Source organism: Grus americana, chromosome 14, assembly GCF_028858705.1.
Source record: "Grus americana isolate bGruAme1 chromosome 14, bGruAme1.mat, whole genome shotgun sequence".
In the NCBI taxonomy this organism is placed as follows: domain Eukaryota; kingdom Metazoa; phylum Chordata; class Aves; order Gruiformes; family Gruidae; genus Grus; species Grus americana.
The window spans coordinates 6,867,171-6,989,844 of record NC_072865.1 but is presented as its reverse complement, the minus strand read 5'-3'; the positions used below and the strand labels follow the sequence as shown (position 1 = coordinate 6,989,844).

Sequence of the window (122,674 nt, the reverse complement as noted above, 5' to 3'; positions counted from 1 at the left end):
CCAGTGTGGGTGAAGGTTTCACTCCCTCTTTCCCATCCTTCCCCCCTCCATTTTGCCGTGGGGAAAAAAAGAGAATAAAGGGCTGTAAGGACAGGTTAAGCCACATCTTTTTGCTTGGGAAAACACACATGGGGGCAGAAATGACTTGAAATTACTGCTCTACTTCAAGACAGGAGCATGTGTGACCTAGATCCTCCCCAAAGGAGTCTGCAACCTTTTCTGAGACTTCAACATGCAACATCCTCTGCAGTTCAAACAGTTTTCTGAGCTATCTCACCCATGCAAAGCCCAAGTCACAAGGTCTCAGCAGATCTCGCTAAACATCTTCAATTTGCATTGAAGAAAAGCAGCCAGCAGAGATGGATGACAACATTAATGAGTTCACTTACAAAAGCAAACCGATTGCAAATGATGCACCAAAGGTTGCAACCACAGGTCACCCTTTCTCCACTGCCCGTGCCACCAGCTCTGCCAGGACACACCAGACATCACCACAGGCCAGCTCATCGCCTAAAAACCTTCCAGCAAAATCTTGGCCTCTTTTTTTTTTTTTTCCAGATTGGATTTCTGAAAATAAAAGAAATTTAAAAAAAATTAATGACCCCATCTGTGCTAAGGGGACCACCTTGCACACAGACCATGCAAGGCCGTGTCCCAGATGGAAATCCCATGCACTGGCACTGACACCACCTTGCACCCATCCCATCCTGCCCAGTCCTTACCAGCTGGAACTGGAGAGAGAGCCGAGACACTTTAACAGCTTGCAAAATACTTCTCTTATCCATAAGCTTTGGCAAACACTTTAAAATGACCATTGGTACAAATTAACTTGACGTTCGGCCAGCTGTTATCCCATTTACGGCAATTCAGCCGAGCATGAGATTAGCGACTTCTCCAGCCTCTGTCGTTCCTGGGGAGAGATCGTGATAACACTGAAAAAGACATCGGGGTAAACTTCAAAACAAGCCGAAGCTGTGGGTCTGCCACACACCGCCTCTACTTTCCTGTCTTTGCACAGGCAGAAATCCCCTCACTGCCACGGTCCCTGTCGTCTCCTGCCCTCTGCGAGCAGCCTCAGCAGCCCCAGCCCCACGTGCTCCCCAGGTCCCCCGGCTTCCCCGGTTAGGGAGACGGGGATGTGTTGTTGCAGCCATGAATTCCACCCCTACAGTGCCGTGGAAAGCTCCTGCTTTGCTCAAAAGCAGCTGGACTGAAAAGTTTCTGGCTGTTTAAGTGCTGCCTTGGAAAGGGAGCAAATTATCAGTGTCTTGGGGCAGAGGAAGACGAAGCAGGGCTGAAATGCGAGATCTCTGCAGCAGGGACATATCTTGTGCAGCCCACACAGGAAAGATTGTAGAAACTGAGAAATTGCTAAAATCAAGCTAAAATAAGAGCCCTTTGGGGCAGCAGAGCAGGGCCTCCGGCAGGCAGCCTCGCAGATGCGCCCGCGGGCTGAAGGAAGGATGTAACGTGATCTGGTCTGGCCCCTTCTCCAAAAGCTAGTGATTTATAGAAGTGCAGGGTTGTAGCTGCCATGGCTAGCACAGCATGCCAGAGCCCACAGCGTCTGCCTTGATGCCTCAGCCTGATGTGACCAAATCCTCTGGGTTTTTCTCCACCATTAGCAAGAGAAACCCTACCCAGAGCCCCACTTTGTGGCACAGGGGCATCCCAGTGCACCCCCAGTAAACCCAGAAATTATCACAAGCACATGTGCAAACTGCCGGAGCTTTGTGCACCAGCAAAATGTGATGGCAGCTGGAGAGGCTCCTGCTCAGCAGCCCACATAGCTGCTTCTGTTCCCAGCCACAGCCCCAGCGATGCAAATTCAGCCTGGAAATACGCATGTGCTTTTGTGCTCATCCCTGTATGCCTTCAGTCTCCAAAGTCTGGACCAGGATTTTTAATTAACCCTGGAGAGGTGGAGACCAGCACCTTGCACTGACAGAACTTTTTATCCCCCAAACGATCTACTCAGCCCAAATAAGTACTCTCAGGCAGGGAAGGAGACTTGCCCCATGTATGAAGTGCTGGGCGAGATAAGAACAAAGACGCTCATGGGAGCTGATGCCAGGAAGCTGCTGTGACTCACGAAACTTCACCCAAGTTAAGTAGCACCTACCCAAGAGGACGAAGGCAACTGGTCCCACCAGTCCCTGGGGAGACTCAGGGCAGCCATGGGCCTGCCCCTCACCTTCCCCACCCTCCTATCCAAGTGCTGTTTCACAATTTCCCCTCTCTCAAGGTTACCAGGGCAGAAAAAAAACACCTCCAAGTCACACATGATGGGGCAACCACTCACCTCTGCTCCCTTGCCGGCCCAACAGGCGGTACCAGAGCAGCAGCGAAACACCAGTGTGCTGGCAGCCTCTGAGCCACAGACTGCTTGGACTTCTCCCAGGCGATATTTGGAAAATGTCAGAATAGAAACTTGTTGACAAAAACTGGCAGTGTTTCCATATGGGTGCAGCCTCGTGACCAGGTTGAAACACTCCTATTTGAGCGGTGCTGGGTGGCAGCGACTGATTTTTCAGGTCAGAATGTGTGTTCATTTAGAAATGTCTGTTATTTCACAGAATTTTAAAGAAATCATTAAGACCAAAATATTTGGAGGAACTTGTGTTTCCTCCCATTAATTTTTAGACAGGACACTTTCAAATTCAAGTGTTTCCCCACCTCTTTGGGACCCATCTCCAAAGTGCAGGATTTCTTCCTGGAAAAGGGCATCCTGGCTCCAGGCCCAGCATTTGGGGTGCTTGGGATGCTCAAGAGGGGCGTTGCCAGGATGCAGTCTCCTAGGCAGCATGGACCACACCAAAAGCCCCCTCCAGCCAGCACAGCTACCCCCAGAGCAGAGCTTCTGCCAGAAAAAAAACACCCCAAATCTACCACCTTTACACAACCACTGCAGCACGACGTGAAACTTCATGGGATGAAGGCAATAGCCAGGATGGATCCTGCCTTTGCCCCTCACATCTCTTCTCCCAGGGGGCTGGGGCGGGTTCCCCAGTGGAATCCCCCTGAGGCAGCCCTGCTCCAGCTGGACCCCAGCCCCCATGCATGGGTCCTGCTCCCCTTTCCCCCCACCCAGGATGGAGCATTCCCGGGTGCAGGGGACCCCAGGGACAGAGCATTCCCGGGGCGGGGGATCCCACTACCTTGCTTGGGAGGAAGCATCCCGAGCCTTGGGCGGGGACACCCCAGCGCGGAGGGCCCCAGGGCCGGAGCACCCCCGCCGGGCTCCCAGGGCCAGCCCCGGGGGCGGGCAGGCTGCGGCCGGCGGCCCTGCCCGCGGCTCTGGGGTGCAGAGCACCCTCTCCCGGCGCTGCCTGTGAGCAGCTGCGGGAGTTTTTTTTTTTTTATTATTTTTTTTATTTATTTTTTTTCTGCCTGCCAGCCCCAGCTGGGGCGGCTCGTCCCGTCCTGTCCCGTCCCGTCCCGTCCCGCCCGGTCCCGCCGGGCAGCGGAAGCCGCTCGCCGGGGGATGCAGCGCCCCGCGCCCCGCGGCTGAGCGGGCTCCCGGCCGGGGCTCCATGGGCTGCACCGGCAGCGCCCTGCGCTGCTGCCCCGCCGGCGGCAAGGTAGCGGCTGCGGGGGCTTGCTGGGCTGGGCTTGGGCTGGGCTTCGCGTGGGGTCGGGGCTCGCGTGGGGTCGGGGCTCGCGTGGGGTCTGGATCGCGTGAGACCGAGTGTGGGTGTTGTCGGGGTTTGCATGGAGTTGGGGTTCGCGTGGGGCTGGGGTTTGCGTGGAGCCCTGCCGTCGCTGCTGGGGAGATGTGGTTTGGGATCCAGAGTGGGTCCCCCCTGCCCAGGGGAGCGGAGCGGCGGGGCTGGGCAGTGCGGCTGCCCCCGGCAGCCCGTGACCCCACCGGCAGTGTGGTGAGGGAACCGGCACCGGGCACGGAGGGAGTTTGCAGCCACCTGCCTTGCTGCACCCTCCTGCACCCCTCCGGGCACAGGGGGAGAGCCCCCACATCACAGGGAAGCCCGTACTAAAGGGGGTGCAGCATCTGGGGTGACAGGGCCTGTAGGAAATGCTGGTCCCCTGTAGGACAGGGATGGGTCCCCCAGCTAGATCTCTGCCATGCTCCCACAGCATCCCCCCCTTGCCCCAAAAGTTGGGTCCCCCTTTGTGTCGAAGGCAATGCTTCTGCTGGGGAATGCTGAGTCCCCAGCAGGTCTCAGTGCATTGCTCTGCACTGAAGAGCTCTTCTGCAACTTAAGATTTAGAAATTATCTGCTGCTAATTATGATTTTTTGACGTGCTCATGCTGCTTTAGCACCCCGCCATCAGCCTCGGAGTTGTTTGTGAAGTCGGACGTGCTGTGTGTACCGGTGTCGGTGGGCTGTGGTCGCTGGAGGGTGGCAGGGGCAGGAGGAAAGTCAGAAAGGCCGCGCGGTGCCGGCGTGCACCCCTACACGGGCAGCCCTTCAGAGAGGCAGCTGTGACCACGCGGCCAAAGCACAACCCGCTGCTGGGATGTGTGGGGGAGCAGGCGGGGAGCTTGCACAGCCGCGGAGCCAGCAAGTGCCTTTATTTACAGCACTTGCAGGCTTGGCTGCTTCTCTGTATCATGGAAAAAACCCCATGTCATAAGATGAGACACTTCTGGGCTGGTTTGCAATTCTGAGAGCTTGCAAGAAGGGGCTTGGGACAGGGAGAAACAGCAGCCCCGAGGCCCCAGGTCTTGAGAGCCACACGTTTACTGAAATGTGGAAATTTAAGTCAGAGTCATTTGCCCACAGAAACCTCCCTTCCTGCGCTTGCCCGCTCTCAAGTTCTTCTGCTCAGCCTCACAGTGCTGCTCACCGTATTTTGTGCCCCATAAAACAGCCCTGCTGCTGTGACTAAGTTGCAAGCTAATCCCAAAAGCAGCACCAAAAATCCCCTTTATGGCAAAAAGAGGCAAGGGCAGGCATGGAGCCACTCCTGCCCACGTTTCCATGTGCAGGGTACCAAAAGGCAGGGTGGGAGACCTTCACCCTCCCACTGCTATGGATGGACTTGCAGAGCTGATCCCCTGGTGTTGCTTGGGGATGGGGGGAACCCTCAAACCCCAGGGGCGAGCCCACACAGAGCCAGGGTGCACGTCATGGGGCTGGGGGCTGTCACGGGACTGGGGGCTGCAGAGGCTTTTGGGGCTGGTCCTAGGTTGGAGGTGACCTTGGGGAGCCTGTGCCGGGCTGGGTCCGGTGGGTGGACGGCATACCAGGCACCGCTGCGTGCCCTGGGGGAGGCGGCTTGGCAGCCTCGTCCTTCCCGTCACCGGTCTGCGGGCACGATAAGGCAGCACAGGCGCAGGTGCCGCAGCCAGAGCCCGGCCCCGAGCTGCGGGCATCGTCCCTGGGGGTCCTTTCCCCTCTCGGTTCTGTCCACCCATGCTCGGCTGCTCACCATTGCTGCTTGCCGTTCAGCCGTGCTCCTGGCGTGAGAGAGGCCAAGACGCCTTCCCAAAAGATCAGGGCTGAGGCTTGGCTGCCTTCCAGGGCTGGGGTGAATTTATTTTGGAGATATAGGAACTATATGTAGCAGCAGGAGCCAGGGAAAGGTCAGGACGCAAAACTCGGGGCTGTCAACTGCGTGAAGGATTTGCATACGGTCTGCGGCACAGATCTGACTGTACGAGAGGTGATAGCCATCTTGTAACACAACCGTTGCCGGAGGAAAAACAGCAGCAGAGTCGAAGACAGGTCTCACGGACCTGTGCCAGCGTTGCTCTGGCAGCACTGAGCATCTGCTGCAGGTCTCAGGGAGGTTTTAGGGTCGTGGGCCAAATCCTGTCCCCCTTCTCCACAGCCACAAAGCTAAACCTGGTCCCCAGGAGCACCGTCGGGATTTAAATGCTCGTTTCCTGCCTTTTTGTGATTTCATTCGCTGACTGTAATGTTGCGCGGTTTAATTGCTTAACATACTTGTAAAACAGGAAAAGAGGAAGAAAAATACAGTACAAAACCCCACCTCACGCTAAAAGCTGAAGCAGAGTCTGCAGCCGACCCAGCTGCCCACAAGTGCCCGCACCGTGCTGGCTGCCTCTGCGCAGGTGCTCCCCTCCACCGGCACCTTTCGAGGTGCCTCAGGTTCTGCTGGAAATCCTGATTAATCCATCCATCCATAAACGGTTTGGCTCCAGACCATTAGAAATATTTAGTTCTAAGAATGTGGATACTTTTTTTTTTTTTTTAAATAACTAGAAGGTATTTTTTGGCATGAGCCTCTTCAAAGCCGAGGCCAGAGGTTTCCGTGCTGAGACCTTACAGGATAAGCAGCGCTGCCGATGGCCTGCACCTGCGGGACGTTTTGGGCTGCTCCTTCCCTGGCCAAAGCTGTTCCAGCTGGAGCAACCCCCAACCCGCTCCTTATACACACAGCAGATACCCGGACCGTCTTCCAGCTCTCCAAAATGCACCGGGCGATACCAGAGACGTGGGTACCACGTGCTGCTCTGGAAGTGGCAGTGGAAGGTGCCTCTGTATTTCAGTCAGTTTTCAGCCACGTTTTGCTCTTCACTCTGTATTTGGCGGTGGAACTCTCATGTCAAAGGATAATTGAGTGCTCAGGAGTAAAATTAGCTCCAGACACTGTTTTAATTGCTCCTAGAAGTAGGAAGGGTGCCTCACTTGTGGCCTCGGGGCAGGTATTTAGATTTGTCTGCTGATGCCTTCATACCTCTTGCTCCCTTTAGCCATTTCTGAGCTCAGTGCAGTTGTCTCAAATCATCCTCCTTGAGCAGCCAAGGGGCTCTGAGGTCCCGTCCCGCTGGGTTTGGGGCATGGGGGAGAGGTGAAAGTGCCCTGGATCTGCGCTGGGGACATTGCCCATGCTGTGGGGGTGATCAGGGTGACCAGCCCTGGGCTCTCTGTCCTTGGGCATCGCCTTCGCCAGCGAGCAGGATGCATGCGGCAGAGGTGGTTTGGGTTGGGCAGGTGAGGTTTGGGAGTTGCTCCTGGAGGAACATCCTGCTCCCAGCAAGGCTCAGATCATCCAAAACCCTTGGGGGCTGTGTGACCCTGCTGTGCCAGGATGGTGCCCCTGCACAGCCTTTGCTTTGTCACAGTAAAACAGGGGTGAGGGGGGCTTTTGAGGTTCCTGTGATGCCCCCAGGCTTGCAGAGCCCCAGCTGTCCCATCCACCCACCCCCCCACCAGATTCCAAAACCCAGCACAGGACATGGGGTACATTAAATAGCGGAGGGATGAGACGGGTGTGGGGGGCAGCCTGGGAACCCTGGGGATCCTTTGCAGGCAGGGCTGCCGGGGCTCAGCGGCACCCTGTGTTTGCAGGGCAAGCCACGTCGGCAACGAGAACAAACCCTGCGAATCCCAACCGGCTGGTGCCTGCTCGCCCTGCTGCCTGGGCCGCGTTCAACGCCGCGGCCGCTCACGCCATAGAAGGGAAGATAAAGCTGTGGCTTCCCAGAGGCTGAGAGTTTTCCTGCTCTCTCTGGCAACTGCGCTCCTCTCCAGCTTCGGAAGGGGGGCTGCAGGGGAGGCGGAGGCAGGGACGCCTGTTTGCTTTGCCTCGCTTTTTTCCCAAGCCAGGCTCCCTAATCTGGTCTGTATTTGGCCACGCTGCTGTGACAGCGGGGCCAAGCCGGGGTGCAGCTGGCACAGCGGGGTGCCCAGCTCCCCACAGGCTGCAGGGCTGGTTTTGTTAGGGACCAATAGTTTTAGAGGTGGCTTTGCCGGGGGCTGGAGAGCAGCAGCGTGTCTGCAGGTGGATTCCCTCGCCCACAGTACATCCCAGAAGCACAACCCGGTGATGGGCATCAGGGGCAAGATTTGCTCCGCACCGGGGAGCCCGAGCTGCAAGAACAGGCGAGCTTTGCTTCTACCTTTCAGCAACAGATAAAAATATATCCATCTCTTTTTTTTCCTCCTCCCTTCCAAGTGACTAAATTAAACCCATGCAGGGCTGGAAGGCATCCTGCGGAGCTGTGTTGCTGAAGGCAGCTCCCGGCTCTGGGTTATATCAGCCCCGCGGCAGCAGTGGGAGCATGCGGGAGTGCGCGGGGCTGAGCAGCACATTCCTGCGGTCCTGAGGTCATCACTTGCACCGCTGCCAGCCCTTGCCTGCTGCCAGCCCTGCACGGGGTCGGCATCGCCTCTGATTTATGGTTATTTTTCATTTCTCACTCCTGCTCTGGCATGGGCTGTGTCAAAGCCCAGCTGTGTAAGGCATCGGCAGAGGGGTGTGTTTGGGATGCTGCAAGGTGCCAGGGACCAGGCTGACCCTGAGCATCCTGGGGCAGCGGGAACAGGGCAGGAGGAGGGTGGCAAGGAAGTGCCATAGCCAGAGCCCTGCCAAGTGCTGCCTGCTCTCCCCCAACAAATGTTTTTGCTGCCAGAGCCTATTTTGCACCAGCACCACATCAGGGGGATTTGTGAGCATCCCCCGGTTTTTCCAGCCAGTGGCTGGCAGTGTGCGTGGCAAAGCGTCCGGGGTGCAGGGAAGCAGCACGAGCTTGGGGCTGCCTGCTGGGTGGCACGTATGCACCCATGGGTGCTTGGGGCTGGCAGAGGGCAAGGGGTTGGGGAGGGACCACTGCTGCTCGAGCACCTGTGCTTTAGCAGGGCTGAAGGACAGGGTGTCTGGCTGCAGGGTGCCCTCTGCCTGCAGCCACCTGCCCCCCTTTGTCCCACCCTGCTCCAGCCCCCTCTCTCTCTGCCAGAGACAGCTAAAAGCCCAGCAGCAGAGGGGACCGGCTTCCCAGGAGCTCACGGCCTTGAAGATAGAGAACGGTGAGAAGAAAATGCGTATTTCCCCCCGCACTGTGGTTTCTCAGTGTGATATTAAGAAAGAATAGGACAGACCCCAGAGGATGGGGATGATGGCTGCAGCCTCCACATGGTGCTGGTGCAGGAGAGCAGACATGATGGCATCCCAAAGACGATGGCATCCCATCCTCTCAGGCAGACAGGTCGTCCCCAAGGCAGGATGCCTAATGAGCTGTGTCCTCTGTGAGCCTGCCAGCACCATCCCAATTAATGCTAATTTGCACCAGCGAGATGGGGGGGGAGGTATTTGTCCAGTGGGCAGAGGACAGGGGCTGAACCCCCGTCAGCTGCCCAGGACATCCAAGCAGCCCCGTTAGCAGGATGTGGCCAGCGCCGTTTCAGCTGCGTTTGCGTTGCAGCCAATGCCACCCTGTTGCCTGAGGATGGGAAGGAGAAGGCAGCACCGCGAGAGGAACAGACAGGGAGCGCGAGACTCCTCCAAGGCCATGGGGAGGAGGAGGAGCGGCTGCGGGATGCCAGTCAGGCAGGCACCGCGAGAATCGCCCAGGACGTTAACATCCAGGTCGGTCAAAAAGGCGGGTGCTGCTGGGGGCAGGGGCTGGGCAGGGAGCGTGTGGCCAGCCAGGACCCCCCAGGCAACCATCACAGACCTGGCACATGCTGGGCTGGGCTCTCCCATTTTCAGAAGGAAGGGGTTAGGAGGCCCAGAGCAGGTCTGGCAATGAGTGACGAGGATGGGGAGGGCCAGAGCATCCCTTATCCCAGGGGGTATAAGGTATGAACCCAGACGTGTAGGGTTTGTCACCTCCCTGCTTCCCAGGTGGAAAAGGGAAAAGACCTGGAGCTGGAGAAGCAGTTCGAGGCCCTGAGGAGGGAGCACACGGAGACCCTGCAAGGTGCGTGCCAGCGGCTCCCCACAGCCCCCCTGCCTGCTTCCCCCCCACACTGCCAGTGCCCTTCCGGCTTTGTGCAGGGCCATGGGGATGCTGCCCCCCTGCTCCATGGCACTGTGGGGCTCAGGTGGGGCTCACTGCCCCAGTGTCCCTGCACCGGTGATGCTCAGTTCACATCCCCCCTGCAGAGCTCCAGAAAGCACATGAGCAGGAGAAGCTGCTGCTCGCAGAGTCGCACCACAGGTCCCAGGAGGCCTTACAGGTACCCGTGGAGAAATACCTGGGGAGAGGGTGCTTGTGAAGGGCTTGAGGACCATCTGCTGGCTCTGCCATGGTGCCCTGAGCACCTCAGCGGCCACCTCCGTCCCTGGTGTGCCCAGGGACCACGCAGGCTCCTCTAGTCCTGGGGTTACCGGGGTGCTGTAGCCTAGCAGTGCCCCTGCTCAGGAAGAAATCCCAGACACATCCCATCCTGCTTATTCCCTGGCTGCCCTAGGAGACGATCCAGGCACTGAATTCCCAGCTGAAGTCCTTCCAAGAGAGGATGAAGCGGGTGGAGGAGTCACTCTTGAGCACAGACTACAAGAAGCACATCCAGGTACAGGGAGATGCAGGACCCTGCAGAGGGGTGTCAGCGAGGGAACCTGCTCCGGGGTGCTGGCCCAAAGCCAGGGGTGCTTCTCTGATGGACCCTGAGGGGGGGCTGTAGCCGAGGGGGGCACAGGACAGCTGAAGGGGGGAGCAAAGCCCCATCACTGGTAGATGCACAGGCTGTTAGGGTCCCTTGAACACAAGCAATGAGCGAAACGTGGTGCCTCGTGTGTACAAACCTATCCTGGGCCATGCAGGGCCCCAGCTGAGAGCTGGCCCTCTGAGGTCATGCGTGGGGGGGGTAGAACCATGGCAGATGCCTTGAGCAACCCACCCTGCTGCAGCTGCCACATCCCCTGTGCCCTGCAGGAGCACGGGAGCCCCAGCCCCTTCTGGGAGCAGGAGCTGGAGAGCCTGCACTTCGTCATCGAGATGAAGAACGAGCACATCCATGGCCTGGACAAGAAGCTGCTAAACCTGGAGACCGTGGTGGGTTGAAAGGGGGAGGGTGTCACAAGTGGGCTTTCCTCTTTCCATCTCTTCTCCCCACCTGAATCCTGTCCAGAAATTGCAGCTGAAGTGGAGGTGGGTGAAGCCCAGTTGCTCTCTTGGAGTGGGGAGGGGACATGGGTACAATGCCACCACGCTGCCACCAAGCCAGCATTCCCCCCAAGATGGGGCGTGGGGGGGTTTCGAGGCACTTTCCAGCTCCCTCCTCACGCTCGTGTCGCCCTTCCAGGCGGAGAGGAACCTTCTGCTGGAGGAGAAGGTGAAGACTCTCCAGCAGGAGAACGAGGACCTGCAAGTTCGCACCCAGAACCACTTGGTCATGGCGAGGTAAGTGCTGGTTCCACATGCCCACCGGCTCCCCGGTGCACGGGTGGCACCTCTGATGGGAGGAGAGGTGGCAGCGGCAGGGGGGGGCATGTATCGCAGCCGGAGGGAGCTCGCGGGCGCATTGCCCAGCCGCTCCAGCAGCACGTGCCGTTTGCCCGCAGGCAGCTGTCGGAGGAGCTCCTGGCCGCCCGCGGGGCGCTGGAGAAGGAGGCGCAGCTGCGGGAGCAGGTTCACCACGAGAAGGAGGAGCTGCTGTACCGCGTGCTCAACGGGGGGGATGGCTCCCCCTTCCCCATCGCTGCCGGCGAGGTGCCCCTCATCGCCACGTAGCACGCTGCCGACCGGCACCGCGCACTGCTGGCAGGGGCTGTCGGGGCTTTCCTCCGGGTGTGGGAGCCCAGGGCTGCGCTCACAAGTGCCCCCGCTGCTGGGGCAGGCCCCCGGGGTGGCCGAGCCCTCGGGGTGGCCCCATCCGACCGCGGCGATGGAGCATTTCACAGGACACTTGCGCCTGCCTTTCCCCAGCCCGTGCGGGGCTGCAGGAGCACCCCGGACACCTCCCTGTGCCATCCCTGCACCCCTTCCTCTGGTGGGAGGCTGCGGGGGGCTTTCTGGGGGTAAAAGGGGTCAGCCAGGACACGCAGATGTGCATTGGGCTGGATCCGACCCAGCGCTTGGCTCTGAGCATAACCAGCATCAGTGCTGCCTGGGGGCATGAGGCGAGGAAGACGAGGCGCTCACTGGGATGGGATGCGGACAAGCACCGGGATGATGAGGAAGGTGCTGGGCACATGGTGGTATTAAGGTACCTCACTCCCCGGGGAGCATCCCTGGGAGGCAGGCGGCCATGCCCAGGGCTGAGCCACGGAGGCTTTCACGGGGTAGCAACAAAGGACAGGAGGGATGGGTGCAGCTGGGTATATCTGCCACCTCTGGCACTGCCCTCACTATAGACCACATCACCTGGTCCCATTTTGGGGCTTGGCATCCTGCTCAGGCTGCTCAAAGCCAATGCCACCCACTCCTGCCATTTCCAGTGAAAGCGGGGCTCCCCCTGCCCAGGACCTGCCTTGCTGCCTGGGGAGGGGGGCCAGGCAGGGCTCCCACCCATGCCCTCCTCTCCCCATCACCGCCTCCATCATCAGCAAACGGCTCCCAGGGTTTGCTCCTGCAGCCCAGGCATGCTCCTGCTCACTGCCACACAGACACCGAGCCCTCCATGTCCCATCAGCAGCACCACCAGCCCCATCTTCTCCCCAAAGCCAGGCAGAGGCTGCATGCCCAGAGGTGCACATTTGGGCAGCAGAGCATCCTCCCAAGGGGGAGCAGGCTTCAACGGGTCACATCCCTCCTTGCTCCGAGCCAGCACATCCCCCTTGGGGAAGATGGTGCCAGCACAGCTGTGGGTTAGGGCTGGATGCACACAAGCACTTTCCACTGGGTGTACGAGTGTGGTGGGACGGTCACTGCTCTGGGGGCTGTCACTGGCCTGTCCCCTCCCCAGGGCTGCTTAGCTGGGGGGCGTGTGTGCGTGTACCAGGCCAACGTGCTACTGGCTGTAACAATTACAAGTCTGTAAGAAGCAGCACCCCCAAGTATCCTGTGTCAGTGGTTTTGGGGACCAGTGCAGGAGCATCTCATGGTGAGGGCACATGCTCTGCACCTAGGGCAGGGGGACACAGGGAAGGGTGGGAGCAGGGGCCATGAACCCACAGCAAGGGAGACCCAGAGGAGGCCCCCGCTGCTGGTCCCCCCTTTCCTGGCTCCTTCCCCCATTTCATTCATTTCAGTGGGCTTCCAGCACAGGGCAGACCCTGAGCTCCCAGCCCGGCCAGTGGAACAGCCACTTCTGTCCTTTGTGCCGATCCTTATCGGGAAAACATCAGCTGAATGAGGCAGCCAGGAAGGCAATGTGGATGCGGGGTCCCACTCTTAACCCAGCACCTCCACAAGGTGCCTGGAGTGGGAAATGGGGCGCTCAGCATGTCAGACCAGCATCCCCCCCAGAGCACCCACTGTATGCACCCATGTTTCCCCCGCAGCTCTGGGGAGGGGTGGTGAGGCAGCCTCCAGCTTTGCACAGCAACCTCAGAGACGTGGGGGGATGCACGAGGTGCTGTAGCACCAAAGCAGGGGTCACGGAGCAGGTTGCTGCCCCAGTAACTCCTGCCTAGCTGTAGTTGAAGGGGGCAGGATTGCTCAGCAAAGGGAGATGAGGCTGGTGGGGTCTAGCATCCTGCTCTGGGCACCTGGTACTGCATCCCACTCCCCCGAAGGCAGATCCTGCGTGGGACCCGGAGGAATGTGCCCAGCTCTGGGAAAGAGGAGGGCTGGGAAAAGAGGAGGAGGAATAAATGAGTCCAGAAAGAGGACTTGCCCTCAGTAAGGAGAAAAAAGCCTGGCACAGGCAGTGCCTTGACAGTCATGGGAGGACAGGCAGGTCAGCGCTGCCTGCTTTGGGGTGCTGAGGCAGCGTGGAGGGTCAGGGCAGCATGAGAAGCCTCCACTCTGCTCTGCCATGAGCAGCTGAGGAGCCAGGGGGATGTTGGGGGGCTGCAAGGGTGAGGTTTCAAAGGCAAAAGAAGCAACCCCCACAACCCAATAACAGCAGCAAAACCACTTTTCTGCTTTATCCTCTCCAAACAAAACTCCTTCAGCAAGGGGCTCGCTGTGAGGATCCAGGTTGCTCAGGGAGGTTCACCAGACTCTGGAGAAAACAGCTCCTGGGGTTTGTGTCAGGGCTGTGCCCCTCCACAGGATGGGACCTTCAGCCCAGGGGGTCTCTCTGCCCCCCCAGGCACAGGGTGGATGGAGGCAGGTGCTCAGGGAGAAGCTGTCTCCTTTTATTGCCCTGGAGCAGTTGGGCACAGTGCAGTCCCGCAGGGCTCCAGGGCCACCTCCCTGGCTGTGTGTCCTGGCAGTTCCCGGGGGGCCACTCCTCCAGGCTGGTGGCTCTCGGCGCTGTGCCAGATCCCATAGCCAAAGTAAATGAGGAAACCTAGAAATGGGCAGAATAGGGGGTGTGTGTTGGGGGTCCTCTCTCTTCCCTCCCCTCCCAGCCACAAAGCTCCCACTCCTTTGGGCCACACATCAGAGGATGGGGTACTCCTACCACCCTTTGACATTAAAGTCGAGCATCTCCTGCGTACGCCCACCACTGCTCTGCAGCCAGCATTAATGCCGCAGGCTCTCAAACCACCTATGCTTCACCCAAAGAGGTTGCTGCCAGCTCCAGGACCTGAAGGGTGGCCAGGCTTACCAATGGCCATCCAGAGCAGATACTGCAGCCAGGTGGCCACACTGAGCTGGGCCATCAGGATGCAGTTGATGGTGATGCTGAGGAGCGGCAGGAAGGGCAGGCAGGGAACCTACAGGGACCAAGCACAAGGCAGCAGGGTCATGCCTTCACCCAGAGGCACTGGCCAGCCCACAGGCAGGGGTTTCACAGCCCACTTGGGCTCTTTGCTGCTTTGGCTAGTTGCCACCAGGCAAAGGCCAGCCCAGCCTGGCCATCAGACTGTGAGGCTCAGAGACATGAGCTGGGACATCCAGGGTGTCAGGACCGGGCTTCTTTTTACTGAAGAGCATCTTCGAGTCAGGCAGCAGGCATGGGCTCAGTTGGGGCTGCAGGAGGTGCCCCTTTGGCCTGCGAGACACAGCAGGAAGAACCAGGCAGCCCTCTCAGTCCCCATGGAAAACCCTGTGAGCTGCCCGATGCCTCCAACAGCGCTTTGTTCAACATGGACACAGCAAAGTTCTGCCTGACGTGAAGGAGAGGGAACACCCCCACAGTGCAACATAACCCTTTACCCATGGCCCTGCCTCTCTGCCCCCCAGGTCCTTGTCCCTGGGGATGGTCCCCGAGAGCCAGGCCATGTGCTCACCATAAAGGATGCTCTCTCCCGGCTCTGAGGCTGCCTCCAGATGAGCAGAGCTGCCAGCAGGATCCCCAGGAGAGGCAGAGCCAGAGCAGCGATGCACCCGGCACCCCCGGCCTGGAGGCACGGCAGCGTGGCACTGCTCACCCAGCTCACGGCGCAGACCAGGGCGGCTGCAGAGGGACCACGGCAGCACGTCAGGGCAGCGCTTCCCTGGGCTGAGCCCATCCCTCTCCCGGGGTGCAGCACCCAGGCTGCCATGGTGGGAGGGACAAAGGATAAGCAGGGGACAGGGTGGGTGGTTTGTCATGGTGGGTTTAGCTTTTCTCTCCAGTCTGGGAAGCGGAGGGAGCAGCAGGTTTCCCAAAGTCCCATTGGGGCAGCCAGCTGTGCAGCAGTCAGGAGAGGGCAGGAGGGAGCCAGGCAGACCCTGCTGGGTGGCTTTCAGTGAGCAGGAACCTGCCAGCCTGTGCTACAGCAGCGATGTCCCCCAGGAGTGTCCCCACACCAGCTCCCCGTAAAGCCCCCCAGGGTGTCCCCACACCAGCTCCCCGTAAAGCCCATCCATCACTTCTGGGCGTACCTAGAGCTGCCAGAGCCCAGGCCACTGCAGCAGAGGAATGTGGGGTGGGATGCGGGGGTGGCCGGACAAGATGGTCCCACCAGAGCTGTGCAACCAGGACCTTCTCCACAGGAACGTCCTGAGCGCTGAGTCCAGGCTGGTACCTGGGGAGCAGAAATCAGATGCCAAGGCACATGAGCATGCACCTGCAGTGCACCAAGGCCAGTGCCTTGTCCTGGGCATGGCCAACATCAGAAGCTGGGTGAGCCCTGTCCCCAGCAGTCTCACCTGAGCAACACCACACAGCCAGCCACCAGCGAGTAAGCCATCAGTGTGGCAATGGACATCATGCCAACCAGGGCTTTCAGGTTGAAGAGGAGGGCCAGGAGAGCTGTGGGGACAAGAAGCCCTTTCAGCCTTCTGGCAAAGCTGCAGTGTCCATCTCAGCCATGCTCTCCCTCTGCCTCCTCGACACCCGCTGCAACAGGACTCAAGCACCTTGATAAGCTGGTGATGCTTCGGTCACTAGTGCAAAGCATCCTGCTACCTCCTGCCTGGCAGCTCAGAGTGGCTGAACTGGTGCCTGGGGCAGCATCGAGGCCAAATGGTCCTCACCCACAGCAAGGACACCTCTCTGCTCAAACAGTTACTGACAAGCTAGGGGGTCTGTGTTGTCCTGCTGAAAGAGGACATCCACCAAGCACTGCTCAAGATTAAGGGGTAACCCAATCACTCACCCACCTGCTACTCCTCCAGACACCAGCGTTGCCACCACTGGGCACTGACGGCAACTGACTTTGGCCAGAGGTTTGAAGAGGAGCCCATCTTGAGCCATTGCATACAGGATCCGTGGCATGGGGAACATGGAGCCCAGGAGGCTGCAGAGAGGGGAGGAGATTGGGCAGAAGAGGGCAAGAATCCAGGTGTTGCCATCCTGCCTTTTGCTCCTCCTTGGGTGCAAAGGGAGCTCCTGTTCATCTGTACGGTCCATGACCTTCTCAAGATAACACCATCACGTCCCTCACCATCAGATGAGGGACAGTATCGGTGAAGTGATGTCCATAGGTCACCGGGAGTCCTGTGCACACCGAGACACCCCAGCCTGCTCCTGTGGTCACGGTGCCACCAAAGACCTGACCACTTCCTCCAACTCTGGGCTATAAGTGGCAAGCAAAGGGGCTTGGTTGCTCTCCTTGATCAGGAGGGACCAGGTTGGGAGCAACAGGGTTTGTGAGGAAGAGCTGAGGGATTTTGGCCGAGCAGGGCAGTCAGATGAAAGGGGTTGGGGATAGCTCCTGCATGTGTTACAGCTCCAGTGCGCTCTGAGCCAAGGGGAGGTCGCCCCTCACCTGGTCGTCAGGGCACACAGTGACCCCACAGCCACAGCATGCTTTGCACTGCTCCAGCCAACGTATTCAAAAGCTGCTGGGAATGGGCTCATGGTGTCCAGGAGGTAGTAGGGCATCATCAGGGTGAGGGAAGCAGACACACCAAAGTACGCGAGGAAGCAGATGAGAAGGGAGAGGACAATGCCTATGGGGATGGATCTCTGTGGCTCTCTCACTTCTTCCCCTGGGGAGGACAAGCTCAGCTGTAAAATAAATGCTCATTTAATATCCTGTACACCCCCCCCCACACACACACACAAGGTGACACAGAGACCTTCTAGCAAGGACCACTAGAGCTCCTGGGCCCCAGGGTTATGGGGCTAGAGACCATCTCTGCTTCAGGATTAGCCCAGTCATGCCACATGGACTCTTACAGTTCCTCCTCTGAGCATGGAGGGCAGGAGAGAGTGGCTGTGGCACAGAGCAATATGTCCATTCCCTGCCCAGCCCTACACCAGCTCCCAGGGCTGCGGGGAGAATCACTGCCACAGCCCCCCAGCTTGCAGGGGAGGGTCCCACTGGCATCTGTCCCCACCTCACTTACCCATGGTAGCGATGCAGTCAAATCCAATAAAGGCATAGAAACAGGTAGAGGCTCCAGCCAAGGTCCCAGTAAAACCATATGGCATGAAGCCTCCCACCCCAAAGGCGCTGGTCATGTTGTTGGCCACAGACTGGTTCCTGGGAGAAGGAGGAGTCAGGCAGTGCACAGGGGTCAGTGCAATGGGGTTTGAGAGTGGGGCCAGGCTGAACGACCCATCCAACACGATCACCCATCCAACACGATCACCCATCCAACACGATCACCCATCCAACACGATCACCCATCCGGGCTTAGGACTTTGGCTCTCTGATGCATTGCCAATAGAGCAGGGAGAAATGGGAGAAAGCAGGATTTCCTGGGACAAAGCATTAGGAGGATGACCCAGACATCCCCATTGCCCTCTGAAGGCAGCACAGGCAGAGTGATTCCCCTCATACCCAGCCTCAGGAGCAGCTGCCCGTGGCAGGTCATTCTCCCCAAGCTTCCAGTTGCTCAGGTTGCCTTTGATGAAGCCACTCACTATGACGAAGAGCAGGACAAGTACATTGAGAGCTGTGATGGCTTTGTTGACTGTGGTGGACTCCTTCACTCCAAAGGAAAGAAGCCCTGGAGATGAAAAGAGCAAAACTGGCCGAGCCCCCTGGATGAGGCCCAGGGTAGACATTACTGGGGAGGATGGAAAAGGGGGGACAGTGGTAGAGTCAGGAAGATCTGCAGATTTCCCCAGATCCCCCTTATATTCCCCATTCTTTGCTCAGAGAAATGGCAAAGCCTCAGAGGGGTCAGCACCATCCTGAATTGCCCATGGTGGGGCAAGTAGCTCATCCTGCATGATGGAGGTTGGCATGGGGGGAAGCATCCTACCTGCCAGCAGGATCACCAGGCCAGCGGCAAAGGCATCTGGGTGCTCTGCCAGTCCCACAGCGTTCATGGCCGCATAAGCACCCAAAAACTTCCCCATCTTCTTGCCAAGGAACTGGTCTAAGGTAGCGCTCCAGGCCCGGGCAACGCTGGCAGTACCTGGGGAGGGGTGGCAGCTGGGGCGGCGATGGTGGCCCCGTGGGGTCTGGGAATGACACCCAGCAAAGGTGGAGCAATCAAAAGGGACTTATACCAATGACATAGGACAGCAGCAGATTCCAGCCAGCAATGAACGCCCACAGCTCACCCACTGTCACGTAGCTGTAGAGATAGGCAGACCCAGCCAGGGACACGCGGGCCCCGAATTCAGCATAGCACAGCCCTGCCAGAGCAGACACCACAGCCGCAATCAGAAAAGAAAGGACAATGCTTGGGCCAGAGCTGGTCTTAGCCACTTCCCCTGCCAGGACATAGACACCAGCCCCCAGCGTGCTGCCCACTCCCAAGGTGACAAGGTCCATGGTGGAGAGGCAGCGGCGAAGGCTGGAGCCCTCTGAGCCAGCCGGGACTCGCTTTCTGCGGGAAAGCATCTTCGAAACAGAGAGCAGGCAGCCCCAGCATGGCATCTGCAGGAGAGAAAAGCAGCAGGCATAAGGATGCTGCTGCCCCATGAGCACCACCCTGGGGATGTGACCCCAACCCAGCTTGAACATCTTCCTTGCAGCTCCCACCATCCACACTGCTTTCCAGACTCCCCAGGTGCTGCCTGGTTTCTCTCTCTGCCAGAAAAGCATTCCATTCTGGAGCAAGATGGGGCTAAAGCATCTGCATTGCACTCTCATCCCGGGTGAGAAATGAAGCAATGCATGATTGGGGTTTGCTGGGCTCTGTTCGATTCGTGCTACAGTGAGAGGGGACAAGAACACCTGCTTGTCCCCCTGCCAGCTGAGAAAGCCCTGTTGCTCCAGTAGCATCCCCAGCAGGGACACACAGCCAGCATTGTCCCAGCTTTGACACTGACACTATCTGAAATGCAGAAAACAGGCCAGACAAGGAAGGATGAAGATGCTGTTGCTCCTGGAGCAGCTGTTGGCTTTGAAGCACACCAAGAAGGACCCATCTGCTCAGCTGAAGATGCTCCCACAGCAGCCGTAACTGTGGGTCAAGGGCACAGCTCAGACAGACTGGGTCCCCTGGGCCATCAGCCTGTACAGTAATGCTGTGGCTTGCTCAGGTCACCAATGGGGATGTCAGCCCAGCAGAAACCCTGAATTGTGTGATATTTGTGCTTGGAGCAAGTGAGGTGCTTGGCATGGCATGCCTGGGATTAGTGTGCCTTCCCCATCCTTCCCCAGGAGCTCCCAGGACTGGAAAAGGGGGGCTGCAAGAATCCACATCTGCATGGTGGTGCCAGGACCCCCAGGTTACTCCACGCAAAGCAAAGTCCATGCTGCACGCTTCAAATCCCATAATCTGCTACTCAGGGACCCAGCTGGAAAGCCTGCCCAGCAGCACCAAGGAGCACCAGGCCATGTGGTCCCTGCTGTGGTGTGGAGCCTGGAGGGGACAGGGATTGCCCTGGGGCAGTGCCCAGCACCCTGACGCACAGGATGGGGTGCTGTAAGCTCTTGTGGCGCAGGGAGCCCCAACATCCAGGACAGCTGCTGTGTCTCCTGGGGGCTGGAGAGCCACTGCCCAAGGCCAGGCCAGCATCCCACCCACCCACTGCACAGCACCAGTCCCACCCAAGGCATCTCACCCTGATGATTTTCCCCTCCTTCTGCAAACAAACTACTTACTCCAGCCATCCTTCGGGTAAACTGCTCCAGCTGCAAGCCGACAGGAAGGGCAAGCACCAGGCAGCCCCAGTTACACTCTCCCCTTAAATCCCTTTTGGGAGCACCCTGGCCCGCCCCCCACTGACCACCACTCCAGGCTGCACAATGGGAAATCTATGCAGAAATATTTTTCCCACAACTCCTTCCAAATCATACACACAAGCCTGTAATGCTAATAAGCTCAGAGGCATTATTGAGGGAATTTAATTAACATTTCAAAGCTGCTTGTGCAGGTAGAAGAGAGAACCCCTTCCCTCTGTCCCTGCTCCCTCTCACTAGGACCCTCATCCCAATGTGTGGAGCAGGTTTTGGAGGAAATCCAGGCAGAGAGGAGCAGAAACATGGCCAGGTCAGGATGCAGGGGTGCCTGCACCTACAGCTCTGTACCCAGGCTGAGCTGTCCCTGGGGAACACAGAGGGAGGTGAGCAGGTCCAAGAACTGGCTGCAGCAGTGAGGCAGAGGAGCACAGACCCAGCTCCATGGGATGTTTGCAGCAGCACACCCAGCTGTAGCTCCCAGAAGCAAAGTCCTGATGCTGCCTGCACTTCCCCAGTATCCAGACACCAAGACCCCAGTTGCTGCCCACACCTTGTCACAGCCCCATTGCACAGAGGCAACAGGCTTTGATGAAGACATACCAGATCAGCCCAAGTGCAGCCTGTAGTGCAGCAGAGCAGACAGCAGCACCATCCATCAGTGGCCCACCCAGCCTTGCCCTAGGAGCAGGACTGGGGCTGCAGCTTTCAGCCCAAACAATGCCCACCCCATCCCAGCCTTCCTAGCTCCTGTACTAACTAGAAGGCTACAGGAACATAACAAGACCTAAGCATTCCTTCATGGGGAATAAAATGGGCACCAGGAATGACCCTAACACAGTACCTCCTTCCTGGGGTGCAGCCCAGAGGGGCTAAGCAGCAGAATACAAACAGATACTGGGGTGAGTCCAGGGCTGGGCTTAAATGGTGCCCAGGGCTGTGTGGGTGGGGGCCCCAGGTGAGGCTGCTCAGGGCCAGTAAGGCATTTAAGTGCCCTCAGGCCCCAGCACAGATGTTCTATAGGGCTGTTCCTAGCAGGGAGAGGGTGCAGGGGAAGCTATGGTGTGAGCTGGCAGGTCTTCAGCACCTTGGGAGAAGAAGGCTAAGTCCAGGTTCTGAGGACAGCTGATATTTTGGGGTGAGAAGCTAACTTTTATTTTATTGTAGGTAGCGTTCAGGTTGAAGCTGTTTACAGTATTTGAGGACAAAAACCTCTTAAGCTGCAATGTAATTCAGTGCCTCCTTCAGGCTGCAAGGAGCAGAGGAAGGGGATGTCAGCCATACAGGAACAAAGCAAGGAAGGATCTAGAGCACCTGAAGTACAGGTGTATGCTCTAACCATAAGGCTGCCCTGTCTTGGCTGTATGGGGCAGCCCCATGTCTCCAGTGCCCCCCGTGAGCCGCTGAGCTAGCGCCTCTGGGGCAGGGGGGCTCAGCACAGCATAACACAGCCTGGGACACCAGGAGGAGAACAGGGCTGTTGTCCTGCACTGCAGCACAGGGTGAACAAAGCTGTGTTTGTCACCCACGTTGTCTCATGTGAACGAGGTCTCCAGACACCAACGCCAGCCCAAGGGAACATTGCCCTGAGGAAACAACAGGGCATGAAGGAGCAGCCTGTGCTAGCTGGCCACGAGGGTCTCCCCCCCACCCAGGGTGCCCCCAGTCTCCTGGGGATGGAATACAGCTGCATGCCAGCCATTGGGCATGTCACACCCAGCCCAGGGTCCCCCCTGCCCAGGACAGGCAGGGCTGAGCAGCTCAGCTGCCTTGCAGCCCCAGAGAGATGCTCAAGGCAGGGCCTGGATGCCTGAGAGGTTACATGCCAGCAGCCTTCAACATCTTGAGGGGGCCCTTGGTTTTATCTGCTTCTGCTGGTATCGGCCAGAGCACAGCCACCACGGCCCACCGCTCCTGGGGAGCCCTGCCAGCTCCTCCAGCCCTTCTGCAGTTTCTGTGCTGGCTGGCGCGAAGGGTGGTGGCGAAGAGGGAGCAGGGTTAACCTGGGTGAGGCAGGGGAGGAAATGGCCTCGGGGCACTGCAGGCAGCGGTGCAGGCAGCTGTACAGCCTGCCAGGAGCATCCGGCCTGTGCCTCCACCCGTGGCTGTGCTGCAAGGTCTTCTCATCCCTGTGTCTGCAGCACAGGAGGGAAGGTTGGGGGACAGCGAGCTGTTTCTCCCCAGCTCTCTGCCAGCTCAACTCCTGCCCCACGGATGTTCCTTGCAGAGCCCGGGTCAGCATCTTCCCCATTGAGCAGGTCCTGCCCCCCTTCCCCCCCCGCCATCCTTTTGGCTTTTGCAGAGAGAGTCAGGGATGGACATTTCCCAACCATGACCAGGGAAGGGGGTGATGAAGGATTTGGTGCTGGCAGAGGTAGCTGGTGGCAGGACCAGCCCAGGAGGCAGCGGCGTACCCTGCACCCCAGCATTCACCAGGAAACCGGGTGGGGGGGGACGGAAGGGGGTGAAATTTCCGCAGTTGAAGTGCAATCACCGTTATCGCTCTGCTCTCTGCGCATTACCGCTGCTGGCACGTAGCCCCTGCACGCACCGGTGCAGCTTTCCTGCCAAGTCACCACCTTCCCCATACCCGGGCAGGGCACTTCTGCAGGCGGCATTGGGTTCCCCTGCACCATGAGCACCCAAAATTAAGCTGAGGTCTGGTGTGGCGACCAGGGTGGGAGTGCGGCGCTGGTGCCACGCAGGCGGGGACTGGAGGGCTGGCGAGCGGTGACGTCTCTCTGGGAGGAATCAGCTGCACGGCAAGGACGAGCGCACGGCCACAAGTACGCATTGAGCACCGGGGGACGGCTGTTCCTGCGAACGCACCCTGACAGGCCTCGGTGCCGTTAGTAAGTGTGCGCCGGCGTGCAGGGGGACCGTGCTGGCGTGAAAAGCCGCCGCCATGGCGTGCGAGGGGAGGAAAGCTCTGGCTGGGCAGCGAGCTGTGCGAGCGGAGGCTCCCTCCAAGGGGTGGCTGCAGGGAGGATCCTTGTTTTCTTTTTCTTTTTATGTTATACCTTTTCTTTTTAACAAAAGCCTGGGGGGCTGCATTGCTGGCGGGTGCATTTTTGGGTGGGTGCAGGCATTGCTGCAGGGCCCATGGGCGTGTCCCGGCCGGGATGCGCCTTTGTCCGCTGCAGCGGCCGCGGAAACGCCCGTCCCTCCGTGCAGGGCTCCGAGCTGGGCTTGGCGGGGAGGATGCCCCTGGTTCGGTACCCGCCGAGCTTTGCACAGGCAAACGCACCGTGCCACGCCACGGAGCCCTAGAAGGGCTGGGGTGGGGCAGGGGACTTTGGGGACATCCCTTGCCTTGCAGGGAAGATGGATGCTGCTTTTTTTAACCCATCAAAGCTCCTTTTCCGCCCTGGGGCAGGGCAGCGGGTGCTGGGTGTGCCGCGTGTGTGGCCTTCACTGTGTTTGGCCGTGCTGGGAGAGCCCTGTCAGGCAGTGGGCTGCAAAAATAGCCGTTGGGCTCCTGGAGTGAAACCCCCGAGTCCAGACCTGTGGTGGGGCCGTGGAGAGACCGGCGGGGTGCACGCTGCCGGGGGGATGAAGGCTTTTTGGTTTTTGGCAAGGGTGATTCGTCCTGCAAAGGGGACAGGCTGTGCTGTCCTAAATCATTTAGGATTTTTCATGGCACTTTCTGTCCGGGGACCCCCACAACTCAAACCTCCCCATCCTTTTGGGGGGGGGCAGGTACATCCCCGTGCCTGGGCTCTGCAGCCTCCGGGTTTTGCCACTGCCCCATGGATGCGGTGTGTTTGGGCATCCTCCATCGCCTGCTGGCAGGGCAAGAGCTGGGGCTGCTCCCCCAGCCTCTGTGGAGGTGTCAGCAGCAGTGGGGGACAGGGATGGGATGCTGCAGGGACACGCTGGGGACTGGGTGTGGCCGGGGATTCTCCGCCACTGCTGAGATGAGTTGGGCGATCTCAGCCCAGCTGCGACATGCATGGAGCGAGGCAGGAGGGCTGTGTCACACAGGGCTTTCTCCATTCCCTGGAGGGTACACAGCTTCATGTACAGGTTCCTGAGTAAAATTAAAAGGCTGCATGGGCTGGGATCCCCTGGCGCTCACCCAGCAGCCGGCCGCAGTGCAGCCTCACTGCGTGCAGACCATGCAGGGGGTCTCCCCCAGCCAGGAGCAATGGGGAAGGGTGACCGAGGCTTGCAGCATCCCCAGCTGAAAAGGGAAGGGGAGGTGAAGGCACTTCTTGTTCTCTGCAAAACTTCCTCCTCTCAGCAAGGATGCCTGTGAGTGCCCGAAAGCTTCCAGCACCTGAACCCGGGGTGACCCAGCCACACTGACGGCACTCCATGGGTGCTCTGGCAGGGAAGTTCATGTGATTTCCCCTACTCGCTCCATGGCATGAAACCGAGCTCGGCTGGAGTCAGAAATCCCCCCAGGGTGGCCCCACTGCACCTTGAGCTTTCCTGTGATGTGTTTCGGAGCGAGGAGGGAGCCGTGCCTCATGGCTGGAGTTCAGCTGACGCTCAGTGGTTCATTCATGGCCGCACTCCATTTTCCAGCTGTTTCTCTCCCTCCGTCAGCTTTCTCAGAGCAAACCGCACTGTCTGGGGACTTTCTCTGGGGGAGGTAGGGGCAGGGAGAGCCCACACTGCAGTGATTTACAGCTATAAATTGTGCTGGGGTTAGAAAACCACCTGTGAGTTACCCTGGAAACCCGGATGCGTTTCCCAGGCTCTGCTGGGTGCGTGGGATTGATGGTGGCCTTGATTCGGTGTGCAGAAACTCAGATAAAGATGGTGGGACTTTGCGGGGGCTGCCTGGCCCTGGCACCATGCAGCAACGGGGCGTCCCCACCAGCTGCTGGAGCTGGGATGGTGCCAGGGCTCGAGGGGCTGCAGGGAGAACGTTGTGGGATGCAGCAAGAAGGGTCAGCCCCATGGAGGATGCTCAGCCCATTTCCATGTATTCAGTGCTCTCTTCCCCTCCCGGTTTCTCTTGGTGCTGGCAGGAAGCTGTGTGGGGCCCCATCTCCGCTACCCCCAGCCCATGGGGTCCCCAACTCGGTGCCAGATACTAAAGGACCTCAGTTCCAGTGGCCGCAGGGTGGCTGGCAAAGCCCTTCTCCCTGAGCCTCCCCGGCAGCACCCGGCCATCGCTCTCCCATGGGTACCACACCTGCACCGATGGCCGGCAGCAGCGCCTGAGGGAGGGAGCGAAGCCTCCCTTAACTAACGCAGCGCACGGAGAGGAGACTTTGGCTCACGTCAGCTTTTCTGTTCCCTCCTGCAGCTCCTCCTTGCCCTCGCTCAGGTGATTTCCAGCTCAGAAAGCCATGGCGCCCAAAGGAAAGGTAAGGGTGAACCACACGCGGTGGGGAGGGGTACCGAGGGTGCTGCAGGGCAACACCTCTATTGTGCAGCAAGGATGGTGGTGACGTGCACGGGGCACGATGCTGCCCAGAGCCTGTTTACATTCCTGTCTGGCCAGCCAGCGCTGTCTGGATGTGGGGAAGCAGGGACCACGAGGAGCAAAAATCCTTTTGGGATCACAGTGGGATGGGGGAGAGAAGCGGGGCTGTGGGAAGGGGAGGAGAGACATCGCACTGGGGATTTGGGCTTCTGCTGGAAAGAAATCCTGCCTGAGCCCGCTGCAAGGCGTGCAGCCCTGCTTTGGCCTCTCCCCCCCCAGCCTGGATTTCTCCCCCCCTCTGAGCCAGGGCTGGTGCAGTGTGGCAGCTGGGTGAGCAGGTGCTCCCTCGCAGCCAGGAAAACATCTTGGCGTGGGTGGAAAACCTTGCCTCGGGGGGGCAGCGGCGGCTGGCGGGGTACAGCCTGCCTGCACTCTGCTAGGAAGGGGAGGAGTCCAAGTCCAGAGCCTCCCTTCTGCACTGCTCGGGGCCAGGCTCTGCTTTCCATTCCCTCGAGAAATCAAGTAATCATTGCCTCAAGCCTAATTACCTACGGCTTTCTGCCCAGCCGAGGGGGTGGTTGCTACTGGGTGGGGAAACTGAGGCACAGCATGGGTGAGCATCACCTCTGTGGTGGTCCAGGACCCCGAGCAGCCGTGCATTGGGAGACAGTAAAGCCACGCTGGGAATTTTGCTTCCACCCTCCCGGCCCCAGCCTGGCTTATTTTTAGCTGGGAGGTCCCGGGCAGGCTGGGATGACTCAGAGGCTGGAGGAGGGGAGGCGGGGGGCCCTGGCAGCTGAAGTGGGGATAGAAAGGGGGACGGGGGCGTGAGGAGGGTGCAGTGGACAGGACGCAGGGGCTTGTTCGCATGAGAGTGCAGGGAGCGTGGGGCGATGCGCAGTGCTGAACTCCTGCCTCAGTTTCCCTTGCCCCCACCATGGCAGCACTGCGGCAAGGCAGGAACACAGCCCTGCTCCTCTTCCCCATTTAACCAGGGCCACCATCTTGTCTCCCCATCACCACCTATGCAACCCCAGCACCTTCCAGCCACCTTCATCCCCTCCTGCTGCCTCCGGGCACCTCCTTTGCCCTGCAACTCCTTATTTACGTCTCTGCAAGGCACGCGTGTGGGCAGCAGCTTGCACAGAGCCAGGAGGGTCTGGGAGCTGCCGGGAAGCGGGGCTAAATCCAGCTCTCCGGATGAATCACTTGCAATACGATCTGTCCCTGCACCCGCCCGGCTCCCCGGAAGGGCAGCGTCTCCTCTTGTCCGACCTGGCCCCTACTACATGGGACACCAGTGCCAGCAGCTCTTCCCGAGAGGGCCTATGGGATGTGCCCAGCCTGGACCAGTTTCTCTCTGGAAAATGGGGGCACAGAGGCCAGCTGTGTGAGATGCACAGTTCAGTTGTGCTGCAGCATTGGGATGGGGCCCAGGGGAGTGACGGGCACGGGGTGCCCCGTGTCCATCCCCTTGGGTTCATTCCTGGAGGCACTTGCTGGGTCAGGGATGCTGGCACTGGTGCTGCCTGCCCATCTTCTCTGGGGATGCGTCGGCTTTAGATGCCCATGTTGGCAACGGCCCTGGGCATTCGTACAGCTCTCGAGGATTTTAAACAAGCCCTGCAGCAGATCCTGAGCAAGCAAGTGCTGGGAGGTGTATGCACCCAGGTGGCACATGGTACAAGCAGAGCCAAGGGAGGATGGTCAGAGTTTCCCAGGGTGCTGACACAGCTGAGAGCCCCCGGTCAGCCTGACACCCAGCCCTCCCGCTCCCCGCTAAGGAAATGCTGCTGTTCAGCTCTTCCCATGCCCTGCCTCCAGCGGGGATGTGTCCCAGTCCCTTACACAGGGCCAGGCTGGTTTCACATCTGCTTCCACCCAGGGTTTGTGCTGATCTCGTTCAAAGTCTGGCTCCAGGCTGCCCTGGGGTGAATTCCTCCTGGGCAAAGCTGGCCTGGGAAGAGGAAGCCCGGTCCCTGCTTTTTGCTGAGGTGTCTGTTTTGGGGTGTCACTCCCGGGCTCCTCGTGCAGCCTGGAGGCGCAGAGGAGCAGACAGAAGTGGATCGTGTCAGCCCCCAGGACTTCTCAGGCTCCTGGGAAAGTCTTTCCACGTAGCCAGGACCTCTGCTCTGACCCCTCGGACCAGCCTGGGCCCTGCGGGAACGCACGCTGGGGCAGGACAAGCTGTTGGCAGCTTTGGCACTTCTCTGTGCTTTCCATTTAGCAGCCCACAATGATTTTGTACCTGTAAATGTGTCTCTTCACTTGGAAGCCACGCAGAGCTTGGGCATCCTTAGCATCCAGAAGGATTCCCTGCTCGCAACAGGCAGTAGGAAAATTCCTTCCTTCATCGCTCCCAATCTACCCCCATCACTCCCTCCAGCCTGGCTGTGTTGCAGGGGGATCGCCCTGGTCCTTCCACGCCTTCCCCTGCCTTCAGGGTGTCCAACCCTCCCATGGGGTCTCCCCTTTTCCTGTTGAACCCCCCCCAGATGGAGCAGGGAACCCAAACATGCTGAAGAAACCTCCTTTCAAACCACCAGCTCTTGCAGGCGCAGCAGGGAAGCTTAAAAACAGGGCAGAACTGCAGAGTGCAATGCCAGCAAGATACAAGGGTGAAGGCTACGTACCACAGTGACCCAGCCTGCAAACAGTTTACACAGTGGGGAGAGCAAACAGGAAAGGAAACAACTGAGAAGAACAAGTGTTTATGTTTGAGGCCGAACTTTGCTTTCAGACAGCCTGAGCAGGAGTGGATCTTGCCCCAGTCCCACTCAGCTTCTACTTCTCCTTCCCCCCATCTCATGTGGGGCTGTTCCTTCCCCTTTCACCTTCTCACCTCCTTTCCCCTAGGTCTACAGGGGGTCAGTGAAGGATTTCCCAGGCTTTGATGCCAACCAGGACGCGGAAGCCTTGTACAATGCCATGAAGGGATTTGGTACGGATGCTCCTCTGGACTGTCGCCCTGGGACCACCCTGATGTCTCCTATTCCCTCAGCTGACCCTTGCATGGCTGGGCATCCTGCATCGCCTCCCCTCTCAGCTGCCTGTCTGCTTTAGCAGCGTGCCAGGACCTCTCCTGGCTCCCTCTTCCTCCCTGGAGCCAGCCTGGCTCTGCTTCTCCTCCCGGCCCTGAGTCAGAAGCAGCTTTGGGCACGGCAGGATGGCTACGATGAGCCCAGCCGTGGGGCTAAATGTGACTCCCGGCTCTCCTCGCAGGCAGTGACAAGGAGGCCATCCTCGACCTCATCACATCCAGAAGCAACAAGCAGCGAGTGGAGATCTGCCAAGTCTACAAGTCCCTCTACGGGAAGGTAACAGCAGAAACGCTCCCCGGTCTGTGCCCCCACTGCAGACGCAGGTGGCCATGGCTGCCACCAACCAGCCCACGCAGGGACCCACCGCTCCCTGGACCCACTCAGAGATGCTGTGGAGTAAAGGGTCCCCCAGCCCCTTCCTCCCCCTCCACCAGGACCTCATCGCAGATCTCAAGTATGAGCTGACGGGGAAGTTTGAGCGGCTGATCGTGAGCCTGATGCGGCCCCCAGCCTACAGCGATGCCAAGGAGATCAAAGATGCCATCGCGGTAAGGGGGTGGGAAGCCCCTCCGAGGACATCCCGGCTGGGACCACTGCTGATAGGGCTGTGTCTCTGCCCACAGGGCGTCGGCACGGATGAGAAGTGCCTCATCGAGATCCTCGCCTCCCGCTCCAACCAGGAGATCCACAACCTGGTGGCGGCCTACAAAGATGGTGAGGGCTGGGGAAGGGCAGGGGCTGCCCTGTGTCCCCTTGGGCCAGGACGAGGGGCAGAGGTGAGGGGATCCAGCTCTCCAGGCTCTGACCTTTCCCTCTTCCACCAGCCTACGAGAGAGACCTGGAGGCTGACATCGTTGGAGACACGTCAGGCCACTTCAAGAAGATGCTCGTCGTTTTGCTTCAGGTATGTCCATCTGTCCAGCGTCTGTAGGTGGTGGGTGCCTGTGCCCATCAGGGCTCAGCCTGTTTCTGTTCCACAGGGCACCAGGGAGGAGGATGACGTGGTGAGCGAGGACCTGGTGGAGCAGGATGCCAAGGTAAGGCTTGGCAGGTCACTGGGATGAGTGGCATCCAGGCAGGGATGGGGCTGGTGGCACTGGGATCATCTGTAGACCTGTGAAAGGTGGGTTGGCACCAAGGGCGCCCGTGCTTGGGCAGAGCCCCATGTGAGCAGCACCCTGAGTCGGGCTCTGCCACCTTCCCCATCCCACAAGGACCTGCTGGAAGCTGGAGAGCTGAAATGGGGCACGGATGAGGCCCAGTTCATCTACATCCTTGGCCGGCGAAGCAAGCAGCACCTCCGCCTGGGTGAGCATCTCCTGCAAGCTCGGGGCTGGGCCTGAAGGTATCTTGGCAGCTTCTCCAGGCATCATCTCACTCTTGTCCTGCAGTCTTTGATGAGTACCTGAAGATTTCTGGGAAGCCAATCGAGAGGAGCATCCGAGGAGAGCTCTCTGGTGACTTTGAGAAGCTGATGCTGGCTGTGGGTAAGTCAGCCCCTGCATGGGGAGCGCTGCGAAAACACATTGCTGGCCTTGCCGGGGTGGGAGGGCTCAGTGCAAGAGCCGTCGGGGCTGCAGCTGTAGCTGGTTTCAGGGAGGCTCCTTCAGGGTGGGTGGCGATGCTGAACGTGGTGCCCAAGGGGCATGGGTGCTCAAAGGCTGAGGTGCCGGCATCCCTCACCGCGCCTCAATTTCCCCACAGTGAAGTGCATCAGAAGCACGGCTGAGTATTTTGCTGAAAGGCTCTACAAGGCCATGAAGGTGAGTGGATCGCCCCTTCTCCAGGGGGTCCGCCGGAGTGCTGCGGGGAGATGGCCAGAGGAGGGGTCCCCTTGCCACGGGGTGCTGTTGGAGGGCAGGGTGACGCAGGTCCATGAAGACAGGACCTACATGACCTGGAGTCTTTGCTCTTCCTTCCAAAAGAGTTATTCCTTCAGACCTGGGGCTGGGTAGAAATCTGATAGAGGGTCCCAAATGTGATGGGCTGAGCAGGGCTTGCTGGCTATCCCAGGCTTGACGTGGGGGCTCCTCTGTTGCAGGGGCTGGGCACAAGCGACAACACGCTGATCCGCATCATGGTGTCCCGCAGCGAGATCGACATGCTGGACATCCGGGAGGTGTTCAGGACCAAGTATGAGAAATCTCTCTACAACATGATAAAGGTAAGTGCTGGGGGTCCCTGGTCACCCTCTGAGCAGCTGCTAGTGCTGCCCCCCTTGTGATGCCAGCACCCGTGGGAGGGCTCAGCCACCCTGTGCTGGGTGTCCATCTCTGAGGACAAGGCTCAGGGAGACCCCTCTCCATGCGCCCATCCCATGGTGCTACCTCGACCCTCCCTGCCGCATGATTCTCCATCTCTGTCTATCTTTGCAGGAGGACACCTCCGGGGAGTACAAGAAGGCCCTGCTGAAGCTGTGCGGAGGGGACGATGAGTAAGACCGCCTGTCACCCCGTTTGTCCCTCTTCATCCCCTTGGTGCTGGGTACAAACCAGGTCAGAGCCTGGTGGAGCACCTGGACCGGCAGCACCCGCAGTAACAGCGGTTCAGTACGGGGGGGGCCCTGCGGCCCCTCTGCGTGGCCAACCGTGATGCCATGGTCCCTTCTTGGCACGTGGCAGCCCCGCAGGGCACAGACAAACGCCTGGAGGGAGGATGCCCTGGTGGGGGCCGTTGGGATTTACCACCCACTTCCCCACGCTCCCACCCAGCCCCACAGCAAGCACCCTGCCCTCCCACCTGCCTCCGTGCCCGGCGGGTACAAAGACCCCTCGTGGAGGGGCAGGATGGGGTGCAGGACCAGGCGGGGGGTGGCTGCTGGCGGGGCGTGGGGCCCCCATGGCTCACTGTCCCCTGTCCTTGCCCTCCCGTTGCAGTGCCGCAGGTGAGTTCTTCCCCGAGGCGGCGCAGGTGGCCTATCGGATGTGGGAGCTTAGCGCGGTGGTCAAAGTAGAGGTCAGCACCCCCCAGCCCCCCCTGTACCTCTCCTCTGCTCCCTGCCGGCTTGGGACCCCCGGCTGTTCCTCTCTGTTGCGGAGCACAGCCAGCCCCACACCTCTGCTCTGCCTCTCGCTCTGCAGCTTCTCTTGATGCCATTCTCCAGTTTTGGGTCACGAGGCTGGCGGGACGTAACCCCAGCAGGGCTGGCTGCCCCCCGCGGGCTCCACTAACCCCCTTCTCTCTCTGAGGCTCCCACCCTCCCTCTCTCCCTCCCTCGGGATGGCAGGCCCTGCATGTCTGTGCAATGCATCACGTGCAGCCCTGGCTCCGGTGCCCACCGGAGACCTCCTGCTCCCCAGGGCAGCCCACCCCGATGCCAGGGATGGCCGGGGCATGGCCGTGCCATGGGGAGCCAGGACACTGCATGCAGCCGGAGGCACCCACAGAAGGGTGTTTTGGGATGTGCAGGAAAGGCACCCTGAGCCCTACGTGCATGGGGAGGATGGAGAAGTGCTGGGAGCTCTAAGAATGCAGGAGGGTAGAATTACAGGGCAGGAGCGGGCACCCTTTCAGTGACTCTTCTTCTGGCTCTCAGCTGTTGTGGCCAAGATGTCCCAGTGCTAGGGAGGCAGGTATAACACTGAGCAGGACACCGAGACTCCAGGGACTGTCTTGCTGTCTTCTCCCTGCTCTCTGCTGGCCTGGCTATGGTTTGCCCCTCGAAGGAAGGGGTGACAGAACATCCTCACTGAGCCCCAGGTGCTTGCACTAACACACGACCTGCTTTGGCCTCGGCTTGCCGGGTGGCACCTTCCCTCCCTCTCTCCATCCCTCTCCATCCATCCCTCCCTCCCTCCATCCCACCCAGCTCAGGGATGAACCCAAACCCCTCTGTGTCTCTGCAGCTGCGAGGAACCGTGCAGCCTGCGGGAAGCTTCAACAGCGACGGGGACGCGCAGGTGCTGAGGAAGGCGATGAAGGGCCTGGGTAAGCGGGGACTGTGCACCCAGCCCTTTCCTGCTGCTCCTCAACAGCTCCTGGGGCAGAAAACCCACCCTGGCCCACGCAGGGCTGCATGAAAGCCCTGGGGAGGGGGAAAAGAGCCAGTTTTGGAGCTGTGAGAGCTCCATCTTCCCCATCTCCTGTTTATGGGGGGGGACAGTGATGTCCCCACAGTTAGGGGTGACATGGTGTGCCTCTGCTGGCCCCCTTGGCTCTCCCCAGCATCACTGCTGTTGTTGTAGGCACGGACGAAGGGACCATCATCAACGTGGTGACGCAGAGGAGCAACGCCCAGAGGCAGGAGATCCTAAAGGCTTACAAGGCTCACTACGGCAGGGTACTGCTGCCCCCACCACCACCCTGCTCCTTCCTTCTGCCCGCATCCTGCCCCCTCCCATGTGGAGATCTGCCCCTCACTGAAAGAAATCCTGCCCAGGGAGCAGTGGGCAGCCAGGGCACTCCTCTTTGCTCTGTCATGACTGCTCCAAGGAAGATCAAGTTGTCAGCCAGGCTCCCGTTGTGGGTAGGGCATCCCTTCCCCTTCGCTTGCCCCATCTTCAGTCCAGCACAGAGGACTCCAGAGCCAGGATCTCCCTAGAGTCACCTCCTAAAATGTCACCTTAAGCCACCCTCAGGGTCTTACTAGATGTCTCCCACCTCCATGCTCTCCTCCCCTGTTCTCTCCCCGGTGTTGCCTTGGCTGGTCTGTCCCTGCAGAAGGAGCTGGGGACTGACCCTCAAACGCTTTTGCAGGACCTGATGGCAGACCTGAAATCTGAACTGTCAGGCAGCTTCGCCAAGCTGATCCTCGGGCTCATGCTGACGCCGGCGCAGTACGATGCCAAGCAGCTGAGGAAGGCTGTGGAGGTAACTGCCACACTGGTGGTATCGGCTTCAGCACATGAGGACAAGGTGTTTTTTGCTGTGGTTGTACCCGCACTGCCGGTGGCCCGGGGCTGTGAGATCTGCACCCCAGCTTTGCACACCCCCAGGCTCTCATCCCCTATACAAAGGGAAAGCAGAGCAGAAAGCACCAGGACAAAGACCTGGTTTGCACTCAAGACCTGCTGGAAGCCCAGTTTGGCCTCCCTGCAGCCCAGCGTGCTCTAGCCATGTCGTGCACGAAGCCTCTCAGGGAGACCTCCCACTGCTCTACAGAGCATCCCCACTTTGCAGCAGGACCAGTGCCCTGCCAGGTGCAGGCAGCCTCAGGAGAGCCACGGTAGGGGCAAACCAGTGACGTGCACCACTATCCACCAGTCACACCAGTTGGGACCCCTCTAGCAGCACACTTGGACATTTTTTGTGCTGGTTCCTACCAGTCGTTGGAGCTGTTTGCTGGACATGGACTTCAGGCACATGATAGCCCTGGGGTTAGAGCAGCCCCTCCTTGCCCAACACTGGCAGGGCAATGCCACCATGTCCCCATCCGGCGCTGGCACCCGCAGCACCCCACCATGCCGTTCTTTTCCAGGGGGCCGGCACAGATGAGAGCGCCCTCATTGAAATCATGGCCACGCGGAACAACGAGGAGATCACAGCTATCAACAAGGCGTATCAGGAAGGTACGGCACAGGAGGGACGTGAGGAGCACCCAGGTCCTGGGCACGGACCGTGTTCAACACTGTACAAGGCCCTTTCCAGAACCTGGGGTACAATTTTTGTCTCAGGGTTGAGTCCATGGCTTTGTGCTGTGAAGGTCCGTTAGTCCTTCCAGGCAAGAGCAGTTCTTCCCCCAGTCCAACACCTTATTAAAGAGAAATGGAAACCTGGGATGAGGCTGGCAGGAGTCCTCAAATCCATGCTGTGATTTTTCACACACCCCCAGACCCTGTACTTCTCTTTCCCTTCCATCCATGCCCCCTTCTCCCTAGGGAACAAGACCTGCAAGCTCCAGGTTAAACCCCCAGCCTCTTCTCCCTCAGAGAGCCCATGGTTTTAAACAGATGCCTCTGTGGCTGGTCACCCCCAGCAGAACACTGGTCCTGGCCTCTCTCCATTTCACAGTAACATGCCCCAGCTCCTCCACCAATGTCTCCTCCCCTGAGAGCTCTTTCCCAATGACCCCTTTCCCTCCGGAGCAGCTGGAGTAAGAGGCTGTGCCCGTGCCCAGGGCATTAGAGCTGCTGGGGTGATCCCCTCCTCCCCGGGCCTGGAAATAGCAGATGGAGGCATCTGCTTCGGCCACACGAAGGCCGGAGGATGGCCACCACCATCCGCAGGCCCCATGGAGATCATGGCACAACAGGCACCCGTGGGTGGGAAGCAGGGCTCAGCTCTCCCCCTTCTCCACAGCCTACCACAAGCGCCTGGAAGACGACCTGAGCTCTGACACATCGGGGTATTTCAAGAGGATTCTCGTCTCCCTGGCTCTGGTAAGGGGGGCTCTCTCGCTGGGGATTGTCCCCTCCCTGCCACGGGCAGTGCTGGGGGTCTGCAAGGATGGTGGCTATGGAGAAGACAGAGCATCACCGCCTGGCTGGGCAGCGCTGCTGGACCCTGTCTGCCACCCCCTCACCTGGGGCTCTCCCGGGAGATGTCCGCTTCCCAGCTCCATGATTCTTGTGTTGAACCACAGGGCAACCGCGACAAAGGACCAGAGAACCTCACACAGGCGCATGAAGACGCCAAGGTAAGGACTGTACAGGCAGTGCTCTGCATTAAAAAAAAAAAAAAAAAAAAAGAGGATGTTGCATTCCCTGGTCTGGAAATGGCATCCTCAGGGAAGCAAATGCTGCCGGGGCAGGGTCTCTGTGAGCTGCAGGGGGAGATGCCAGGTGAAGTGACCCCCTTGGAGGTAAACCTCCCAGGCCTGATTTCTGATGCCCTGAGCCCTGCTGCTCCATGCACAGGAAAGCTGCAAACCATGAGAGCAGCCCTGGGGTCCAGCCCCAGGGAGCTCCCAGCCAGGGACCGCACCATTTCTTGTGCGGAGCTGCTACTTTGGGGTCCAGTAACACACACCAATGCTGAAATCTGGCACTTGAGCTTCAAAGGCAGCTTTGGGCTGGTCTGCAGGAGCCACCCAACTCTTTGTTGGGGCAGCCCTGAAGCCTGAGCTGCTTTCTGCCGTGCCAGCGTGCTGGGATGCCAGCCCCCAAACCATTGCCTTATCTTTACTGGGCTGTGGTGAGCCAGGACTGGAGGGGGAAGGCTGCGCAGCCCAAAACAGTGCAGAGGGGTGCTGGGTCCCCATTGCCTGGCTCAGCTCCTGGTTCCAGGAGACCTGTGACCCTCAGGCTGTGCACCTTGGCCTCCTGCTCCTTTGGGCCAAGTCTTTTCTGAAAGGGGCTGGGAAGCTCGTTGCAGGGTCAAACCCGAGCTCTCGCTTGGCTGTCCTGCTCCAGTACCGCTTGCTCCAACGCATGCCAGCAGCGTGCAGACGCGCAGCTCTCCCAGCGGGGCCGCTGCCGGCAGAGGGAGCGGATGCTGCACTGCCTGCACCCTGCCGCATGCGCTGCCGCTCGCTTCGACCTGCTGCAGAGAAAGAGAGAGCCAGGGATGACAAACACAGGGACGAGCCAGCCGGGTGGCAGCTGGCCTGGCACCACGCTGTATTTTGTCAGCAAAGCCACCCTTCCCCTCCTTTCGCTGCCTGTGCCTGGCAGAGGCGGGCAGGCTGCTGGGAGCCAGCCTGGGGCCAGGCAAGGATGCTCCCCAAGGAGCAGCAGGCTGGTACCCAAACCCCAGGGGTGGGGTCTCTCTTTGCTCGGCCAAAGACCACCACCCCCGTCCCAGCTAGCGATGTAGGGGCCAAACTAGAGGAGGACACAGGTCCTAAGGTCAGGCCCATTCTCAGGGGAGCTGAGACAGGTCATTTAGGGGGATTTTGCTACGACTTCCCTTGCTTTGTCAGGGAAGGATAAAGGTTGAGCAGCACCTTCTGACCCTGTTGTCTTCCTGTCTGCCAGGTTGTTGCTGAGAACCTGGTGAGTGCCTGCCCTTTCTCTCTTCAGCCTTCTGCATGTTTGAGGGGATGTTGGGGTCCTTGGGTGCAGGGCTGGGGCTGGGAGGAGCTGCCCCATGTGCCAGGACTCCTTTGGCCATGCTGGCTGTGCTTGCTTGCTTGCTTGGGGCCCCAGGGTACCTGCATGAGGATGGGGTGGCAAGGGGACAGATGGGACCTGCATGAGGGCATTTCCCTGCAGCGCTGGGCAGGGAAAGGACAGGGCAAGAGAGAGGGAAAACCTTTGGGAGGGCTGGGGACCAATCCTGCCTGCTGCCTGCATGCAGGACCTGTGTTCCTGGTAGCATGGGACTTGGGACTGGCTTCCCTGGCTCCCCGAAAGTGGGAATTGGGGAAGGGGCAACTTTCTACTGCAATAGCCGAATGTTTGTGATGCATACAGCCTCCCCGCTGAGCCCCACAGCAGGAGGGGCAGCCGTTTCACCTGTGGGCAGCACTGCTGCAGCCCAGGGTGGAGGGTGGCTTCTGTGTCTGGCAGCGCTGAGTTTCCTGTTCAGTATTGGCCATCCCCAAAACATACTCCCCAAAGAACAAAAAAAAGTCTTTACCATGAGCATTGCAAAGCTTTTTCATAAAAACTGGAAAACATCCTTTCTCAGAGGTAATGTGTGAGTGTGCAGCTGTGCACCTTCACATCCATGCATAGAAAATGCCTTGTTTTTGGCCAATAAAAGCTATTTTTCCTGCTCATAAGAGGCCACCCTCTTTGCAAGAGGGTTTCAGGGCTGGCTGTCCCAGGAAGAGCTGTTTAATGTCTTTCCCCATCTCCGCTACGCCCATCCCCTTGCCTCCCTCTTCATTCTTGGTTGTTCTCCCAGAAACTTGCTGACGTCTCCAGCAACGACTCCAGCGACTCCCTGGAAACCCGCTTCCTCAGCATCCTCTGCACTCGCAGCTACCCACACCTCCGCAGAGGTAGGACCATGTTTCTCCATCGCTGCTGGACCCTCAGCTGCAACAGCAGTGCTTTGATTGGGGCTGGATGGGACTCCTGGGCAGTAGGAGGTTGGGGTGGCCCTGTTTCCCCAGTGGTGGGAGGAGATGGCATTTGGGGTGGCTGGTTGAGGTCACCATAAACCTGCTCTGGTCCCATCTGGTCCAGAAGTCTCCACAGTTGAGGCTTGGGTCTCCTGGTGCCCAGGGCTGGGATGGAGCAGCTCGGCGGTGACCCTCTCCTCTCTCCCATCTCCAGTGTTTCAGGAGTTCATCAAAATGACCAACCACGACGTGGAGTTTGCCATCAGGAAGAGGATGTCAGGAGATGTGAGGGACGCCTTCTTGGCCATTGGTCAGTGCCTGACAGGTGTTCCCTCGGGGCTGGGCTCCACAAAGGGCAGGCAGCCCCTTCGCCTGCCTCTGCCGAGGCAACGTGAGGGCAGATTCCTGCTGCCTTTGCGCCATGGAGACTCCCAGCGTGGCATGGGGTCAGGGCTTTTATAGGGCATCCTATGGGCTAAGCCTGCACCCTTGTACCAAGGAGGGTTTGCAGCTGACCCAATGGGTGGCACAGCTCCTTGCTGTGATGTCCCCTGGGTGCCATGAGCCAGGAGCCCACTTTCTCTCCCCTCTGTGTGTTGCAGTCCGGAGCGTGAAGAACAAGCCGGCCTTCTTTGCTGACAAGCTCTACAAGTCCATGAAGGTGCAGATGGGCTCTCCTGGGGCTGGGCTGTGGGAGGGGGCTACGGTGGGCAGACAGCCTTTGGGACTCTCCAATTTAACCCCACAGCAGTGATGGGGTTTGGCCCCTGACCATCCCCAACAGGACAGAGCTGAGCTCAAATGCTGCATCAGCTTCCTGGGGTTAACAGGAGACACGGCAGGCTTGTGTCTTGCCAGCAGCAAGCCCAGCACATGTCCAGGGGGAGATCAGCAGCTTGGACTGTGCTGGAGATGCTAGGAGGGTCCCTGGGCCCCAGTCCCTCAGGGCTTATTTGTTCAAGCTCACCTTTGCAGGGTGCCGGCACAGATGAGAAGACCCTCACCCGCATCATGATTTCCCGGAGCGAGATTGACCTGCTCAATATTCGCCATGAGTTCCTAGACCTGTTCGACAAATCGCTGCACCATATGATCGAGGTGAGGGGACCCGGGCATCCCTCCCCAGCTTGCCACCTTGTCTGGCTGAGCCCCGGCTATGAGCCCTGCAGGGATCCGAGTCGTGAGCAGTGCCACGGGGCTGAGCGTCGCCTGGGGAGGGGGAACCAGCCCCAGTGTTGGCAGGTCTGGCTGCAGAGGGGATGCGCCGACATCTTCCACTGCTGCGCAGATGCCTGTGGGGTGGCCAGTTATGCCTTCCCCGTGCCCAGCACCTTGAACTTGGGCTTCCCCAGGACAGGCATCGGGAGGCAGTTCTCTGACATGAGTCTTCCTCTTGCAGAAGGACACCTCTGGCGACTACCGCAAGGCTCTGCTGGCCCTGTGCGGGGGGGAGGACTAGGCGGCCGCGGGGGCCCCTTCTTCGTGTCTGAGTCAGCACACGTGCACCGCCTTGATGTCACTGCAGCTTCGGGGGCTTCAGGGGACACTCGGTTCCCTGCAGAGGATGACTCACTTTGCGCTGGAAAGCAGCACCACATTGCAAGCAGGGGAGTCTTGGGGAGGGGAGCAGAAGGGTCTCGGTAGGGGGATTATTGTCTGTCTTGGTACAAAATAATGCATATCCAAACATGCCACTAACCCAGGAATTTACCCAGATAGAAAAGACAATTTTAAATCTCATAAATAAAGCCTTACTGTTGCTGATCCTGGGGCAAGAGCGGTCGATTTATTGGGGCAGGTTTGGGTGGGACTGAGCCCGCGCTGAGGAGTCTCAGTGTCTCCTTACTCCGGCAGGCAAAGGTGGGCAGGAGCCATGCCCCAGCCCCAGGGAGGGCCCTGGAGACCCCAAAGCCCCTCTAAGCAGCACCGCAGGGTCCCCCACTGCTGAGAAAGGGGCTGGAAATGCATCTGGTGCTGGAAGCAGTGCAGGGATTTCACTGAGAGCTTCACTTCATGCTTCTAAAAACCCCCGGCAGGGTTCGTGCCGTTGTGTGGATGATGCTTCTATAAAACAGAGATACAAATCAGACTTGATGGCATCTACCCGTCCTTGCACGTGGTTTTCTATGCTTTCAAGCTGCTGAAGCAGCGGTTGAAAGGCACATGCCACAGAGGCTACACCCCCAAACAGTTTATGTTTGCACTTCCCCCCAGCGCCCAGGAGAAAAGAACTGGAATTTCCAAAAGTGGGAAATTCCAGCACTTTCAATTGTTTCCAAGTCGGAACACAAAGTCTTGAATACCCAAGTCTTCCTCAGAACAGCCGGTTGAGGAAAGCTTCACCTTCAAAATATCAAAGCAGCATTAGAAATAATAACACAGTATTATTACACTTCAAAACCAGCTGAGGTTGAGAAGCAGCAACATGTAGAGACAAACCAGGGAAGGTGAAACAACTCAGCTGGTTGTTATTCCACTGAAAATTCCCTTGATGCCTTCCTTGTAAAACATCCCTTTGTAACAAAACCACCTTTCTCAGGGGAAAGTGACCTGGCTGAAGGTTTTTCATTCTCTCCCATAGAGATTTGGGCTCCTCTGTCTTGCCCCTGTGTGTAATGAGCATACAAGTTCTGGTGGCACCGGGGTGGGCTGAGCCCACCCCACAGCAGCTCACGGGTCGCCTGCCTGGCTGGGGACCTGCTGCAAAGGCTTTGAGCAGATGCAGAAGATGTTTTGAAGGGAGGATATAACCCTGATCTTCATCTGCCTATCTCATCCTGCGGTTCAGCACTGCAGCTTTTGGCTTCGCAGCAGAGGCGTGAGGCTGCCGGAGAGGCAGGCACAGCACAATGATGGCAGGGAGCAGAGCTGGCCACGTCCCCACAGCTGGGAACAGGGCTCTCAGGGACCTGGCTGCAATGTCCGAGGAAGTTTTGGGGCTCAGGAAACAGCCTGGCACCTCTGGGAGAGCCAGATTTGGGGCAGTGGAGCTCCGCTCCTCCAGAGCAGGTGAGGAAATCTGCTCAGCATTAGCACAGGGCTGCAACCTGCAAGCTATCGTCCTGCCTCCTTGTTGCCAAAACACAGGCTCTCAGGGTGCGTGCAGGGGGTTGTATTCCCTGGGCACAGGCATAAACGCTCCAGTGAAATTTCTGGCTGCACCACGATTGCTATGAGCCTGTGATCAGTGACCCCGTCACCCACAGCCCAGCTGCCTCGGAGCAGCACCGGACCACGAGTGAAAACCAGTCCCCAGCCCGGCTTGGGGTGATGCCGCTGCCAGGAAGCCTGGCTGACCCCAGCACACCGATCCTCAGGCCAGGAATTTCCCTGGCACCCACTGCCGGCTGCTCCTATGATGAGGGCAAGATACACAGTGTTTGGGGACAGGGAGGGAGAGCGAGACGGGATTTCCTCCTTGGAGCAACTCCTTCTCCTGGAAAGCCCTGCTGCCAAAAAGTCTTCGTCTTGCCCCAGCTCCATAGTAATCCATCTCCAGCAGCGGTTGCTACAGCTGGAGCAGAAAACAGCCAGTGGCATTTTAATCACTGCAAATACTTAAGCACACTCAATGTCCTATTTAAGCACAGCATATTTCGACATCCCACCCCCATGCTGCTGGGGCTGCTGACGGTGGGTTGCCCTACAAGGGAGAACCGCAAACTGGACTGAGCTCAGCAGAGCTGCCCACCCTGAGGGCAATGCCAGGAGGGTGATGGCATCTTGGGAAGCACAAGCACGGCCTCTGGGAATCTCTGCCCCTGGGGCATTTTCTCCCCATTTCTCACCCCAATGTTTTCTTGCAGAGGTTGATCAATTTGCAGCCAGCTCCTGTTTGAAGACCTGCTCCCATTTGGCGTCATGCATCACAATAAATGCGTCTCCCACTGTCAACCGAATTAAATTCCTGCTGCCTTCCTGTGCTGGAGAGCCTGAAGACTCTGCACCAGGCCCAGAGAAAGGAAATGCTCTGGTTAAAAGCAGCCAGGAGGAAGGAGGAGACTTTAGGAGGACTCCAAGCGAACCAAGAGGAGCCTGGAACCAGCAGCACCAAGACAGGCTGTGGACCCTGGGACATGGAGAAGCACAGAGGAGAGGAAGAAACGCAGTAAAAAGCACAGAGAAATGGCAGCCAGAAGGTTACATGTGACCTGTCACCTTGCCGAAAGATTTGGAATGGAGTGAGTATAACCTGCAGTGAAACAAGGAACACTGATTCTAGGAAGGAGAAAGAATACGTTTGGCCTAAGCCAAGCCTGGGGAAGGAAGAACACTTGTTTTGTTCAATGCCCAAATCACTCACTAGCAATTTGTGTTAATTGACAATAAATTAAAATTCCCTGAGTGAGGACTGTGTTGCCCATGAAACCCTCTATACATGGCAGGTCATATAGACTTCAGACAAAGCAGCTTCATCCCTGTAGCATTCTGGTCTGTAGAGAAAATACACTTCATAGCACCACTCTCCAGGAACATCTCCGCTCCATCCACTGGCTCCAACCAGCCCAATCCGAGGGCAGTTGGTGGCAAATCTCACACCTAGCCTCTGTCATCAAGAGGAAGGCAAGCAGTTCAAGGATGGCTGGGAAAGGAAAGAGGAGAACAAAATGATAGGCACAAAAAAGGGGAAGAATTAGAGAGGCTGTGAACAGGGTAAGGGCTGGAGGCAGGTACGTGATGGGTCTTCGTGCTTCAGCCTTCAGGGCTGCCGCAGAGAAGCTGCTGCCGGGGTCTGGGATTTACACACCAGCACCTGACACGCAACTGTTTTGCACATTGACCAGCAATGCTGGGGGCAAGGACTCGCTTCCAGGCAAAGCCAACACCAGATTTCACAGGTTGTGACATCCAAAAAAACCCACAAGCCCATGCTTGGTGTGCAGAGGGTCGGACCTTCCCCTCTGAGTCAGCTCCAGGGGCCACTGCAGATCCTCTTTACCACCAGACCCTGGGAGGAGCCGCACCTGATGCAGAGACACACAGGACATTGGTCTCGGACCTTGGCCCAATGCTGCAATCTCAGCAAGCCACTTCCATCCCACCCACCGTCCTCCCCTTCTGCTGGAGGGGAGAAACCCAACCTTGAGTCTTGGGAGCCAGCAGAGATTTCTTCTTCAGCTCTTCCTCTTCCCAAGCCAAAGGAGGAAGAAGCAGCCTTGCCCCTCACATCCATGTGCCGCTCACTGGGCAGCGTGTTCCCCACAGTTTGCTGAGGCTTGGGAAATGGCTGAGTTCACCGGAGCCGCTCTCCCCACACCGTCATCCCCAGAGTCCCTTTCCAGGACATGATGACTGCTGCCGAGCTCTTTTCTCAGGCGTTGCAACTGGATGAGACATGGCCTGGGGAGAGAGGAAGAGGGGAAAATCCCTTCTGTGCCTGTTGTTGATTTTGCAAATTGGGACTCCAAAGAATTCAAAGCTTAAGGCATGCAAGGAAATCCTCCGAGCACTGCCGGACCCGGTTCCCACAGGTCTTGGCATATCCGCTGTGGAGCTGCACCAGGTCCTACCATAACCCATCCCCTGCTGACTGTGCAGGAGAGAGGAGGAGGTTGGCAAGGCTGTGGAGGAAGGCAGGAGGTGGTGATCTGCTCCTGTGAAGCGGGTGACATGGAGCCTTGCCTCACATGCCAGAGGCAGATGCGTGGGTAAACCAGGCAGAGCGAAAGCAGCCTGGCATCCCTGGAAAGCCACGGTGTGACTCTGACTCCCTTCAAAGACAGGGTGCTGCGGGAGGTCTGGGGGAGCAAGCAGCTCCCTCCTCCATCCCTCTGCTGCCCCTACCCCGCATCCCTTCCACGCTCCCTCCTTCCCTCTCCCAGCAGCCCACTCTCCCAGGCTCCCTCCCCTGCCTCTCCCTTGCCCTCCATCCCAGAGCCCTCCCATCCTGCCAGGTTAATTTGAGTTCCTCATTTGCATAGGCAGCAGATCACAATGTTCTGGAAATCCCCTCCTGTGGCCAGAGCTTCCTCCCCGCTCTCACAGCGTCACTGTTGGCCTTCTGCTTCCCTTCACTGACGGAGCACCGGACGCATCCGATCAGCACGGCACACGCAGCAGCCCCCAGCGAAAACCACTGCTGATGCCAAGAAGCACCCATCGGGGTCAGAGCCCTGCAGAGCTAAGCCCGCGAGTGGCCCCAGGGTGCTGTGCCAAACCATGACAGCCGGGCCTTGGCTGGCCCCACTGGGGTTCAAACGCACTCCGTCCACCCAGCAGCACTGAGGGCAGGTGGATTTACTGGACGCCTAGGGCTGCTGGGCCACTTCCACTTGGGATTCCCACCACCCGACATGCACAAGGCTCACCCTGCTCACCCCTGAGTGGGGTCAACATGGAGGAAGCTAGTCCCCAACCCTAGCTGAACCTAACCCTCCATGCTAAAAAAACCCCTAGTATGTAAAAGTATCAGCTATGAACACATCTTCACAGCCACGCAGGTGTGCTCATGAATCACAGCTGCTGTCAGGGGAGTTTTCTCCCCTGTGAGTGCAGCAGGACCAAAGGAATGAGGAAGGACCAACAGGACCAAGAGCCTTTGGTTTTTGTAGTGAAATTTATCTTGGCATTTGGGCCAGCCCAAGCTGGTGAGCTCAGGTAGAAACACAAAGAGCAGCCAGCTAGAGAGGTGGAGAGGCAGTGGGTGAGAGGACACCATTGACCGACCTCCTCCACGGATACCCGGGCTGCAGGCAGGCCCCAGACCCCACGGCTCCTCACCCTCCTGCCAAGCACCCACGCTCCTGCCACCCAAACCAGCCAGCCTAAAGCAGGGCGCTTTTCAGTCCTCACAGTTCACGCCTGGCGAGTATAGACCAAACGCCCTGCCAGGTACAACTTTGTGCTGGCTGGCGAGAAGCTGGGGAGCTGCAATCAGCCTCTGTAAAACAGAAACACTAAAATCCTTGATGTTTATTCCAGCACCAGCTAGCTTCAGCCTTGGTTCTGACCATCAGTCATCTTGGTGGATGGTTTCCAGGGTCTGCCTGCAACCCTGGCACACCATCACCCGTGCAGCTCCACCAGCAGAGCCAGCTCTTCCCCAGGAAGACTTGTCCTGTTCTGACTCCAGAGATGGCCAAGAATGGGATGGAAACGTGCCTGGGACACCACCACCTCTCGCAAGACGCAGTAGGTTCCCTGGGGAGAAGCACAACGACGTGTTCATGAACCCAGTGAAGTTGTTCCAAAATCAGGCAAGGAGAATGATGTAACCAGGCTCTCCAGTTGTCCAAAAGTGAATCACAGCCTCCATGACAGCCCCCCCACCACTCCTTTTGCTGACGAATACCTGACACAGCCCGACGGCCCCTGGAATGGCACAGGAGAGCCCTTTAAGCGGTGCCTGGCTCCTTATCAAAACCACGCGGAGGCTGTCTGGGGCCTCCATCATGGGGAATTCCCCTTCTCCATGCCTAAAAGTAATCTCAGCTGGGCCGGCCTTCCTGCATTTGGGGATTACAGCCGGAGAGCGCCTGGCCTAAAGGGCTCTCACCCCCCTGAGCCCCTCCGCAACCCAGCTGGGTGAGTAGAGCGATGCTTTTTTCGGTGCGAGCGTGCCCATGATGGAGCAAGGGGAAGGCAGGCAGCTTTTCGGCTATCAGCCCAGAGCGCTGCAAAGCCGAACCATGCCACTCTCCTCACAGAAATAGAGCAGGGTTTGGCTATTTTTTGCAGGCTGAGACATTATCATATGAACGAGATGCTTTCTGGTTCTGCAGGACTGCATTTAGCTTTGAAGACAGTTTTTCTGAGAGTTTACAGAGTAGCACTGGGCCTCTGGGATAAAACAAGCCCTTCAGGGAACAAAAGGGAAGATGTCTGTGCATGGGGTCCTGCTGTCTCATTCCCAGTTGAAACCTTGGGCACCAGCACAGCCAAAGCACACATCAGGGTTCCAGCACCAACCGAACTGTCTCATAGCCCAGCAGGCTGCCAGAGCGATAGCCTGGTTGGAACAAAGAGCAGTCAGTGAAAGGAGTTTGGTTTTTTTTTAATTTTTACAACTTAAAATATCAAATCACCAAGAAGTGGTGGAACTGTCTGAAGAGAGCCGAGTAGGAAGCCAGGACTGGGACAGCTGGAAAGAGCACAGCCACCAGCACAGGACACCTCTGTGATCCCAGCAGCAGTCACCTAGGGAGGAAACATCAGCACAGGCAGAGAGCAAGCAGCACATCTGCTTACAGCAGGCTTTCTCTGCTTCTGGTTCAGTGTTTATATATATATAAAAAACACCTTCCTTGTAGCAAAACCAACACAAGGAAGAAAATCAGGTAGCTATGGAGTGAGTCCCAAAGAGCTATGTGAACCCAGGTGTTCCCTGTGGTTCTTGCTCCTCCAGCCGATTTGTGTTATTCAGGAATGCACAATAATCACAGCACAGAAGAAAAGGATCCCCGACAATAAACGCTCCGGCTAGGGGGTGTAATTTCCTTGTGTAACATTAACTCAGAGACACAGACGCGGTGGGGAATTCTCCCTGCCGTGGAGGAAAGGCCTGGTCAGCCTCAGCAAGCCCGCAGAGCACACAAGGCTCCCTCCCGGGGCTCCCCAGAGCCGAAGGGACAGCCTGGGCCTCCCACAGCGGCCGAGAACCCAGGGCCCCCTCAGCACACACCCACCCCCAAAGGCCGCCGGGGGTGCGAGGGGGCTCCTCCGCCCGCCGGCAGGAAGGCGCCGCAGCGGGGCCCTGCCCTCCCCTCGGCCCCGCCATCTTGTCTCTCGGTAAGCCGGGGGATCCTGCTGCGGGGCTGGGACCTGCCGCTCCCTGACGAGCGGAAACACCATTAAGGGGGCGCGGCGCAGCCCAGCTCCTCCCGCCCCTCAGCCCCCCCCCCCCGGTACCGAGCAGACCCACAGAACCCCAGGCGGACCCAAAAAACCGACCACAACAAACAACCCTCCAACACCGCCCTCCGCCCTCCCTCTTTATACCCTCCGCTCCACTCCGATTGGCTGCGGCACCTGTCCATCAGGCTGGGAATTTCCCAGGGGCGGAACCGCCGCCCCCCTCCCTACTCATCGCTTCCTCCCGTGGTGGCGGAGCGGAGGGGTACTGGGAGCGGCTCCCCGCCTTGGGGGTACACAGGCAGGTGAGCTCGGAGCGGTACGGGTGTCTGCCGCCTTTGGGGACAGGGGCCCTGTCTGGGGCACCGGCGTCTTACCGGGCACAGTGGAGGGTCTGGGGGGGGGCTGGTGGGGCGTGGGGCTGCGTGTTGGCCGTATCGGGCCGGTTCCGGGGCTCTCGGTCTGCTCGTGCGGTCGGGGTGAAACCCTGGAAGGGGCCGGGGCCGCGCCGTTCCCTGGGGAATCCGCTCCGGATGTCGCGGGCAGGTCACGATAGTCGTGCTGTGCCTCACTTTCCCCTCCCCCGGGGCAGGACAGGGGCTGCCGGCTCCCCTCGCAGGTCCCGGAGGGGCAGGGTGGTTGCAGGGGAGCCTGGGTTCACCTGCGGTGGCAATGCCCGGGGGAGGAGAGGAGAAAAGGTCAGAGAGGTGCTGGTGGGGGGGTCCCTGCTGTCCCCCGGCCCGGTGCTGGCCCCTTGGGTGCTGACACCCCAGCCGTACCCCGGGCTCGCTCCTCCCCTTGCTCTCCCTTACACAACCCCGGCGTTTCCCCAGGCCCACGCATCTGCCTGCTGACTATTTCTGAGCTTGCGGTCCCCCTCGGGCAGGGGCTGTGTGTGGATCCCACCCGGGGAGCTGTGGGCGGCCGAGGCTCCAGGGAACCTCCCGTTGATGGAAGAGTCCCCATTGGATGCAGATCCAGAGGCTGGAATAGCTGGAGTGGGGATGGCAGCATCCCCACCTGCCTCCGCTCCTTTTTTGGGGAGATGGTGCACAGCTTGCTTTCCCATCTCCCCTCAGTTCTAGGCTAAGACCCCCACAGAGGGCAGAGGAAAGAAAGATGCTGCCTGTCAGCCCTGATTTTGGGTGAAAAGAGCTCTGGATAGGACTTGGTGGGGACCTGCAGCCTCTTGGAGATCTGGCTGTCCCATTCCTCGGTGCCCTGGGCACAGGTTGCTCCCTGTATCAGGGAGGCAAATGCAGCTTTTTCCCTCTAACTCGTTATTTCCATCTGTTTGGGTAAGAGCTGTTCTGCTGCTGCAAGCTCTTTTGGAGGGCAGATTTCATTGACAGTGCTGGCAAAGGCAGCTGAAGCGTGCTGGAGCCAGGGGACCGGACTTTGAGTGCTGGGGCGAGTTCTGGAGAAAGGAAGGCTCCAGCCAGGCGCGTCCTTGAGAGCTGTCTCTGTGGTGAGGCGAAGTAAGCAATAAGTAAAGAGGAAAGGCTTTTTGCAGCCTTTGGCATCATTCCTGGCTCTGCAAGAAATTCCACAACACCCTTTGGGACTGACCTATGCCAAACAGACTTATTTAGCACAGGGCCATGGGTTGTTGTTTGCCAGCAGCTGGTACAAAACACTCGTGGGTGGAGGAAGCTGAACCATCTACTCTTGTGGCATTGCAGATTGCATTTTAAAGCAACGATTCTTACGCTTTGGGTGACAGAGATAGCTTTGCTGATGTAGCTCTGCGATGCCACTGTCTTCTGCTGCTTGGTTGTTGCCCGGCTGAAGCGCACTGGGTTGGACCGGAGTAGCCCAGGTTGTGCTGGAGCTGCAAGGAAAGAGGGCGGCTGTGCCTTGCTCTGCTTTTGAGTGCTGTGTCAAGCAGCCATGATAGCTACTAGCTCTGTGGGGGGGGGAAGAAACAGAGCAGGCAGCACAAAGAGAGATGTCTTTGCAGCAGAAGACAGGGTCTTGCATAAAACACCACCGTGCTAGCCAGGGGAATACCACCACCAAGTCTGGCTGCCTGTCCTGCCTGCACTGGAGCTTGGACCCGTAACAAGGACCTCTGCAGCTGCATGTGGTTACTTATGTTTGTAAACCTGGCTCCGAATCGGGAAATGCTTTCTTTTCCTTGTGAGCAATCTCATCGGAAGCAGGTTGTTTTGTGAAGCCTCTGCGGGAGGTGGTTTTCTCAGACGTGTGTGGGATTTCTCGCTGGAGCACGTATATAACATCTGTGTTTTGCGTAGGACTCATGTCTTTCCCTCCTTCTCTCTGCAGCTAGCTGGGCTGGGAAGAAAAATGCTTCAAGTGAAGGTTCAGACCTTTCCCATTCAGACCAGAGCCTTGCAATGCCTGCTTTCATCTTCTTTTATTACTCCCAGCCCTGTGGACTTCAGTGCCCAGAAACTCTATTATTGCTTCCTCCTAAAGCCAGCTCTGCTTTTGCTTCCCTGCAAATGAGACCAGCTCAGCAGTGGTTGTTCCTGGGGCTGGGGAGCTGCTGGAGAGGAAAAGAAACCGGGCTGAAGGCTGTGGAATTTTGCTGATTTTCAGTAAAATGATCAAACAAAAAAATTCCCTCCATAGTGTCTATCTGAGTGGCTTTTGCTTTTCCTCTGAGGAGGAGGGATGCCAGGGGCCTGACAGCCCAAGTCATGGGAAAACAATGCTGGCAGCCTGCAAGGATTTGCTTTCGCTTGCGATTCTGGCAGGGAGGAGACTTCCTGGGAATGTTAAAGAAAATCCCATTCTCCGAAGGGCTGGGCTGAGCCCCCACCATGGATTTTGGGATGGGAATTGACGGGCTGCCAAGCCCTCAGTCTCGGGAGGCTGGTCTCCTCCCGGGGGTCGTCGCCAAAAGCAAACATCCAGCAGTGCCAGCCCACTCACTGCACAGGATTCACATCCTCCACCTTTGCATTTTCAGCTGTTCGGTAATTTTAAAGCAGGAATTGTTTCCTTCTGCTGCCTCTGCGTGGCTGGTGTGTTGATGGCTATGGTGCCATGGCCATGATGCACGGCAGGGAACAACCTGGCCACGGATACACGGTGCCAACTCGCTCCCAAGCCGCAACGCAGCTATTTAAATACCACCCTGCCTTCGTCTTCACCTGGGAGTCTCCCCTGCTCTCTCATTCTTTCCTTTTGCTGAGTTGTCATAAAAATTTACTACCTAAAGTTGCCCCGCTTGCAACCAGCAATGCCCACGGGTGACCGGTGACTGGACACAGAGCCGGTGAGCTACAGCCGGGCAGCCATGGTCCCCGGCTGGTCCTCAACCCCTGGGGCTGTGAAATACTGTCAGACTAGCTTGGAAACTGTTGATTGGCAAAAATAGGAGTGTTTTCTAGTGGTTCAATGGTTTCTTCTGGAGTTTGTGGTAGTCATGTTTTCTTTGCATTTCTAACCATTGTTAGCTGCTGATCTATAGTCCTGTCTCTCCTCCCCTGGTGTTTTTATTGAAACAGGAGATTTTTCACTGCAAATCTCACCTTTCAGAACTCTTAAGGGAAAGGAAAAAAAAAAAAGGCAAACCAGGACTGGGAACAGTGACCTGGTCCAGGGTCCTGTTCCCAGTGTGACAGCTCAGTCCCAGCGGCCCCTTGCAGAAATGGGGCTGTTCCTCCACCCCAGGCAAACCTGCCCAGACCCCTCCAGTGATGGGCTCAGATTCTGCAGAAACCCTCCCCTCTTGCTGGGTCTTGTTTGCTGGTGAATTCGTGGCTGGTCTGTGCTTCTGTCAGCTGGAGATAGTTCAGTTCCTCTCCCCTGCTGCTGTTTGAAAACAGCTCCTGCTGCTGTCTGCCTGGTGGGCGCAGACCTTGGGTAGAAAAATCCTTGATAAAACCATGAGAATTGGGAATAGCAGAGGCTTTTGGTGGTTCCATCCAGCTGGAAGAATACGGTGTTGCTGTGAGTGAGCTCCACTGGTTGGTGAGGTGGTCAGCGCAGCTTGGGTTTGGTGCCACGTTGCCTTGAAGGGAGGGATGGGCAGGGGTAGGGGACCTCCCACATGTGTGCCACGGGGTGAGGTGGGAAACTGACTGGTTTGGGGTCTGGGTTGCAAGAAAATGGGGGCTGGTATTTCAGGCTGCTGCAAAGCTGCATGGGGAAAGGCTCCCTCATGAGTGGGCGCTTGTCCTCATCTTCCCTGACCCACACCTGGGTTTGTCCTGGCAGAGGACACAGACACCCCACGAGATGCTCACTGCAAGATCGCTTTGCTAAACGGTTCCTCCCAGAGCTCCCAGTTTGGGTCTGGAGCAGCACGTGGAGACCAGACAGCGGTGAGAAACAGGCTCAGATCCCCAGCCTGCCTGTGATGCCGTCCCCGTCCTCTGCCGGGCTGACCAGGCAGGTAGCATGGCCACAGGCGACGGCATTTCCCTGCAGCGGAGGTGCCACTGGGTCCCTGGGCCACGTGCTGCTGCCATGCTGGGCTCCGTCCTGGCCACCGGCAGCTCTGCTCTGGGAGTTTTCCTCATCCAGGGGCCAGGGATGATTCTGTACCAGCTGTGGCGATGCTGCCCAGCGCCAGGACCCGCAGCACAGAAACTGCCCCGGTTCTTCCGCAGCTTCCTGTCAGCTGCTGTGGGCTCCAGAAATAGCCGCTGCTCAGCCCACCCCGCAGCTGGGCAGCTCCCGGGGGTCACCGCCTCCAGCTGCTTGGGATGGGGCCGCTGGTTCCCTGTGCGGGGCCGTGGGCGACAAGGGGGGGGCTTGGTGGAAGATGCAGAGTGGGAGGAAGGTGAGACCTAGTGAGAGATGCATCTGCCAAAAGCATGCCGCTGCTGAGGCTGTGTGTAATTACCTGCTGTCGAGGTGGGCGTTAATTGCTGCTCTGGTTGCGGATGCTGCCAGGTGACAGTTGTCATCTGGAAAGTCCCTGCCGCTCCCTGGCAGGCAGGTCATTTAAACCGGTGATCAATCTGGATCGCTCGTGGCATGAGCATTACTCTGAGGTCGAGATGGTTTCGGGTACAGGCTTCCACCCTTCCTCTTTCAAAATGCCCCCTCCCCGGCCTCCTCCTGCTCACGAGCACCCAGCTGCCTTGGCTGGGTGAAGAGCACTTGGGGGTGCCCACGGGTCCTCCTGTGGTGCCCCCCAGCAGCTGGCACTGCAGGCAGCACCCCAGCTCCAGCTGGCATTGCCCCCAGGGCCGTCTCAGCTGCCACACTGCCCTGGTTTATAGCGAGCTGGGGGTGTGTGTATTTTTGATAAGTTGAGCCATAATTCACAGCAGCTGATTCCCACAGGAGATGGGTGAGACCTGGGGCTGGGAGAGCTGGGCAGCATCCCCAGGCCAGACCTCAGCGAGAGGGAGGCCTTGGGCCACCCACAAATCCAAGGAATTAAAAAAGCAAATAGTGCTCTGTGTATAGGTGTTTCCTCTCATCATACTTTGCTCCTGGCCCAGTGCATGCCCGGCTGTTCTCGATGCCCCAATTTGGGAAGTCACGCCATTGATAGCTGGTTTCTCTGGCTGAGTTGGAGCGCAGAGCAGGTCCCTGCCTGGCTGCTGGGGCTCATCTACCCCCCGGTGCTGCCCAAACAGCCCTCCGGCTCTGGGTTAAGGCTTTTGCAGCTGCAGACATTGCCCTTTCCCAGTGCAACCCTTTCTGCCCCCCAAAACTATCCTGTGGTGAGAGGGATGCTCCAGTGACGAGTCCACACTGGTGAGGGTGGATGCTTCTGGAGGGGGTCTCCATCCCCACGGGGATACAGGGGCAGCCAGCTGTGACCTGCTCAGGGACTCCCATGTCCCACAGGGGTGAGAGCCGGCCTCGGGTGGGGGTGCTGGTGATGCTTCATCGCGTGACGCTTCTCATGGCCGTGAGTCACCCCAGCACGTTCACCCCAAGCAGGACTGGAGGGGGAAGTGTCTTCACCTGGGACACTTCTCCACTGGCCAGCGAGCAGTGAGGCAGCCCTGCCACCATCAGCGTGGCACCCCAGCCCCCTGCACAGTTGGGACCAGGGGACAGCGATGCCATCCAGGGCCAGAGGAAGGTGACGCTGTGCTCCGTTGCCTTGCAGGGATGCCTGGCTGGGAGGTAGGCGACTGAATGGCAAGCATGGAAGGGAGAGGACCCTACCGCATTTACGACCCTGGCGGGGGGACGGAGGAGAATGGATCCACAGCCTTTGAGCGGCTGGTGGAAGAGAACACCCGGCTGAAGGAGAAGATGCAGGGGATCAAGTCTATCGGTAACTGCTGGGTGGCTGGGGGACGAGGTTTGCGTTTGGGGCAGCTCAGCCTGTGCCCACTGAGCCTGGGGGTTTCTTGCTCTATTGAGGAAGGGTGCTAGAAGAAGCTGGGAGTCTTGGCACTGGGGCAGTAGCAAAGCTCTCCCCGTCCTGGGGGGTCAAGCAGGGTGTCTGGGCTTGTTCACATGGGGATATAGAGGGAACAAGGATTTGCTGATCTCTGGGGTGCTTTACAGTGGGATAAATGGCTGGAGGGAAAAAAAAAAAAAGGCAAGTGGTAGAGCAAGGTCAGCTTCCCGGAGTCCTGCAGTGGCAGGCTGTAGGTGCCTGGATCTGTTCTGCCGTTGATGAAAGCCCCCACCTCCCACAACCCCTGTTGTCAGGGGCGTTTCCCAGGTGCTGCTCAAAGACTCCGGCGTTGGGTGCTCCCTGCAACGGCAGGGACGTGTCGGCGTTGAAACGCCCCAGCCGAGTCGTGCCATCCCCTTTTTCCTCCTCGGCCACCTTCCCCCACCCACCCCCAGTTTTGCTTTCGGTCTCGTGACCCAGCTTCTGCTTTCGAGTCCTGCCTCTGCAGCCGAATTTCCACCTGCCTCGTGATTCCTGTTGTGTCACCATGCCCCTACCTGGGACCGGGACCCACTGGCGTGGGAGCAGCCGCCCAGAGTGGGGAGAGGATTGCATTGCCCGTGCCAGACCCCCAAGCTGGCAGGCTGGACCCTGCACCACTTAGGCTTAAATCCGGTTCTTCTGGGAAGTAGAGGAGACCTCTGAGAGATGCAGTGCTGCCCTTCTGCCTCCCGTAACCAGTCCTCTGTGTGTCATCATGGGGGGATTCTGCAGCCAGTGAGCCACTGAGATAGCTTTGCCATTGGATTTGGTCAAGAAAAGATCCTTCTGGATGAAGAAAGACTGTGCTGGGCACTTTTCGACCCAAGCAGGGGGCTTGGTGCTGGTGGATGGAGCTGCTGCAGGGCAGGCACTCGGGGAAGGGAGGTTGAGCACCTTTCTGTTGTCCACAACAGGAGAGCTGCTGGAGGAGTCCCAGGTGGAGGCATCCAAGCTGCGACAGAAAGCAGAGGACCTTGTGAAGGACAACAAAATGCTTATTGCATCGTCTTCCTTGGAGGACCTGGTGAAAACCGGAGGTAGGAGACAGGAGGCTCGCTGAGGAAGGATGACCTGAAGGCTCGGGATCCCCAGCTCAGAGGAAGGGAGAGGCTGTAAAGGAGACTTTCATGAGGGTTTCTCACAGCTCTCTCATCTCTAGTGTGTCAAACCACTGTCGTCCTCCCTTCTCCTGTGAGGGAGGTTTCTGTCCCATCTCGTAGCTGGGGAAGAAGCCATCCATCAGTGTCCGACCTTGCAGGGTGCCTACTCTCTGCATCCTGCGCCGGGTGAGGAGAGGCTCTGCTCTCCAAAAGGCTCACGGCTGTGTCCTCTCCCCTCTCTACAGCTGTTGGCCCTGATCCCAGCTCCACACAGGCCACCCCAGGCAGCACCCAGCCAGACGTGGAACCACGGAAATCTCCTCCCAGCGTGAGTCTGAGGAATGGGAGGGCTGATGCTGGCATGGCCAGAAGGAGAGACTCTCCATCTAGTTAAAGCAAAAGGTGGCAGCCTTTAGCCTCTAGAAATGGAGATAAATCTGAAAGGAGGGGTCAGCTTCCCTGCTGTGCTCCCATCCTGGTGGTCCCTGCCTCCATGCGGTGGGCATCCTGGGTTGCCGTTCCCCAGGGAGACCTGACCTGGCTGCCTCCCCTTGCAGGGATCCTCCTCGGAGTTCGAGATCGTTGCTGTTGAAGCACAAGGGTTTCCCCAGGAGAGCGGGAGAGCGGTGAGTGGCCCTGGTACCTGCAGGATTTGGTGGATGGTGGGTGGAGAGTCGAGCCTGTTGGTGTGGTGGTACTGGGGGGGTAGACAGGCAGCGGTGTGCCCCGGTGGCATGGCTGTGAGCAGGTGCAGGCAGGGCTGGGGGGACCTGTGTCAAGGTGGCCCTTGGGCAAAATGCAGAGGAGGGATAAACTGTGCCTGGGTGTTCCCAGCAGAGCAGAGCCAGCCCCACGTGCGGCTCTGACAGACGTGTGCAGGCTGCCCTCCAAGGGTAAGGGCTCCTGAGGTCAAGTGGCCTGGCTGGGCTGCCTGGGCACGGGGCTGGCAAAGCAGCCCCAGCCAGACAGGGACACCAGTGTCTCCAGATGCCACGTAACAGTGACAGGAAGGGCTGTGATGGCCCGAGAAGCTGTCGGTGATGCTCTGACGCTCACCTCCTGACACCCATGCTGGACCAGGTCTCTTCTCCGAGCCCTGTCATTGCTGAGAGGGTCTGCCCCAGCCAAGGCACCTTGGTGTGCTGCCACTTGAACGTCCCCCTGGCTGGCACTGCCCCGTTCTGTCCTATTCCCACGTTTTGTGTGTGCTGGAAGAGAGGGGAGCAGGGATGGGGAGCCCAAGGGGAACAAACATCAGCTTGCATTGCATGGTGCCAGTAAGGGGACACACTCTTGTTGCACATCCCAGTTTGCACTGGCCAGAGAGGCTCCAGGAGGGGTTGAGTCTTGTTGGACCCTCTGGGGGTGCAGCCATGGGGTGATGGAGAATGGGGTGGCATCCACTTGGCAATCAGCTGCTGGTGCCCGAGCCGAGTGCTGGTTCCGTGCTTGCACCTGAGCTCTCCCAGGCGCTCCTGCCAGGCTCCGGTCCTCACTGCCTCCCCTCACCGGCTGGTGCTGGCAGGAGGAACTGGCCATACTGTGCCCCACACGCACCCTCCTATGGCAGTTTTGGGGCTGTAAATGGAGCCAGGCTGCTGGGGACATGCTGGGATCCTCACCCCATGCGGTGCTGCCCGGGGCATTCCCACGGGTGGCTGGGTGAGTCAGCAGGGCCAGGAGCACAGCGGGCAAAGGTGTGCCAGTGCTTCCCCACCTCCTCCCCGGCAGTGCCGGCGGTGTCTCCTAGGCAGTGGAGTTAACCAGCCATACCAGGGGAGGATGAGCCGTTGGGGACACCCCTTGTGCGTGGGTGGGGTGTGCTGTGACGCTGGTGGGTGCGCCCTGACCCGGGCTCTCCCGGCCACCATTTAAATCCCGTGCGTCACCCTCTTGGCTGCCACCTGCCAAGGAGCCCGGGTTCCCAGTGCCTGGCGTGCTGTGGCAGCGGGGGAGCTGCAGAGCCGTGCCAGAGGACGGGAGGAAGGAGGAGATGGGGACTAGGGTAAGATCACCCCTCATACGGCAAACAGCTCCTGGCACAGACTGGCGAGTATGTGGGAAGGACGGTCTCAGGAGCTGGGATTTCTAGTCCAGATGCTGATGGGGAGAACTCAGGGGGAGGAAGGGGTTAGAGGTGGAGATGCCTTCATTGCTGTCAGCAAGCCGGGAGTATGGTCTGCTCAGACTGCCGAGGAGCCTGGGGAATCCATGGGCTGGGAGAGCTGCCGTAATGTCCCTTTCCACTTGGGGACTTGGTGTCCCATGTCCAGCAGCTGGGAATCAAACCTGGATAAAGCCAACACAATTTTTCAGTGTAATGAGAGCTGTTGCAGAGTCTCTCAGTGCTGGCTCATCTCTCCACCACAGCCCTGGATGAGGGACAAGGCTGACCTGCCCCAAGAGGGAACTTTGCAATGCTCCCTGAACTGATCTGACCATGCTTCATCCCCTCCCCATCCCCAGGACTTGGACCAGCCACCGAATGAGGATAGCAACCTGCTGCCCCAGCTGCAGCAGCTGGAGAGCACGCTGAGCGGCTGCACCAAGGAGGCCAGCAAGGACCAGGTCTTTGTGCGCATGGGCTACATGGCCTCCGAGCTCAAGCGCCTGGCTTCCAAGGTGCACAAGAACGAGCAGAGAACATCATTCCTGCAGGTGAGCAAGGGCTGGCTGGGCTTTGTGGGGGGTTTTCCCCCTTTTTTTCCCCACCAAGCCTCTCCTGCCCACCCTGAGGTGGACACCCACCCATGTGCCAGGGCTCAGTGGGAGGTGGGTGGCCAGACAGGCTCCTGGGGCTGGCAGTGGTCCTCACGCTGCCTGCGTTCATCCCCAGACGCTGTGTGAGACACTGCATAGTGAGAACAAGGAGCTGCGAACCAAGCTGGAGCGGGACCTGGAGCAGAGAAACCAGGCACTGGAGAAGCTCAGGTGAGGGTGGGTGGTGGGGATGGGGATGGGGCTGCCCTAGGTTCTTCTTCCCCCTGACCTGGCCCTCCCTGCCCACAGGTGTGAGAACCAGGAGCTCCGGAGGATGGTGACGCTGAGCAGCCAGGACAGTGGGAAGAGGGAAGCTGCTGAGCAGCAGCAGGTGAGGAGGCAGTGTTGCCCTCAGAGAGGGCTGGGAAGGAGGCAAGGAGCTCACCGACACGTCAGCAAATGTGGCCTCATTTTAATCGAGCCCCCAGTTTGTCCCAGTATGGCCAGCAGGACTTCTCAGGGTCTCGAGGGGATGGGGGAGGCCATGGGAGGGGAACTGGCTCGTGTTTAGCCGGCCTCGGGCACAGCCTCCACAAAAGCCCTGAGGGTCCCCCCGTGCGCGTCCAGCAGAGCGGGGCCGCGGTGGAGAAGGCGCCGGGCAGAGGAGAGCTGGAGGCCAAGGAGAAGAAGGTGAAGATCCTGGAGCACCAGCGCAGGGAGGTGAGGATGGGGCTGGGAGGGAGGCGCTGCCAGGAGCAGGGTGGGAGCGGGCGGCAGGGCTGTGTGGCTGGGACAGGGCTGCGGAGCCGCAGGGAAGCGCTGCTGGAGCTGGGATCTCCATCTAGCTGGTCCCTGAGGTGCTTTTGTGACGGGAAGCTACTGGGGATTGCCCATGGCTGGCTTGGGGCAGGGGTTGGGCTCCCGTTCAGCTGCCCCTCTCTCCCCACAGCTGCTGGAGGTGAATAAGCAATGGGATCAGCACTTCCGAGCCACGAAGCAGAAGTACGAGCAGAAGGTAGGGCTGGGTGCTTGGGGGCCACATCTCTGCTGAGCGCCAGCTGGGAAGAGGCTCAGAGGAGACTGGCTGTGGGGGAAGGTATTGGGGCTGCCTACGCCTCCTTCCCCCCCGGTTTGGGTCCTTCCGGGCAGGCCAACATCCCCGCTCCTTCCCGGCAGGTCACAGACCTGCACCAGGAGCTGGCCGAGGCCCGGAGGGCACTGACGGAGCTGGAGGCAGAGCGGGAGCAAAAGCAAAGGGATTTTGACCGCAAGCTGCTCCTGGCCAAGTCCCGGATTGAAACAGAGGAGGTGAGTCCCTTGAGAAGGGCAGTGGGGAGCTGCCAGCCCCATCGCCCTACCCTGGCTGATCTCCATCCCCCCGGGTCCTGCAGGCAGAGAAGGAGAGGTTGGCCATGGAGGTGAGGGACCTGCAGCAGAGGATGCGGTTCCTGCAGGAGCAGCTGGCTCCGGTCACCAGGCAGCGGGAGTACCAGGAGAAGGAGATCCAGAGGTTGAACAAGGTGGGGGCCAGGGCAAAACCCCTCGCTGCAAAATGTTTTTTATGTTCTCTGTCCTTTTCTCCTCTCTCAAATCCAAAACTGAACCTGGTCGACCCCCTCTTGCCCAGCTCCTTGCCCAGGCAGGAGCCTGTGTCAGACAAAGCCTTCCACATCTCCTTAGGCTCCCAGGAAAGGGGTGGGGGGAGTCTGTAGTCCCTCTTGCTCTTGCCCAGTTATACCAGCTTCCCATGCTGGGCATGTGTCCATGGCCCTCTAGAGATGTCATGGGCACAGCATCTTGCTCTGACCCCCCCTCCCTGCTCCTCCTCTTCCTCTCCAGGCACTAGAGGAGGCCCTGAATGTCCAGGCCTCCCCACCACCCATCTTTGCCAGTACCATGGAGCCGGTGGGGAAGGTGCCACAGCAGGAGCTGCTAACCCAGAACGAGCTCCTCAAGCAGCAGGTAGGGCAGGACACAGAGCTGCTGGAGGTGGGGGGGGAGCTACCTGCCCCGGACCTTCCTGGCGAAGAGCCTGGTGTGGCCAGGAGCAGCCCAGCAGTCCTGGCAAGTGTCTGTGCTGTGGTGGTGGGGAGGGTGGGACTGAACTCAGCATCCTCTGGGCCTTCAGCTGGAGGGACCACAGCTGTGAGCCACCATGCCAGCCCACGTGCCGGGGCTTGGCATAGCTGGTGTGGTCAGGGATGGCAGGGCAGCGATGGGGGGGTGTTTGGGGGAGCTGTGTACCCATGCCCCTCCCTCCTGCCAGGTAAAAATTTTTGAGGAAGATTTCCAGCGGGAGCGGAGTGACAGAGAGAGGATGAATGAAGAGAAGGAAGAGCTGAAGCAGCAGCTAGAGAAGCTGCAGAAGCAGTTGGTCCTTTCCAACAACCAGGTGAGCCAGCACTGGGTGCCACCAGCAGCACCTTGGGAGCCCCGTGTGTCCCCCCCCCAGGTCTGTCAGAGGTGTGCTCATCCCCAGCATCACAGCCCCCATCCCCATCTCTGAGTGGGGACAGGAGGGCTGGAGCGCTGGTTTTGCTGCCCCTTGTCCCTGCCACAGCTTCTCCTTTCACTCATCTCTTCCTCTTTCCTCTCTCCTGGGGGTCTGACGGGGTGGACCGGTGCAGGCATTCCCACACGGCATGGCAGCATCCCCTGCCCTGCAGCCACGGGGGGTAGCAGGGTGGGCTCTGCACTAACCCCTCCTTGCTCCCAGCTGCGAGCCTCCAAGGACGACTGCCAGAGGGAGAAGGAGGAGAAGGAGAAGCTGAAGAAGCTGCTGAAACAGCACAAGCAGGTGGGGATGGGGGGAAAAAAACCCTTCCCGGGTGGAGGGGCTGGGGACTGCAGGCCTGGTGCTTGTCTCCTGTTGGAGGGGCGGCTCTGAGCTGGGCGATGGGTGGTGGCAGCGGGCTGTCCTCGGGGCTCTCCCCAGCATCTCCCCTGGCTCCTCGCAGGCTTCCGGAGACAGGCTGCACCCTGAGCCGCTGCCGGGGCCACTGGGCCCTGCCTCCACCCTGTACCAGTACCAGTACAGTCCTCCCATGGCTCACCCCATGTACCACGGCTTCGATGAGTGGCAGCAGATCCGATACCCGCCAGCGATGCCGGGCGAGCACACACCGGGACAAAACTTCCACCATTTTCCCCCGGTGAGTGTCTACCCATGCCAGCATGAGGGGGAGCAGAGGGTCCCACGTGAGCGGGTCTGGGGCTTGCTGCCAAGTGAGTGGCTCTTCTGTGGCCACCGAGTCATCGAGCAGGGAGCTGAGCACGTGCCCTGGTGGCACATGAACGCTCAGCCCTCCTCCTCCTCTTCCTCACATCCTGGCAATCGAATATGGGGTACAGCCTTGTGATTCGCATCTCTGATAGTTCTGCTTCTGTTCCATCTCCCCTGCAGCCCGAGTACCCCTGGCGCCCGCCCTGCGCCATGGCTCGCAGCCAGAACGCTCAGGCAGTGGCTGGGGTGAAACCGGTCCCCAAGGACTTGGGTAAGGCTTGGACCCTCGGCGAGGGGAGCACCCCGTCCTGCCCCCTGAGACCCTGGGCAGTTGGCTGAACGCTTGGGGGGTGGGATGGCAGAGCAGCTTGGCAGGCAGTGGCCATTTCGTTTCAGCCCCCACCTCTGATCAGCCAAGGGCATGATTCTGCCATGGGGTTGGTCCCTGCTGCATCTGAAGCCAGGCATGAGCCTGAGCCCCAGCAGCCCCAGGGTTATGGCAGTGGGTGCTCAGGGATAACAACCCTCCCATGGCTGGCATCCCTCCCGCGGGGCTCATCTGGGCATGAGGAGCTGCACTCACCCTGTGCCGCCCTTCTCTTGTGTCTCAGAACAGGCAGGTCCCAGATTGCCCTAACGCCAAGGACCAGCTGCGCTGCGATACCAGCCGAAGAAGAGTAGGGTGTGTGTGGTGTGTGCCTGTGTGTATATATCTAGGAGCTTCCTCAGGCTGCCTATCCCCATGCGTGGACATGCAGTGGATGTGGCCGTACCCCTGGCCTGGAGCGGCTCAGCAGTGCATCCCCGCGAGGAAAGTGTGAAGGAGGGACCGCAGGTGCCATCGTAGTGGCAGCTAACGCAGGGTCAGTCCTCTGCGGCCATCCCCTTCCCCACGAGGTGTCAGGCCTGGCATCACTGTAGATCCGAGCCAGGTCTTCAGGGAAGAGGAGCCGGCGTTTCCCAGGAACGCGCCAGGAGCTGCCCCGGTCCAGGAGCTTCGGTTCAGCCCCTGGAGGAGCGGGTGACAGCGGGGACTCTCCCAGCGGTGGGAGATCCCGTGCTCGCAGGCGTGTGCCTGCCGCAGCCACGGCCCGGGCTGAGGGTGCTTGGTGTCTTTGTATTTATTTAAGGACTGAAGTGTAGCTGAGTCTCTCTGGTTTTATCCTGAAAGCTGCTTTCCCTGGGAGGGATGTGAGGGCTGCTGCTCCCTGTGTGCAGGTGTAGCCACAGCAAGTGCGAGGGGAACCCAACCCCTGCACGGGCACCCCAGGATCTGTCGCTCCAAGTGCGTGCACCCCATCTCCCCCCAGGCTCACCCCCTTGCCCTCCCCTCTCCTGCCCCATGGCTTTGCCTGGGCAGGGACCCCTCTGCTCCCCCCCCCTTCCCCTTCTGCTTTTCCCTACAGCACTGGCCTTGTGCAGAGCAAATCTTCCTCCAGGAAAACAAGTCGGGGGGGGTGGGTAAAACCAAAACACCCTATTTCTGTAAAGCATGGCTGTCACATGCATGATAGCAGGAGCCACAGGGCTGCTCCCCCCTCCTAGCCCCTTTTGCCCCCCTGTGCTCTGCACTGACACCCCTTTTCTCCCCAAATGCGATGATAAATCCACGTTTGTAGCTGACCTGAAAAAATGGAGTTTCTCCACCTGGAAGCAATCCCTCCCTGCTGGTACCTCCAGGCTGGCCACTGTACACCCCACTCCTTCCCTCCAGTCCTGGCCAAGAAGCGGGGCTGCGTGTTTGCAGAGCCTTTATTTGGCATTTCTGTGGCAGGGGGCGAGGGGCTGGCCATCCCCAGCCGGGAGAGGAGCATGTCTCTGCACTGGGACCACGGGCAGCTTGAATGCACTGAAGAGCTGCTCTGTGCCCAGCAGGATCAGGCCAGGCCCGCCCCACGCCGGGGGCTTTCGGGCCAAACCTTCATGGAGACGTGATCTTCTGCTTCGGGGGTGGCTGGCCCCTGCATCGCCCTGCTGCCTGGCAAGGCAGGGGGGCAAGCTGGTGGCCAGGAGCTGTCACTGCTGGGGGTGAAGGTGGGATGTGGGGTTATTGGGAAATGTCCCCCTCCTATCACTGGGGTCTCTGCCACTGCATCTGAGCTGGGGGGTGCCAGAGACAGGAGCGATGGAGGGGGCAGCGCGCTGGCTCAGCGTTTGGCTCCTGCTGCTGGGGAGCATCCCCTGAGGGGACAGGCAGAGAGCAGCTCTGCAGCAGAGAGGGGGGTGCCAGCAGTGGGGGGAAGCCACCCTCTAGGCTGACATCCCCTACCTCTACTGGCCCTGCTGTTGCCTCATGTAGGCAATGATGTCATTCTTCACGACAGCAATGTTGGCACGGTGGTACCAGCGCATGACAGGCACACCATCAGGGCCCACCAGGAACTTCTCGAAGTTCCACTTGATGTCGTGGTTCCGCAAGGGCTCCCAGAAGAGGTTCTTGGGGTTCCCAAACTCTTCTGCCACTGGTGGACAGGCGTTCTGCAACAGAGGCCAGCACATCATTGCCTTGTCCTCCCCTAAAAAACCAAGCTGGGTGCTCCACCCCCACATGGCACTCACCTTCAGGAAGGTGTAGACCTTCTGCTCCTTGGCCCCATTCACATCCCCTTTCTGGAAGAGCTGGAAGTTGGGGACGAAGCCACCCCCTGGCCGGACATACCTGCAAGGGGAGGGTGGGCAGAGCATCGTGCAACGGGCAGCTCTTGGTGCTGCACAGGGGGAGTGGGGGAACCCCAAGCTCTGTGCTTTTGGGGGCCACAGCTCCAGGCTGGGGGGGGGGGGGGTCACAGCCAGCAGGAGCTGCAGCCTGTGCACCCGCTGCCTGGCTGGGGACCCCAGCCAGAGGGGACAGGTGCCCTGCAGCCCCTGCCACAGTACTCACTTCAGCGCAGGGAGGATCTCCGAGTTCTGGCCAGGTTCCTGCTTCCCAAACTGGTTGGAGGGGAAGCCCAGGACGACAAGCCCATAGGGCCCCAGCTCATTTTGTAGTGCATTCAGTTCTGCATGCAAGCAGAGCCAGGCTGGGTTAGCAGGGGATTGGGTTCGTGCACCCCCCCCCCCCCGTTCCTGCACTGACCCCCTCAGAGCACCCCCAGCCATGCCAGGTCCTGGGGAGCAGGCATTACCCCCGGCTCCCCAGGGCAGGACAGACCATGGGGACCTGCCAAGGGCTGCACGTGATGCCACCCGCTCCTCAGCTGCCTGCCCTGTCCCCCTGGGGTGCCCGTGCCCTATCGGACCCTTACCGAGGTACTGCAGGGTGAGGCCTCAGTACGTGGCCACATTGACGAAGAGCACCATCTTCCCCACGTACTTCCTAAAGGGGATGTACTCGTCCCCATCGATGGTCAGGGCCCCGTAGTCATAGATGGTGCCCTGCACCGAGCTGTAGCATTTCACCTGTGGGGAGGGGAGCATCCAGTGGGACCAGGCTGGGGGCTGCCGGCCACCCCACAGCTGCCCACCGGAGCAGGGGGTCCAGCTGTGGCACTGGCCGAGCCAGCAGCTGCCAGCATTGTGTCTCCTGCCCCAAATGCTGCTGGCAGCAGCCAGGCTTTGGCACAGCAAGGTCAGGGGGGCAGGATAGGCTGGCATGTGCATGCACATGCACACACGTGTGCACGCATGTGCATGCCCGGCCGGAAGGGCTGGCGGCAGCTGGAGGGATGTTTACCCAGTCAGGGTCAGGCAGGAAGGCTGGAAAACAGCCTGAGCTGGTGTGGGACCAGCCCCAGCCTCCCGGGAGCTGCAGGCAGGCCACCCCCCCTGCACGCACCCCTCTGGGGAAGGGGCAGCCAGAACACCCTGGAGCAGCACCGGCTGCTGTGCCACGGCTGAGCCAGGCCTGGGCAAAGGAGGGATCGGGGCTGGATCAGACCTGTGCCAGGGTGGAACAGCCTCTGCCTGCGGTGCTGCAGGGGTTAACGCAGGGGAGCCCATCTCCTGTTCCCATAAGGGGACCCAGGCTCACCCAAGTGCCACCCAGGGGCTATTTTGGGAGCTGGCAGGAGATAAAGTCACAGGGACTCTGCCCGTGGAGCTCAGCCTCCATGGGGCCAGCCGGATGCCGGCGGCAGGGCTCTGCTTCGCCCACCCAGGGTGGGGAGGCTGGCTGGGGGCCGCGGGTGACAGACACCCCTGCTGTCTGCCCGCCGGCGTGTGGGGACACAGCGGCACCCACACCCTCCAGACATGGGTGGACCCCCCTGGACACTGTGCATGGAACAAAAGCCCCGTGCTCTGCCCCTATGGGGGTCACTGGCGGGGGGGGAAGCTTCTGTCCCCCTCTGTCCCCAACCCCGGGACAGCAATTCCCCCTTTGCAAGAACTAGATCAGAAACCACCCCCCATGATCCACGCACCGGGACTGAGGGGGGGTGTCACAGAGCCACCGTGCCCCACTCCTGCCCCTGGGAGCTCTGCAGCAAGCCTTGGGGACAGGCAGGTCTCCAGGGTGCCACAACCTCCCCGCCCCTCCCCGCAGCCCCTGTGGGGGTCTCCCCCACCCTCTTACCTTCTCCCTCTCCTGGCTCTGCCCCGGCTGGACGAGCCCAGCCAAGAAAAGGGGCAAAATCCAGGCGCTGCGGGACCAGCCCCCCATGGCCGGGGCGGGCGTGGGGTGCGGGCACCCTCCTCACACCCCCGGGGGAGAGCGGTGGCGGGGGAGGGACACCTCTCCCTGTCGCCTTCTGCCACCTCCGAGCCCGACAGCCGAGAAATAGCTGCTGGGCTGAGCGGGGGGAGCCAATCGCCGGGAGGAAGGACGGGCCGAGGGCTGCGTTAACCGTGTGGGCCCTGGGACGGACATCGCGCCGGCGGGGGGGTGCTGTGGGGAGGAGGGGGGTGGCAGTGCCATGGTGGCACCTCGGCGTGGCGGGGACGTGGGGCACCCGCGAACACACGGGGCAGCAGCATGTGCCGAGGGTTTATGCAACGAGCTATATGAGCCGCGGACCAGGGGATTAAACCCCCCCCACACACGGTGGGAGAGGTGCCAGGCAATGTCCCCACCCTGCGCAGGGCACCCGGCCGAGGTGACATCCATCCCCGAGCGGGGTGCTGGGACCCGAGGCACAGGGACCGAACTGCCCCAGCAGCATCCCAGGGAGGCTGGGCTGGGGTGCGGTGTCGTCCCCTCCCATGGCTGTGCTGCTCAGGGGTGGGGAAGGGTTAATCAAGCTTCCCTCGTTTGCAGCCCAGCAAATTAGGGTGCCCCTGGAAGCTGCCTTGGGTTGGGGTCCCTCTCCGGGGATGGGCTGTGCCGGGGCTGGGAGGCCACAGCCCTGCAGTGACCCTGCTGTGGCCAAAAGCAGGGCACGGCTGTCCCTTAGCCCTTGGTGTCCCCAGGGGCAGGAGTTTCCAGGGCCCTGTTTGCATACCCCCGCAATGCAAACATTTACCCTGGGCTGGCTCCAAGGGAAATATCTGCGGTGAGGTGTAAATTCCCTGAAGTCCTGCAAAAAAATTATTTGATGGGAGGATTAACTGGCTTGGGGGGAGCTGCAGTCAGGGTGGGCGCTGGCCTGGCACAGAGGGCACAGAGGGCAGGATGGGGTGGCAGTGGGTGAGCCCCTGGGGGGTGGCAAGTGCCAGTTCGGGGTTTGGCTTTGCTAGAAAGCAGGGCCACTGCCAGGACACTGTCACCAACCCAGCTGCCGGAGCTGCTGGCAGGGCAGGGGAGTGGGGCCACGGGCTCTGGGGAGGCTGGGAGCAATCTCCCATCCTGTGTCCTTCGCCGGCAGGAACACTGTGTCCTGGGAAACCTCTGAGTGCAGCCTTGGCTGGCCCAGGAGGGCTGGGGGTCGGGTACATCCCCTGGGCACCCGGGGAACCTATGGGGCAGGGGTGCTGCGGGTCTCTGTCACAGTGCTTCCCAAAGCTTTAAACCTACACTGCCACTAGAGAAGTGGCTTAGCCCTGTCTCAAGCAGGGTCCTCAAGCAGTGTAGGGGGTTCCCCCAGGTCCAGGCAAACTCCCAAGACGTTCAGCTACTGCCTGGGGACTGCCAGAGCCCAACATAATGCACCAACAGCCAGCCTGGCCACAGGGATGCTCCGGTCACCCCTCATGGACGTGGCTGCAGGCAGCACAATGTGGCCACTTGCCAAAACTGGGGAGCCTGAGGGAGCCAAAACCAGTGGCTTGACCCTCCCCACCCACTTCCTGGGCTCAGGGGCCATGGAGCTGCAGCTCTGGCTGACACGCTTCTCATGCCTCGCCGCATCCTGCAAGCTGCAGGGACCAGTGCGTGTCCGGCACAGTGCCACGCTTCCCAGCCAGCTCACGCTGCTGACCCCGGCCAGAACTTAAGCCACCTCTTGGGACAGAGCCAGGACAGAGCCGGGGAGCTGGTCCGGGCTGCAGACCACTTCTAATTATATCCCCTAATTGCCTGCGGGGGGCTTTGGTGGCTTTCCCGTGGCTAACGAGGACTTGGAGGCCAAGAGTAGCAGCACAGCATGTGTGACAGTGGCACAGCATGGTTGCGTCCCCTCCACACATCCCTGATCCCCACCATGCACAGGGAAAGGCTGAACCGCTCCTGAACTGCTTTTTCCTAAAAACAAAATAAAAATAAAGGGGTCTTTTCTCCAAGTCCCCTCTCCTTGGGTCCTGGCGCCAAATTGGTCTCAGTGGGGATGGGGAATGGGGGGGGATTTAACGAGCCACAGCTGATGGAGCCCATCTCTGCCACTGAGCTTCCACAGGACCCTGGGCATGTCACCCAGTGTCCCCACTGTGCCAGAGGCAGCAGGGGAAAGCTGAGGGTGCTGGGGGCTCCAGCAAGACCATTCAAGGGCAGCGTGCTGCCCCACCCTGCCGGATCAGAGTCCCCCACACCAAATGGACGGCGTGCTGGGCGGGCTGACCCTCACACGAACCTCCCTCCTTGGTTGTTTTTCCACCACAGCCAGGCTGGAGCCAGCCCCCGCCTGCTGCAGATGTTTGGCAGGAGTCCGGAGGCGGAGGCCAAGCAATTGCAGCCCCCCGGTCACCATGCTGCTGCTGCCACCGGCCTCCTTGGCTGTTCCTGAGCCACGGGCCAGGGGCTGCAGAGACCTCACGCGAGGCTGCAGGGCCACAGTAAGCACAGGGTATGTGAAACCAGTGGTGAGGACCACGTACTGCCGCTGGCTGGGCTTGTCCCAGGGCCGAGCAAGGAGTTTCTTCCATGCAGAGCAGCAGAGACAATGCCAGCAGCCTGCCGGGGACAGCGGCAAGGGGCTCAGGCAGCAGCAGGCAGCGTTGCCCCGACTGGCTACGGTGCTGCCTTCCCTCTGGCAGCCTGGCATGGCACCAATTCTGGGGCAACCTCTGAACTTTTGTTCTAGGTGTGCAATGGGAGGTGAAAGCAAAACAAGCTCTGCCTGGCGAGAGGCACCAGGCTTCCCCCACGCTGCCGCCTCTGCAGCTCGCTGACCTGCCCCAGCCCGTGTGCTCCTGCAGGCACTGCCCTGGTTTGACGGCATCCTTCCTGCTCGGCATGGTGCCCAGCGCCCTTTGGAACGGGGACGCCCCCTCCCCAAGTGCCCCCACACCCCTGGGGCTATGGCTGCAGGTGCTGCCCCTTCCAGCATCCCCATCCCTTCCTCTCCCAGGCAAAGATTTGCTCCCTGCCTATTCAGGCACCGAAGCCAGGGCCGCAGGGAGATTTGCTTGTCTTGCTCAGTCCTGGAGGAAGAATTTCCAACTTGACATGCACATCAGTTTAAATCCATCCCCCCTGTTGTCATGCTTTAAAAATGTCCTGGCTTCTCCCTGCTCTCCCTCCTAGTGCCATTTTGCTCCACGCAGTTTGTTGTTGTTGTGAGCAAACCTGTCTTCCCAAGGCTTTGCAATGCCTTTCCTGGAAACGTTTGCCATGGGCTTGAAACTTCCCAGAAAACTCCTACCATGAAAGGAAACCTCTCACAGCCCCCAGCTGCCTGTGACAAGGGGCACAGGGAGGTGGGAACAGCCACCAGGCACAGCTGCAGGGACTGGGGGGGGGTTGCATGCTTTTCTTTGGGTGTTTTGCTCCGAACCAGGCTTCCTTCTCAAACCACTCCAATATTTGTGGCTTCTTCCCTATTTCTCTTGTAGCAAAGCTGCTCAGCTCCGGTTCCTGGTGCCAGACACCGTGTCCTGTCCCCACACCCAGCCATGTCCCCCGGGAAGGGACACTGGAGTGGAGCATGGGGGCGAGGCAGAGCTGGGGCTGCTCCCACCCAGCACAGCCGTAATCTCCTCCAGCTGCCGCTGCCGCAACGCGCCAGCAAGGGAGGGAGAGAGAGGGAACAAAAGGGAAATAACTGGTTATTTACCTCAAATTCTGCAACTCGAGAGGGGAGAGAGAGAGACAACGGCTCAAAACAGAAATTTGTTTCTGGGCTGGGCAAGGAATACACGTCCGCTCCCTCCCCGGCACAACCGCAGCCCACAGCTCCAGCGCAGGCGTTTCCGCTCTCTGGGGGCTGTGTCCCTGTGCTGGGCTCCCTCCCGGGGAGGGAGGCATTCGCCCAAGGTCCTGCTTCCCTGAGAATCGCCTGCCCCTCCAGCCCCAACGCCAAAAGCAAACCTACTGCTGGCAGTCGTGGATCAAGCTACACAGGGATGGGACGCAGGGTTTCCAACACTGCAGGGCTGGTTACTCTTTACAGCAGAGAAAACGGGATTTAAACAATTCCCACCAGCATCACCGTAGCGTTTCCCCACATCCCTGCCTGATTCATCTCATTAGTCTTGACCTTTCTTGCCGTGAGTCACCAAGACGCCATTTTGGCCCCAGGACTCCCGCCACATGCCAGAGCCTGGCACAGGGCTCCGCGTGAGGCTGGTAAGGGGGGAGCAATGCTGGTCGCCCGAGTGGGAGAAAAGTTGCCATTGCCAGAAAGTCCCCAGGGATCCTTCCCGCTTGCTGTCTGATGGTTACTGCTGCTATCGCAGCCAGATTTGGGGCTGCATGTCCAGAGCATGGGGCCGGACTGGCAGCGTGCCTCCTGTGCGGCTGTGGCCAGCGGGCTCAAAGGCCGGGCAAGAAGCCGGGGGACCTTGAGCCAAGGCGGTGCAGGAGGTCAGCATGGGAAGGGTTTCGGGAGAGACTGCAAAGTATCTTGGATCCTGTGGACAGAGCCACACGACACACTTACACGAATAAAGTCCATTTATTTCATAGCAAAGGGCAATCTAAGAGCTTACATGGTCCCTACCACTGTCTGGGCACGAACTCCTCTGCTCCCCCCACTTTGCCTGCCCAGGCGAGGGGCATGCAGCCTCACCCACCGGGGCCGGTGCACTGGGCGAACAGTGAGGGCCCTCACCATCGGCAGGAGCACTGAGCACAGCTGGCATGCAGGCAGGCAGGCAGGAGCTGCCCACACTCCTCTGCTCCACAAGACCCAGAGGAACTGAGCACCCCATAGGGTGACAGCAGACATATGATAGAGGAGAAGCCAGTGCCAGCTGCACACCTGCTGTGCAGCCAGGACAGGCTCTGTCACCAATGCTTTTAGCCAAGTCTCTGAATGCACAACCAGAAGCCACATCCATCTTGCTTTGCCCCTGCTTTCCCAACCACCCCAACAGGCGGGACTCCAACAAAGAAATAACTTTGCCAGGCATTTCCACTCCTTGCTGCTTGCCTGGGAGGAGACAGGGTTGCCAGTGAAAGTGAGACCAGCCTGCCTGCCTCATGGGAGCAAGTTGTTTCTAGTTGAACACATCCGTGAAGTCATACGTCTTCCCACTGGTGCCCAGGCCACCATCTCCCCAACAGTCCTCGTGAGCTCGGTGGGTAAATAGGAGGCAGTGGGTTCACCTGATGAGAGCCAGGTACAGGGGCAGGTGTCCGGGTGCTGGCTCACCCTGGCTCCTGCCCGTCTCTCCCCAGCTCTCGAGGTCCCCCATTGGGCTCTGCAGGGTCCCTGGCACAGGGTCTCACAGTCATGGCCCCCTGCCCAGCAAGCTGGCTGTCCCTCGTCGTCTCCGCCTCACACAATGCCATTGCGTGTGGGGTGAGTCCGTACGCGGTAGATGATGACAGCAGTGGCAGGGCAGAGCACCAGGGCCGTCATGACAAGGATGGTGGCCAGGATGATCAAGACGATGACCCAGATGTCCAGGATATGCTTGGGGAGGGCAGCAGGACCTGCGGAGTCAGGGAAGTCCATCCTGCAAAGGGAGAGGCAGAGGGGTGATGGGGCAGCCCCCTCCGTCCCTCCCACAGCCAGAACCCCCCCCATCACTCTGAGCACCCCACTGCTCTCTCCAGAAAAATCCCTGCGGCCACATCCAGCCTTGGCCTCAGGCTCCTTTGAGAGCAAAGGGCTTCAGTAATGGCTCCTTCCAGAAGCCCCAGGATTTATTGCGTGCTTTGATGCAGCTGGATAAAAGCCCAGGGAAAAACTTCCCTGTTAATTACTACCGTTGTTAAAGGAGCTGATAAAGCAAAACCACAACCCGGCATCCTGCTGGTCACTCACGAGTGGGTCATCGGGTGGGGAAACGGCGGGACCAGGGCAGCCAGAGCCCCCTCACTTCGGGGGAGCCTCACACCTCCCGCCCCCCACTCCCGCGGTGCCTCCTGCTGAGTCACGGAATTAATGGGTTAATTAGCAGCCAGGCTCGGGGCTGAGGGGCCGGGCACCCCTCCATGGGTCCCGCAGCTGCCCTCCGCCGGGCCGGGATCCGGCGGCCGGGCAGCCGAGTGACACGACCGAGAGCACCGGGCTGAGCCCTCGTGCCGCCCGCAGCCGCCCTAGGCAGCCCGGGGGGAGGAACGAGCCAGCCCGCCCGCCCTCGGCCCCCCTGCCCGCCCTGCACCCCCCTACCTGCGGCGCTGCCTGGCCCCAGCTCCGGCGAGAAGCGGCGGCGGCGGCAGGATCCCCGGCGGGGGAGGGAGCCTGAGCCTCAGCCTGGCCCCGCCCGGGCCGGCCCGCGGGGGGCGGCAGGGGAGAGGAGCGGGAGGGAGAGGAGGGGAAGGGGAAGGGAGGGAGGACGGGCAGAAGTTTGGGTTTTTCTGCTGCAGGATGAAGCAAGACCATGCGCCAGCTCATCCCCCCCCCAGGACGAGGTCCCACCGGGGGAGACCACCTGGAGCCAAACCCGAAGGTCTCGGGTGCCAGGGAAGTGCCATGGGGTTATTTCACAGCATAACATCTTAATGAAGGGCTTTGCCCCTGCCCCGTTTCCCCCCACCTCGCCAAGAGCAGGGCTCACATGCACCCATTTGCCTTCGAGGCCCTGGGCATGAGGAAAAAGCAAAGCCCCAGCAGCAAGGTGCCAGCCAGCACTCCCCTGGGCTTCGGGCAGGAATGATTTACAGAGACATGGGCAGGCAGCATCTCTAGGGAGGCGGCAGACCTCAGCCCGCCAGCTGGGAACAGCATTTCTGCTGCCTGGTGGAATATTCTGCTCCATCAGCAATGCTGGTGGGCAAAGCCAGCAGCAGCTATTCCCAGCTGGCCCCAGGAAGCAAGGTGGGATGCTCTGATTGTCCTGCTGGGACACAAGCCTGGTGTCACCCGCAGCAGAACCCACACACTGCGCCCTTCACCTCTGCCTTTCCTGGAGAAATCTGCCGGATTCCCGGTGGTGGAAACCACCACCATGTGCTCTCAGACACCCCTGGCCTCTGGATACGCAGCTCCCCGCTCCCCCCCAGAGTGGCACACAGGCAGCCGGTGGGCAGCCTTCTCCCTGCCCCCCCAACAGCGTGTCCCCCGACAGCTGCTGCTGTCGGATAAAAAGCACGTGGTGTTTTTATCACGGGTGGCGTCAGATCCTCGCAGGCAGGGGTTTCCTCTGGAACCACACAGGCAAGTGGCAGGCAGAGGCCCATGAGCTGACGCCAGGAGCTGCATGGGGACAGACGTATCAGGGAATGACACCCCAAGCCAGACCACAACCGACACTTAGGTGGCGTGCCTAGAACAAACCGGAGGTGGTTTGCTGATGCAAGCTCTGCCTTCTGAACGCACAGCGCAGCGTGCAGAGACCTCACGCTTTCTCTGCTGATCCCACGACACGGGGCTATTTGTTGTTGTTGTGGTTTGCCATGATCCGTCTTAGCGACCGTGAGAATAAAGAGGAACCACACCTCTGGGGTATAAAGTCTGTCACCTCGTGGGTTTGGAAGGGAACGTGGGCAAGCGAAGCGAGCGTGAACAAAGGCTCGGGGAAAGGAAACGGTCAGAGCGCAGGAGAACGCGTTACAACAGCTCTGGGACGCGTGCAGCAGCCGGGCTGGCCTCAGCCCCAGTGCCCCCCTCCCAGCCCAGAGGGCCGGGGGAACACACGGCCGCGCTGTGACCCAGCGTGCAGCCTCGCACGCGGCCGCGGGGGCGAGCCAGGACCCGGCTGCGGACAGAGCCGCGGCACGGCTGCTCCCCCTCCCCGCCACGGGCGGCGCACGGGTCCTACGGCGGCCCAGGGACGGCCCCGCACCGCGGGCGGCACCGCCGGAGCGCGCCCTGCGCCGCCCGGACCCGCCGCTGACAGAGCGGCCGCGGCACGCCGCAGCCACCGCCCCGTCCCGCACGGGTCACGTGGGCGGCGCCGTGACGTCCAGCGGTGACGTATGACGGCGACGGCGCGGCGGCTGTCGCCCCCCTCCCAAGATGGCGTCGCTGCTGCAGTCGGAGCGGGTGCTGTACCTGGTGCGCGGCGAGAAGGAGATGCGGGCGCCGCTGTCGCAGCTGTACTTCTGCCGGTACTGCAGCGAGCTTCGCTCCCTGGAGTGCGTCTCGCATGAGGTAACGGCGGCCCGGCCGCGCCCGTAGCCCGGGTGGGAGGAGGCGGGACGGGACGTTGCCCTTTCAGCGCGCAGCGATTGGGCGGGTTTCCTGCCGCTCACTCGTCGTCTGCTATGCCATTGGTTGGTGGCGTGGCTAAGGGGTGGGCACAACGATACCTTCATGGAGAGGGGTGATTGGCAGCGCATGAGGGAAGGGGCAGTGCCTTGCATTGGATTGGCTCTGCACTCCTGTCCGTCGGTGGAGCTCGGGCTGTGATTGGCTGAGGCATGCTCACACGGGGTGGGCACCCCCACATAGGGCCTGGCTGGGTGGGAGCGGCCCTTTCACGAAGCCCGGCCGGGTCCGCAGGCCCCCCCTCTCCCCTCCGTGAGGCCCGGCCGGGGGATACAGGGACCCCCCACCTCTCCGTGGGGCCTGGCTGGGTCCGCAGGGACCCCCACCCCCCCCCACCCCCCCCCAGCGGGCCCGGCCGGGGTGGGGCAGGGACACCCGCCGACCCACACCCCTCCGCGGGGCCCGGCCGGGGGCTCCCGCACCGCTCCCGGGCTGGGGCTGTCTCACAGGGGCAGAGCTGCCCTCGGGCGGCCCCCAGGGCTTGCCCAGATGTGCTGGATGTGGTTCAGCACTTTGTGTCAAAGCAACAAGAGCCGTGCCTTCTGGCAAGGGGCATGCTGAGGCCGGAGAGCATCGGACTTGTTTTAAGAATTAAGTCGGGGTTGACAGTGTATGGTGTGAGTTTATTTCCACCTGGACGAGCTTTTTCCCCACGTTATACAGTGGGATTTCTGCTGTGGAGGGTTTGTTCTTTGTCTGGGAGCCTTTGTAGGTTGTCATCCGTCTGGGGCAATAGTCTGCTGGTGCGTGGGGGCCTGGCAGGAGCACCGGCACGAGCCCCGGTCCTGAGGCTGCTCGTGTGTGTTCTTAGGTCATTGTAATAAAATTGGTAAAATTGATTTTGTGGAAGTCTGAGGGCATTAAGAAATTACAGTATATTAGAAAAGCCTTAAAAGAATGACTGTGCAACCCAGCTCTCAGACATTGAGAAATGTCAAAGCCTCTGAAGAGTAGAAAATAGATTTGTCACCAGGCGATATCCGTCATGAAGTCTCTATAGCGTGATGAATGCAGTCATTGTGCATTTCCATGTTTAACGACGAGTTTGTTTTTCTCTTCAAGAATGGGCCCCCTTCTTGCTGCTGTTGTTTTAATTAGCAAAATTGGTTTGTGGCAGCAGACAGATACAAAACATTTTCTGAAATGCATGGATTTCTGACCAGTGTAAGTACAAATGAATTTAGATATAAACGAAAACAGCACGCTAAAGCCTGCTGTTAAAGCTGAAAAATTAAATTCTGGTAACCTCAGAAGGTCAATGCCCAGCTGTCCTTTCCCATTTACTAGTCAGAGTAGGTTAATCTATCCTGACTTAAGAAACCTTCTGAGTTACATTATTAAAGATAAAAATTTGGCTAAGATGGGCTAAGATTTCAGATATCAAAACATGTCTCAAGTCTTCACTGCCTTCACCCATCCCTTGCCAGACACGAAGCCTTGTTAAATTGTGCGGCAGGGTTTCACGCTGCTGCCAGCATGCTGTCTAGACAAATGCGTGCCAGGAAGTGTGATGTGACCGTCTTGTTCATCAGGTGGACTCTCACTACTGCCCCAGCTGCCTGGAAAACATGCCTTCAGCAGAAGCCAAGCTGAAAAAGAATAGGTAAGGTCGCTTTGGTTTTTTTTCATCAAGACTTCCTATTTTGAGCAGTTCCTTCCTTAATCAACACTTGGCCAGCTGTATCTGAAACACTCTTCAAAAATTACCTTGCTTCTTGTTACCTTTTAGTCAATTTTGGGGAATAAGTGTCTTTTCCTTAATGTATCATGTGCTCTTCATGTTCTAGTTTTTTTTGATGACCTGCTCTCACAACACAAAGGGTTTTTCTAAGTATTTCTCACTGTTGTCATTCTTATGTTGACTCCGAACCCCTCTTGTTTCTGTTGATGGCTCTATTGCCCTTTTTCCCTAATGCTGTTGCATAGGATGAGAAGGTCTGTTGCTTTAATCTCGATTTGCTCGTTGAGAGTATTTTCCTTGGCCTGGGATCCTTGTCAGAGCACTGTCTTACAGATTTTCCTCTTTACAGGTGTGCTAACTGCTTTGACTGTCCCTGCTGCATGCACACCCTTTCCACCCGGGCCACGAGCATTCCTGCTCCGCTCCCTGATGACCCAGCCAAGACTACCATGAAGAAGGCGTATTACTTGGCCTGTGGATTTTGCCGCTGGACTTCCCGGGATGTAGGCATGGCAGACAAGTCTGTTGGTAAGTGACAGAAAACTGAGTAACAGCAGGAGCTGTATGTGTTTTGAAAGTAACAGATAATCAAATTAGTTTCTGGCCGTAAAATATATGTAATACCTGCCCAGGTTTTGAGTCACAGTTGGAAACTCACAGGAAAATAGTTTGTTGCTAAAGTCTCATCTGAAGAGCTGAGTTAGTGGAACATGTGACCCACTTCCATGCTCCTGTTACCTGACTAGTGAGAAAGCTCTCAAACAAGAGCATTGGCGCACTCTCCTCTCAGTTGAGATCTTGTTTGTGTACCTTTGAAGCTGCTCAGTCTGGCGGTGTAAACATCTAATTTATTTTCTGTCACTTAAGTTCACTTAGGCTTATTCCAGAGTTGCTAGTCAGTGTTTGAACTTGGTTTTTCTCTTCACAACAGCACTGGAACAAAGCTTTCATCTACTTCTTGGTGTGTAAGACATGTAGAAAATACCTGTCGGGCTCCAGAAATGGGGCCGATTAGACCAAGCAGATCCTCTGATTTCCAGTGTTGATGTGACTGAAGACTGGGACCTGAAGATGCAGGGATGTGGGCAGCCACTAATAGACTGTTCTTGTAAACTCATGTACCTGCTGCTAAAGTGCCTCCTAGGTGCTGTCCTGAGTATCTCTCAAACAGCACTTGTTTAAAAACACAGCGTAAAAGCCGGTGAAGCGCCTTCAGCCCAAACCTGCCCATGAAAAGCTTTCAGAGGTGTGTGTTTGTACAGGCATGAACTTAAAGAATTGCAATGGTAAGTGTAGCAAAAATAGGGAATGTCATATTTCATGAGTTAAATGAGATAGTTGGGTGCTAGATGTGATTTCTGTGTGGAGTTTGGAAATCTCCTGAGGACGTTGTTTTTTCCCTTTCTCGTGCAGCTAGTGGTGGCTGGCAGGAGCCGGAGAATCCTCATACACAGAGGGTGAGTGAAGGGAGAGGCCATGCTTGGGCTGAGACACGTCAGCTAGAAAGAGCTGTTAGAGGTGCCAGGCCCTCTCAATCACTTTTTCTGCATCTATATAATTCTTTAGATACCAGTTCCAGTTCCTAGTCTCCACCTTGCCTGAATTCAATGGAAGGAAGGCCTCTTAGAGGCTCTCCCATGGATGTTGCAGGATAAAATCTTCTTTTCTGAAGAAACTCATTTGCAAACATCATGTCTAATAGTGCTGTTAACACGACACCAATGAATATGCTGCGTATGTATGTGAACAAAAGCTGTTTTCTGACCCAGAGAATGTCTAGGATCTGGAAAACAGACCTGCACCTTTACTACCCTTCCCTGTCACCAGTTAGGGCTCTGCGCTAAACATGATCAGCCTCGGGCCGGGGGGGAAAGATGCTGTTTGCTCCACTAATCCAAATTGCTCGTTTTCGGCCACGTGACATTACTCTGTCCAGTCATAGCAAATGAATGAACAAAGTCTCAGATGCCTAATTGCAGAATGAGAATTGGACACTGCTGTCCGATAGCCGTCGTTCCCAAAGGAGGGTCAGTTTGTCACAGTGTGGGTTAAGACACATAGGCTTCTTTAATGTATATCTTTCAAAATACAGCTGGTGCTAGGGACAGAGTGAAACAAGTAGCAGGAACCCCAGCTTGTTCACAAACAAATACTGCAGCTAGTCTGGCATTTGTTCCCCATTCACTGGGTGTCCCTTTTCATCCCTCCAGATTAACAAACTGGTTGAGTACTACCAGCAGCTGGCTCAGAAAGAGAAGATCGAGCGAGACCGGAAGAAGCTGGTGCGACGCCGAAACTACATGCCTCTGGCCTTTTCGGTGAGCTGGGAGCACTGTGGTCTCGGAGCAGAAGTGATACACAACAGCCTCAGCTTCAAAGATTAGATAGTTGGTAGCATGATAGGGCTGCTCAGTTGTTTTTTTTTATTGAGAACAACATGAAGAAAATGTGCTAGGGCACTTGGGTTTCTTTACAGACAAGTAGTTTTACGCCCATTATTGTGTATTACATTGCCTCTCTCTCTGATAATGCCAGGGTTTATACTTGCCATGCAAAGGAATATGTTATTCAGCAGTGAAATGCAACGCATCCTCAGTCACGAGACCAGCGGTAGCTCTTCCTCAGGAGAGTTGCATACCACAGCTCAGTAACAGTCACATCAGGATTGTCTGGCACTTTTCTGCATGAAGTCTCAACTGAAATTAGTGTTAAGACTTGGTTGTAGGCTGAATGACTTGTTTATTGTAACCGGCAGGTAAATGCTTATTTTGTTTAGCTGGGTGACTCTGCATATGCTTGCTACTTCTCAATTAACTGTGCTTGCTCTGTGCCCTTGCTTGTGTCTTATGGCTGCATTTTTTGTCTCCGTTGCTACCTGCTGCTATTTTGGGGGCTCCACAGCAACACACTATACACGTAGTGGTAAGTCTTTTCACAGTTTCTGCTGGTGTTAAAGCTCTCATGGTACCAACTGAAAGGCAGTAACAGATCCTACTCTTCACCTTGCCTCAGGGCCTCTGACTCGGATGTGCCTACAACAAATGCAGGTGGAGACTAACTAGTTACAGGGTAACATTTGTTTAAATAAATAAATAAATAAATAAATAAATTTTTGTTAGTTTACAAACAGGGCAGTCTTTGGGTAAGTAACATACACTTGAAAAGCAGTCCTTCACGAAGCTTAGCTGAGACACAGCTGTCTGTCTGCCTGAGGCACTAACCTTAGTCTTCTGATCCTTGAAAAATCGCCAGGGTAGGCTGATGCTCAGATTTCTCATTTGATGAGAACTCAGGTTTTCAGTCCTGCCCAGAAGGAAAATTTCTGCCTCCGAGCACCCTGTGTACAATTCAGCTATAGAAAGCTGAGTAGCAGCTTGGCTATTCCTGCCAATTGGTGGTGCCTGGTGAGAGAGACCTGTAGGTAACGGAGGCTTGTAAAAGGCTGAACCTTCCAGCTGTTTCTGGTAGTGCTACAGAGCATTTCAGGTGGATGCATACCCATGTGGACCCAGTTCTTTTGGCAGTTGAGCTCTCATTCTGCGCTCCTTGACATGGAATTGCTCTGAAGAGAAGATCAAGGGAAAATGTGTCAGTAGTGAAGGCTGGTGATTTAAGGAAAGAGCAAAAGCTTTATGAGCAGTAGCCACATCTGTCTCTCCCCGTCTGCAATGCAGTGGTAATTGTTTTCTCCTTACTAACAGTTTGAGCAGAAAAAAAAATTTTGGGAAGCATCAAATACCTTTCCCTTTTTGCTTTCCTTTGCTTGTCTCCCTATGCTTGCCATGCAGCTCAAAGGATGAGTTTGCACTAGGTCTTTCTGTCCTGGCAGGAAGCAGACCTGAAGCTGACAGTTCCTTTTTCCCTTGTAGGACAAATACGGCCTTGGAACCAGGCTTCAACGCCAGAGGCCCGGAGCACCGATCAGTGCCCTCGCTGGACTCTCGTGAGTCTCAGGGTTGGGGTTACCTTTGCGGGAAGGATAGGAGGTGTAGGCAAGAGAGCAAGAAAGCAACTGCTGGAAGAAGATGAACTGTATTAGCAGATAGCAGGGAAATGAGCTTTCTTCTTTGGAGCGTTAGAGAGGTGTCAAATCCTCAGGCATCTCTGTGCAGCAGCTCCAGATGTTTTGCTTTCTCCTAATAGAAACAAGCAACTGCTCACCTCCTTGTGTGGCTACTATTGTCTTGTAATCTCAGCTCTCGCTGCTTTCTGTGTTGTAACACAGTTACTGCTGTTGCTGTCTGTCAGAGCACATGTGCCGTGTTTTATGACCGAGTTGTCCCTCACTTTGTTTCAGGCTAAAAGAAGGAGAGGACCAGAAGGAGATCAAGATTGAGCCAGCTGATGCAGTGGAAGAAGTGGAACCTCTTCCTGAGGATTACTACACAAGACCAATCAATCTGACAGAAGGTAACACCTTAATTTTCTGTTGCTTTTTGGCCTTATATTTTATAATATGGGCAGTGCCTGGAAACTTGTCAGTGGGGTTCCTAATGGCCTGGGGTTTTAGTAATTTTTATGCTGGGATTGAAATGGTGGGAAACTTGTGACTTTTTGAATGGTAACTTTGAGTGCAGCTCAGCTTCATGTTGTACATGAAAAGCTCAAAGCCAAATACATCAGGCCTCTTAATGCTTGTTTCATTTCTTTTCTTGCTGACCTTAATTTCTCTGCATGTGGAGTGTCAACTTTTGGATGGAGAAAAGAGCTGACGTCCTTTTTCAAATAATAGTAGGAAATAAGGAAGTAGCTGAGCTGCTGGGGAGTTGGAACCTTAACCTGTTAAGTAACAATTGCGCATTACTTTGACATCAGTTTGGAACAGCTTGTGTACACTTGCCAGTTATTTAGCTGGCTCATGATTTAATCAGCAAATATTGTAAATTGGTCAGTGAAACTTAGGAGCAAATGGGATAAAACAGCAGGTACAGGAAGCAATGTGGACTTTCTGATGAGGTGGCTTTAAGCAGACAGATGTTCTCGCTAGTCCTGCAGGCCTACAAAGTCCGACAATATTAATTAATTCATGAAAGATTTATGGAAAGGGCTAGATCATCTTGCTCTCTTTTTCTCATGAGACTGTCAGCATTGTGAGAGTATGATCCTGGTAAAGATGACAACTTCCATGATTCCGTGCAGAGAGGGAAAGGCTGCCAGGTGGCTTGTTGCCTGTTAGACACTGGGAACAGTGAGGAGCCTGGTTTTTGGGAGAAACCCATGAGAATTTGGCTGCTGGAGTTCCTTGCCTCGGGAACTATGTGGTCGCTAATTCTATGCAGGAGTCCGAGTTATGCAAACTCCTTGCCGAGAAGCTGTATATTGTACTTGTGCAGCACCCAGCTGTGAGGGTAACAAAGCTATGAAAACTGATTTGCTCTTGGGAGGGGGAAAGAACTTATTTTCTAGATGATTACAAAATTCTGTTTCCACCCCAGCTGAGCTCTGAATAGAAATCAGTGTCCCGTGTTTCTCCTGGGCTGGCCCTGACGTTGCTCTGATGTTACTGTGCCCAGTCAGAGCAGCCCTTTGTACAACTCTTACCTTCCATTCATTCTCTGCTAGAAGCAGTGATGCTTGCCAGTGGCTTTTGAATTATTGGGTGCAGGTGAAATTAAGTTTCTTAAAAATTGTAGCATGTCTGCATACAGTGTGTGGCATACTTGCTCTTAGGCCAGTGCATGTGTACAATCTAGCTCAAGTTTCGGTGCCCGAGATGTTAAATTGGTCTTGCTTTCTCTTGCGCACCCAGTGACGACTCTGCGTCAGCGTCTGCTGCAGCCTGACTTCCAGCCAATCTGTGCTTCCCAGCTCTACCCACGTCATAAGCACCTCCTGATCAAACGCTCGCTGCGCTGTCGGGTAGGGAATTAAATATAAAAAAGCATTTTTCCTAAGCTCATGGAACTTGGTTTGTGAGAAATGGGCTGCGTATTTCTTTTCAAAAGAAACTGCTCAAATGCTTCTGGTTGTTGAAAGTTGTCGACCAAATTACTGGTAACGACACTAGGAGAGGCCGTCGCATCTCTGATGTGATGAAGATTGTGAAGGGGGGCCAACATTGTCAAAGATGCATAAAGATACAAAGGTGGGTTTGTGTAAGGGTCTGTGTGTTCTACCTAGCCAAGGAATCAGAGAAGGCTGCCAGCAGGGTCAGAATTAAAAAATTTCTGCTATTACTAAAGACAAAAATCAAGTCAGCAAACAAAATATTAGTCAGAGGCAGTGCAGAATACTGAAGATGCCCTTAGAGTGGAGGCAGAAAGAGGATTATTTCAGAGAAGAAGAGCAAAGAGCTGGGAAGCGAAGACAGGCAAGAATTAAATCCAGGTTCTGCTGCTGGCTTGCTACGTGGTCTTCAAAAAGCTGCTCACTTTCTCAGTGAAGCAGGAATATTTATCTAGTTCCCAGAGTAATAGAGCAATATTCTTCTAAGTATTTAAGATGCAGAATGCTTTGCAAAGGCAGGATATTTTCTCGGAAATAAGCAATGTCAGACTGAGCCTGTATTTGAAGAGTAGCCTATGAGGAGATCAGGCTTGAGTTCCAGCTGTTTGGGTTTTTTTAATGGATTCTGGACCATAAACCAAAGGGCTTCCAGGCATTTGCGCCTTCTTCCTGCTGCAGCCAGCGAGTGTCCAAGTGGTTTTAGGCCTGGTTCCAAATGTTGTGTTTCTGAGATTGCACTGATAGGGCTGGATATGACATTTTCAGAGTATCGGTAGCTTGACACAGCTATGGCTACACGCGCCCAGGGTGGTTTTTACATGTGCTGTGCTAGAGGCCGGTAATGTCCTGGCTAGTGGCACAGTGCTTGCAGCTCTGATTCTTCAGTCTGTGACTGGACACTGCCTTTTGGTGCTGACTGAAATATCTTTCTGTCTAGAAATGTGAACATAACCTGAGCAAACCAGAATTCAATCCAACATCTATCAAATTCAAGATCCAGCTGGTTGCTGTGTAAGTAAGAAAATGGGGATTGGGGGGAACAACCGCCTATCCATGCTTAGTTAATGCCTTCTATTTTAATTTCTTTTGTACTCTTGATTTGGCCTCTTGTATGGTTGTGTCATCTCTTAGGATGGTGTAATCACCTTTTTAAATATATTTAGCTTATCTGTAATAGGTTTGCTTCCTGATCTACTAAAAAGTTTGCAGAAGATTTTAGTAGTTTGAAAAAGGCACTGCATGCTGTGCCAGCTCCACACAGTAGCAGGAGTTTGTAGGAGTAGGCTCATATAGCAAAAGGGCACTTCATTTTTCATTTTAATGTAAGCTAAGCTGTAATAGCATTGAATGAGTCAGATGGATGTCTGTGAATACATCCTTCCACTTCAAGAGGTAGGTTACAGGCAGCAACACAGTCCATGGTGGTCATTTGCTTTGTTCTCGTTGTAGTAACTATATCCCTGAAGTGAGGATCATGTCTATTCCCAACCTGCGCTACATGAAGGTCGGTACTATTTTTCCAGAAATGTCTTGGGGTGAGACACAGCTGGGAGGTGTGAAGGTGGGGTCTTTTTGGAAGATGACATGGTGTGATGATTGCTTCCCGAGGGCTTTGCTCATTCCATTTAGAAAGAGTGTGGGGTTTAAGGGAGCGATCAGAATAACTTGTCACACTGCATGAGTAGATTACCATGCAGTGCAACCTCTGGCATCACAAGCACACATCAATATCTGAAGAATAAAAAGTGTGGAGTTGAGATCTTACCTGGATTCGAAAGATGTGTATTTCTTATATTAAGAAAGAGTGCTGCATGGGATTGTGCCTTTCTTAAGGACTGGCTGTTAACTATCCATTCCTTGAGCGTATGTGATGCAATTTTGGAAGGTTTTGGTCAGTCACAGAAGATGGAAGTGCTAACAATAACAATTAATTTGAGAGTAATTGCTTCTTGAATTCCTGAATCTCCCCAGGAGAGCCAAGTCCTTCTGACTCTCACCAATCCAGTGGAGAACATCACACATGTCACACTGCTGGAGTGTGAGGAGGGAGACCCTGACAACATCAACAGCACTGCCAAGGTATTGTACCCTCCTGCTGTGCGAGCCCAAGCCTCTTCCAAAGCTTTCCACTCCCATTTATCCTTCCACAGGTCACACTTCTCATATGTCCTTCGGTCCCTGCTGACTCTATTGCATTTTCCTCCTTGGAGCTTAAATGACCGTCACCAATGTAAACATCAGATCATAAAGTGTTGTGAAATTGCGTCTCTTCATTGAGATCCAGAACCCAGGGGAGAAATACATGATTTCATTGGTAGAGCAGTAACCAGGTGGTACTGGAGAGGAAGGAAGCCAAGGATGAATCACTTTTCTGTTAAACTGTAGTAAAGCAACCCTCAGAAGGGGAGGGCTCTCTCCTGCTCGCAGCATATGTGGTGATCAGTGCTGAAAGGCTTCTTCTCTTTGTGCTCCATTTCAGGTGGCGGTTCCTCCCAAGGAGCTTATTCTGGCTGGCAAAGATGCTGCAGCAGAATACGATGAGCTGGCAGAGCCTCAAGACTTCCAGGATGACCCTGAGTGAGTGTCGTTTGTTCTGTGGGGATCCTGTCCCTTAAATACTTGGCACTTCAACCAATTAACTCACTCTCCTCTCTGTCTTCAGACATGTTTTGGGTTTTTTTTTGCAGGTTTTCTTGGGGGGGCGCGGTGGTTTTTTGGGAAGGTCAGAGATCAGCAACACAAATCTTTCTGCTTGTGGTTTGTCTGTTCAGGAGACATTTGTTCCCTTTGAGGCAAGGTATGCTGTTAGAGCAGTTGGGTTATAGGTGGTGATACTAATTCTGTCCAGGAATACTCTGTGTAACCCTTTCCTTTGCAAGCAGGGGCTTCACGGTAGCGGCGAGAACTACACAGTTGGGTGTGCGACAGAGTTGCCTCCAGCCTTCAAAATACATTCCACAGCCTCTTACAGAACAACTTGAGCTGTATTCTGTGGCCCTTCCCCGTTGCCCAGCTGGGTCCATAACTCCCTTAGCCAAAGCAGGCACATTCTGTTTGATGGCTGTGCCAGCAGCTGTCGGCATAAAGCGGGGTACCCACGTTCTGATGGTGAGGCAGGAGGGGCTGTGGGCCCCACCCCCCAAAAAGAGCAGCGGGGAGTAAGCTAGAAACCAGGGCGGCTGTTCTAGCAGGGTGTATTCAGCCATAAACTGAGCATCTTTGTTACGTGATGTTGGAATAAATCTCTCAGAACAATTGTTTGAGAACTTGGCTGACCCAGCGTTCTTTTGTTTTCTGCCTTGCAGTGTTATTGCCTTCAGAAAAGCCAATAAGGTAGGAGTTTTCATCAAGGTCACCCCACAGAAAGAAGAGGGCGAAGTGACCGTGAGTTTCAAGATGAAGCACGAGTTTAAAAACCTCGCTGCTCCAATCCGGCCCAGCGAGGAGGGCGATCATCCCTCTGAGGTCATCTGGCTCACCCATCATGTGGAGCTCAGCCTCGGTCCAGTGCTCCCATAAACGCTCCCGATGCTTGCACCCCGACGGCTGGCCGCAGGACGGACTGTCACAGTGAAGAAAGCACCCGGTGAAACGTTCCGTGAGAGCTCCTTTGTGATGTGTGGCTGTGTGCCACGGGCCCCAGCCGGGTCGTGACAGGTGGCTGAGGGTGCCGTGGTTTGGGATGGTTTGTTCTCTCTCCTCTTGTTGTAGTGCCCACTAACTGCCGCTCTGCTTCCCCACACCGCCACAGGCTAGTTTAACTTGCAGCACATGTTTCAGCACGGAGAAAGATCTTGCTTTCTCTAGATTTGCACTAGACCTGGCTGAATTTGGTTTTATCAACAGAAAAGAACCCGTATTGTTTTTTCTTCATGTCAGCCCCCAAACCTGATGTTACCTACTCGATAGTGAAGAAATTTTTTCACACAGAGCTATGCCCTTCCCGAACAAACGTTTCAGGAGGCGGGTGCGTCTGCTGCGTTACTGGCAGCAGCATGACACTTTCTTTCCTTGGTTTTCTGCTTCTTCCTCGTAGGATACCTCAGCTGTGGGGGACTGGGACATACAACCCAACCCCTCTGGCATATGTAGCTTGCTTAGCCAAGGTGATAGATCTGTTTTCATGCAGGAAATGATCGGTTTGCCTTTAAACTCCCAACGTAGTGTACTGTAGTGTTGATGGATTTGACTGGCAACCAAGCCTGCTGTCAGCCTGCTGCGTTGCAGGTGGATGTGGTAGCATGATGCGCTTGCGAGCTGGGAATTCGGGTGCTGGTACAGCTCTTGACTGGGGCAGGGGTGCTGCGGAGAGGCTGCCTGGCTGTCTTCAGGTCAATAAATGTGTGTTAGCAGGGGTAGCAATCAGAGTATGAAACTGGGAGAGTTATGATTAGGTGTGGTATACGTTAAACTACAGAGGCTGTTTGAGTTCATACTCTGTCTTTTTCCAGTTGAGGGGGGGTGGGAGGGAGGTTTAAAGGTGGACAGACAGACAGTTACACGTTAACTAGCATACGCTGTACCATGAGGTAATTTATCTGGGGTGTAATTTGGCTGTAGTCCAAGCTAAGACCACTAATTAAGAGCAGCGTATCCAGGATACTGAATTACCAGTAACGGCAGTAGCTTAGTGCGAGGGAGATTTCGGTTGCGTTCCCAATTCAAACACTGACCTTCATTAAACATTTCTGATGGGCTTTGCTGTGCTGAGAAAGGCTTGAACGCCCACCAGGCACGGCCGTGCTGCTCCAGACGCTCGTGCCGTGGGTCTGCTAGCCCGGAGCTGCAGATCCCCTGCATGGCAGGGTGGGACGGGGCTGCCTGCTCTCTGTGCAGCACCCGAAAACATCTCCCGTGGCGTGAGAACCCTGCCTTGGCGTGCCCGGGGGACAGGCGCGCCGTACGGCATCCTGCAGCGTGTCTTGGCGAGGCATTGCCTTTACAACTTCGCGTAGGTTACGCACGGATGTCCAGCATGAGTTTAAGACTTGTAGTCCGTAGTTAATGTGTAGTGCTAGCGCCTGCTGCGGCTTTACCTGCCCAGATAACAAAACACTTAACCTTCGGCCCTGACGCCTCCTCTCCCGTAGCCGACACGGCCGCTACGCTCGCTGTGGAAAAGCGCCGTGGGGGCCAGCTGCCGCCCGGGTCCTGCGGGGCCGGGCCTGCTCCTCAGCGCTCGGTTTCCCGCTGAACACGGAGAGGCGCGTTGATTTACGGTGTTGTGAGCGGTGTCGGCGGCTCGGTGAGTTGTTCCCCTCCCGTAGGTGCCCGCAGCGGCGGGCACGGTGTCGGCGTGTCCCTGCGCTCCCGCTGCCCCCTTCCCCACAGGCGGCTGTTGCCTTACTGCTTGACGTCGTGTAGTGACCTTCAATAAAGCAAACGTGGCTCTCGGATTCTTTGCGCTGGTTCTTACGCGGCGGTTCGTTAGAAAATGATAATTATTTAAAAAACAAAGCACGCCCACCCCACCCTATCCCCCGCCCCGTTCCCCATGGTGTCGCCCCCGCTCCCCCCGCTCCCTTGTTCGGGGTGGTTTCGCCCGCCCCTCCAGCCGCGCTCTATGGTTTCCCTGTGCCTAGAGCGGCCCCCGCCTTCGCGGCGCGCTGCTGACCTCACCGTCTCGCCTGGCTCTTCTCTTCCCCCGCACGTTGCTAGCGGAAGTGGTGTCACTTCCGGCTCCCGCCGCCTGCCGGGATCGAGGCGGAGCGGCGCGGGGACTTCCGGCGGCTGAGGGGACCGGACCAGAGCGGAGCGGAGCGCAGCGGGGGCCCCGCCGCCATGTCGACATCGCTGGGCTCCAACACCTACAACCGGCAGAACTGGGAGGACGCGGTGAGCCCGGGGGGTGGGGGGGGGAAGCGGGCCGGGCCGTGACCGGCGGGGCCTTCCGCCGCTGGGAGGGGCACGGCCGTGGGGTGAGGGGTGCGCGGTGAGGCGGCCCTCGGGGCTGGCGGCGGGCAGCGCGGGGCCCTGCCCCGGGGAGCTGCCTCCCTGCGGCCCTCCCGTGCGGGAAGGGGCTGCCGCGTTACCCGGGCAGCGCTGGCTGGCAAACGGGCCGTGCTGCTCTGGGCGGCCCTTCCCGCTGCCTGCCTGCCGGGGCTTGGGGTGTCTGGTCGCCGGCGAGGTGTCCCGGCAGCTGGGAGGGCTGAGCTGGGCCCGTCGTGTGCCCGTGGCCGCGTTCCTTCGAGTGAGGCCTTTTCCAGGTGGGCTCAGCGCAGACAATAGGTGCTGGGGGGGGTTGGTGGCGGCATCTGCTGCAGTCGGGTCGCTGAGGAGTTCAGAGCTAAGAATATGCTTTTTGTTTGTTTGTTCTGAGTTTCCCTTCAAACTGAGGTAGCTACCAGATCATGATTCTTTACAGTATGGGCGTTGGGTCATGGCTTGCAGCTCTCCCAGTGACTCTTTTGAAGGAGTCTTTTTTGCATCTTTCTCACAGTCTGACTAGTTTTAGCCCAGTTACATTGCTACAGAGAATACTTTGAATGCTGCTGTGATGATAGAGTTTGTTGCAAATTCCTGATTGTCCTTCTTCTCGCTCAATTCAGGACTTCCCTATTCTGTGCCAGACATGTCTTGGAGAAAACCCGTATATTCGAATGGTACGTGCCTGTTTGACAGACCAGCCCTTTCCTCTGTGTTGGCTCTGGAACTGCTGGGTTTTGGGGACTAAAGTAAGCCTGACTAACAGGAGGAGATGCTGAGGTGTGTTTGCACCCTAATTAGTTGGTTCTGCACAACAGGATTTGGTTCCGGCCATTGTTAGCGTGTGATGTCATAGCATTAGGTATACGATTTAAGAATAAATCAGTCAAAAAGGAGACCAAGATGATCTAGTCCAATGTCTAGAGTGCAGGAAATACTAGAAATTAAAGCTTTGGAACTGGAAAATTGTGTGACATGGAGAACCGTGAGCTGCTGAAATATTAAATAGCTTAGCATGATTTCTAAAATGTGAAGAATATGCACCTGTAAAATAAATTAAAACTGTCTTACAAAGGCTGCCTGGTGGTAACTTAAATCCTTGTTTGTTTACCTTGTTTTCTTCCGCACAGGATGAGTCTGTCATTTCATGTTGCTTTTCTCTGTGCTCAGTCCGGTTGCCTGTGACCTACATTTGCGTTATCTTTCCTTCACATTTCTATCCCACTAAGTTTGCTGAGATAGATTATGATATTTTTTTGAAACATACCCCTCCTGCTGGTATAGATGATATTTCAAAACCTGCTTACTTCATGTGACATCATCTTTGCTGAAAAATAGCTATTCATATTCCATTTGATTTTTCTCTTTCATTGGTACATGAGGTGGGATTTAAAATACTGTGTTTTAATGAATGTTTCTAAACCAAAACTGGATTGAGAGATTTCTGGGATTTTTTTGGTCCTGTTGACCTGCCAAGATGTAAGCCCAAAACATAGGGGTGAGTGAATCTAAATGCAGCATAACTGGGGGAAAAAAAAAATCACTGTGCTATATTATCAATGATGTATTTTATGTTGAATTAATGATATTTAATGTTTTCTCTTTTTTATTGTATTTCAGACCAAAGAAAAATATGGAAAAGAATGCAAGGTATGTTTGTTCTTTTGAAGGAAGAACCTTTAAATTGGCACACACCTAGGAATAATACATTTTAGTGTTAAAAAACCTGTCAACTTCAGAAAAGCACTTATCTGGTTTAATAACTTAAAATGTTTATCTAACTACATACATTTTCAGGTCAGTCTACCACGCGCTTTGTTAGACAAAGTCAGTTAGTCTTAAAATAGTAAAATTATTGAAGATTGTTCTCGACAGACTTAAGATTTCCTCATGTTTATCAGAATTAGGTTTTTTGAATATTGTTGTACTATACTTGAAGGTATTTCAGCATTTTAACTTATCTCGTATTTTCTCTTGCACGTTTGTTTTTACTCCTAAGTGGTGCACAAATAACTGGAGTTTAGGTTTAGCTGCAAATATGTTATTCGTGGGTAGGTAGTGATTTGTGTTAGCTGTCTAAGAAATAAGCCACCTTTGTTTCTGAGAGTGCAAGAAATGCTTGGTTCTGTCTTGACTGAGGGAAATTAAAGAGATTTTTTGCCCCTTTTATCAATTGTCATCTGAGGTTGGAAGAAGATATGTTGTGAAATCTCGCTTCCCTTCCTCAAACCATACATACAGCAGAAACAGATGCATCGTTCCACCAGATAAGATAGAGAGCAGTAATCGTATTCGAGACCAAAAGTCTCATAACCTCTCACTGGGTTTGCTGCTCTGCTGGTAACTGATTTACAAGCAATTGATAATTTGTCTCCAGTAGCTCTATACTGACATCACCTGGAACGAAGGAGAGTTTCTTTTTCCTTTGAATAGATCTGCTCTCAACATTTGGGTTATTGTAATAAATCAAAAAAAATGACAGAAGAAGATTTTAGGAAGGTTTTTTTTCTTGCTGTTGAAGTCAGGCACCAACTAGAAACAAATATTTCTTGAGGTCTGAATCTTAGCACTAAGATGAAGAAGTTGTATTTATGCTTTACAGAAATTAGATGTGTTTGGACTTTAAGTTTCCGTGCAAGAACCAGAATGGTAACTTCCTTGCTGTGCGATAGTGACACAAGTGTCGACATTCTGTCTTTCAGATTTGTGCCAGGCCTTTCACAGTGTTTCGCTGGTGCCCTGGTGTTCGTATGCGTTTCAAGAAAACAGAAGTGTGTCAGACATGCAGCAAGCTGAAGAACGTCTGTCAAACTTGTCTGCTTGACCTGGAATATGGTGTGTACCAAAAAATGTAAACTAAGGGAAGAAGTTGGTCTGCTTGCCTCTGAAATGAAAGTTCTGTCTCTGGACAGCCTTTGAGAAGAACAAGTCTTGATGATCACACCTCTTCTGAGGTTCAGCGGCAGTGTGGTATACCTGAGCAGTAGATAAGTTAGTTATCTCTGGCTAATGCAGGTTGCAGTAACTGTTGCTGCTCTTTCAGCTTGTGCTTCATATGGATTTGTTGGGGTTTTTTGTTTGTTTCATTCTAGGTTTGCCTATTCAAGTCCGGGATGCAGGACTCTCCCTTAAGGATGAGATGCCTAAGTCTGATGTCAATAAAGAGTACTACACCCAGAACATGGAACGAGAGGTGAGAAAGCGTAGTTCTGACCATGCCGTCTGTGTGTGGAGTGGATGTGTATAGGGGAGGAATGACCTAGCTTATCTTAAAACCACTTACTTGTTCTGATTCTGTGCATTAGTTTTCAGTGGTGATATATACATAGTTATTTGTGTTTTAACTACTATTTAGATATCCAATTCTGATGGCACTAGACCAGTTGGTGCACTAGGAAAAGCTACTTCTACCAGCGACATGCTGCTGAAGCTGGCTCGGACCACTCCTTACTATAAACGTAATCGTCCTCACATCTGTTCCTTCTGGGTGAAAGGAGAATGCAAGAGAGGAGAGGAGTGTCCCTACAGGTACAGATGCAGCTTAAACAGTTGATGTGTTCACTGCAGTCAGATACGGCTCCCCTGGGGGTTCGAAGAACGGGAAATGCTGCAGTGGACAGGAGATGCCACACTGTGGTTGGGGTCAGCGTGAAACTGGCAGTCAGTTGGCACACAGAGACAGTGAATGAATCTTTGTTGTGGCGAGTTTGTTTGCGTGGAATTAGCTCTGTAGCCTTGTAGTGTTTTGCCGGAGCAGTGACTGCAGCTCTTCTCTTGCGTAGTTCATTTTTTCCCCTCGTGGCGTCAGTCCCCTCAATCGGAGATCTTTGTATTTGAACAAGAGGCCATTTGAAATCCAGCTCTTGTATTTTGTAGCGCTGAATGCTGAGCTGTCAGAAGTGCCATTCATTCAGAACTTGAGGCAGTCCTGGCTGCAATTTAAATTCTTGGGGCTTTTTGTTCCATTTCCGCATATTTACGTGAACAGGGTTAAGCATATGAGTGACCAGAGGCCTTTAGAAGGGAAGGTAACGTTTATAGTCATTTTACTCTGATACAGCTGTGACTGGTGTTAAGAATTGCTTTGTTTGCTGAACCTTAGACACGAGAAACCTACAGATCCAGACGATCCTCTGGCTGATCAGAACATCAAAGATCGTTACTATGGAATTAATGATCCTGTGGCCGATAAACTTCTGAAACGAGCATCAACCATGCCTCGCCTAGACCCCCCTGATGACAAGACCATTACTACGCTGTATGTTGGAGGGCTTGGAGATACCATCACTGAATCGGATCTCAGGTGTGTTGGTGAATTCGTATCGCCCTTGCCTTTTGATTTGATGCATCTTGAAGTGCGGAAATCTCTCTTGCAAGGAAAAAAATAAATAGATCTGGTTTTCAGTTTTCCTTAATGGGGAACTGGATGGTGGGCAAGTGCAGAGGAGTGCCAGCTTGTTGGAGAACATATAAACAGGCACATTTCAAATGCTTTGATTAAAATTTCTCTCTTTAAAGATGAGTCATCCTTCTGAGCTGCTGGGGATACTGTGTTACACTTTTTACAAGAAAGTCCCCTAGCTTCTCTCTAGGGAGCTGCTGAGAAAAGCTGCTGCAGAGTTTTTATTGCTCCCTAATTACACAGAGGGGCAAGAGACTTGACTTCTAATGATTACTTTGAACTGGTGATGGAGAAAAGAAGGGATCTGAGCATATCTGCCTCCGCATGTGATGAGATCCTACTCTGCTACGTACCCTGCGGCTAGGAGGAGTGGCGTTTCATAATTGTTTTTTTTTTCCCCACACACAGAAATCACTTTTACCAGTTTGGGGAGATTCGGACAATAACCGTAGTGCAGAGGCAACAGTGTGCTTTCATCCAGTTTGCCACCCGGCAAGCTGCAGAAGTGGCTGCTGAGAAATCCTTCAACAAACTCATTGTCAATGGTCGCAGGCTCAATGTCAAATGGGGAAGGTGAGTGTGATGGGAGGAAGCCTTGTGGGTGCTGCCACAGGGTTCTTCATTCAGTTTATGCAGTCTTGATGAGCAGGATTGGATATTAAGTTGGAGTAGATACTGAGTTGGTAAATATTTGGGGTCCTATTATGGTTTGTTCTCCTTTCAGCAGTGGGATCTGGGTTGGAGAGGACACAAATTGCACAAATTGTGTAAGGAGGTTCCTGATTGAGGGTTATGGATCAGTTTCTGTAGTTTTGCTTCTAATCCGACCATTGTAAACACTGTTTGCACACTTTGTGCCAGCTGTCTCTGATATTCTGTGAATTTTTCATTTTTGGCCTGAAGCAATGGATCTAGATTAGATAATGTAAAACTACTGTGGTGTGAATATCTGCTTATCCTGCCTTTCCTCATCCTTGCCCTAAAATGTTTGTCTGCTTTTAGGTCCCAGGCAGCAAGAGGAAAAGAAAAGGACAAGGAAGGTACTACAGAATCTGGGATAAAGCTGGAGCCAGTTCCAGGACTTCCCGGAGGTGAGGGACTTGTCTTTATCTCTGAAACACTTAATGCTGACCTGCTTCCATGATTGAGGCTGGTGTTAAACCTCTGAGAGCAGTAACAGAGTTCAGGAGGGTAGAGGCACTGGTGAGCCCAGGGCAGGCAGTCACAGTAATTTTGCAGTGTTTCCAACTAGGATGGGAAGCGAGCTTTGTCTAGAAGCAAATTCTTGATTAAAAGAAAGTTCTTTATGTGATGAGTGAAAACTTAAAGCTGATTTAAAGTTACTTAGGTCCAAGATACTGGCAACCCACGCTTTTCAAGGCTTGGTTAACGTTTTCCTAATCCACTGAGTGTTGTATGATGGAAAAAGCAAAGCTGTTTTCAGGTGAAGAAAAGTGGTGACTGTTGCGGAGTTTTAGTGCAGTCCTGCTTCTCACTCCGGTTCATACGTGCAGTAGTAGTGGCAGTTTGCCCTTGTGGAAGAACTGATTGTACCTCCTCTCTGAAGGCAGGTACCTCTGCATATCTTGACGGAGAGATTTTCCATAACCACCGTGTACTTTTTTTGCAGCTCTCCCCCCTCCTCCAGCTGCAGAAGAAGAGGCTTCTGCAAATTACTTCAACCTACCTCCAAGTGGCCCTCCAGCCGTGGTTAACATTGCCTTGCCACCTCCCCCGGGCATTGCTCCACCACCACCTCCAGGTATTTGTGTTTCCCCTTTAAGTGGGGATATCTAACTTAGTGTTTGACCATCTAGTCCTCCTTGCTTGGCTGCGCTGTAGCACTGATGTGTGCCCTAAGTTGATTTTCCTCATCCCTGATCATGCAGTGTAAACTGATGATCTAAAATGAGCTGTCAGCACAGTTTAATTAAACTGAGCTGCCTGATGTGGTATGTGTTCACTTGCAAATTCTCAGGCGTGTCAGAGATCCCTGTTACTGGTACTGGGACCTACTCAATGCTTTTGCTGGCTGTGTAAATGCCACGTTAACCTCAGCTTCAAAGACTGATTCTACAGCTGGTTGAATGCCAGCCTGTGTTTGGCTGTGAGTATGTATCTATCCAGAGACCCTTTTTTTAATGGGATGTCAGACTCTTGTGGATGTGTTTGCTTTGCTCCACAGTTGAGCAGAAAGCATTTAGATTGGCATTACAGGCACCTGTTCCATTCCCCCACCAGCTTTTATCTGTGAGTGAGGATGTGTGTTGGGTACGGATTGCCCCCGGTTGTGCTGGAAAGAGGGAAAGGAGTTTGGGGATTTGAGGAATTGTGGGAGATGCACACCTTTCTAAGGCACAGCTGTAAGCCAGCTGTTCTCTGTCGGTTGTTGCAAACGGCAGTACGCCTGCATTGGTTGTGCTGTTGCTTTGTCTGAACCTGACAACTTTGTTTCTGCAGGTTTTGGACCACACATGTTCCACGCGATGGGGCCGCCGCCTCCCTTCATGAGAGCCCCGGGCCCCATTCACTACCCATCTCAGGATCCCCAGAGGATGGGTGCCCACGCAGGAAAGCACAGCAGCCCCTAGCATGTCGTGCCACCCTCATCGACTAAGTAAATGCTATTTTCTAGTTACCATGGTAGCGCCATATGTTGAGCTATGGGTGAGCTAGAGAAGCCTTATTTCCCTGCTTGCAGACGCTGGGCAAGCTGAGCTCCGTGTCTCCACTAGCTAATTGGATCGTCGATATGTCTCAGATCTTTCATTTAGTGTTGGGGGGGGCGGGGGGCAGACAGAGGGGCTGTTAGGGGTCTGTGGATCAGGTGTACCAGAATTACTGTGCTATCTGTGTATCCTGTTTGCACACTTTTGAAATAAACTTCTGGAAAAACAAAACCAAACCCTTTTTCAAGCCCATTGATATCCTCAGTCTGAACACTATTGACTATTTAAATGTGACCAGAGACTCTTCTCTATGTTAGGTAATTAAGGACGACTTATTCTAATGTGATATTAAACCAGGACTGGATAAGAGCTGAAAAACAAGCTTGTCAGATGTACCAAACCCATGGCTTTGTCTTACTATTGTGACAGAATTTTCCTCCCTCCTTTTTCCTGATGTCTTTCTTTAAAACAAACAAACCAAAACAAAACCTTTTTTGATGCATCACTTGTAATCATGCATGTCCTGAGCAAGATAAGCATTAGCCAGAGAGGTTGGAGTCTCCTTCTCTGGAGATATTCATACCCCGCCTGGACGCAATCCTGTGCAACCTGCTCTAGGTGATCCTGTTCTAGCAGGGAGGTTGGATGATCTCCAGAGGTCCCTTCCACCCCCCACCGCTCTGTGATTCTGTTACGCGAGCAGTCCCCGGGTAGCGCAGGCGTGATGTGGAGCGAGGAGTTAGCAGTTGCCTGTTTTAGCCTGGCAAAGGCCCCTTTGGTGGCCCCCGGAGGCCGGGCTTGTGTTGCCGACAGCTGCAGGGGGAGGACATGGTGCAGCTGCAAGCTTGTCCTGGGTATATTTGGAGCATGATTGGGGCTTTCGAGGCCTGTGGATATACAGTCTCCTTAAACTGAGATGCTTTGATAAGACATGAAACTTTTCTTTCTGTGCTCCAACTAGAGTGTTTGTGCAGGTGCAGCTGTGTCCTGCATGGAGCCTGCTGTAGAATAAGATGTATGTACGTGTGGCTGGAGGATTTTAAGTTTATCTGTGTGTCAGCTGATTTTAACGTAATGGATCTGTGGACATCTTTCTGTAAAGCGAAACATGATAGGACCTGTTCTGAAGCCTCATTTGCTTGTTTAAAAAAAAAAGCATTAAAATATTTGATTTTTTTTCAATGCTTTGCTTAGACCCTGCTTCCTGGAGCTCAGTGTCTGAGGACTTTGATTTTTATTTGGCTGCCGCCAAAGCCAAGATGCAGAGCGGGCAATGACAGTGTGTGCAATATGAGTTCCACGTGCTGTCCCTGTGCCGTGCCATGGGGTCCCACCGATGCTGCCAGCCCTGCCAGGCTGTTGGAGGTGGCATAGCCAGGGCACAGCTGGCAGGCAGGGTGGCTTTCTCTGGGGAAAGAGCTAGGCTTTAGGCACAGGTAATTAGTTTAGCCTTCGTTAGGTAAGAGCCATCCCAGGGCAGCATCAGAGGACAGGCAGAGGTCTGCTGGTGGATTGGGGAGGGCTGCAGCGTTTGCCACTGCTCTGGCTCTTGAGTCGCAGCAGTCAGGGCCATGAGCGCTGTGCAGACAGATCTCCAATGCAAGCAGGCTTTACATCATTGCAATTTATTTATTGTTTCCAGCCAGGTACACAGGTTCTCCAGCCGATGGACAAAGGACGAGAGATGGGCTTGGAACAGGACAGCAGCTGAGCATCATAAATTCTTAATGTTTAAGGAACAGACCTTTTTTTTTTTTTCTTCTATTTCCTTGTCCCCTCCTGCTTCTGTGGGAAGAACAGAGCAATGACGGTTTCCTGCCTGAACGGTGTGTTGTGGCAGCAGAATCCCTGTGTGGGATTTGCTCTGCACATCTGGCTGTGCAGCATTGCAAATACACTTCAGAAGTCAGGCAGCTGTTAACTGCATTTTTACCACAAAATTTACTTGCCTGGTTTAACCACAGTGGTGGAAAAAGAAACTTTTATCCTGATGCTCCTGCTTTTGCAAGATTAAATAAGGGTAACATTAAGAACCTGACAAAAGCAGTTGTAGATAGCCTGTATTAAGTTAGAGATTTTTTGTTAGCGGGGTTTCCAGCTGTTGTGATGACTGTCCTATAGACTGTTGTTAGCTGCGTGTCCTACTGTGTGTCACCACTAAAAACATTTGTGCGGTTGAACCCTCCCTGCTGATTTTCACATTCGCGGAGGAGCCTGGGCTTGCTCAAGCCATGGCTGCACTGCTTTTCTTCCCACTGGTGTTGAAGTAACCAGAACACCCTGGCAGGATCTTCAGGCTGGTGCAGTTTTGGGGTACAGCTGGTCCAGGCGGAGCCAGGTCCTTACGGACCAACTATATGAAGTAAATCTGGCATAAGTCAGTCAAAGGGCTTAGATGTTTAAGCAAGGCATGCAAATAGCAGTAGGAAGGGGAAAATATCAGCTGCCAAGTGCTAGCCAGTCGCTTATGGAAAATGGGGCGCAAGTTCCAATTCCCAGTGTTCCCCTCCCATCTACCCCGGCTGCGCTGTACGTGTGTTGGTGAACAGGCAGATGGCCAGTTCCTCGTTTGTTTTTGTTCTCCAGCCAAGCCCAAGGTAACTGCTTTTAACATCCTGATGCCTCCAGTAGCTTGTTTTGCTGGTGTTCTTCAACTACCTCCTCCTCTCTCTGTCCCGACCGGAATGACAGATGTAGAGTTGTCCTGAAGGTGGAATTTCTCTGCGAAGGCACCAGCTGTTGGAGCAGGTCTTGTGTGTCGGTGAAGAAGCAGCGAGACAGCTTGGTGTGTTGCAGTTGGCAGTCCTGCCGTTTTCCATGAGGCAGGGAAGAGGACAGGCTGTTTTGTATGGGAGCTTACAGGGATCTGCTTGCATTAACGATGAGAACTTGGCCGTTAGCTTAGCACTAAATGCCCATGTGATAATGGCTGGTACGAGGAGAATTCAGAATGGTCCCAGACTTGAGCTGTTCAAATCCCGTTGAAGAGGATGATGACCCGAGACCGCTAGCTTAGCTTTCACGAAGAATACTTACTCCCTTCTCCCCTACCGTGCGAAGTACATTTGAGACTAGCGAGAAAAGCAGCCGTGGTGATGGGGAAGGGTATGCACATCCTACAGCTCATCGCTCTCCGGTAGAATCCGCACCCACCCTTGTGGCACTCTGTTGAAGTTACGTCTGTGGGAAATCACCTCCAGAGCGCTCAGCTTCTCCAGCTCCATGGCAGGCACAGGGAACAGGTCGCTGACCAGTGCTCTGTCAAATGGGGTGGGGGTCCTGCGGCACAAGAAAAAGCAGATTTAGCACGTCACGTTGTGCATGTTGTAAAGGTGGTGGAAAAAGCAGGTCTGGATTTACTACTCTCAGCCCAGCAGCAACTCGGCAATACCTGTAGCGAATGACAACCCTCCTCTTCCTCCCCAGGACACTGTTAGAGTCTCTGCCAGCCCAGCGAGGTGCTTCTCTTGTACAGAGCCAACCTCAGCTCGAGCTTTGGCAGGCCTGCAGAGTGGGGTTTGGTGCCTGAGCGGCAAGGGGCTGCGCAGGGCAGGGAGGAAGCGTGTTGCTACCTTTGCCGTAGTCTCTTGAGGGGCTCCGCCAACAGCAGTAGAGATGTTTTGCGCATGAAAGGGGTTAGATGAAGAGAGCAGGTGACGGTGACAAACCTCCTGGACTTTAGAAAGTGACTGGTCCACAGCTAATGCGTTCTGCAGAGGGCCGAGGCTGATAGTGCTGCCTCCTGATTGCTCCAGCACATGTGCAGGCAAATGTCTTTCTCCCGGCCCTGGCTCCAATCCGCCTTTTGGGACAGCTTCTCTTGAACTATGACTAACAAGGGGAGCAGTGCGGGGGCAAGAGCTGTCATCCCTTCCTGGAGAAATGTGGAAAGGGACCAGGGAAGAGAGTGCCAGCCCCCAAAAAGCCAAGAATGTTGGTTTTGGAAGCAGCACATGGAGGCTGAGCTATCAATGAGGCATAGCTGGCAATGTTTGCTTTGGGAAGCGTTGCTCGAACATGAGTAACGTGGCACTGTTTTGCAACAGTGTCCTAGGGAGAAATAAGGGGGGAGGAGAAGATAAATGAGAGGTTTGTTCCAGAAACTTTCTCCCTTTTGGGAAACGACAGTCCTTTTCAAAGCTTGGTTTTCACTCTCTCTTAAGGCAGCACACCTTAGCAAGGTGGCCGAAGGTCTTTGCATCACAGCCTGAATGTTTAAATTTGGGAAGAAATCAGTCTGCTTTAATGCAATTGCTGTTGAGATGGTGAACTTGCCCTTGCCCCGTTACCCATGTGAGCTGTGCTGGGATTCACCTAGCTTTAGGCAAGACCACTGGCCTCTCGCTAGCTGGTTTGTGCCAAAAAACTTGTTTTTCTGCAGTTTGGTATTTGGTGAACTGAGAAGTGATTTAAAAGCCAACAGCTTGAAAGATCATGAAAAGCCCAGTTAAAAGCAGATTGGCTCTCTGAATCTTCATGCCTCAGTGAAGAATTAGAGGAGGTGGCGAGAGGCTTGGTGTTAAATTAGCATCCATCTGTATTAAATAACAGTTCAAGACTTTAAATAGAAAGACAGCATGTGAGAGGGGAGAAATGGTACGGGGTAGAGCATTATTCAGAAACATGCCCTTGCTTCAGTCCCTGTTCATAAACAAATACTGAGGCAGGAACATGGCTAAATGTTGGAAGAAAAGAGCCCAGTGTCTGCAGCAGCTCCTTGTTCTCCCCCTACGGCACCTCCTCACGTGTTACCGCTCCAGGAAAGCTCCAGATGGCTGAGTGACTGGGAAGGAGATCCTGAGGACATAGCTAACGCAGCCCCTTTGCTTCTCCCCTCTTGCCTGTGGCTGCCCTGGGTTCTTGTCCCTTCTGTTAACCTCATCTCCCTCAGCTCCATTCCAGTGCAAACCAGTGCGCTGCCACGCTTTCACTGGTGCAGAAGAGGAAACTCAGGAGGGCTGAGCGTGCAGCAGCCTTGTGCTGTGCACCACGCCGGGCCTCACAGCAAAGCTGTGCTGTGTCCTGGTAGGGAGCTCGAGTGGGAGCTTGCCTACTGGAAGGTGGCTTTGGCCAGGCCACTGAGGCTAATGTACTTTCATCCTCATAAAAGAGGATTTCAGTGAGGAGGAGAGCCAGGACCTGAGTTTGCAGATTCGCTGGGATTCAGCTTAAAAGTTCAGCTCATTCTACCTTGGGCTGCTGGTACTTTGCTACCACCAGATCTCCACCTCCTGGATACCCACCAAGTGTCTTTCCAGAAAGGAGATTTCCCTTGTCAGTCTCTGCTCCAGGGTCCCAACCTCGACCCCAGTGTAATTTGGAGGTGCAAGGAGGCACAGCAGCCAGGCTCTGTTGGAAGCAGCCACAGGGCACAGAGCTCGCCAGGCTGAACCACCAGAAATTGCCCAATTGAGACTTCAATCTTGATCAAGTGTTTGGAAGGAATCTGGTGACCTCTTAGCACCTTGTGGGAAGATTAACCTTATACCCCCACTGCTTCCAGCAGCTGCTTGGATACCTTAAGGAAATTAGGAGAGAGACTTGGCACTGTCTCTGCCATTCCTCCACCTGGCCTAGAGCTGAGCTCAGCTGGGAAGAGCAGCAATTCCTACTCCAGGACCATGTGCATGAGAATTAGTCCTCCCAAATTTCATTCCTGGGGTTACCCGATGAGATCAAACTGCTTAAGGCCATATAAGCCAGTGGTGGAGATCTGGGGAGGAGCTGGAGTCAGGGACCTTTGCAGAGGAGCCACCGAGGAGCTCCTGAACAGGAACCTGAGCCCTTGCTGCTTCCCTGTGGTGTATGGACCATCACGTTTCCCTGGCAGGATGGTAGGTGCACCTTGAGGCTGAAGGGTTTGGCCAAGGGATGGACAGGCTGGTGGTGCCTGCTCCTCGGCCAGTGTTACCTGTTGAAGCTTTTGAAATCCCATGGAGTGGGTCTCATGGGTGGCTGGTTCTCGCCGTGCACAGACTTTTCCTTGTCACCAAGGAGCTCTTGCCACGGGGAGCGGTAGCCCTTGGGGATGGCAGTAACGTTGAACTTTTCCGGGGGGATTTCTTTGAGGGGGCCTGAGTATCCTGCATGGGGGAGAGACAGCATGGGCTGCTGCGGCTGCAGCCGGGCTGGGGCAACGTCTCGAGCAGGGGAGGGGAGGCTGGGAACAGCCCTGCCTTCGCATGGCCACGGAGGACCTGCTGGGGGGCAGGATTACATATATATATATCATAAATATATGTTATATATTTATATATATACAAACTCTGGGGGAGGGTTTTGGGGAGGACCCCTTGGAAGGCAGCAGCTCGAGGTGCCCCACATTACTGAGGTTACAGCAGTGTAGGCTTTGGGGTGGAGGTGGCATTTACCAGGGGCCAGAGCGTCAGGGTTGAGGATTTTGCTCATCTGCAAAACTTTCTCTGTCTTCTTGGGCACTTCGGGGGGGCTGCCCTGGGGCGATGCTGCCACGTGGAGCTCGGAGTGATAACTCTGCTGGCCCTCAGCGTCCTGCTCTGCCTGCGGAGGGGAGAGTCAGCAGGTGCGGGGAGCAATCCCTGCCCCAGTCAGGACTTGGGATGCTGTCAAAAGCACCTCAGAGCTTTCTCCACCTACTCACCGTCCACTCGTTCACCGTTCCCTCTGGGTCACCTTTCTCGGTGCGGTGTGAGCCACCTGGCCCTGGGAGCTGTGAGAGGTGAGGAGAAGTGTTAGTGGGTGCAGAGGGGGACTGGCACCCTTGCTCTTCAGTGGATGCTGAACCTGGTGCTTGCCCACCTCCATGCTCAGCCCACCAAGCCATCTCTGCCCTCCCTTCATCTCAGCGTAGAGGGCAGCTGAGCACAGCTGCCCCACTGTGACACCCCCAGCCCCACAAGGAATCGCTTCCCTGCAAAGGCTGCGAGAGCCGGGGAAGGGCTGTCCCGCTCGGAGCTGGGGGATGAGCCACAGACCCACCTCCCTGTAGCCGCTGGGATGCTCAAAGACGAAGCGCTGCATCCGCTTCTGGCGCTGCTGGAAGAGCTGGGAGCCACGGTTGTTCCGCAGGGAGAGCTCCTCAATCATCAGGTCCTGTGGCGTGCTCACCTTCTTGCCCAGGTCCAGCCGGGGTGCTGGGGAGGCTGGGAGGAGAGCACGGCCACAGCTGAGGCTGCTGCAACACTGGGTACCACCGCGCCCAGCACCGGGGTCCCTGTCACACAGCTCAGCCATGCTTCTGTGCCGGGACCTGCTGTTTCCTCAGCGTCGGGAATTGTCGGGGAGTTATCTCAGCTCCAGAGGCTCAAGCAGCCTCTCCTGCCCCCATGCATGGACCCTCCATCCTTTGACATGCAATTGCTGCCCCTTGGGGCTGTAGTGCAAGAGAGGACCAAGAAAACAGGCACAGAGGCTCTGGGGAGTGGGGCCAGTGGCCTCAACCAGAGCTGGGTCTGGCCCCTAGGCAGGGGGGCAGCACCCCCGGTCCCCCTTACCATCTTCAGGATGCGGTCTCATGATGGTCATCACTTGCTGCCACGCTCCGGGGACAGCTCTGTGGGAAGGGGACGGATCCTTCCTGGCTGGAAGAGAGAGGCAGCCCTGGGGTGACACTAAGCACGGGCACGTGTCAGCCCCAGCCGTGCCACAGGGAGAGGCCAGGCTTTGGCTGAGCATCTTGCCTGGCCAGCATCATCCCCGAACATCTCCCCTGGCCAGCATCATCCCCACACTACTCTCCATTCCCTTCAATAGATGTAGGGAAATGTCCAAAGCATTCCACCCCTCAGCCCCTGCTTGTCGACTTTCCTCTCTGCCTTTCTTTAGGGCAGAAAACGTCCCCAGCTCTGTCCTTGCCCACAGCAACCCAGTGTCTTTGTGTCCTGAGCCCCCTCAGAGCAGCACCCGCAACCTGCCAGGCGAGCAGGGGCCCTGGCTGCTCCCCCACAACACCTCTGCCTTAACAGAGCTATTTTCAGCCACTGGCCCCGAGGGTGCCGGAGCCGCAACCCTGACCCTGCCAGGGAGCCCAGCCAGCGCCGAGACAGGGCATGGGGTTGCTGGGCTGCGTTGCTCCTTCATGGGGAGGCAGCAGGAGACCACTCTGAGCCCCCCGGGGTGCCCACCCACAGCAGCACACCCCTGTGCTGCTGGGCCATTCGGGTCAGCAAGTGTGAGAAATGGGGTGGTGGTTCAGCCCTGTTTGGTGCACCTGGTATCCCTCAGCTCGGGCTGATGCTGTGCAGCTTCTCCTAAGAGCCCTGGAGAGCAGGGGGTCCCCGTGGGGCCGTGGGTGCCTGACACGCAGCTCCCTGCCAGCTCTGAGTTCCACATTAACCATCTGCACAGAGAACCTGGGACCTGCGCCCCATCCTTCCTTGACCGCCCTCCGGTAAGACCATACCTTGACCCCCCACAGTGGCGAAGTCCCCACCACCAGGGATGGGATGTCCCCAAGCCCCGTGCACCCACCTACCCGCTGACCCCAGCATGGGACCTCACCTCCCCTACCTGGCCAGGGGATGCTCCAGACGCTGGGGACCAAAGATGCTCACAGGCTGAGCTGGGGACGAGGCTGAAGCCAAACTGTGGCCACCAGCACTTGGTGGCCCTGGCTGGCCCTCCACGGCACCCCCGAGCTCCCTGCCGCTCGCCCCGACCCGTGCTGGGCTCCAGCACAGATGCCAAGGTCCAGCCGCGGGACAGCAGTTATTTCTGGCTGAGAAAGGGGGCGGAGCAGGGCTGACCCTTGGGGACTGGGATGCTGTCACCCCGGCACAGAGCAGGGCTGATCCTTGGGGATCAGGACACCATCACCCTGGCATGGAGCAGGGCTGATCCTTGGGGATCAGGACACCATCACCCCAGCACGGAGCAGGGCTGACCCTTGGGGATCAGGACACCATCACCCTGGCACAGAGCAGGGCTGACCCTTGGGGACCGGGATGGTGGCTGTGCAGCAGGAGGTGGCCATGTGCCACGTGTGCCCAGGCCACCTTGGGGACAGATCGGAGCCAGGCAGGCCAGGCTGGGTGGGATAACGGCAGTTTATTTCTGAGCTGGGTATACAACTGTGTGGCAAAGGCGGGTCGTGGTGGCTGGTGAGCGAGGGGGGGCTGTGTGCTGGGAAGGGCAGACTGCAGGGCAGGGGGACCCCCGGGGAACAGGGATGTGCTGGCTGCAACGGTGCGTCCTGGGGAAAGGGAAGGGGTGACAGGGGCTCCTTGAATGGGGAACGTGCCAGAGCCCCAGCAGCCCAAGCACATCCTCCTTTCTCCATGTTGGTCTTACTGGCACCAAGGCTGTGTCCCCTGGGCAGGTGGCTGCATCACCGCCACAGCATCTCCTGGAACCCTGACTGCTCCCACTCACCCCTGGGTGGGGACAAATGCTTTGGGGACCCGTTGCCCTCCTCGGCACCCACTGCTGTCCCCAGGCTCTGCCATGTAACTGTGTCCACCCTGACGCCCTCTTCTCCCCATCACCCCCCTGAGCTTCTCTCTGACATTGCTGCCCTCGGGGGGCATTTGCCTGCTCCCCCAGCCCCTTGCAGGGTGCTGGCCCTGAGCAGCTCTCCATGGGGACACCACCCTGTCCCCAAGACACTCTCAGCATTGCCTCCTGCACCAACACCTCCTTCAAACCCTCTGCAACCTGTACCGCTTCCTTCACCCACCCCCGCATTCCCCCACATCCACCCACCATCCCCGGCTGCCACAGGGCTCGCTGGTCCCCCTGTGTCCCTCCATCCCGCAGGGGTGGGGACAGGGATGGGGTGAGCCTGGGGATGGGGACAGTGACAGGGGACAGGATGGGGCTGTCCCTCGTGTTTGCCTGGGCAGGATGGGAGGGCACCTGTAAACGGTCCCCTTGATGTGGCAATAAATAACTTTGGCTCTTTTTGGTCACCGGGGAAGGATTTGGGGGAATTTCTTTGAGAAAGGATCAAAAGTAAAAAAGAAGGCAACGAAGACCTGGGGGACTGGGGGCTGGAATAAAAAAATTAACTTTTCCTCCCCCAAATCTGGTTTCAGTTGAAAGCAGCCAGATCTAGAAGCTGGGAGAGGCTGGGAGAGGGTGCCCCGGCCGCGGCACCCACTCGGCACTGCCCACCCCTGCCAGGTGTGCGGTGACCCTGCGGGCAGCAGCACCGGCCGTGCCACCCGGGAAAGCAGAGCTGTGGGGTGCTGGGGTCTGGGACCTCCCGGCGCTGGGGACAGGGGGCTCGCAGGGGACCACTGGGCCTGTCCCCACCCCTGCTCCATTGAGGGGGCTGTGGAGGGAGAGGGCCGTGCCGGGCGCTGGCTCCCCCCTGCTGCCTGCTCTGCCTGCTCTGCCTGCTGACCAGGCAGTCCTGCTCCGAAAGGTTAGGGTGGTAAAAATAGAGCGGGGGCCGTGGGATGGCGGGCAGGCGGGAAGCACCTGACCCCACCGGCACGCCGAGGGGCCGCGGCAGCCCCCCCCAGGGAGCAGGGACGCAGCCTCCAGGGTTGGGGTGTTCCCGGTGGGGGGGGCATCGGGTGGCATTGCCCAGGCTGGCAGGGCCAGGGAGAGGGTGACCCCAGCCAGGGCTGGCTTGTCTAGGAGGTGCAGGGGGCCCCCGAGGGCAGCCCCCCTGGCTTCAGCCGCAGGCTGCCGGTCCAGCCCCGGGGGCAGAGGTTGAAGCTGTGGATGCCCGGGCTCTTGGCCCCCGAATCTTCGGAGTCGAGGGAGACATCCGAGTCCGTGGGGGACCGGGAGGTGCAGCGCTTGGCCAGGGACCGCCCGCCCACCACGGGGGATGGCAGGGGGCTCTTGGGGCAGGGGGACAGCCCGGGGACGGGGCAGGAGGACATCCCGGGTGGCAGCAGGAGCCGGTGACCCTCTGCCCAGGTGGCTCGGGGCATCCCAGGGGAGGGACAAAATTGGGGGCCGTCCGCCCTGGGCGATCGCAGGGGGCTTTTGTGGGTGGATGAGGGGCTGCCCAGGCTCCCCAGCACGCTGCTGGTGGCCTGCAGTGCCGGGGCTCTGGAGCCCTCTGCCCGCACCAGCCGGGGGGACTGGGGCAGGCTGGGGGGGCCGGCGGGGATGGGGGTGAAGGGCCGGGAGCCCTCCGGCCCCACGGCTTTGGGAGAGGAGCTTTTCCTCCGGGCAGCGTTGATGATGTTCCTGGCGAGCCGTGCTTGCATCTGCCGGCTGGCCCGGGGGTCGGCGTCCTGTCGCAGCGGGGACAGGGACCGCTCACTCCATGGAGGGGACATGGGGGGTCCCTCATCCAGCTCAGGCACCGAGGCCGGGCTGGCCCAGCCGTCCAGGCTGCCCGGGCGCCACGCCAGCCGGGGTGTCCAGGTGGGTGAGGTGGGGAGGGACGGCCGCCTTTCCTGGAGGGGGACAGAGAGCGGGTTAGTGCTGGCACTGCTCAGGGTGATGAAGGGGACAGAGCAGCGGGATGGGGGCAGGACTGGTGCTGGAGCAAGCTTTGTGCTGGCTCAGTCCCGTGGGAACTGGGGATGCATCCTTGTGCATTGCACCCCCTGCAAGGACTCCCCAAAAATGCATTTGTCTCTGCACCCCCTCGCCAGCAAAGGAGGCTGGGGCAGGCCAAGCCTGCAATTAATCATCCTTGCCCAAAATATGACCCAGGACCTCTCACTACCTGCAGCTTCCTAAAGCCTCTCTCTGGGTGATGCATGGAGACCCCCCCTGCCGCCCCGTGCCACCCTGGGGGTCCATCACCCGGCAGCTGCTCCCACGCCGGCAGGAAAGAGAAGAGCCAGGTCTGACAGCGCAGAGAGTGTATTCAGAAAGAGGAAAAAAAGAAAAACGCAGGAGAAATAAAAGCACAGTCGAAAGGCAACTCGTTACCGCAGGGAGAGCAGTGGGAGCGAGGGACGGGCTGAGGCACGGCTGGACCACAAGCATCAGGCTGAGCATCGCCCAGCTGGCCCTGCCCTCACCTGCCTTCCTCCACCCGGCACATCCCTCGCTCCCGGCCATGCCAAGCACTGCTGCACATCCCCAGCTCCGGCACTGAGCGTGGGGAGGGACAGGGACCATGTGGTGTCCCCAGCACCGTGGGGCTCTGCCATTCCCCCGGGGATGTGGCTCTCCTCCGTGGCATGGAAGCAAACGAGGACAGATGCTGAAGGACCAGCAAAAGAGACAGGAGCAGGCACAGTGCGGCGGAAAGGCGGTGTGTCCCCTCCGGGTTTGCTTTGGTAGGAGGCCGATAGGAGCCGGCAGGACAGAGGGGCTGCAGGTGAGCGGGCAGAGCCGGCAGCTGCCATCTGCAAGAGCTGGAAAGGCAGGAGGCGAGGAAAAGAGGGAGCCAGAGATGCCATGCTCCATACAGTTTCCAGGTGAGAGAAGAGAGAAAGTGCCGGCGGCCCCGTGGGACGGGCAGGCTCCTGACAGCTCTTTGGGATCCCGCGGGCTCTATGTCCCGAACTTCTGCCGCCTCCCTCGGACGCCTTGGCTTCCATTACACCGGGGGCTCGGCAGTGCCTGTCTCACCCATAGTCCTGGCACTGCAGCCTCTCAGCTACTTCTTTTTTCTATTTCCTTTTCTTTTTTCCCCCTTTTTTTGTGGTTGGGTCAGCTTTTGGCATACCCATGAGCAGTTAGGGAGGACTCGGCTGGCGGAGGGAAGCCTAAAACCCTTGTGATTTTCTCTCCACCACCACTACTTGTAGTAAAAAGAAGGTTTCCACACCTGCGGCTCGATGCCGGCGTTCCTGGTGGAGTAGGAGGGCCGGGGCGCCTGGAAGCCCCCCTTTGCTCGGGGCGGCAGCAGGCGGCACGGGGAGGCCAGCAGTACCTCGGCTCCAGGACTGGCACGGCTGCCGTGGGTCAGGGGCAGAGCCCCGGCGGTGCTGGGGAGGGGGCTGGAGGTGGTCTGGCCAGCGCCGGGCACAGTGGGGGGATGCCAAACAGGGGAAGGAGGCAACGGAGAGGTCGGGCAGGAGGTTTGCTGCAGGTAGGGGTAGGCATCAGGAAGAGAGGGTCTGGGCGGAGGCATCTCCCGGGGCATGGACCTTGCTGGCCCCTTAGATGGGGAGAGGATGAAGAGTGAAGACTGGAGCTGGTAGGGCTGGTGCTTGGAGATCTCTAGCTCCTTCTGAGAGACCTCATTCTCCATCAGGTTGCCACCATACAGAGATGCTGGGGGGGTTTTGGCGGGCCTGGAGGGACTCTTAGAGGGGTGTCTGGAGACCATGGGTGACAGGCAAGCATTGGCATCGTACTTCCAGGAGGGAGGCAGGGACATGGTGGGTGATGGGGACCGCAGCAGCTCGGGCTGGGAGGGAGCCTCAATGATGAACTTCTCCATCCTGGACTGCCGGCGGGCAAAGAGCTCGGCCCCTTTCCCTCTCGCTTCGCTGAGGTTGTGGCTGGGCTGCGGCTTCGGCTTGGGCTGGATGGTGGGGGACTTGAGGCAGGAGGACCACGCTGGAGCATCGTCAGCCGGCGGCGGGAGGTGCTGCCCGCCCCTGGCCACACTGTTGGGGACAAAGTTGGCAGCTTCAGCCCCGAGGGCAAAGGGCTCGTCCTCGGCACCAGGCTCCCCCTGCTCCTTCTGCTTCTTCCTGCTGTCTGCGCTCTGGACCAGGTCCAGCAGATCGGGGTTGGGGCCCAGCTTCGGCTTCTCGACGAAGGTGAACATGGACTTTTTGCTGGCTCTCCGAGCAGCCGACTCCTCTAGGATCCCTGTTTTGGGCAGGGGGTTCGGTCCGCTCACCCCGCAGCTCAGGGGGGCACCTGGCAGCATCTTCTGCTCCCGGGGGGGGTACAGGGCCGAGTAGGCGGGGGGCGAGCGGACGCGGGTGAGCGGCGGGGGGCTGCTCAGGGTCTCCGCGTAGGTGGGTGGCGGGGGCAGCCGGGCAGCGGGGGCTCCCTCTGCGGGCTGGCCACTGGTGGGGGATGTCTGGGTGCCAAAGGGTCTGGCCGTCCGGTTCTTCACGGGTTTGGGCTTGGCCAGGGTGAGATGGACCTCGTAGTACTGCCGGCCCCGTGCCCCGTTCTGCTCCCGGCTGGCTGGGGATGCCATCCCCGTGGCCGTCCCCGCTGGCGCGCTGGGCACCTCGCCAGGCACCTCACCGTTCTTCCCCTCCTCGGGGCTCTGCGGCAGAGCGAGAGCTGCCGTGCTCGGCCCCGCAGGGGCTCCCGCATCCCTGAGCCCCCCCACCCCGCTCTCCATCCCTCTGGCCACCTGCTCCTGCACGCCGTTGGTGGTGGCTGATGACATATTCTCCTTCAGGTAGATGCTAAGTGGGACCTGCTGGGCTTCGGCAGGCGACTCCCGGCATGGGGAGGCGTTTGCCTGCAGCACCTCTCCCGGGATGTCAGGCTGGTTGGGCTCCAGCTTCATCCTCTGCCCCTCGCCCTCCTCCATGGCTGCTTGCCGAGGCCGGGGCGCGGGGCTCAGCGGTAGCCCTCTGCCATGCCCGGCCCCAGCGAGCCCGTCGACACGCTGCTTGCGGCGGTTGAAGAGCAGGACGCCCTTGGAGCTGGGGCCGGGCGCCGTGGTGAGCTGCGCCGCAATCCTCTGGCTCTGCGCCTTCGCCTCCTTCAGCTCCTTCTCGGAGAGGCTAGCGCTGCGGGAGAGACCTGGGCAGAGGGGAGAGGGGGGTTAGGGGGGGCTCAGCGGGGACGTGGGATCTCAGCCGCAGCCCTTCCTCCAGGTATCCCTCGGCATCCCAAGCCCCTTCCTGGCAGCTGGGGGAAGGCAGGAGGGGTGCTCCGGGGCTGGGGTATGCAGGGGGGATATTGCAGTCCAGGGGTGATGGGTACCCAGCGCAGCCCCCGCCGAGATGCTGAGCCGCAGTTCTGCATGCGGGGGGACAGACGGTAAAGCCCCGGAGACATCCAGGGCCACTCAGGACTTTTCCTCCCGTCCCACCCCATATTTTGGCTGGGCTCAGCGCTCCCACCGCAGTGACCGTATGGGAAAGGAATTTCTCCAAGGGCTTCGGCAGGTCTCAGGTTGCAGCTCACATGGTTTTGGCCCCGGGCTCGAACAGGCAGCGGGCAGGGAAGGGGCCAGCGCGTGTTCCCCAGCCCCTCACCTCAAATCCCGGCACGCTCAGCCCTGTGCGAGCAGGAAAGCAAACCCAGTGTCAGTGGGAGATGCCAGCCCGCCATAACCTCATGGCAAGGCCAGCCCCATCTGGGGACTGATTTATGGAGCAACACGAGATGGCAGCAGCTGACAGACACTGCGCAGATCCCGACCCGCCGGACACAGACACAGCCTGCAGCAAGGCACCAACCTCATGCCTTGGGAGCCTACGCAAGTGCTAAAAGTGAAGTGCTAAAACCTCGGCGAAAGCCCCGCAGCGAGTGGCTGGAGTGTCGCTGAGCTTCTCGTGTGCTGGCCAAAAGGTCAGGGCACCAGCCAAAAGGATGTGGAGCTCCTGGGAACGCATTTTCTTGGGGTGAGCAATTTCCTATGAACTCGCCCTGAAGCGCCCATGGGAAGGGCAGCATCCTCCGGCCCCGACGAGGCCGCTGCTTGGGGACAGACACTGGTGCAGAGCATCAGCATCACCCCAGCACCCACCAAAGGTGCAACCCCCTCCCCAAAGGCGTTGCCAGGATGGCTGGGATGGGGTGTCCCTGCTCTGGCCCCAGCAGGGAGGTGGGTGGCCAGGACCGCCTGCTCCGAGCCCCGCTCCTCCAGGAACCGCCAGCGCCCGCTCCCCTTCCCTTCCCATCCCTTCCCTTCTTCCCTTCCTTCATGTGTTTCTCATTTTCTTGCCTTCTGTGCCGCTTGGGAGCCTTCCAGGATATTTTCAGCAGTGGCTCAGCCTACCAGCGAGGGAAGGGATGAATGACTAAGCCAAGTCCTTCCAGCGAGCCCACGGTGAAGCAGGAGGGCTGCTGCAAGCTGGGCATCTCCTCTTCCTCACCCTTCATCCCTCCTGCCTACCTTCAGCACCCAGCAAGTTCCTGCCCTGGCCCCAGCACCACCAAGGCACGCAGGGTGGTCCTGCCTTCTTGGAAGGGCTGGAGAGGAGGAGGAGGAGGGTGGATGAAGCCTTCGGGCTGCCTGATGGGAGGGTTTTGGCTGGGCACGGGGGAGAGGAGGCAGAGATGCCAGTGGAAACTCTCCTGGAGACGAGGAGCCTGCCCACAGCAGTGATGCCGGTGGCCAACATCTCCCCTGGTTAGTGCCCAGCATTGTTTAACGCCCCATTTCTATTTGCTTTGGCGGTGGCACAGAGCGGGGCTGCGATTTCCTCCAGCCGGGCTGGCTGGAGGGCGGCCAGCACCGCAGCCCCCGCTCCATGGGGTCACCCTCACCGCCTTTATCTCCGAAACAGAGGAGAAATACGGCCAAGGAGCCGTTGAGAAATAAGCCACAGGCTCCAGATGTCTGTGAAATTCATGCTCCAAATCGAGCATCCCCACTTCCTCGGAGGCCGAGGCCGCCTAAGAAGCAGAGCTCTCGGCGGAGCCATTTCACAGCCTCTCGCTCTTGCTACTGCCTTTTAACAGCAACCGAGGGGCCTTGGGGGATCTCCTCCACGCTGGAGGGATGACTCAGCTCTTGGCCAGCCTGTTCCTGCTTGGACTAGCTGCCGGATACACTCCCGCATAGCCGGGACCAGCGCTGGGATTTGTCCCCCAGGATTTTGCCCCCAGGTATCCCCATGCCTTGCTGCCGCCCCGGTACAGGCATCCTTCTGGGCCACGGGGTGCTGCAGGGTGGGAGCCCTCCGCCTGAAATCCCCCTCAGGGCATCCATACTCAGCATTGCCTTGCTGACCTCCATCCCCTACGCGATTCCAGCAGCCCCTCTGTGCTTGCTCACCTGATACCCATCATTCCCGGGCTGCTCCACCCGAGCCCGCTGGAAATGAATCCCTCAGGATACTAGTGGGGATGGGGAGGGGTAATAATTGCTCTTCACATCCAATTTTTATCGCACGGATGGAGAGCACCAGTCTCCGGCAGGCCAGAGGAAATTGCAGAGAATAACTCTGTACACCGCCCTGATCGCACAGCTGCACACAGCCCAGCGGATGGACGGACGGACCCTTCAGCCCTGCAACCCAGCTCTGCAGGCACCGCTGCAAATGTGGCTCATCATCGCTCAACCCGGGGTGACATCCCATCCCCAGCCAAAGGGCAGGGACCACCTCCCTCCCTCCTCCCTTCCACTCTGAGCCGCAGGATGAGGTTATTCAACCTGGCGCAACAGCCTTTAGCCATCTGCCGTGGTGCCCGAAGGGACCCCCATCACTGGGGGCAGGTCCTGCACCCCTCGCTCCCCTCCCGGCCACAAGGAACACCCCTTCATCCTTCCCCACCATCCCCTGCCAGCCAGGGAGCCTCGGGTGGGCTCTGGCTGGGTGCTCCCCCCCGGCCACAGGCAGGCGGGAGGGAGCTCAAGGTGCTGGAAATGTCCAGGTGCTGGGGAGGAGGAAGAGGAGGAGGGGCACGGGGCCGAAGGCAGCCTGAGCCGTGTGGGGAGGAGGTGAAAGCAAAACTATGTGCAGCCAAGGGCGCCCGGGGCTCACACAGCACTGGAAACCGGCTTCCGCCCATTAACAGGAGTCCAGTCCAAAATCCGAAGGGTGACCGGCTCTTCTCACACTTCCACTCTTCCTTCCTTCCCACGCTGCGCACCGGCTTACCATCACACTGCCCTTCAGGAAGGAAACGTCTCTCCTCTCCAAATGTCCTGGCTTCTTCCAAGAACAATGAATCCAGCCCCGCCAGCCCTCTCCGCTGCTGCATCCCTGCGCTGGGGAGTCCCCCGTAGCCCCCAGCCCTGCGGTCCAGGGATGCAGGGGAAGGAGATGCTCCCTGTGCCCCACAGGATCGCTGGACTCCCGACACATGGGAACAGCCAGCCCCTGAGTGCTATTTCGGTGCAATGCACTTCAGCTCCAGCCAGAAAAGCCTGTAGATCTCTATCTATATATTTATATAGGCACTTGCTCTGTAGGTTTCCCGTTGCTCCAGGGGTGACTTCCAGCAACATCCCCCAAGTGCTGGGCTTAACAGCTTCATACTGAGCTGTCAGTCATCCTTCCCGCAGCATGTACTGTGCTCTCTTCTCCAGAACAAGGATGACAAGGGTGATGAAAGGCATTTTTGTTGCTCTTCCCTCCTGGCCAGATGGGAAAAAAAAATTCCTTCCAGCTCAGCTTTCCATGCAAAGGATGGGTCCCCCTGTGCAGCACTACTGCAGAGCGTCTGAAGTCCAGCCAGCAAAGGCCAGAGCCACCATCTGACCCCAAATGATGGCAAAGGATGTATCAGACCCTGCTTGTGGCCCGCCCTGCCCTGACATGGACTCCAGGAGCTTGAATGAGATGAGATTTGGTCCCAAATTGTAGGGAGGGAAGATACCCCAGGGCTCTCTAAGCCAACAGATTCAGTGGAAGTTATTGGTCTCGACGTGGCCGGGATGGCACAAGAAGAAAAACAGCAACTTGGAAGCTGTCACCTTGCAGGTGTGGGTGGCCACGAGCACCAGGCATGGTGGTGAGAAGTCCTTGTTTGGAGAAGCCAACAGGTACCAGGGTCCTGGTGGGGCTGGCGGGATGCAACAGGCCATGTGAAGTCTTGGACTCAAGGCTGGCAGGTGACTCCAAAATCTGTCCCTAGCCTGCTCCTGGTTTGGATGCTCAGCCATCCCAATGCTGCAGCCCACCTTGGCCAGCTCGTAGGAGGATGCTCAGGATGTCCCACCGGGCCACCCGTCAGCCCAAGAGTTGTCCAGGGCCAGTCAGAGCATGGACCAGAAACCCCAAATCCACCTTCGCACAGGACAGCAGCCACCACCCGTAATGTGCAGGTGCTTTTCCCTCTTTCTGACCATTTCTTGGGCTGCGGCAAGTCAACCCAAAGTGTGCCTCTTGCTGGCAAAACCCCACCAGCAAAACCCAGAATTAAACCAAGAGAAACTCCATCTCTCCAGAGGGACACACGCCGCTGCCATGCCACCTCCCTGCCATGAACCCGAAAGCACATCTACAGCCGGGTGGTGCTGGGGAGGGGGATCCGGTGTTTTCACCCAAACATTGAGGTCTTTGGACACCGAGGAAATGTAAGCAGGTTTTTTGGCAGAGAAGCCAACTGGCCTTTTGCCCCAACTACAGCTGTGCAGGATTTTTTGCAATGTGCACTAACAATTCACACACATTTAAGTCTGTGCTTCCCTCCAGCTCCCAGAATCATCCCAAATAATCTGCTGCTAGGAAAACAGGAGGGTAGCACAGACTAGCTAGAAACAGATATGATTCAAACATATGGATAAAAATATGACTGTTTTCTGTCTTGTTCCCAACTTTCAACCCTCCTATACCCCAGATATAAAACCTCCATGAGGTTTTTATCCATGCTGGCCCCGCAGACCCGAAAAGCCCCGGCTCAAGCAGTGGGTGCCATGGTGGGAGCAACCTTGCCTGCCTGGCAGGGTACACCGTGCTGGGCCTCTCCTCGCGAGTGCCTTTGCCAGTGACAAAATCTGGCACAGCGAGAAAATTCGATGCGCTTGCAAGTTTTCCCTGCGCTCTGTTCGCAAGGGCTTTGCTGGATTTGGAGCTGTTTGTTCCCCCACGCTCCTCCCGGCTCGCAGCCGTGCCCCTGCCTTGCCCGGCTCTCAGCACCCAAATCCTGCAGAAAATGGCCTCGCAGTCTCCAAGCAACAAGCCCTGGGACACCCTTCTCCCACCCGGGAGGAGGAGGAGAAGGGGCTGGGTGGGTGTTAAATTTTACTGTGGGCTGGCTGCCCCAGCCCTGCTTCCCTGGGCCACTCCAAGCCAAGGGGATGCAGCGAGCAGCCCCAGCCCTGCACGCATCTGCACTGGGGAAGAGGAGGCTGCTGCTACTGCAAAAGTGATGGCAGCACCTTCCCCCAGTCAACCAAAATTAAGCTTTTAAGCTTTGCAAAAGCAGGCTGGAGCCGGGCAGACCTCCTCCAGGCTGCCCCGCCATCCATCTGCCTGTAGCGCAGCAGAGCCAGTCCATCCCACGGCCGGGTACCACAGGGACCCCATCCCGCCTGGCAAGTGAGTCCCAGCCCCCCTGTGCCCACCAGTGCTCAGCCTCGCCGCGACACATCCTGGGCTGCCGGGACCCCGGTGACAGCCCTGCCGGGGCTGGTGCCATGAGCCGGAGGCGCTGGCCTGGCAAGAGAAGGTCATCTGGCTCGGCTTGTCCCCGTCGGATGGACAAAGTGGGGAGGGGAGCGGAACGAAACTGGGCCTTCGCCTGTCCCTTGCACAACCCGTAAGGGATCCATCCCCCTGGCTGCCAAGCTGGAGGGACAGACCTTGTGTCTCCAGTGTGGGGTGGCACGGCCAGGGGAGATCACGTCCCTGCCGGGGGGGGGGGGACAGGGGACATCGCCTGGGAAGACGCTCTGCAGAGCTGGGAGGTTTGACCCTGCCGACCCGCGGGGGGGGACCTCCACGTCCCCCCACGTCCCCCGGCTGTGCCTCCCATGCCCCGAGCCCCGAAACCGACACCCGCCCGGCCAATTTCTGTAGAGAGAAACCCCGCTCAGCCCTCGCCTGCCCCCGGGCTACGTGCGGCTCCACTCGCCGGCCCCTCGCCCACCATCGGCACCCCACGGGGCGTTCCGGGCGTGCACTCCCGGACCCCCATGCACCCCCGGACGCCCTGTGTACCCCCAGCACCCCGCCGTGCACTGTCGGCCCTCGGCACCTCCGGACATCCCCAGATCCCAGCACACCCCCCCCCCCGCCACCCCCCTCTGCGCTCCGACCCCCCACCCCCCCACACCCCGCTTCTGCACTCGCACCCCCCCGACCCTCCGGTCCCTGCCCCGGCCGCCCCGGCCCCGCGGCCCCGCCCGGGGGCAGCCACCGCCTCCCCAGCCCCGGCCCTACCCGCGGTGCCGGTGCCGCCGCCGCCCCTCGCAGCCCGACTGCACCGGGGAGGAGGCGGCGGGCAGGAAAGTTGCGGCAGCTCCGCCCTCGGAGCGGGCCCGGGGGGGGGGGGGGGGCGGCGGGCGGGGGCGGGGCCGGGGGGTGGCGGGTCCCGCCTGCCCTGCCCCTGCCCGCCCCGCCCGCCCGACCGGACGGGACGGGTCCCGCTCCCCGGCGGCACCGGCAGCCGCCCCGCCGCCCCGGCTGCCCCCGGCGGCTCCTCCCCGCCGCTTCCCGTCCCGGCTGGGTTTGCCCTGAGCCCGCTGCCCGGGTGAGAGCAGCCGGGGCATCCCCTTACCCACCCCTGCGCATCCCCTTATCCCATCCCGGAGCATCCCCCTTACCCCACCCAGTGCATCCCCCTTATCCCTGCCGCGCACATCCTCTTGACCCAGCCCTGCTCACCCCCCTACCCCAGCCCTCACCCCCTTTCCCTCTTCCCAGCACTGCTGGGGACCTGCGGCACCTTACGTTTCAGATGCTGGCAGGGAAGCAGGGCCTCCCCTTGCTGTCGGCTCCCCCAGTGCCTACGGAGTCGGGACATTTGGAGCAGGGCAAGAATCCAGCACTGGTGTCACCGCCGTGGGGAGCCCCTGGGAAGAGCACCGAAAGCCCTCTGCCAGGGGTGGTCTGGTCCCAGTGACGGGGAGACCGCAGCCCTGGGCAAGATGATTCCTGGGGAGCCAGCATCGCCTCCCACCTCACCACCCTACTCCCGCTGGGGCTGCAGAGCTCCCAGGCACCGCTGCGGATGGGTCCAGCCTTACCCCCTTCCTGCGCCTGTCCACACCACAGGATGAGCTCTTGGCCTTATTTTTTGCCTTTCTAATTTCCTTTCTTCCTGCCCCTCTTTGCTTTTTTGTGCTTTTCTGGTTTTTGAGGGAGACTGGTGCTGGCTCGGCAGCCCCCAGGGAGCGAAACCTTCCGTTTATTTGCACACCAGACAGAGAAACCAGTCCTGCCTCCTGCATCTCCCAGCCTCTGCCTCTACCCGGGGCTCCTGCACTCCCCAGCCTGCCCCAAGAGGTGCCAACCAGCCCGGGCCGCTGTGCCGGATATTTGGGAGCACCCAGCCTGGCCTTGGGCTGCTGGATGGGGACCAAAGGAGCACCCGGGACCTGCCTGGGTGAGTCCGCACCACTCGCGGGGGCTTTGCTCCCAGCTCACAGGGCCACCCCTGCACAATTTTGGGTGCGGATGGATGCTCCCCTTTCTCTTGCAGGAGCTGCGTGGGGTGGGGGGCTCCTGTACCCCTAGGCAGCTAAGAGGAAGAAGAGGAAATCCCCAACAACTCCCGGGGATGCTCTTGCAAACACCCTGCTGCAGAGGCAGCCCCGATGCCACCTGCGCGGGGACCTGCCCCTCCCTCCTCTGCCGCCGTCCCTGCTCTGAACCAAACCTCTCCTTCACAAACCTGCAGGGTTTTCGCAAGGTCCCGGCGCTGCTGCCAGCGCTCAGGACCCTCAGTGACATCCTGCCCGGAGGCTCTGGAAAGTCTGACGGGTCCTGCAGGCAGTGGCTGGTGGTGATCTCACTTGGAGGGGGAGGAAACGGGACAGACAAACTCTTTCCAACAAACCTGTTGAGTTACTTTAAAATTCCAGGCTGGCAGCAAAAGTGCTGGATGGCGGCGCAGGTTAGGAAAATGCTGAGCCTGGACGGATTCAGGCCTGACCTTTCCCCACTGCGGATCTGCCATCCCAGAGCAGAGTGAGGAATGGGAAGACTATTTGGGTCCATCTGGTTTGTGTGCTGAGCCCTGAAACACGACGCCTGTACGGCCAGGGGAGCTGCTGGGGCAGCAGCGAGCCAAAGGGCTTGGCTGAGCTTCCCGGCCCTTTCCCATCCAGGGAGCCACTGGTTTTGAAGGCATCTGACACCCCAAAAAGGCATGGGATGGATTCTGGACACCTGGTTCATGTCAAGCATCCCCAGCCAGCCCCGTCCCTCCCCATCCTGGGGAAAACCAGGCTCTGAGCAGAGCACGCATCCGATAACACCATCCCATGGGGACAGCGACACACCTGCCCCGGCGCCGCATGGCAGCTGAGATAACAGCTGGGCAGGAGCAAAATAGAAAGAAGGGTGGAAGCGGAGTTTAAAAATGGGTCCAATGCCTGTAAGAGGATGAGTCTAATCCTGCAGGAGCATCTCCCCGGGTGGGGAGGTCTGCAGTAACCCTAGATATGTGCCTGTATTTGTGTCACCGTGGCTGAAGGGACAGTCACAGAGGGGAACTGCTGTGAAACAGGGCTGCAAAGCGAGGCGATGGCAGAGAGCATTGTAGGAACCAACCAGCCTGAAACAAAGCGCTTCATTTTTAAACTAGTGGCTGAAAGAGAGACAGCCCCAAGCCACATAACAAATGGTTGGGCATCCCTGCCCTGACCGACTGGGGAGACATGCCCCTGTCCCAGGCAGCACCCCAGGAGCTGGCCCTGATCAGCCCCTTTTTGGCAGGGTCCCTCTGAGCACCAAGGCCGGGGAGAGGGCTGGGAAGCCCACCCTGCTCATGCCCCACTCGGGGTTCAGTCGAGCTCTTGGAGACCGCAGGAACCCACCCGCTGCCTTCCCACCCCCCTCCTGAGAAAAGCCACAGATTCCTCCTTATTTTTAAGGCCAGAGAGATCATCTCAAGCTGAAAAAGTCCCAGCAGCTCAGCTGGGAGCCTGGGACCTCTAACCCCTCAGAGGTCCTGCCCTGAGAAGAGCCAGGCGTTCCCACTGCTGTGCCGGGCAGCGGCAGCCTCGGCACTGGGATAACAGCAGTGCTTTTCGGGGTGCAGGATGGTGGCCAAAGGGGGTTTCTCTTACCCGCTTTCCTCGGCTCACCGGCAGGGTTGATGAGGACCCGCTGGATCTTCACCACTTTCCACTCCTGGCTGGGGTCGGTCGTGGGGCTGGCTGCTGCAGGGGACAGCTCTGTGGCAGAGCCGAGGCATTTTGGGGGGGCTGCGGGCTCAGCCGTCGAGGCCAGGCTGCTGCCATCCAACACGGGAACCAGCACGTCCCCATCGAGCCTCCCGGGCTCCCGCCAGCAGTTCCCGCTTGCCTTCCCTCCCAGCGGCCCCATCCATCCCTCCTGCTCAACCAGCTCAGAGGCAGCAGCATCCCGGAGATGATGGTACCTCTGCCCCCCTCTGCTCCCCCTCTCCTGCCAACAGCCGGTGTCCCCCTCGGCTTCCCCCTCGGCTGTCCCGCAGACACACGGGTTTTGCACAGCCTTGCCGGGTGTGGGGCAGCCGGGCTGGGTTTGCAGGCAGGGCTGCCAGATTTTTGCCTTCAGCATCTTTGCCGCTTTCCTTTGCTGGCACTCTATGGCCTTTCAGACCTGCTCCGCATGGCCAGGGGGCTGGCTCCTCCCGGGAAGCATCCCTCGGAGCACGGGCAGCGTCCGAGAAGGAAGATGGCTACGTGCCAGGCGCAAGTCCAGCTTTACTCCTCTTGCAGACAGGAGGACCAGGCACGACGCCACAGGAGTGGGCAGCTTTTGGAGACCCAGCTGCAGGGATTTGCCTGGAGGACACACGTCGCCAAGGAGGATTTTGCAGAAATTTCTCTTGTCCAGGTGGGCAGAGGGGCAGCAACTAAAGACCTGTGCAAAGGGAAGGGGGAGCGTTGGGGATGCTTGTACATGCACTGATTTCCTCTGGCCTCAGCCAGCAGAGCAGCTCCCGGACCAGCAGCATCCCCTGCCTGGGTTCCAGCCCCAGCACCGCTCCCCATGAGGAAGGATCCCCTGAGATGCAAACACTCCCTAACAGTTCATTTGGAAATGCCCCTGCCCCAGTACCCCACTGCTGCCGTGCTCACTGGCGAGCACCCAGTCCCAGCCATGGGGCGTGAGCATAGCCAGGAGGGGTGGAGTGGGGTGTCCCCCCCATGACGGTGGCTTCACTGCTGGGGGGGATCAGGCAGTGAAGGATAGGGGCACCCCGCTCACATCACCCCATCACCCTCGTACATCCATCCTCACCCCGGGGGGGCAGTGCCCAGGGCTGGAGCACGGTGCCTGGCTCCCTTTGCTTTTGCAGCCCAGACGTGGCCACAGAGACCCCCCGTTTGTGGCCAGCGCTGGGGGACGGTTGCTGCTCGGGAGGTGGGAGCGCTCAGGGAACAAGCCCATTCCCTGCAGACAGAGATTTGCTCAGGGTTAGCAGGAGCCCTGGCTCCCACCTCCATCCTGCTGGAAAGCAAAATTCCCAGCATCCAGCTAACAAAGCAAGACTGTGTTTAACCATTGAGTGACTCACACAGAGCCAGGACAAGCGCAGACAGACCCGTTTCCCTTCTGCCGAGCATAAATCCTGCTGAATGATGAATGCACGCACCGACACAGCCGAGAGGCGAGGTATCAGCTGGGAGAGGGGGATGTCATCGCTCCCGGGGCAGGATACGGGTTACAGCATACGGGGGAAATTCCTGTGCCATGAGTCCTCCGCAGCGGCTCAGCACAACGTCACCCAGCCCAGCTTGCTGCAAGGCTGGGTCCCAGGGCATTGCTGCTGCTGGGGGACCCACAGAGCCCGTAGCACACGAACCGTGATGGATTTCCCAGTCTAACAGCCGACCGAGGAGGAAAAGAGGTTTCTGCTTAACCCAAAACCCTCCCTGCATTGTTTTGCAAATAAATTGCAAGATTATTCAGTGAAATAAGAAGATGCACCACCAGATCAACGTCGTGGGTTTGGCTTCAGCAGGAATACACCCTGCAGCTTCATCGGGGGCTCACACAGCTTCTCTGCAAAACTTTTCCCGTCCTTAGCAAGGTTATTTTGGAAACGAAGGCAGATTTGAAAACAGCCAGTGAAAACTTTGCTGCCGAGCCATCGCTTGGGCATTTCCCAAACACAAGCCTGCATTTTTTTGAGAATGCCCAAAGGAAATCTTCTGCCCTTTCTGAAATCCTTCCTCCTGCCTTGCTCTGCTGCAGTTATTCAACATGGAGTTGCAAAGAGATCCTGGGGGGAAAAATTTCCATGCTTCTCTCTGAAAAAGGATTCTCACCCTGCTCTTTACGTAATTCAGGGCCCCAATAGTTGCGGAAAGCCACCCACATCTTTCCTTAGAAACATGGCAAGTTGTCGGAGCTGGAGGGAGCTGGCTTATCTCAAATGAGGACAAAGAGAAAGTTGCCAAAAATAGCCCCAGCCCAGCCCAGGTCAGCAGAGATCCTCTCAGAGCGGCTCTGCCGCCTCCCCGCTCCCACCCCTTTGCCCCATCTGTAGGGAGAAGGTTTCTCGGACAGCATGACTCCCGCCCATCCTACACCAGCGCTGCCTTGACAGTTTTCTGGATGAGCCCGTACTGCCTTGAAAACCATCTTCCAAAGCCGCCCCCTTCCATTTCGGGAGCGCTTTCTGCAGATGGGCATATCCCGGGGACGGGCGCCCACGATCCCGGCGTTCCCCGGGCAAACCCCTCCTTGGTGAGATCCCAGCGGCGGTGTTCCCTGAGGACATGCTGCGGGGACGGGGCCGCCCACGATGCCAAAATAACGAGTCACACGTCTGCTGCCTCGCTGGGGGCCAGTCTGAGCCCAGCACCGTGGCGGGGGAACGGCGGCAGAGCTGCCGGCAGAGTAGCTGCCTTCCCCCCGGGACACGGCTCCTGGGCTCTGCAGGCAGCAGAGGAAGGGAGTATTCCTGGGTGATGTGCATCTCTGGCAAATGCTGCAGGGCTCATCCTGTCTGCTAGAAGACCAGCCGGGTGGGATGGGTATATATGCCCCAGGTGCATCATTGCACCAGCGAAGAGGAGCAGCATCGCCAGCCATGTTCACAAGACCAGGCTGAGATGACAACCGCTCACCTGTGCAGACCCCCAGCCACAAAATGAGGCTGTAAAGGGGTGTGAGCGTCATTTCAGGGACCATTTCAGGGGTGCAGAACCAAACCGGGGAGCAAGGGACGCTCAAGTCAGGCACCGGCACCCAGCTCAGCCCCAACAAGCTGCTGCCCACCGTGCCCCCCCCAGGGAAGCACCTCGTGGTCCCCAGCAGCAGCGAGTCCCTGTGAGAAGCTGCAAAATGGTGCCAGGGGAGGGAAGAATTAAAAAAAATAATAAATCCTTCAATTCACAAAGTTCTGAAATCTGGCAGCAGGGAGACCTTTTGCTCGGCTATCTTTCCCTGCCCACTCGCTGGCGGGTGATGCACAGCCCCCCTGCCTGCCTTTCTCACACCCTGCCACCCGCCCGCCATTGAAAAAAGGAAAACTAAAGTTAACTTTCCACCTCCCACACAAATATTTTTGGCAGGCATTGCTGGCATTCAGGCTGCCGAGCCAGGGGAGACGGGGCCTGCAGAAAGTCTTCGTCTCTGTCTGCCTGCTGCTCCCTGGCCCGGGGACCTGGGGGACCGCGGTGGCCTGGGCTGGTCCCATCCCAGACACAGCTGTAAAAAAATGGGGTGTACCTCCAGGACAGCCTTGGGGACCACGAGTGGCCCAGCCACAGGGATGCAATAGGGTGGGGGTCGCGTTTGCACCAAGCATGGGCTCCGTCCCTGGTTCCCTGTGTCGTCCCCAGCTACGTCACTGCCCAACACTTGGTTTTCATCATTAATCGAGCTGGGACGGGGGGTGGGAAGGGGTGTGAGAGCTGTCCCCAGCACAGTGGGGGCTCTCGGGTTTCCCTGAGGTCAGGCAGTGGATCGCTGTCACTCAGGCAGGACCCCGCTGTCCAGACTTGCAGTCCCCAGCTCCAGTCACAAGATCAGCTCCGTCCCTTTCCAAAATAGCCCAAGCGCAACATATACATCTGGGGATCTTCACACCTTTCCCATGCCAGCAGCTGAATGTCCCCTCGGGGAAGCTGGGCACCTTCCCCCATTGTCACCTCCCCCCTGTGGCACTCCCCCCCCCCGCCCCGGCACCGCACGGGGCAGGACCCTGGGTCGGCTGCATCCCTGAAGGACAACGGGACATCCCTGGGGGGCTCCGTGTTCCTTTAAGGGAGCGCTGCCTTCGCAGCTGATATGGGAGACGTCTTTGCGGTGTATCTGTCACCCATTTGGAGCCGTGCCCGGGCCACCCTGTGCCCAGACGTTCTCCCATCTGCTGCAATCCAATATCCCCCCAGCTCCCCAGTACCTGGCCGAGACATGCTGGGGGGACACACGGCCGAGCTGCCTGCAGGACAATCGCCCCTGCGCGGCAATTCCCCCTGCGTGAGGACCCCACCACTAAACCCCTGAGTCTTGCAGGGCTGGGGCCAGCCCGGTGTCACCCCGACATCCTTCCACGGGCGAGCGGGACCGTTTCCAGCAGGGAGGGGATGGCAGTGGGAGGGACGTGGCCGGGCTGTGCGGGATGGATGGAGGGAAGCCTCCTCTGTGGGGGGCTGAGAGCTCTCTGCAGGGGTCCAGTGCCTGGGGAAGGGGCACAAGGAAACTGGGATGTGATGTGATTGCTTTCCTTGGCATGGCAGGTCCCCAGCCTCACCGGGCCAGGACGGACCCTGTCCCCAGAGTGAGCCCAGGGAGTGTGGGCAAGGATGGCCGCATCCTGCCCCTGCAGGGGAGGCAAGGGCTGGCAGGCAGAGCAGCTGGCAGCGTGCTGGGGAAAACAAAAGCTTTTTGCAGTGCTGATTTACTACCTTGACGGAAATTGAGATGGAAAAAACAACATTCCTGAGTGCCTGTCCCCACGCAACCCTTGTGGTCCCCAATGCCCTGGGCTGCCCATGGGGACACGGGGCCCGTGCCGAGCTGTGCCCTCATCCCCTGCCCACAGCTGGTGGGGAGAAGCTTCAGGAGAAAAGCCTGGGCACAGCGTGGGGGCTGCGGGGCACCAGAAGAGTTATGCTGATGAAGCGGTGAGCGGAGCCAGGGAAGAGGAGGAGGGAGGACAGTAGCATCCCGGACAGCTGGACCATGTCCCCTCCCTCCTCCACCTCACGCTGGAAGCAAGGGCTGGACGTGGCTGCAGGGGCTGCTCTGCTTCCCTTTGCATCGCTGTATCATTCCTCATGCAGGCCCTGGGCTTGTCCTCATTCAGGGTGAGGACAGGAGTTGCCCTGGGCAGCTCACCTCTCTGCTCGAGGAGGCTGAGAGCCAGCTGGGGTAGAGGATGGAGGTGGGGGGGAGATGCCGGTCCCTTGGAGGGCAGCATGGTGCAGGCTGGGCTGGAGTTTGGGTGAAATGCATTTTGTACCCTAGCACAAACATCCCATACCAAACATTTGCACCCGCTCCACTGCCCCAGCTCCCAGGGGTGCTTTTTGTTGGGTTACAGTGCTCAGCAAACCCATTCCCTTTCTCCCACTGTTCAAACCACCTCCCAGCCCCAGGCTGGTGGGGGGCTTCAGCAAACCCCAATGCTCCGTGGGGATTTACATCCATCGAACATCAGCCTGTGCACTCCAGCCAAGTGCCACTGACCCTGCTCAGCCCTCCAGGCTGGGTCCAGAAATCAATCTACACCCCTCCATCACCCCTAACAGGGTCAACTGACCTGGGGGTCCCATCCAGACCATCCTGGGAGCCGCCTGTGCCCCAGCTTCACGGTACAGCCCTGTGTGGAGCAGGTCCTGGTGTGTCCTCCTGCCTTTTGCTTATCTTGGACCCTGCAAGGCCAGATCTCAACTTCAGCTTCAGCTGCTGCGTTCCTGGGCAGGAGGACAGCCCCAGCCCCAGCCTGGCTGTTACAGCTGCCCTGAGCCCTTCTCAGAGCAGTTTTGGGGAGCAAAGCACCAGCTTTGCTGAGCACTGGAGACCCCAGGTCCCACCAGC

General features: G+C 57.6%; 10 protein-coding genes and 1 long non-coding RNA gene across 33 annotated transcripts; 5 read left to right on the top strand and 6 right to left on the bottom strand.

The window, feature by feature from the left end:
* Window positions 1-3,267: 3,267 nt before the first annotated feature.
* On the top strand, window positions 3,268-12,642 carry CCDC69 (coiled-coil domain containing 69). Its single transcript, XM_054842195.1, has 9 exons — window positions 3,268-3,581; window positions 8,669-8,738; window positions 9,134-9,297; window positions 9,556-9,631; window positions 9,817-9,890; window positions 10,125-10,226; window positions 10,589-10,708; window positions 10,959-11,056; window positions 11,218-12,642. The coding sequence occupies exons 1-9, from the start codon at window positions 3,534-3,536 to the stop codon at window positions 11,384-11,386; spliced, it is 921 nt and encodes a 306-aa protein (XP_054698170.1). The 5' UTR covers window positions 3,268-3,533; the 3' UTR covers window positions 11,387-12,642.
* Window positions 12,643-13,899: 1,257 nt separating this feature from the next.
* On the bottom strand, window positions 13,900-20,097 carry LOC129212955 (cationic amino acid transporter 2-like). The gene is made up of 12 exons (XM_054842194.1): window positions 20,089-20,097; window positions 18,543-18,915; window positions 18,293-18,448; window positions 17,866-18,034; window positions 17,429-17,565; window positions 16,846-17,068; window positions 16,238-16,374; window positions 15,785-15,887; window positions 15,518-15,660; window positions 14,941-15,107; window positions 14,316-14,424; window positions 13,900-14,054 (listed from the first exon to the last, which is right to left on the bottom strand). Exons 1-12 carry the CDS (start codon window positions 20,095-20,097, stop codon window positions 13,900-13,902), a joined length of 1,881 nt encoding a protein of 626 aa, XP_054698169.1.
* A 2,591-nt stretch (window positions 20,098-22,688) lies between these two features.
* On the top strand, window positions 22,689-39,235 carry ANXA6 (annexin A6). Of its 3 annotated transcripts, XM_054841729.1 has the most exons (26): window positions 22,745-23,015; window positions 25,424-25,484; window positions 28,400-28,484; window positions 28,766-28,860; window positions 29,019-29,132; window positions 29,208-29,298; window positions 29,409-29,488; window positions 29,565-29,621; window positions 29,799-29,892; window positions 29,976-30,071; window positions 30,289-30,347; window positions 30,626-30,748; window positions 30,960-31,018; window positions 31,461-31,539; window positions 32,430-32,511; window positions 32,769-32,863; window positions 33,280-33,393; window positions 34,001-34,091; window positions 34,822-34,901; window positions 35,105-35,158; window positions 36,438-36,455; window positions 37,312-37,408; window positions 37,686-37,781; window positions 38,074-38,132; window positions 38,447-38,569; window positions 38,871-39,235. In XM_054841729.1, exons 2-26 carry the CDS (start codon window positions 25,467-25,469, stop codon window positions 38,928-38,930), a joined length of 2,019 nt encoding a protein of 672 aa, XP_054697704.1. In that variant the 5' UTR covers window positions 22,745-23,015; window positions 25,424-25,466; the 3' UTR covers window positions 38,931-39,235. The 3 variants fall into 3 exon arrangements, with proteins under 3 accessions (XP_054697706.1, XP_054697705.1, XP_054697704.1); XM_054841731.1 differs by lacking the exon at window positions 36,438-36,455 and having other exon boundaries at window positions 22,689-23,015; XM_054841730.1 differs by lacking the exon at window positions 36,438-36,455 and having other exon boundaries at window positions 22,743-23,015; window positions 35,105-35,176.
* Window positions 39,236-44,145: 4,910 nt separating this feature from the next.
* On the bottom strand, window positions 44,146-46,092 carry LOC129212649 (uncharacterized). The gene is made up of 2 exons (XR_008579251.1): window positions 45,496-46,092; window positions 44,146-44,611 (listed from the first exon to the last, which is right to left on the bottom strand). It is a non-coding gene; the product is annotated as an uncharacterized LOC129212649 (long non-coding RNA).
* TNIP1 (TNFAIP3 interacting protein 1) lies at window positions 44,855-60,754 on the top strand. Of its 12 annotated transcripts, none has more exons than XM_054841510.1 (18): window positions 44,855-44,995; window positions 52,308-52,478; window positions 53,504-53,626; window positions 53,935-54,017; window positions 54,247-54,315; window positions 56,156-56,347; window positions 56,526-56,620; window positions 56,699-56,780; window positions 57,017-57,109; window positions 57,339-57,404; window positions 57,566-57,697; window positions 57,781-57,909; window positions 58,229-58,351; window positions 58,656-58,781; window positions 59,106-59,186; window positions 59,347-59,541; window positions 59,793-59,883; window positions 60,229-60,754. In XM_054841510.1, the coding sequence occupies exons 2-18, from the start codon at window positions 52,337-52,339 to the stop codon at window positions 60,291-60,293; spliced, it is 1,887 nt and encodes a 628-aa protein (XP_054697485.1). In that variant the 5' UTR covers window positions 44,855-44,995; window positions 52,308-52,336; the 3' UTR covers window positions 60,294-60,754. The 12 variants fall into 12 exon arrangements, with proteins under 12 accessions (XP_054697485.1, XP_054697490.1, XP_054697488.1 ...); XM_054841515.1 differs by having other exon boundaries at window positions 44,921-44,995; window positions 60,224-60,754; XM_054841513.1 differs by having other exon boundaries at window positions 44,922-44,995; window positions 57,020-57,109.
* Window positions 60,755-61,346: 592 nt separating this feature from the next.
* Window positions 61,347-64,526, bottom strand: GPX3 (glutathione peroxidase 3). The gene is made up of 5 exons (XM_054841522.1): window positions 64,126-64,526; window positions 62,858-63,011; window positions 62,494-62,611; window positions 62,172-62,271; window positions 61,347-62,090 (listed from the first exon to the last, which is right to left on the bottom strand). The coding sequence occupies exons 1-5, from the start codon at window positions 64,210-64,212 to the stop codon at window positions 61,884-61,886; spliced, it is 666 nt and encodes a 221-aa protein (XP_054697497.1). The 5' UTR covers window positions 64,213-64,526; the 3' UTR covers window positions 61,347-61,883.
* A 4,210-nt stretch (window positions 64,527-68,736) lies between these two features.
* Window positions 68,737-72,364, bottom strand: SMIM3 (small integral membrane protein 3). 3 transcript variants are annotated; one of them, XM_054841473.1, is made up of 2 exons: window positions 72,245-72,364; window positions 68,737-69,761 (listed from the first exon to the last, which is right to left on the bottom strand). In XM_054841473.1, the coding sequence occupies exon 2, from the start codon at window positions 69,758-69,760 to the stop codon at window positions 69,581-69,583; it is 180 nt and encodes a 59-aa protein (XP_054697448.1). In that variant the 5' UTR covers window position 69,761; window positions 72,245-72,364; the 3' UTR covers window positions 68,737-69,580. The 3 variants fall into 3 exon arrangements, with proteins under 3 accessions (XP_054697448.1, XP_054697447.1, XP_054697446.1); XM_054841472.1 differs by lacking the exon at window positions 72,245-72,364 and adding an exon at window positions 70,421-71,198; XM_054841471.1 differs by lacking the exon at window positions 72,245-72,364 and adding an exon at window positions 70,073-70,313.
* DCTN4 (dynactin subunit 4) lies at window positions 71,800-85,483 on the top strand. 2 transcript variants are annotated; one of them, XM_054841468.1, is made up of 14 exons: window positions 71,800-72,343; window positions 73,993-74,063; window positions 74,491-74,669; window positions 75,555-75,598; window positions 76,352-76,459; window positions 77,043-77,063; window positions 78,011-78,084; window positions 78,439-78,551; window positions 79,891-80,000; window positions 81,025-81,098; window positions 81,537-81,591; window positions 82,059-82,166; window positions 82,567-82,664; window positions 83,393-85,483. In XM_054841468.1, the coding sequence occupies exons 1-14, from the start codon at window positions 72,209-72,211 to the stop codon at window positions 83,604-83,606; spliced, it is 1,404 nt and encodes a 467-aa protein (XP_054697443.1). In that variant the 5' UTR covers window positions 71,800-72,208; the 3' UTR covers window positions 83,607-85,483. The 2 variants fall into 2 exon arrangements, with proteins under 2 accessions (XP_054697443.1, XP_054697444.1); XM_054841469.1 differs by lacking the exon at window positions 77,043-77,063 and having other exon boundaries at window positions 71,802-72,343.
* A 107-nt stretch (window positions 85,484-85,590) lies between these two features.
* RBM22 (RNA binding motif protein 22) lies at window positions 85,591-93,319 on the top strand. The gene is made up of 11 exons (XM_054841470.1): window positions 85,591-85,922; window positions 86,636-86,689; window positions 87,633-87,662; window positions 88,715-88,847; window positions 89,105-89,205; window positions 89,368-89,540; window positions 90,115-90,315; window positions 90,823-90,987; window positions 91,417-91,505; window positions 92,045-92,176; window positions 92,875-93,319. The coding sequence occupies exons 1-11, from the start codon at window positions 85,869-85,871 to the stop codon at window positions 93,003-93,005; spliced, it is 1,263 nt and encodes a 420-aa protein (XP_054697445.1). The 5' UTR covers window positions 85,591-85,868; the 3' UTR covers window positions 93,006-93,319.
* Window positions 93,320-94,695: 1,376 nt separating this feature from the next.
* On the bottom strand, window positions 94,696-101,737 carry MYOZ3 (myozenin 3). 3 transcript variants are annotated; one of them, XM_054842001.1, is made up of 7 exons: window positions 101,562-101,737; window positions 100,556-100,642; window positions 100,041-100,204; window positions 99,703-99,771; window positions 99,455-99,602; window positions 98,995-99,166; window positions 94,696-96,362 (listed from the first exon to the last, which is right to left on the bottom strand). In XM_054842001.1, the coding sequence occupies exons 2-7, from the start codon at window positions 100,584-100,586 to the stop codon at window positions 96,200-96,202; spliced, it is 747 nt and encodes a 248-aa protein (XP_054697976.1). In that variant the 5' UTR covers window positions 100,587-100,642; window positions 101,562-101,737; the 3' UTR covers window positions 94,696-96,199. The 3 variants fall into 3 exon arrangements, with proteins under 3 accessions (XP_054697976.1, XP_054697975.1, XP_054697974.1); XM_054842000.1 differs by having other exon boundaries at window positions 100,556-100,661; window positions 101,571-101,737; XM_054841999.1 differs by having other exon boundaries at window positions 101,571-101,737.
* A 324-nt stretch (window positions 101,738-102,061) lies between these two features.
* On the bottom strand, window positions 102,062-122,433 carry SYNPO (synaptopodin). 5 transcript variants are annotated; one of them, XM_054841998.1, is made up of 3 exons: window positions 122,397-122,433; window positions 105,751-107,645; window positions 102,062-104,419 (listed from the first exon to the last, which is right to left on the bottom strand). In XM_054841998.1, the coding sequence occupies exons 1-3, from the start codon at window positions 122,416-122,418 to the stop codon at window positions 103,640-103,642; spliced, it is 2,697 nt and encodes an 898-aa protein (XP_054697973.1). In that variant the 5' UTR covers window positions 122,419-122,433; the 3' UTR covers window positions 102,062-103,639. The 5 variants fall into 5 exon arrangements, with proteins under 5 accessions (XP_054697973.1, XP_054697969.1, XP_054697970.1 ...); XM_054841994.1 differs by lacking the exon at window positions 122,397-122,433 and adding an exon at window positions 116,758-117,232; XM_054841995.1 differs by lacking the exon at window positions 122,397-122,433 and adding an exon at window positions 116,776-117,053.
* Window positions 122,434-122,674: the final 241 nt, after the last annotated feature.

Bases quoted from the DNA above. Each gene is read 5' to 3' on its own strand.
- TNIP1 (XM_054841510.1), top strand. From the start codon at position 52,337: ATGGCAAGCATGGAAGGGAGAGGACCCTACCGCATTTACGACCCTGGC. The intron at 53,627-53,934 runs GTAGGAGACAGG...CCCTCTCTACAG, and splicing joins GGACCTGGTGAAAACCGGAG to CTGTTGGCCCTGATCCCAGC. The intron at 57,910-58,228 runs GTGGGGGCCAGG...CTTCCTCTCCAG, and splicing joins AGATCCAGAGGTTGAACAAG to GCACTAGAGGAGGCCCTGAA.
- RBM22 (XM_054841470.1), top strand. From the start codon at position 85,869: ATGTCGACATCGCTGGGCTCCAACACCTACAACCGGCAGAACTGGGAG. The intron at 89,206-89,367 runs GTGAGAAAGCGT...ACTACTATTTAG, and splicing joins CCCAGAACATGGAACGAGAG to ATATCCAATTCTGATGGCAC. The intron at 92,177-92,874 runs GTATTTGTGTTT...TTGTTTCTGCAG, and splicing joins TGCTCCACCACCACCTCCAG to GTTTTGGACCACACATGTTC.
- ANXA6 (XM_054841730.1), top strand. The intron at 37,409-37,685 runs GTAGGACCATGT...TCCCATCTCCAG, and splicing joins CTACCCACACCTCCGCAGAG to TGTTTCAGGAGTTCATCAAA. The intron at 38,570-38,870 runs GTGAGGGGACCC...TTCCTCTTGCAG, and splicing joins CGCTGCACCATATGATCGAG to AAGGACACCTCTGGCGACTA.
- CCDC69 (XM_054842195.1), top strand. From the start codon at position 3,534: ATGGGCTGCACCGGCAGCGCCCTGCGCTGCTGCCCCGCCGGCGGCAAG. The intron at 8,739-9,133 runs GTGAGAAGAAAA...TTTGCGTTGCAG, and splicing joins GGCCTTGAAGATAGAGAACG to CCAATGCCACCCTGTTGCCT. The intron at 11,057-11,217 runs GTAAGTGCTGGT...GTTTGCCCGCAG, and splicing joins AACCACTTGGTCATGGCGAG to GCAGCTGTCGGAGGAGCTCC.
- DCTN4 (XM_054841468.1), top strand. From the start codon at position 72,209: ATGGCGTCGCTGCTGCAGTCGGAGCGGGTGCTGTACCTGGTGCGCGGC. The intron at 77,064-78,010 runs GTAAGTCTTTTC...TTTCCCTTGTAG, and splicing joins AACACACTATACACGTAGTG to GACAAATACGGCCTTGGAAC. The intron at 80,001-81,024 runs GTAGGGAATTAA...CTTTCTGTCTAG, and splicing joins AACGCTCGCTGCGCTGTCGG to AAATGTGAACATAACCTGAG.
- MYOZ3 (XM_054842001.1), bottom strand. From the start codon at position 100,586: ATGACCATCATGAGACCGCATCCTGAAGATG. The intron at 99,603-99,702 runs GTGAGTAGGTGG...TCCCCTCCGCAG, and splicing joins GAACGGTGAACGAGTGGACG to GCAGAGCAGGACGCTGAGGG. The intron at 96,363-98,994 runs GTAACACTGGCC...CTTGTGCCGCAG, and splicing joins GATTTCAAAAGCTTCAACAG to GACCCCCACCCCATTTGACA.
- SYNPO (XM_054841994.1), bottom strand. From the start codon at position 117,232: ATGCTGAAGGCAAAAATCTGGCAGCCCTGCCTGCAAACCCAGCCCGGC. The intron at 107,646-116,757 runs GTAAGAGAAACC...CCCTCTGCCCAG, and splicing joins CGGTGAGCCGAGGAAAGCGG to GTCTCTCCCGCAGCGCTAGC. The intron at 104,420-105,750 runs GTGTGGAAACCT...GTCCCCCTCCAG, and splicing joins ACGCCGGCATCGAGCCGCAG to GAAAGGCGGCCGTCCCTCCC.
- LOC129212955 (XM_054842194.1), bottom strand. The intron at 18,449-18,542 runs GTATAAGTCCCT...ACCCCTCCCCAG, and splicing joins GCTGCTGTCCTATGTCATTG to GTACTGCCAGCGTTGCCCGG. The intron at 18,035-18,292 runs GTAGGATGCTTC...TTTCATCTCCAG, and splicing joins CCTGGTGATCCTGCTGGCAG to GGCTTCTTTCCTTTGGAGTG.